The sequence below is a fragment of the Hyperoodon ampullatus genome, assembly GCF_949752795.1.
Source record: "Hyperoodon ampullatus genome assembly, chromosome: 7".
In the NCBI taxonomy this organism is placed as follows: Eukaryota; Metazoa; Chordata; class Mammalia; order Artiodactyla; family Ziphiidae; genus Hyperoodon; species Hyperoodon ampullatus.
Window position 1 is genome coordinate 115,780,734 of NC_136920.1, and position 144,179 is coordinate 115,924,912.

The following is a 144,179-nucleotide window of genomic DNA, read 5'->3' on the forward strand; positions in this document are numbered from 1 at the left end:
CATTCCTGACTGCAAAGGATCTTTGGTAAACACCAAAAAAAAGCCTTCACGGCATTCAGCAAAAAAAATAAATAAATAAATAAACAATGAAGCTCATACTTATTTTGCAAGCCCTGGAGAGTTTCTAAGAACCAGGTGATCTCAGTCATCAAAGAAACTGCAGGCATATGGGGCCAGGCCTCAGGAGTGCAGAGCTTCCTTGAAGGAACTTGAGATTAAATGATAGCTTTCCATAGACATAGGAGCTCAGAAAAAACTCTGCCAGTACGGAAATGTATTAACTCTCAGGGGTATGTTTTCAATGCAGAATGCAAGCAATTTAGCTACTGACTCCCACTGACGGTGGCTATGCAGTTAAATCCTAATCTGGCACTTTCGACTTGGACCCTACAGCTTTCTTTTCTTGCTAAGAGAGAGAGCATTTTGTTGCCAATGCTGGGGGTCAGCAGGGGTGGGGTTGGGGTTGCAGATAAAACGATTCATTGGTTTACAGCACTAGGCATCTATACACTCCAGTGATACCCATTTCTAAACTTTGAAACAGTTGTCTATGAATTTTTGCAGAGGCCAAACTATGTAAAAGGTAAAGAATATACACGTTTTTGGTAGACCAATGAGAAAAATGCTTACTTATTTTCTTAGAAACACAGAATTTTAGATATTTAATCCTAATATTTTCTAATACTTAATCTACTAATTGTTTTGATGTCATCTATATTAATACTTATTTCAGTGCATTGATCTTTTAAGAGTTTGGGCTTCTTATATGTCTACTAAGGGCAGTAGACTCTCTTCACAGAAAGAAGCACATATATCCAACTATGTTAACACAGTTTGATAGGGTTCACAAATTCCCTGAAACCCACTCATGGATAAAAAGTCCCAATTTAAGAATCTGTAATCTAATATAGATCCACATAAATATTATAAAACCACTCTCTGTGTTTGCAACATAAAAAGTAGTAAATGAGATTTGAGGTACCTGAAGGAATTGGTGCTAAATAAAGCTATTGTATTTTCCATTACAATTGTTTTCTCCATATAATCAAGAGGATATCTCAATGTACCATGTTGCCTATGGTATGGCATATGGTATATTCAAATACAGGAAATGTGGACACTTTAATGAAATTGATTAGTCTGCCAGTGAATTCAATAAAAACAACCAGCAACCAGAGTGAGCAACTACTCATTTTATTCAATTAATTCACCAAAGATATTTGTTCAGCAAACATTATATTTGGTGAAGTCAATTCATATTCTCTGCCAACTCACTGCCAAAATCATTCTCAGGATTTTAATCCCTTATGAAATGGTAAACATGCTGTGATGCCTTTCAGCATCTCTAGTAGCAAGCTATTTATTGAAATGACAATAGCAATAAATTTTACAATTTCCAGCTTGTATAGTATGTTATGTCAAAGATAAGGCCTCAATACCTGGTTAGCATTGCCTTTGACTGAATTCTTACCATGTTTAGGGTTCTCCATGACATTGGAAATCAAAGTAGAAAACTTTATTTCTGCCCATCAGCATCTTTATGGTTGATCTGGTTGGTAGATGGGGAAGGGATAGACAGGACCAGTAGAAATATAAATACACATCTATAAATATAGAAACACAGTCACAATTTATTACTATTGTACAGACTATTACACAAAGGTCAAGTAACGAAGGATCTAGAAATGATAACAGAAAACTGATACCATCCTGAACAAGTATCAAGAGCTTCGGCAGAGGTGAGGAGCATGATTTAGAGAAGATAGTTTTGAAGGCATTTCATTTAAAGTGTTACCAGAAATTCCTCAAAGTTAGAAAACTTGTTAAGTACTTAGGCAACATGCTTATTTGAATTGAATTGGCAATATAATTGAGGATGTCACTAGAAATTAGGACGTTTAGAATCCATCCTGTCTCTAACTGAACAGGAACAGTCTTGTCCAGGTATTATCCTCTGGATGCTATTTGTTCTGTCCATGCTGAGCATGAAGATACTGAGAGCAAACACTGAGTAGTTTTATTAGGATGAACACCTCTACTGATATCAGAGGGAGTTTTAACTCAAGACTATAAATATAAATAGCTAAATGAAAGTAACTCAGAGCTTAGCATGCATTATTTACTACATATGTCAGTTTATTTTAATATATGTTAATAGTAACTGACACCAAAAGATACTTATATAGACATAGACATATGTTTGGGCATAGCTGCAAATTCACTTTCATTAGTCTGTTGATAGTACCCTTAACTAGATATGGCTTGGGAACATTTTGTTTTGAATGTTTCCAAACACAAAGGAGTCAGTTTCCCAAATTGGAAAGATTCTAATAAAAGACTGTGAGAATTAACTGTCTTCCTCTCTCCTTTTTTTTGAACTTCCAGACACTTTTTTTTTAACATTTTCCTTTAAGGATTTGTCCCACTACTACTACTTGCTCTGAATGTATTATTTTCTTTGCCCCTGCCACCCACCAAAAGACAAAGGGAAGCCTGTCCAAAAGCATAAGGAAGGACCCCAGAGAAGAGATTATGTGTGATAGGAGCTATCTTCCTACCAAGTTTTCATACTTCATTGTTCATTGTGATGGTCAGGGCTGCATCCATGATGACCAATAACTACTATATAAACAAGTACATACAGCAAAGGCTTCAAAATCTAGGCAGCCAGATGCTCTCAAGAGGAGAAGTACTTAAAGTAAGGAAATGATTTTTCACTACCAAACTCTATGTGTTCTTTTCTATGAGGAAAAGTGTTCATTCTTAGCTCTGAAGAGAATCTTAACATCAGTTCAAACTACACTAATTACTAAAAGCATGTTTTAATAATGTCATTATGTAAAGCAGATGAGTAAAGAAAAATTATAGTTAGGCAACTTCCCAAATATTAATATAAAACATCCACAATGATTTTGCAAAGGTAATTGATTCCTATTTTTTTACAAATGGTGATAAAATATTTCCTGCTACTTCAGATTTATACTCTAAAAGATGAAGCAATATCTTTATTACTGCTTAGGAAGCAATGTACAGTTCATTCTCTCTTTAGGAATTTGTCATGCTCTGGCCTTCATTCAACAGAAGTAAGACATACGGGAATTTGACATACCAAATTTATTCATCAGAATATAAATTGCCTCATAAATGCTTTCACTGATGTTTTGATTAGCAGATAGTATTGTGAAGGAAGTCAGAATTGGTGATCATCAAATGTCAGGAAATTGAATGATATTTGATGAAGACTAGATTCTTTAATTTTATTAAATTTCCAGATAGTAAAGACCATATCTTATTCATCTCCTGAGAAACATACCCCTGTTCCTTTGCCCCTTAAGTATTTTTTAAATAGTTTTCTTCTTAGGGAAGACTAACCAGAATAACCATTTTTTAGAACACGTTTCCAATGAAAGTAATGTTACTTCAACCCAAGAAACAGTGAAGCCAGCTATACATTGTAAAATAAATATAACGAGAGAGCTATTAAAGTGATCACTTATAATGATAACAATAAAACATCTGCCATGCAAGTCAAGATTTATTTAGCTGTACATAAATTAGAGTCCCAGAACAGTTTGAAACAAGAAAGAAAGGAACAATCAGTAATCCACTGATCATTAACAAAAGCAAAATGTTAAGTTTTAGCCTTGACCCAAATTTACTGTTTATTATCTTTTCCCACTACAATTAGAGGATTCAGCATTATTAAAACCTAATTAGAATTTTTATCCTCTTCTGACCTATGTTTTTATGCTTGTTTCTTGGTGTAATATTGACTGAAGCTAATTGGCAAGTATGTCTATGAAAGACAAACCCTTTACAAACCCAAGCATCCATAAAAATCAACTGAGGTAAGCTGTTAAGTGCCTCATAAGAATATGGTTTGCTGAGCACCACTTTCAGAGATTCTAATTTGGTTGTAAGAATGTATTTCATAAATAATTTGTGAATAACTTACTTTTTAAATATTTTATGTAAGATAAAATGTTATTTCTATTTTAATGGAAGTGTCATTTCATACATGGGTATGTTTACTTTATTCGCAGAAGAAAAGATGGTTATGCAGTTGGGGTGCAGGGAATTGCAGATTTCCCAGATCAAACCCACCCTAATGAGTCTTCCACATGAATGTCACTCTAGGGTAGAGAACAGATGCCCTGACATAGCCTTATATGTCTGCTTAATGTTTAGAATGAGCACCTGAAAATAACAAAAAGAGCCCAAAGCTATACCTTTAGATATAAAGAATGGATAGCTAAAATCATCATCATCATTGTCATCATCATCAAGAAAAAAAAAGGAAGTCTTTCCTCCTCATTGAAAATTGCCATCTGTCTTCAAAACTTGGGCATGACCCTGCCAGTATTTTTCTTTTCCAAAATTTTCTCCTCCAGGCTTCCAATAGGAAAGTTGAGTATCTGGAAGAATGTTTGCCACATAGTAGGTGTTCAATAAATACCAGTTGCATTCTTGAGTGAAAGATTTCATTGACATCTCAAGGGATAGGAAGAGGAGAATGAGGAGAAGATGGGGGTTTTATTACCTTCAATTTACATATGAAGATACTGAGGCTTAAGGAAATTGAATAAGGTCACAGAGCTTTAAGCAATGGAACTATGATCTGAACCAAGGTGGCCAGACACCACAGTCCACACTCTTAATTCTTCATTACATTGTTTTCCTGTTGTTGACTCTTCTCTTGCTCTCTGAATTGTTTAAACTGTCATAATGTACCCTTAAGGGAAAATATAAGGGATAGCTCTGAAGGGCTTCAAATGCTTTTCAAAGAGCAAAGCCTAGTCAGAGAATGATAGAATGTTAAAAGGGATCTCAGATATCATCTAATCCAGACACACAAACATCCTTTTTTGGAACCATTATATAAAAGAGCAAATATCCTCAGATAAATTAAGCTACTTGTTCAATACAGCCAGTCAGTGGCCATAAGGAACTCAGAACTAAGATCACCTGTCAATTAGTTCACATCACTGTCCTCAGCTTTCCATAGGCCTTAATTTATACACTAGCAATAGTGGATCAAATATAGAACTTAGGTATATATCAATGATAGAACCCTAAAATTTCTAGGCTATTATTTAGATGCACCACTTGGTTGAGGTGTTGGAGATTTTTTTACAGTATAGAATCTAGACCCTGCCCCCCATACTTTGAGGGATCCTTAGAGATCTTAACTATTTCCCCACTTCTAATAAGTAAGATACACCCTCTACACTGAACAACCATATATTAAACAAATGTAGGGGTCTGAAAAATTTAACACACTACACTGTGATATTTGATGAAAATGCAGCATCTTTGTTTCCCACTAACTGATTTAATCTTCCTCCTGAGCCTTACACACATGGAATAGGGTGGACACAGAGGGAAAACTAAACTTTAAATTTGCTGAAAAATATCATTTCATATATTCAGTTTAAATAATCTCCTCTGTTCTGTCAGTTTGGGTAAATTATTAGTCTTTTAGCTTGCTTCCTTCTCTCCTTCCCTTCTCCAAAATGGTATAAGATAGAATCTGGGACTGTAAGGTAATCTGTGTCATCATAAATGCTGTATTTTCTGAACCCTTGGCAGTCTCAGCAACAGAGTGGCTGGTCTGTTCTGGTCCCGGAGCTGGCCTTTTAAGGTTTTATTTCTGGCAGTCACCACCTCAAGTTGAGGAGTCTGAAACACATTGTACCCTTTATCCTACCCTATGCAATATGAACAGTCGATTCTCCCAGCTCTCCTGCATGACGTTTCAAAGTCCCAAGGAAACGTCTGAGTTTAGCATTACCCACAGAGTTACAGAGTAGAAACAAAGCTCTGCTTGGAACTCACTCTCCTAAACTATCTAACTAGTTCCAATCCCTGGTGCTGTGTTCTCACTCTTGCACCAGTTGGAAGTTGCATCCTGCTGATCCTCTCCTGGAAACCTGAAGTATCTCTCAGAGTGTGCCCAGGAACGTGTCCTTAGCTTTCATCCTGAGGTGGAGAAAGCAGAGCCATTAAAAGCAGAGCAATTAACTCCTGATACCCCCACCACACTCACTGTCCTTCTTCCCGCAATCCTCTAGGACTAAAGTAAGAGGGCTTCTCACCCACTGTCTTTTGTTTTTGTGGCCGTGTTGTGCACCATGTGGGATGTGGGATCTTAATTCCCCAACTAGGGATCAAACCTGCACCCCCTGCAGTGGAAGCATGGAATCCTAACCACTGGACCACCAGGGAAGTCCCATTCTCACCCAGTCTTATGAGGAAGAAGTTCCTAAGGTGTATTTTCAGTTTTCTCCACCCCTAGGTTATTGTTGTTTTTTATAATGGAGTCTCACACTTATAATTCTTGATATATCCATCAAAGCTAAATGAATTTACATAATCCTCTTTTTTCCCCAAGTCACCTGATTTTCATGACTATGATCTTGAGGATTCAAAATGCTACTCTGGACGTTGAGAACTACATTGACTTTATTTAGCATCCTTGCTAATATGATCTCAATCAGCCACCAGGTTAAATATACACCTCTGGCTGAAGAGAGGAAGATCAGGAACAAAGAGATGGAAAAAATAACTACATTGATGTATTTCGGAAACAGTATTGCTTTTATCACAAGGAATGAGCTTAAATTTCAAACAGTAGTTGGTCAACATGAGGAGAGATCATGGCTTACTCTGAACTTCATGCAACTTTTTTTAAAAAAGCCATGAACTGGAGGGACCAGGAGAAGACGGCGTAAGAGTAATACACGGAGATCACCTTCCTCCCCACAGATACACCAGAAATACATCTACATGTGGAACAACCGCTACAGAACACCTACTGAACGCTGGCAGAAGACCCCAAAAGGCAAGAAACTCCCCACATACCTGGGTAGGGCAAAAGAAAACAGAATAAACAGAGACAAAAGGATAGGGACGGGACCTGCACCAGTGGGAGGGAGCCGTGAAGGAGGAAAGGTTTCCACACACTACAAGCCCCTTCGCGGGCGGAGACTGCGGGTGGTGGAGGGGGAAAGCTTCGGAGCCACGGAGGAGAGCGCAGCCACAGGGGTGCGGAGGGCAAAGCGGAGAGATTCCCGCACAGAGGATCGGTGCCGACCGCCACTCACCAGCCCGAGAGGCTTGTCTGCTCGGCCGCCGGGGCGGGCGGGGCTGGGAGCTGAGGCTCGGGTATCAGGTTTCAGTCGGAGCGCAGGGAGAGGACTGGGGCTGGCGGCGTGAACACAGCCTGAAGGGGTTTAGTGCGTCACGGCTGGCCGGGAGGGAGTCCGGGGAAATGTCTGGACCTGCCGAAGAGGCAAGAGACTTTTTCTTCCCTCTTTGTTTCCTGGTGCACGAGGAGACGGTATTCAGAGCGCTGCTTAAAGGAGCTCCAGAGACAAGCGCCAACCTCAGCTATCAGCATGGACCACAGAGACGGGCATGGGACGCTAAGGCTGCTGCTGCCGCCAACAAGAAGCCTGTGTGCGAGCACAGGTCACCATCCACACCTTCCCTCCCAGGAGCCTGTGCAGCCCGCCAATGCTGGGGTCCCGGGATCCACGGACAACATCCTCGGGAGAACACACGGGCGCGCCTCGTGCTGGTGCAACGGCATGCCAGTGCAACGTCATGCCGGCACAACGTCATGCCGGCGCAACGTCACGCCGGCCTCTGCCGCCGCACGCTCACCCCGCCTCCGTGTCCCTCCCTCCCCCGCAGCCTGAGTGAGCCAGAGCCCCCGAATCAGCAGCTCCTTTAACCCCGTCCTGTCTGAGAGAAGAACAGACGCCCTCAGGCGACCTACAGGCAGAGGCGGGGCCAAATCCAAAGCTGAACCCCGGGAGCTGTGCAAACAAAGAAGAGAAAGGGAAACTTCTCCCAGCAGCCTCAGAAGCAGCAGATTAAATCTCCAAAATCAACTTGATGTACCCTGCATCTGTGGAATACCTGAATAGACAACAAATCATCCCAAATTGAGGAGGTGGACTTTCGGAGCAAGATATATTATTGTTTCCCCTTTTCCTCTTTTCTGTGAGTATATAGGTATGCTTCTGTGTGAGATATTGTCGGTATAGCTTTGCGTTCACCATTTGTCCTAGGATTCTGTCCATCCGTTCTTTTTTTCTTTATTACATTTTTTTCTTTTTTACTTTTTAAAATTATTTTCATAATAATTATTTGTTATTATTTAAATAACTTATTTTATCTTACTTTATTTCATTTCATTTTATTTTATCCTCTTTCTTTCCTTCTTTCTTTCTTTCTTTCTTTCTTTCTTTCTTTCTTTCTTTCTTTCTTTCTATTTTTTCTCCTTTATTCAGAGCCATGTGGAGGAAAGGCTTTTGGTGCAACAGCCAGGAGTCAGTGCTGTGCAACTGAGTTGGTAGAGCCAACTTCAGGACACTGGTCCACAAGAGACCTCCCAGCTCCATATAATAACAAACAGTGAAAATCTCCCCGAGATATCCATCTCAACACCAACACCCAGCTTCACTCAACGACCAGCAAGCTACAGTGAAGGACACCCTGTGCCAAACAACTAGCAAGACAGGAACACAACGCCACTCATTAGCAGAGAGGCTGCCTAAAATCATAATAAGTCCACAGACACCCCAAAACACACCACCAGACGTGGACCTGCCCACCAGAAAGACAAGATCCAGCATCATCCACCAGAACACAGGGACAAGTCCCCTCCACCAGAGATCCTACACAACCCACTGAAACAACCTTAGCCACTAGGGACAGACACCAAAACAAACGGGAACTACGAACCTGTAGCCTGCAAAAAGGAGACCCCAAACACAGTAAAATAAACAAAATGAGAAGACAGAGAAACACACAGCAGATGAAAGAGCAAGGTAAAAACCCACCAGACCCAACAAATGAAGAGGAAATAGGCAGTCTACCTGAAAAATAATTCAGAATAATGATAGTAAAGATGATCCAAAATCTTGGAAAGAGAATAGAGAAAATGCAAGAAACATTTAAAAAGGACCTATAAGAAATAGAATAACTGAGGCAGAAGAATGGATAAGTGACCTGGAAGATAAAATAATGGAAATAACTACTGCAGAGCAAAATAAAGAAAAAGAATGAAAAGAACTGAGGACAGTCTCAGAGACATCTGGGACAACATAAAACGCACCACCATTCAAACTATAGGGGTCCCAGAAGAAGAAGAGAAAAAGAAAGGGACTGAGAAAATATTTGAAGAGATGATAGTTAAAAACTTCCCTAATATGGGAAAGAAAATAGTCAATCAATTTCAGGAGGCACAGAGAGTCCCATACAGGATAAATCCAAGGAGAAACATGCCAAGACACATATTAATCAAACTATCAAAAATTAAATAAAAAGGAAACATATTAAAAGCAGCAAGGGAAAAACAACAAATAACACACAAGGGAATACCCCACAAGGTTAACAGCTGATCTTTCAGCAGAAACTCTGCAAGCCAGAAGGGACTGGCAGGACATATTTAAAATGATGAAGGAGAAAAATCTACAACTAAGATTACTCTACCCAACAAGGATTTCATTCATATATGATGGAGAAATTAAAACATTTACAAACAAGCAAAAGCTGAGAGAGTTCAGCACCACCAAACCAGCTTTACAACAAATGCTAAAGGAACTTCTCTAGGTAAGAAACACAAGAGAAGGAAAATACCTACAATAACAAACCGAAAATAATTAAGAAAATGGGAATAGGAAAATACATATTGATAATTACCTTAAATGTAAATGGAATAAATGTTCCCACCAAAAGACAGAGACTGGCTGAATGGATACAAAAACAAGACCCTTATATATGCTGTCTACAAGAGACACACTTCAGACCTAGGGGCACATACAGACTGAAAGTGAGGGGAGGGAAAATGATATTCCATGCAAATGGAAATCAAAAGAAAGCTGGAGTAACAATTCTCATATCAGACAAAATAGACTTTAAAATAAAGACTATTACAAGAGACAAAGAAAGACACTACATAATGATCAATGGATCGATCCAAGAGAAGATATAACAATTGTAAGTATTTATGCAAAAAACATAGGAACACCTCAATACATAAGGCAAATACTAACAGCCATGAAAGGGGAAATCAACAGTAACACATTCAGAGTAGGGGATTTTAACACCCCACTTTCACCAATGAACAGATCATCCAAAATGAAAATAAATAAGGAAACACAAGCTTTAAATGATACATTAAACAAGATAGACTTAATTGATATTAATAGGACATTCCACCCAAAAACAACAGAATACACATTTTTCTCAAGTGTGCATGGAACATTCTCCAGGATAGATCATATCTTGGGTCACAAATCAAGCCTTGGTAAATTTAAGAAAACTGAAATTGTATCAAGTATCTTTTCAAACCACAATGCTATGAGACTAGATATCAATTACAGGGAAGGATCTGTTAAAAATACAAACACATGAAGGTTAAACAATACACTACTTAATAACCAAGAGATCACTGAAGAAATCAAAGAGGAAATCAAAAAATACCTAGAAAAAAATGACAATGAAAACACGATGAACCAAAACGTATGGGATGCAGCAAAAGCAGTTCTAAGGGGGCAGTTTATAGCAATACAATCCTACCTTAAGAAACAGGACATGTCTCAAATAAACAACCCAAACTTGCACCTAAAGCAATTAGAGAAAGATGAACAAAAAAACCCCAAAGTTAGCAGAAGGAAAGAAATCATAAATATCAAAAGAGAAATAAAAGCTGGTTCTTTGAGAAGATAAACAAAATTGATAAACCATTAGTCAGACTCAACAAGAAAAAAGGGAGGGGACTCAAATCATTAGAATTAGAAACGAAAAAGAAGTAACAACTGATACTGCAGAAATACAAAAGATCATGAGAGATTACTACAAGCAACTATATGCCAATAAAATGGACAACCTTGAAGAAATGGACAAATTCTTAGAAATGCACAACCTGCCAAGACTGAATCAGGAAGAAAAAGAAAATATGAACAGACCAATCACAAGCACTGAAATTGAAACTGTGATTAAAAATCTTCCAACAAACAAAAGCCCAGGACCAGATGTCTTCACAGGCGATTTCTATCAAACATTTAGAGAAGAGCTAACACCTATTCTTCTCAAATTCTTCCAAAATATAGCAGAGGGAGTAACACTTCCATACTCATTCTATGAGGCCACCATGGCCCTGATACCAAACCAGACAAACATGTCACAAAGAAGGAAAACTACAGGCCAATATAACTGATGAAAATAGATGAAAAATCCTCAACAAAATACTAGCAAACAGAGTCCAACAGCACATTAAAAGGATGATACACTGTGATTAAGCGGGGTTTATTCCAGGAATGCAAGGATTCTTCAGTATATGCAAATCAATCAACATGATACACCATATTAACAAATTGAAGGAGAAAAAACATATGTTCATCTCAAGAGTTGCAGAGAAAGCTTTTGACAAAATTCAACACCCATTTATGATAAAAACCCTGCAGAAAATAGTCATAGAGGGAACTTTTCTCAACATAATAAAGGCCATATATGACAAACCCACAGCCAGCATCGTCCTCAATGGTGAAAAAGTGAAACCATTTCCACTAAGACCAGGAACAAGACAAGATTGCCCACTGTCACCACTATTATTCAACATAGTTTTGGAAGTTCTGGCCACAGCAATGAGAGTAGAAAAAGAAATAAAAGGAATCCAAATCAGAAAAGAAGAAGTAAAGCTGCCACTGTTTGCAGAAGACATGATACTATGCATAGAGAATTCTAAAGATGCTACCCAAAAGTGCTAGAGCTAATCAATGAATTTTGTAAAGTAGCAGGATACAAAATTAATGCACAGAAATCTCTGGCATTCCTATACACTAATGATGAAAAGTCTGAAATTGAAATTAAGAAAACACTCCCATTTACCACTGCAACAAAAAGACTAAAATATCTAGGAATTAACCTACCTAAGGAGACAAAAGACCTGTATGTAGAAAATTATAAGACACTGCTGAAAGAAATTAAAGATGACATAAACAGATGGAGAGATATACGATGTTCTTGGATTGGAAGAATCAACATTCTGAAAATGACTCTACTACCCAAAGCAATCTACAGATTCAATGCAATCACTATCAATCTACCACTGGCATTTTTCACAGAACTAGAACAAAAAATTTTACAATTTGTTTTAAACACAAAAGACCCCGAATAGCCAAACAATCTTGAGAACGAAAAATGGAGCTGTAGGAATCAGGCTCCCTGACTTCAGACTATACTACAAAGCTACAGTAATCAAGAGAGTATGGTACTGGCACAAAAACAGAAATATAGATCAGTGGAACAGGTTAGAAAGCCCAGAAATAAACCCACGGATATATGGTCACCTTATCTTTGATAAGGGAGGCAAGAACATACAGTGGAGAAAAGACAGCCTCTTCAATAAGTGGTGCTGGGAAAACTGGACAGGTACATGTAAAAGGATGAAATTAGAACACTCCCTAATACCATACAAAAAAAAAAATAAACTTCAAATAGATTAAAGACCTAAATGTAAGGCCAGACACTATCAAACTCTTAGAGGAAAACATAGGCAGAACACTCTATGACATAAATCACAGCAAGATCCTTTTTGACCCACCTCCTAGAGAAATGGAAATAAAAACAAAATAAACAAATGGGACCTAATGAAACTTAAAAGCTTTTGTACAGCAAAGGAAAGCATAAGCAAGACCAAAAGACAACCCTCAGAATGGGAGTAAATATTTGCAAATGAAGCAACTAACAAAGGATTAAGCTCCATAATTTACAGGCAGCTCATGCAAATCAATAACAAAAAACAAAAAACCCAATCCAAAAATGGGCAGAAGACCTAAACAGACATTTCTCCCGAGAAGATATACAGATTGCCAACAAACACATGAAAGAATGCTGAAAATCATTAATCATTAGAGAAATGCAAGTCAAAACTACAATGAAATATCATCTCACACCAGTCAGAATGGCCATCAGCAGAAAATCTAGAAACAATAAATGCTGGGGAGGGTGCGGAGAAAAAGGAACCCTCTTGCACTGTTGGTGGGAATGTAAATTGATACAGCCACTATGGAGAACAGTATGGATCTTCCTTAAAAACTAAAAATAGAATTACCATACAACCCAGCAATCCCACTACAGGGTATATACACTGAGAAAACCATAATTCAAAAAGATTCATGTACCAAAATGTTCACTGCAGCTCTATTTACAATAGCCAGGACATGGAAGCAACCTGTGTCCAGCAACAGATGAATGGATAAAGAAGATGTGGTACATATATACAATGGAATATTACTCAGCCATAAAAGGAAATGAAATTGAGTTAGTTGTAGTAAGGTGGATGGACCTAGGGTCTGTCATACAGAGTGAAGTAAGTCAGAAAGAGAAAAACAAATACCATATGCTAACACATATATATGGAATCTAAGAAAAAAAAAGTCATGAAGAACATAAGGGTAAGACGAGAATAAAGACACAGACCTACTAGAGAATGGACTTGAGGATATGGGGAGGGGTAAGGGTAAGCTGTGACAAAGTGAGATAGTGGCATGGACGTATATACACTACAAAACGTAAAATAGTGGGAAGCAGACGCATAGCACAGGGAGATCAGCTCAGTGGTTTGTGACTACCTATAGGGGTGGAATAGGGAGGGTGGGAAGGGGGGAGATGCCAAAGGGAAGAGATATGGGAACATATGTGTATGTATAACTGATTTACTTTGTTATAAAGCAGAAACTAACACACCACTGTAAAGAAATTATACTCCAATAAAGATGTTAAAAAAAAAAAAGCCATGAACTGACTCAATAAGTTTCCTGTGTCTGAGAAAGTGTGTAAATATCAAGACCAGTTGCACATTTCCTTGCCTCCTGATAACATGGCCCCTCAACTGAGGGAGATGAAAGAAATCCTTCACTTGAAACTTTGCTGAATCTCCTAAACTTGAAACAGTTAGGTCACAGACACTAATAACCGTCAGATAGCGTATTTGTCACTCTTCAGGTCTTCAAATGAAATTTAAAATTTCAACTCTTATTCTGCAAAAGATACACAAGTGGATAGGTCCCTTTATGAAAAATCCCAATTACTCAGACTTCCTTTGCTGTCATAAGCATGTTTCAGACAGAAAATTTGCAGTTCAAATGAGTCAAATCAACAAAAATTTCCATCATATGAGTAAGAGAAGAAAACTGTCACATTTAGTGTTATTTTAAAATAGGAGTCAGGAGGAGTCACCTTTTGTTTTGTAGGAAACAGGGCAGGTTAAAGATTTCATTTTGCCTAGTCTTTTTCCTGAGAATCCTCACTGCAGCCCCCTTCTCTTTAATAAAATGAATTTAATTTTACAAAATCCATTTTTGAGGTAAAAAATGAAGTATGTGGGTATTTCCTGTGTTAAAAATTTTTAGTAGGAAGGATACACTTAATAAAAACTTTTTATACTGAAATTGTCAAATGTTTGAGCTCAATGTTAGAATTTCTAGTAGTGAAGGCTAGTGCAGATCTGCTGACCTAAATTTTGAGACCTGATGTATGTGTTCAGCATTGAATAAAGGTAACATCAGACCAATTTCAGAATAAACGATCTTTCATCTATTTGTAGTAAACCATTTTGAAGCATTATTGTATCCTTTAATGATAACAGCAACATCTGCTTATTGTAGACAATTCAGAACTTATAGAAAAGCATATAAAAATAGAGATTAATTGAAATCCTACTATGTAATAACAACTTTTAATATTATGATATATATCCTTCCAAACTATACATATTATGTTTTTACATATTCATGGTTTTTTAATTAAATAAGACTATACTAAATTTATTACCTTTGGAGTGTTCGTAGCTCACTCACCACCCCTCTGCTCCACCAAAACTGATAGAAGTTCATTTTTGTTATCATAGATACTAAACTTACCCAGTCTTTTCTAGACTTTTATGACACAGAAACAGAGAAATGAGTAGGCAGAGCAAAGTTGGAAGAAGAGAACAGGAGATTTGCTTCAAAGAAGCCTCTAATATAAGTCTAAGGACAGAAGGAGTTGAGAAACCAGTCATCGCCCAGGACTGGTGACCAGGTACCATTCAGCTGGAGGATATTAAGAGTGGTGAGATATACAGGTGGGAAGCTGAATATACTTTGCTGTGCATTAAGAATGTACCTTCCACATAATAATTAAATTACAAGTTTCCTATTGGATTTCTGTACTTTGAGCCAATAGGCTCAAATTAGAATGAATTTGGTCCCATCTATTCAGATCATTTGAAATGTTTTTTTTTCCAGTAAAATATATAATATGACACCTTGTCAATAGGCATAATCCTTATCATTTTTGAAAAGTTGCATTCTATTCCACTATGTATATATTAAGAATTACTTAGGAGCCCTTGACTGCAATTCTCTTCAGAAACTGCAATTCATTGTGTCTGCATCAAGTGGAAAGCCCAGCTTTCCCCTGAGTCCTGCCAGGCTCAGAATGTACTTCTATCTCCAGGAATCAAGAACATGTCACAGGCAGTTCAAAAAAGAAAAGTACAGATCTTCCTTAATTCATGATGGGATTACAACCTGATAAACCCATTGTTATTACAAATATTGAATATAGTTCCCTGTGCTATACAAGTACTTTTTAATATGAAAAGAATCCCTGCAATCAATTATAAAAAGAATGATTGCATAACAGGGATAAATGGGCAAGGACACAAAGACAGTTTGCAAACTACAGAAAGGATCTTCCTAGAGCTTTTTTTTTTTTCTTCTCTTGTCATATAAACAATGTGTAATGCTGAGTATATAAACAAAATATACTTTTTAATAGCTTTGGACATTTTGCTGAGTGACAATACTGCCTGAGACACCTTCACCCCACCTGTTTCCCCAAATGCCTTCCTCATTAAAGAACTCTCCCCTGCTAGTCAGAGATGAAAAAAGGAGTCAGCTCCCTTTACTTCCCATTGTTTATCTACCAATTTTATTACTGTTGTTGTAGTTAGAACACTTAGCATGTGATCTGCCCTCTTGGCACATTTTTAAGTGTGTGATATAGTATCATCAACTACAGGTAAAATGTTGTACAGCAAATCTCTAAAATTCATTCACCTCATAACAGAAACTCCATACCTGTTGAACAGTAATTCCCCATGTCTCCTCCCCCCAGCGCCAGGTGAGCACCATTCCACCTATGTGTCTGTGTGTTTGGCTACTTTAGATACCTCCTCAAAGTGGAGTCATATTGCACTTGTCTTTCTGTGTGTGGCTTATTTCACTTAACATAATGTCCTCCAGGTTCATCCATGTTATCACATGGCAGTATTTCATTTTTCTAAGGCTAAAGAATATCCCATGGTATATATTTACCATGTTTTCTTTGTCAGTTCTGTTGATGGGCACTAGGTTGTTTCTTGGCTATTGTGAATAATGCTGCAATGAACATGGCAGTTCACTGAGATCTGGATTTCAATTCTTCTGGATTAATACCCAAAAGTAGATCACATGGTAGTTATATTTTTAATTTTTTGAGGATCCTCCATACTGTTTTCCATAATGACTGCACCATTTTAACATTTCCATCAAGAGTACAAGGTTTACAAATTCTCATTATTCTTACCAATACTTGTTAGCTATTGATTTTCTGATAATAACCATTCTAACATGTGAGGTGATATCTCATTGTGGTTTTGATTTGCATTTCCCTGATTAGTGATGTTGAGCATCTTTTAATGTACTTGCTGGGCATCTGTATGTCTCTTGTCATTTTTTCTTTATTATTTCTGCTTTTGAGTATTTTTTAAAGAAATTTGCCTAAGATGAATTAATAGAGTCCTTCATATGTCTTTTCTAATATTTTTATATTTTGTTGTTCATAATTAAGCTTTAAGTACACCTAGAATTTACTTTGCACATACGGTACAATAGGATTATTTTAAGTATAAGATGTAAAGAATTTAATAAATTGCTAACATAGAAAAAAGCAAAAAAAGAGAATTACTTAAACATCCCTCACAATTTTGTTTCCAATTTTCAAAAAGTATGTACAATGAACAATTTTATATATAAAACTGTAGTTTTCCAACAATTCTATTAGTGTTATTTCCTGGAAGTACAATTTATGGGTTACAGGCAAAGTACTTATTTGATCTTTTGATACATGTAGTCTAATCATCCTCCAAAAAGATTGTACATTCCTATAAACCATGAGTGAGAGGGTTAAGTTTCCCACACCCCTACCAGAACTGGTTATCCTAAATTTTATTTCTAACTTGCTTACAGGACTAGGAAACAACAGAAGTGATAGATATTTTTAAATTCCATTGCTTGATAATGATTCAGGACATCTTATCATAAGTTTATTAACCAAGAAATATCATCGACACTAGGAATCACTGAAAAGGCCAATAACTCTCATTGGAAATCCAGGAATTATCCTCCTTATTGTTTGCTTAAATCATTTAAATGAAAACCTGGTTAAAATAATGTAGTTAAAAGAATGTAGTACAGAGCACAATAAAATCTAATAGAATGCTAACCCTTCCAGATGAATAGCTCTATTAAGCTGATGCTTTTTTATATACTAAATCAATTTTACCAGAATAATAAAAAACACTTAAAGGAATGTCTATGAAGAAAAAACACTACTATGGTAACCAGTATTAAAGTAGATTCCTTGAAGGTGAAACATTTATCTATATTTTGGAATGAACCTATTTTTTCATAAGTGGCACAAAATAAATACTTCCCATATATTCTTTGAGTAAATGGCTCTATTTTACAGTTTTTTAAAGTCTACTATTTTTTAACACACCATTACATAAAAGTAAATACTTTTCTAATAATTTTCCCTATAAAAACAATTCATCCAACCTTTCCTTTTCTAGAAGTTTCAAGTCTTTATCCATCTTTGGCAAAGTTGGAGACAGCACATTTTGATAATATTGTCTACATATAATGACAAATCCTCAAGGATGTCATTATTTTAAGTGAATAGAAGACATTATGCTTCTGTTGTTTTAAAAGCCTTATTATTTGTTTTACTTTTCATTTTTAGAAGAAGTGATAGTTGTAACATACCAATTTTCTAACGTATGATAATACAGAATTTTTAACAACTGCAGCTCTCTTTTAAATGTTGATGTTATCCAGGATTCCATTCTTGACCCTCTGTTTCTCTTCTCTGCAGTGACCTTATTTAAATTCCACACAACACAAACTCAGCATGTCCAAAATTATCACCATTACCGCCCCCCCCCACACACAAACCTTTTCATCTCCCAAAAATGTTCTATTGAACACTTGCCCTGTTACAATGAAGTCATCCTAGACTTTCTTTCTAACTCCCAACATTGAATCAGTCACCAAATCCTATTGATGCTACTCCATAAATATCCCTTTAATCCATCTTTCCCCTCATTCCCATTGGCACACCCTTAACGTAGATCTTGATTACTATAACAGCATCCTGAATTTCTTTTTCTTTTCTACTTCTACTCTTCTGATCTAAACTCTAGCACCACCCTAATCAATTCTCCTTAAGGCTATCAGAAAGAACATTCTAAAATTCAGATTTGATTTCATTACCAACCTTCTAAAAAGCCTAAACATAAATTTTTGAAACTCCTTAGCTTAACACCCAAATGTCTATATAGTCTGATGCCTGCCTACTCTGCATTATCTCCCACCACTCATTCACATACATCCTATGTGTCAGAAATTCAGAATGGCTTGATAATCCCTGAAGTTACCTCACTCTTTTCCTGTGCATTTCTCTGCTCACATTATTCCCCTCTTCCCAGACTATTCTCCCTACTTCTTGCCTTGATAATGTGTATCCTTCAACACTTAGTTAAAAATTCACCTCCCCCAAACAAGCCTTTCCTAAAGTATGGGACTGAATTAGGTACCCTTATTTATGATTTCAACAAGAAAGTATGTGTACTATTTTTCCTCTATTAAAGGGAAATTTTCTTGACAAAAAGGCCTCTTTTTTTCCATACATGTGTCTCCAGCACCTAGCACAATGCCCAGTCAAAATAAATCCTCAAAAGTCAAGGTATAAGATAAGGAGCTTCTGTCTTACAGGCATTTAAGCAAAGGCTGGATTTCAGCCTATAAAAGATGACTTAGAAAAGGTTAGACAGAATCAAATCTGTTTAGAACACTTAAATTCTATTGTATATATAACTCAATTAGCAAAATTACTGAAACAGTGTAAATGTATTTAGCTATTGTCACTGCCAAGCAGTACTTTTCTCCTACCCATACCATTAACTCCTCAAGATCATCCTAAAACAAATATAGATTAAGTGAAAATATTATGCTTTATAGAAAATACAGATGTTGGAAGACAGTTCTCCATGGGTCTCTTGTTTCTATACTTTTTGAGAGCAGAGACACTGACAATCTTTGCTCCAAACTATCTTTCCAAGGACTTTTGTGTAGTGAACTGTCTTGGAAGATAGAGAGAGTGTGTGTCTCTCAAGCAAAGCGTAGGTTTGTTTACTGCACAGTATAATAAAGATAACATCTCACTTAAGAACAAAAGGCAGGTTTGCTTGCAGTTTGTTATAAAATATCTGAGCTCACTAAACTTGAGGTTCCTCAGGTGTATTGGAACACACTACATGTGCAGCATTTTTCTGGCTCCTTTCCTAACACCTCCATGGGGTTGGGGGACAAAAGGAAATCTTAAAAACATGTATCTCATGCGACTTGCTGTACAGTGGGTAAGAAAACCCTCTCTTACACCAGGTCTCTTGTTGCTTCTTTCAGCATCCATGAAACTGTAATAGCTAACTTGTAAGATTGTAAGTAGGATACATTCTCAAGCCCATCACAGTTCTTGAGAGTAGCTTTAAGATAAACCCACCCTTCAAACCAGGTTGTCATTCCAAAGTATATCCTGTAAAAAAAAAAAAAAAAAAAATCCGGAACAGTTTTCATCTACAGATTACCATGGAAAACAATAAACAGCAGCATGTTTGGCTCTAACCCCCTAAACATCCAAACATCCAAACACAGAGAATAACCATGATCAAGCAACTTCTTTTTATCAAGAATAGTGGCCCTGTTCTACTGCTCCTTTGTAAGTCAAATACCATGATTTTTACCCTCAACCTAGCTCAAGTTATTCATATTCAGCCTGAGTTGGTTGATTGCAGGGCATCCTTTCTTCTGTCTTCTCAAGAATATGTAGAAATAGCAGCCTGTGCTCTTGGAGAAGGATAAAGCTGATTAGGTCTACAAATTGTCAATCTTATTCAGCATTTGTTCTTCATAACCTTCAACTCTGACTTGATTACATGATTTGCAACATGCCTGTGGCTCATTGATTGCAAAGCATGAATCAGCTAACTCTTTATTTGCTATAGCACATAACAATGCTTTATCATTACAAGGTACTAAATAAATCTTTGTTTAAAATAATGGGCAGCTTAAAACAGTTATTTTATTTCACCAAGGAAAATATAAGTTTCCTTAGAACAAGAAGTAAGTCTTTTTTGCAAGCCATATGTTTTCAAAAGAAAGTAAATGCTTATTGATTAATTGATAAGTAAGCAGCCTACACAATGGTTACCAGACCTAGGTACACAACAGAATCACTCAGGCTGCTACACTTATTAATCAGAATCCCTGGAAGCAGGACAGAGTAATCTCTAGTTTGGAAATGCTCCCCCAGCCAAATGTGAGAAGTAATAAGAATTTGAACTTGTTGCTAGATAATTGTGATCATGAAACCTTTGGTGAATAATCATTATTACAGCCCAATTTCAATTAGAAGATTTGCTAAACTAAACAAAAGATACTTCATGTGGTAGTAACTAATTTCCAAAGCAAAATATTCTGTTTTACAGCTATGATTTTCATGTATAAGTGCCCTTTTTTAATATAAACAAAATTTGAGTGGACCCTAATAGTTATGGTTTTCTTGGACACTAATCGAACCATGGATAATAATAAATTATTATTAATGTAGTACCTTTTTTTTAATTTGGCTCAACAGCATCTTCGTATATTTGAAAAAGTATATGTGAAAATGAGTGAATGCAAAAGAAAAGCATATCTACTCAATCTGCAGATTATACTTGGTCCATCTCGATATTTTCTGACTACTTTGAATATTCCTTCTTGCTCTTTCCCAGATATCTAGAGACACCACACTAGAGACACCACACTAAAGACACATTTCAGGAGGATACAGTCCAAGTTTGAAGGCTGAGTCTTTTTGCAGTTAAAAATCATCAGGAGGATCCCCTAGAAAGATGGCGGAAGAGTAAGACGCGGAGATCACCTTCCTCCCCACAGATACATCAGAAATTCATCTACACCTGGAAAAACTCTTACAGAGCACCTACTGAACGCTGGCAGAAGACCTCAGACCCCCCAAAAGGCAAGAAACTCCCCACATACCTGGGTAGGGCAAAAGAAAAAAGAATAAACAGAGACAAAAGGATAGGGACGGGACCTGCACCAGTGGGAGGGAGCCGTGAAGGAGGAAAGGTTTCCACACACTACAAGCCCCTTCGCGGGCGGAGACTGCAGGTGGCGGAGGGGGAAAGCTTCGGAGCCGCGGAGGAGAGCGCAGCAACAGGGGTGTGGAGGGCAAAGCGGAGAGATTCCGGGACAGAGGATCAGTGCCCTCAGGCACACACCAGCCCGAGAGGCTTGTCTGCTCGGCCGCCGGGGCGGGCGGGGCTGGGAGCTGAGGCTCGGGTATCAGGTTTCAGTCGGAGCGCAGGGAGAGGACTGGGGCTGGCGGCGGGAAGAGAGCCTGAAGGGGTTAGTGCACCACGGCTAGCCCGGAGGGAGTCCGAGGAAAGGGTCTGGAGCTGCCGAAGAGGCAAGAGACTTTTTCTTACCCTTTGTTTCCTGGTGCGCGAGGAGAGGGCATTAAGAGGGCTGCTTTGGGAAGCGCCGGAGAAGGACGCGAGCCGCGGCTAAAGGCGCGGACCCCGGAGACGGGCGTGGGACGCTGGGGCTGCTGCTGCCGCCGCTGCGGGGCCTGTGTGCGAGCGCGGGTCACTGTCCGCCCCGCCTTCCGGGGGGCCTGTGCACCCCGCCACTGCCGGGGTCCCGGAACCCGGGGACGGCTTTCCCAGGAAAGCGCACGGAGCACCTCGGGCTGGTGCAACGTCACGCCGGCCTCTGCCGCCGCAGGCCCGCCCCACACTGCGTGCCCCTCCCTCCCCTCTGCCTGAGCGAGCCAGAGCCCCCGAATCAGCGGCTCCTTTAAACCCGTCCTGTCTGAGCGAAGAACGGACGCCCTCCGGCGACCTACGCGCAGAGGCGGGGCCAGGTCCAAGGCTGAGACCCGGGAGCTGTGAGAGCAGAGAAGAGACAGGGAAATCTCTCTGCGCAGCCTCGGAGGCAGCGGATTAAAGCTCCACGGTCCACTTGATGTGCCCTGCGTCTGTGGAGTGCATGAATGGACAGCGAATCATCCCAAATTGAGGAAGTGGACTTTGAGGACAAGATTTAAGACTTTCCCCTCTTTTCCTCTTTTTACAACGAATTATCCCAAATTAAGGAGGTGGACTTAGAGAGCAAGATTTCAGACTTCTCGCCCTTTTCCTCTTTGTACAACGAAGAATCCCAAATTGAGGAGGTGGACTTGGAGAGCAAGATTTTTGATTTTTCCCACTGCTCTCTTTTTGTGAAAGTGTATGTGTATTCTTCTGTGTAAGATACTCTCTGTATAGCTTTGTTTCCACCATATGTCCCAGGGTTCTATCTGTCCGTTTTTTTTTTAATAATTACTCTTTAATTTTAATAACGCTACTATATTTCATACTTTATTCTATTTTACTTTACCTGCTCTTTCTTTTTTCCTAAATTCCCTTCCTCCCTCCCTCCCTCCGCCCCTCCTTTTCTTCTTTCTCTCTTTATTTCCTTCCTCCCTCCCTCCCTCCCTTCTTCCTTTCACTCTTTCTTTTTCTTTCCTTCCTCCCTCCCTCCCTCCCTCCTTTTTTTCCTTCCTCCCTCCCTCCCACCCCTCTTCCTTTCACTTTCATTTTCTTTCCTCCCTCCCTCCCTCCCTCCTGTCTTTCTTTCTTTCCTTCCTCCATCCCTCCCTCCCTTCTTCCATTCACTCTTCCTTTTTCTTTCATTCTTCCCTCCCTCCCTCCTTTCTTTCTTTCCATCCTTCCTCCCTCCCTCCCTCCTTTCTCTCTTCGTTCCTTCCTTCCTTCCTTTCCTTCTTCCTTTCTTTCTCTCTCTCTTTCTTCTACTAATTCTTTCTTTCTACTTTTTCTCCCTTTTATTCTGAACCGGGTAGATGAAACGCTCTTGGTTCTGCAGCCAGGAGTCAGTGCTGTGCCTCTGAAGTGGGAGAGCCAACTTCAGGACACAGGTCCACAAGAGACCTCCCAGCTCCACATAATATCAAGCAGCGAAAATCTCCCAGAGATCTCCATCTCAACACCAGCACCCAGCTTCAGTCAACGACCAGCAAACTACAGTGCTGGTCACCCTATGCCAAGCAACTAGCAAGGCAGGAACACAACCCCACCCATTAACAGAGAGGCTGCCTAAAAACATAATAAGGCCACAGGCACCCCAAAACACACCAACAGTCGTGGACCTGTCCACCAGAAAGACAAGATCGAGGCTCAACCACCAGAACACAGGCACTAGTCACCCCCACCAGGAAGCCTACACAACCTACTGAAACAACCTTAGCCACTGGGGACAGACACCAAAAACAACAGGAAATACGAATCTGCAGCCTGCAAAAAGGAGACCCCAAACACAGTAACATAAGCAAAATGAGAAGACAGAGAAACACACAGAAGGTGAAGGAGCAAGATAAAAACCTACGAGAGCTAAAAAATGAAGAGGTAATAGGCAGTCTACCTGAAAAAGAATTCAGAATAATGATAGTAAAGATGATCCAAGATTCTATTTCCAGGATCCAAAATCTTGGAAATAGAATAGATAAAATGCAAGAAACAGTTAACAAGGACCTAGAAGAACTAAAGATGAATCAAGCATCGATTAAAAACACAATAAATGAAATGAAAAAATACTCTAGATGGGATCAATAGCAGAATAACTGAGGCAGAAGAACGGATAAGTGAGGTGGAAGATAAAATAGTGGAAATAACTGATGCAGAGCAAAATAAAGAAAAAAGAATGAAAAGAACAGAGGACAGTCTCAGAGACCTCTGGGACAACATTAAACGCATCAACATTCGAATTATAGGGGTTCCAGGAGAAGAAGAGAAAAAGAAAGGGACTGAGAAAATATTTGAAGAGATTATAGATAAAAACTTCCCTAATATGGGAAAGGAAATAGTTAACCAAGTCCAGGAGGCACAGAGAGTCCCATACAGAATAAATCCAAGGAGAAATATGCCAACACACATATTAATCAAATTGTCAAAAATTAAACACAAAGAAATCATATTAAAAGAAGCAAGGGAAAAAAACAAATAACACACAAGGGAATCCCCATCAGGTTAACAGCTGATCTCTCAGCAGAGACTCTACAAGCCAGAAGGGAGTGGCAGGACATAATTAAAGTGATGAAGGAGAGAAACCTGCAACCAAGATTACTCTACCCAGCAAGGATCTCATTCAGATTTGATGGAGAAATTAAAACCTTTACAGACAAGCAAAAGCTCAGAAAGTTCAGCACCACCAAACCAGCCTTACAACAAATGCTAAAGGAACTTCTCTAGGCAAGAAACACAACAGAAGGAATATACCTACAATAACGAACCCAAAGCAATTAAGGAAATGGGAATAGGAACATACATATCAATAATTACCTTAAATGTAAATGGACTAAATGCTCTGACCAAAAGACACATATTGGCTTAATGGATACAAAAACAAGACCCATATATATGCTGTCTACAAGAGACCCACTTCAGACCTAGAGACACATACAGATTGAAAGTAAGGGGATGGGAAAAGATATTCCACGCAAATGGAAATCAAAAAAAGCTGGAGTAGCAATTCTTATATCAGACAAAATACACTTTTAAATAAAGACTATTAGAAGAGACAAAGAAGGACACTACATAAGGATAAAGGGATCGATCCAAGAAGATGATATAACAATTGTAAATATTTATGCACCCAACATAGGAGCACCTCAATACATAAGGCAAATACTAACAGCCATAAAAGGGGAAATCGACAGTAACACAATCATAGTAGGGGACTTTAACACCCCACTTTCACCAATGGACAGATCATCCAAAATGAAAATAAATAAGGAAACACAAGCTTTAAATGATACATTAAACAAGATGGACTTAATTGATATTTATAGGACATTCCATCCAAAAACAACAGAATACACATTTTTCTGAACTGCTCATGGAACATTCTCCAGGATAGATCATATCTTGGGTCACAAATCAAGCCTTGGTAAATTTAAGAAAATTGAAATTGTATCAAGTATCTTTTCCGACCACAATGCTATGAGACTAGACATCAATTACAGCAAAAGATCTGTAAAAAATACAAAAACATGGAGGCTAAACAATACACTACTCAATAACGAAGTGATCACTGAAGAAATCAAAGAGGAAATTAAGAAATACTTAGAAACAAATGACAATGGAGACACGAACACCCAAAACCTATGGGACGCAGCAAAAGCAGTTCTAAGGGGGAAGTTTATAGCAATACAATCCCACCTTAAGAAACAGGAAACATCTCGAGTAAACAACCTGACCCTGCACCTAAAGCAATTAGAGAAAGAAGAACAAAAAAACCCCAAAGCTAGCAGAAGGAAAGAAATCATAAAGATCAGATCAGAAATAAATGAAAAAGAAATGAAGGAAACAATAGCAAGGATCAATAAAACTAAAAGCTAGTTCTTTTAGAAGTTAAACAAAATTGACAAACCATTAGCCAGACTCATCAAGAAAAAAAGGGAGAACACTCAAATCAATAGAATTAGAAATGAAAGAGGAGAAGTAACAACTGACACTGCAGAAATACAAAAGATCATGGGAGATTACTACAAGCAACACTATGCCAATAAAATGGACAACCTGGAAGAAATGGACAAATTCTTAGAAATGCGCAACCTGCCAAGACTGAATCAGGAAGAAATATAAAATATGAACAGACCAATCACAAGCACTGAAATTGAAACTGTGATTAAAAATCTTCCAACAAACAAAAGCCCAGGACCAGATGGCTTCACAGGCGAATTCTATCAAACATTTAGAGAAGAGCTAACACCCATCCTTCTCAAACTCTTCCAAAAAATTTCAGAGGAAAGAACACTCCCAAACTCATTCTACGAGGCCACCATCACCTTGATACCAAAACCAGGCAAGGATGTCACAAAGAAAGAAAACTACAGGCCAATATCACTGATGAACATAGATGCAAAAATCCTCAACAAAATACCAGCAAACAGAATCCAACAGCACATTAAAAGGATCATACACCATGATCAAGTGGGGTTTATTCCAGGAATGCAAGGATTCTTCAATATATGCAAATCAATCAATGTGATACACCATATTAAAAAGTTGAAGGAGAAAAACCATATGATCATCTCAATAGATGCAGATAAAGCTTTCGACAAACTTCAACACCCATTTATGATAAAAACCCTGCAGAAAGTAGGCATAGAGGGAACTTTCCTCAACATAATAAAGGCCATATATGACAAACCCACAGCCAACATTGTCCTCAATGGTGAAAAACTGAAACCATTTCCACTAAGATCAGGAACAAGACAAGGCTGCCCACTCTCACCACTCTTATTCAACCTAGTTTTGGAAGTTTTAGCCACAGCAATCAGAGAAGAAAAGGAAATAAATGGAATCCAAATTGGAAAAGAAGAAATAAAGCTGTCATTGTTTGCAGATGACATGATACTATACATAGAGAATCCTAAAGATGCTACCAGAAAACTACTAGAGCTAATCAATGAATTTGGTAAAGTAGCAGGATACAAAATTAATGCACAGAAATCTCTGGCATTCATGTATACTAATGATGAAAAATCTGAAAATGAAATCAAGAAAACACTCCCATTTCAACAAAAAGAATAAAATATCTAGGAATAAACCTACCTAAGGAGACAAAAGACCTGTAGGCAGAAAATTATAACACACTGATGAAAGAAATTAAAGATGATACAAATAGATGGAGAGATATACCACGCTCCTGGATTGGAAGAATCAATATTGTGAAAATGACTCAACTACCCAAAGCAATCTACAGATTCAATGCAATCCCTATCAAACTACCACTGGCATTTTTCACAGAACTAGAACAAAAAATTTCAAAATTTGTTTGGAAAAACAAAAGACCCCGAACAGCCAATGCAGTCTTGAGAACGAAAAACAGAGCTGGAGGAACCAGGTTCCCTGACTTCAGACTATACTACAAAGCTACAGTAATCAAGACAGTGTGGTACTGGCACAAAAACAGAAAGATAGATCAATGGAACAGGATAGAAAGCCCAGAGATAAACCCACGCACATATGGTCAACTTATCTTTGATAAATGAGGCAGGAATGTACAGTGGAGAAAGGACAGCCTCTTCAATAAGTGGTGCTGGGAAAACTGGACAGGGACATGTAAAAGTATGAGATTAGATCATTCTCTAATACTATACACAAAAATGAGCTCAAAATGGATTAAAGACCTAAATATAAGGCCAGAAACTATCAAACTCTTAGAGGGAAACATAGGTAGAACACTCTATGACATAAATCACAGCAAGATCCTTTTGGACCCACCTCCTAGAGAAATGGAAATAAAAATAAAGATAAACAAATGGGACCTAATGAAACTTCAAAGCTTTTGCACAGCAAAGGAAACCATAAACAAGACCAAAAGACAACCCTCAGAATGGGAGAAAATATTTGCAAATGAAGCAACTGACAAAGGATTAATCTCCAATATTTATAAGCAGCTCATGCAGCTCAATAGCAAAAAAACAAACAACCCAATCCAAAAATGGGCAGAAGACTTAAATAGGCATTTCTCCAAAGAAGATATACAGACTGCCAACAAACACATGAAAGAATGCTCAACATCATTAATCATTAGAGAAATGCAAATCAAAACTACAATGAGATATCATCTCATACCAGTCAGAATGGCCATCATCAAGAAATCTAGAAACAATAAATGCTGGAGAGGGTGTGGAGAAAACGGAACACTCTTGCACTGTTGGTGGGAATGTGAATTGGTACAGCCACTATGGAGAACAGTATGGAGCTTCCTTAAAAAACTAAAAATAGAACTGCCATATGATCCAGCAATCCCACTACTAGGCATATACCCTGAGGAAACCATAATTCAAAAAGAGACATGTACCAAAATGTTGATTGAATCTCTATTCACAGTAGCCCGGAGCTGGAAACAACCTAAGTGTCCATCATCGGATGAATGGATAAAGAAGATGTGGCACATATATACAATGGAATATTACTCAGCCATAAAAAGAAACGAAACTGAGCTATTTGTAATGAGGTGGATAGACCTAGAGTCTGTCATACAGAGTGAAGTAAGTCAGAAAGAGAAAGACAAATACCGTATGCTAACACATATATATGGAATTTAAAAAAAAATGTCATGAAGAACCTAGGGGTAAAACGGGAATAAAGACACAGACCTACTTGAGAATGGACTTGAGGATATGGGGAGGGGGAAGGGTAAGCTGTGACAAAACGAAAGAGAGGCATGGACATATATACACTACCAAACGTAAGGTAGATAGATAGTGGGAAGCAGCCGCAAAGCACAGGGAGATCAGCTTGGTGTTTTGTGACCGCCTGGAGGGGTGGGATGGGGAGGGTGGGAGGGAGGGAGATGCATGAGGGAAGGTATGTGGGAACAGATGTATATGTATGACTGATTCACTTTGTTATAAAGCAGAAACTAATAAAAAAAAAAAGATAATGGGAACCAAAATGGAAAAGAAAATATAAAATCACCAGGACATTAGCTAAAAAGTCATTATATAATAGCACCACTTTCCTTACTACAATATTTAACTCCTCAAACTTTTTAAACAGTATCTTTTGATTTGTCCTTATCACACCCCTCTCAGATAAGATACTATTTACCTTCATTTTCTAAATGTGGTTACTGAGATACAGATAAGTTAAGTGATTCACTTCAGGTTTTCAGATATAGTTGAAAATTCCAAATCCCCTGACTGGCAGTTTCTCATCTGAACCGTGAGACAGCACTGCCCCTCCAAGGCAACTAATGGTATACAGGGAGGAAAGTTAGAGACAGAATTGTGATGGCTTGCCTTTGACAGTAGTGTGTGCAGTTGATGGATATGCCAAGGTAGTGGTATAGGTCTCTTACTGACAAGATCAAATGGGTCTGTATATTTAAGAGTTAACTGCATAGTAGAAAAAAAAAAGATTAAATCACATTCGGAAGAAAACAGCACTTTGGAGAAGAGACCTAAAGATCAAAATTTTCAGAAGCTTCCTATAGGGCTATGAAGAAGAAGCAAAGGTGCTTAAAAGCAAAAAAAAAAAAAAAAAAAAAAAAAAAAAAAGTTATTGGAATATACTTACTTTAGGGACTGTCAAACTAAGCCACATCTTATAGGCTGAATTGTGTCCCTCCCAAAATTCATATGCAAATCCCTAATTCCTGTTACTTCAAAATGTGACTATATTTTCAGATAGGGCCTTTAAAGAATGGGATTAAGTTCAAATAAGGTCATCAAAGTGGGACTTAATCCAGCCTGACTGGCACTCTTATAAAAAGAGGGAATTTGGACACAGAGACAGGAAAGGTATACATGCACAGAGAGAAAACCATGTAAAGTGGCAGCAAGAGGGAAGCCGTCAGCAAGCAACAGAGATGCCTCACAGGGAACCAACCCTGTGGACACCTTGATCATGGACTTACAGCTTCCAGAACTGTGAGATAATAGCGTCTGTTGTCTAAACCACCACTATGTGGTATTTTGTCATGGTAGCCCCAGCAGACTAAGACACCACCCACCCTGTAGATCAATCCAGAAGGGTGAAGGAATGTGCTTAAAACCATATAATGGTACATTTGTCCTTTGCTGCACTTCTGGGGACCTTTCCTAGTTCACCCACCTGTAGCAAATTCTGTCAGTGTCTCATTTCTACTCTTCATGGATTCACCTCTACACAGTAGTGCTGACACCGAAAATTCTGTCTGAGGTCTTGGTTTCTGACTGCAGGTTCACCCTCAGCCTGCATACAGAGCACACACAGCATACCAAACAGTTAAAGCCCTGGAAAGGCCCCCAACAAGTGATGGACAGGGATTTGGTGGATAAATACCCCAGCTTCCTCACTCCTTTACTGAGATAACTTTAAGGCTTCTTTCTACACAACCCTTAGAACTCTCCAGTGGGGATAAGCCCTAATTGCCCACCACATTAATTGGCTTGATAATCCACCTCTTTTCTGGTTCCTTCTCTCCCTTTTACACTTTTTAACTTCCTTATTAATGATACCTAGGGTTATCTCACAAATAAACTACTTTCACTCAAATCCTTACTTGAGATATGCTTTTGGAGGAACACAAACCAAAATATTATCTCTATGTGCCTCTGGCCTAAATCATCATCCTTGTTTATAAACTTGAGATCAGCCTGTAGGTGATTCCAGAAAGACCTCAACATCTCTGAGGACTCTACTGAACACATGAAATTATCCTTTAAAAAAATATATTCCTCCCAACTTTGAAATAGTTATAATAGTTAAATTGCCTTTCAAAATATGTCCATCCTGAAATCTCCTTGTTGACCCTTTCCTCTTGTTCTATAAATATAATCATGTCTACCCCTTCAAAAAATTCATTCTTCCTTGACTCTGTGTCCTCTTCTAGTTTCTGCTGAAATCACTGAAACTTCTCTGGAACAAAAGACCCAGTAAGCATACTGCCAAATCAAACAAACACCTCTAAATTTTTAACTTATATAGAAGACAACACAGTCTTTTTCATTTTTTTCCTTATATTTTAGGATTTATGACAGTATTTCTTACCCCAAAATCAGAAAATTATTCTCCTATATTTTCCTAGAGTTTTAAGGTTTGATTTTTTTACAGTTAAATCCTATTTTAGTTGGACATTATTTTGTTTATGGTACAAAGGCCTTCATATATAAGACAGAGTTGAACATTCACTTCTACAACCTTTCCACTCCAGCTTCTTTGATTCATCTCTCATTCGACTCTTCTCCCACATTTCTAATCACTCATTTATTTCTACTTTGTGTTTTCTTCTTCTGCCAACTCTGCGAATTCCCTCAAGGTCTGACCGCTGGCCCACTCTTCTTTTCACATCACACTCTCCTTTTGAGCAGTCTTATACTCAGCTTTACATTTTTGCTCTTCTTTTGTATTTCTGTACTTCTCTTTCCACAGAACAAGAAGTTCTTTAAATCAACAAATTCAAAAGTAAAACTTATTTTTCCCATCCCACCAATGAAACTTCATGTTTCTCCAGTATTCTATGTCCAGTCTGACTAATCATACTAACATCTACCCAATTACACATGTCGGAAATCTCAGAGTAGTCTTAGATTCTCTCTATTCTTGCTTCAAATCACACTTCAATAAATTAGTCATCAATTCTGATTATTTTAATTCCCAACTATTTATTATATCATCCCCCTCACTCCATCTATATCTCTACTAATCTGGCAATGCATTTATAATATTTTGCCCAGATAATTTAGATACTTTCTGTTTTCAGTACTGTACTACTCAAACCCATCCTCCTGACTGCCTCTAGAGCAGTGCAATAGTGATAGAAATTACTACTGCTCACAAATATTTTAAGTTCTTCTTGCCTGCTGCACATAGAAAAACTCCAGCCTTTTCAGACATATTACAGTTGAGTAGGACCATGCAATGGTTTATGTAGGGAAGTGGTATTTCCAGGTGAAGGTGATGAAAAGTCCATGTATGCATTTCCAATATATATTCCCTGGGATTGTCAACCAGAAAGATTGTACAGCCCTGTTAGTCAGGGATCCTCAGTGAATATTTAGTTCTGATCCCTAGTTCTTCCAGCCAAAGCTATGAAGACTTGTGGACTAATTTATTAAAGCAGCTTCCCATAATTCCATGACTGGTAGAGCATCTTAAACAAAATTTTTAAGCATTTCACTCTCTTACATGAAATGCTCTAATAGTTTTTGATTATTCTTTAAGTGTGTTCCAAACATCTTCCATAGTGAAAGAAGGACTTTCAAATGTGGTCTCTGCTCATCTTCATCACTTATGCTCAGTACCTTCATTTTATGTACTATGTACATTTTATGTACTAATATGCTGAGTGCTTTTTTTTTGTATATCCAATACAATTCATGCCTTCATACCTGTGTTTTTACTGTTCTCTCTATTTTGGATAACTTCTATTCAAACTTTAAGATTCCAGTCACGTATCAGCACCTACAAGTAACTGACTGAAAACGTTGAAGCTGATAAACTTTCCAGGAAATTTATCTCTTTTATCTTCATCTTTTAACACACTGCCTTATACCTTATTGTATACCTTATACAATGGACGTTTCTGGAATTCATCTTAATTAACAAATAGGATATTTTTGTAAAAAAAATTTTAGCTTAATGGAGGGGAAAGGCAAATAATTACAATGATAATAATTTTTATAAATATGTCAAGGATAAAAGAAACATATTATGCTGGTAAAGAACAATAACCAGTGCATTTTAGGAGGTCTAACTACCAGCTACCAATACAATGAGTATAAAATGAGAGCATTTTCCTTTCACTTCTTTTCATTCCTTTCTTGATAACTCTTTTTTTCCTTTTATTTTGCATAATTTACAGTTGTATTGATGATTTACATTTTGATTATGCTATGATAGTTTTACTCTGTAAACTGGACCTACAATGTGCATAAGAATTGGACTGGCAGAAAACATTTTTTCTTTCAAAAATGTCCATCATGCTCAGTTGCAATTCTTTGCCTCTAAATATATGAAACATAGAAACATGACATTTCAGACCTAACGGGATTTTAGACACACTCTCATTCATGTATCTGGAAACAGTCATACCGATGGAAGAAAAGTTAACACTTGTGAATTCTATTACTATATCAAGCACCATAGGAATGACCTTCAAGATGGCAGAGGAGTAAGGCATGGACATCACCTGCCTCCTCACAAATACATTAAAAATACATCTACATGAGAAACAACTCCTACAGAACACCTAGTGAATGCTGGCAGAAGACCTCAGACTTTGCAAAAAGCAAGAAACTCCCCATGTAAATGGTTGTGTGGCTGACAGTGTCTTGGTGATCCATCCAGGTGTCAGGCCTAAGTCTCTGAGGTGGGAGAGCTGAATTCAGGACATTGGACCACCACAGACCTCCCAACTCCATGTAATATCAGTCAGTAATAGGTCTCCCAGAGATCTCCATCTCAATGCTAAGAACCAGCTCTACTCAAAGACCAACAAGATTCAGTGCTGGAAACCCCATGCCAAGCAACTAGCATGACAGGAACACAACCCCACCCATTATAAGAGAAGATGCCTAAAGTCATAGTAACTTCACAGACATCCCAAAACACACCACCGGACGTTGTCCTTCCCACCAGAAAGACAAGATCCAGCTTCATCCCCCAGAACACAGGCACCACTCCCCTCCACCAGGAAGTCTCCACAAGCCACTGAACCAACCTTACCCAGTGGGGGCAGACACCAAAAACAACTGGAACTACAAACCTGCAGCCTGAGAAAAAGAGACCCCAAAAACAGCAAGTTAAGCAAAATGAGAAGAAAGAGAAATACAGAGCTCATGAAGGAACAAGATAAAACCACACCAGACCACACAAATGAAGAGAAAATAGGTAGTCTACCTGAAAAAGAATTCAGGGTAATGATAATAAGTATGATCCAAAATCTTGGAAATAGAATGGAGAAAATATAAGAAAGATTTAACAGGGACGTAGAAGAACTAAAGAGCAAACAAACAATGATGAACAACACAATAAATGAAATTTAAAATTCTCTAGAAGGAATCAATAGCAGAATAACTGAGGCAGAAGAATGGAGGAGTAACCTGGAAGATAAAATAGTGGAAGTAATTACCACAGGGCATAATAAAGAAAAAAAAGAATGAAAAGAATTGAGAACAGTCTCAGAGACCTCTGTGACAACAGTAAATGCACCAACATACAAATTATAGGGGTACCAGAAGAAGAAGAGAAAATACAAGGGACTGAGAAAATATTTGAAGAGATTATAGTTGAAAACTTCCCTAATACAGGAAAATAAATAGTCTGTCAAGTCCAGAAAGTAAAGGGAGCCAAATACAGGATAAATCCAAGGAGAAACATGCCAAGACATATAATAATCAAACTATCAAAAATTAAATACAAAGAAAAAATATTGAAAGCATCAAGGGAAAAGCAAGAAATAACATACAAGGGAATCCCCATAAGGTTAACAGCTGAACTTTCAGCAAAAACTCTGCAAGCCAGAAGGAAGTAGCAGGATATATTTAACGTGATGAAAGGGGAAAATTTACAGCCAAGACTACTCTACCCAGGAAGTATCTCATTCAGATTTGATGGAGAAATTAAAAGCTTTACAGACAAGCAAAAGCTAAGAGAATTCAGCACCAACAAACCAGCTTTACAACAAATGCTAAGAGAACTTCTCGAGACAGAAAATGCAAGACAAGGAAAATACCTACAATAATGAACCCAAAACAATTAAGAAAATGGTACTAGGAACATATATATCAATAATTACCTGAAAAGTAAATGGATTAAATGCCTCAACCAAAAGACATAAACTGGCTGAATGGATGCAAAAACAAGGCCCGTATATATGATGTCTACAATAGACCCACTTCAGACCTAGGGACACATACAGACTGAAAGTGAGGGGAGGGGAAAAAAATATTCCATGCAAAAGGAAATCAAAAGAAAGCTGTAGTAGCATTCTCATATCACACAAAATAGATTTTAAAATAAAGACTATTACAAGAGACAAAGAAGGTCACTATATAATTATCAAGGGATCAATACAAGAAGAAGATATAACAATTGTAAATATTTATGCACCCTACATAGGAGCACCTCAATACATAAGAAAAATGCTAACAGCCACAAAAGGGGAAATAAACAGTAACACAATAATAGCAGGGGAATTTAACACCACACATTCACTAATGGACAGATCAACCAAAATAAAAAAAATAAGAAAACACAAGCTTTAAATGATACATTAAACAAAATGGACTTAATTGATAATTATAGGACATTCCTTCCAAAAACAACAGAATACACATTTTTCTCAAGTGCTCATGAAACATTCTCCAGGATAGATCATATCTTGGGTCACAAATCAAGCCTTGGTAAATTTAAGAAAATTGAAATCATATCAAGTATCTCCTCCGATTACAACAGTATGAGACTACATATCAATGACAGGAAAAAAAACTGTGAAAAAAACAAACACAAAGAGGTTAAAATATATGCAACTAAATAACCAAGACATCACTGAAGAAATAAAAGAAGAAGTTTAAAATTACCTACAAACAAATGACAATGAAAACATGATATCCCAAAATCTATGGGATGCAGCAAAAATAGTTCTAAGAGGGAAGTTTATAGAAATACAAAACTACCTCAAGAAATAAGAAAAATCTCAAATAAACAACCTAACCTTACACCAAAAGTAAGTAGAGAAAGAAGAACAAAATACCCCCAAAGATAGCAGAAGGAACAAATTCATAAAGATCAGATCAGAAATAAATGAAAAAGAAATAAAGGAAACAATAGCAAAGATCAACAAAACTAAAATCTGGTTCTTTGAGAAGATAAACAAAATTGATAAACCATTAGCCACACTCAACAGGAAAAAAAGGGAGAAGACTCAAATCAACAGCACTAGAAATGAAAAAAGAGAAGTAACAACTGACATGGCAGAAATACAAAAGATCATGAGAGATTATTACAAGCAACTATATGCTAATAAAATGGACAACCCTGAAGAAATGGACAAATTCTTAGAAAAGCACAACCTTCTGAGACTGAACCAGGAAGAAATACAAAATATAAAGAGACCAATCACAAGCACTGAAATTGAAATTATGCTTAAAAATCTTTCAACAAGTTAAAGTCCAGGACCAGGTGGCTTCACAGGTGAATTCTATCAAACTCTTAGAGAAGAGCTAACAAATATCCTTCTCAAACTCTTCCAAAATATAGCAGAGGGAGGAACACTTCCAAACTCATTCTACAAGGCCAAAATCACCCTGATACCAAAAGGAAAGATATCACCAAAAACGAAAACTACAGGCCAATATCACTGATGAACATAGATGCAAAAATCCTCCACAAAATATTAGCAAACAGAATCCAAAAGCACATTAAAAAGATAATACACTATGATCAAGTAGAGTTTATCCCAGGAATGCAAGGATTCTTCAATATACGCAAATGAGTCAAAGTGATAAGCCATATTAAAAAATTGAAGAATAAAAACCATATGATTATCTCAAAAGATGCAGAAAGGGCTTCCCTGGTGGTGCAGTGGTTGAGAGCCCGCCTGCTAATGCAAGGGACAAGGGTTCATGCCCCAGTCCGGGAAGATCCCACATGCTGCAGAGCAGCTGGGCCCATGAGCCATGGCCACTGAGCCTGCACGTCCAGAGCCTGTGCTCTGCAATGAGAGAGGCCGCAACAGTGAGAGGACCGCGTACTGCAAAAGAGAAAATAAAAATGATGCAGAAAAAGTTTTTGACAAAACTCAACACCCATTTATGACAAAAACTCTCCAGAAAGTAGGCATAGAGGGAACTTACCTCAACATAATAAAGGCCATATATAACAAACCCACAGCCAACATCATTTGCAATGGTGAAAAACTGAAACCATTTCCACTAAGATCAGGAACAAGACAAGGTTGCCCACTCTCACCATTATTATTCAACATAGTTTTAGAATTTTTAGCCACAGAAATCAGAGAATAAAATAAATAAAAGGAATCCAAATTGGAAAATAAGTAATAAAACTGTCACTGTTTGCAGATGACATGATACTCTATAGAGAATCCTAAAGATGACACCAGAAAACTACTAGTGCTAATCAATGAATTTGGTAAAATAGTGCAATACAAAATTAATGCACAGAAATCTCTTGCATTCCTAAACAATAATGATGAAAAATCTGAAAGAGAAATTAAGAAAACACTCTCATTTACCATTGCAACAAAAAGAATAAAATGCCTAGGAATAAACCTACCTAAGGAGAAAAAAACCTGTATGCAGAAAACTATAAGACAATGATGAAAGAAATTAAAGTTGATACCAAAAGATGGAGAGGTATACCATGTTCTTGAATTGGAAGAATCAACTTTGTGAAAATGACTATATTATCCAAAGGAAGGTACAGATTCAATGAAATCCATATCAAACAATGAATGGCATTTTTCACAGAAATAGAACAAAAAATTTCACAATCTGTATGGAAATACAAAAGACCCTGAATAGCCAAAGCAATCTTGAGGGAAAAAAAATGGAGCTGGAGATATCAGCCTTCTGGTTTTCAGACTATACTACAAAGTTACAGTAATCAAGACAGTATGGTACTGGCACAAAAACAGAAATATGGATCAATGGAACAGGATAGAAAGCCCAGAGATAAACCCACGCACATATGGTCACCTTATCTTTGATAAAGGAGGCAAGAATATACAGTGGAGAAAAGACAGCCTCTTCAATAAGTGGTTCTGGGAAAATTGGACAGCTACATGTAAAAGAATGAAATTAGAACTATCCCTAACACCATACACAAAAATAAACTCAAAATGGATTAAAGACCTAAATATAAGGCCAGACACTGTAAAACTCTTAGAGGAAAACATAAGAAGAACACTCTTTGACATAACTCACAGCAAGATATTTTTTGATCCACCTCCTAGAGTAATGGAAATAAAAACAAAAATAAACAAATGGTGCCTAATGAAACTTAAAAGCTTTTGCACAGCAACTGATATCATAAACAAGACAAAAAGACACCCCTCAGAATGGGAGAAAACATTTACAGATGAAACACCTGACAAGGGATTAATCCCCAAAATATACAAGCAGCTCATGTAGCTCTATATCAAAAAAACAAGCAATCAAATCCAAAAATGGGCAGAAGACCTAAACAGACATTTCTCCAAAGAAGATATACAGATTGCCAACAAACACATGAAAGGATGATCAACATCACTAAGCATTAGAGAAATGCAAATCAAGACTACAATGTGGTATCACTTCACACCAGTCAGAATGGCCATCATTAAAATATCTACAAACAATAAATGCTGGAGAGGGTGTGGAGAAAAGGTAACCCTCTTGCACTGTTTGTGGCAATGTAAATTGATACAGCCACTATGGAGAACAGTATGGAAGTTCCTTAAGAAACTAAAAATAGAACTGCCATATGACACAGCAATCCCACTACTGGGCATATGCCCTGGGAAAACCATAATTCTAAAGGAGACATGTACCACAATGTTCATTGCAGCACTATTTACAGTAGCCAGGACATGGAAGCAACCTAAGTGTCCATTGACAGATGAATGGATAAAGAAGATGGGGCACATATATACAATGGAATATTACTTAGCCATAAAAAGAAACAAATTTGAGTTATTTGTTTTGAGTTGAATGGTTCTAGAGTCTGTCATACAGAGCAAAGTAAGTCAGAAAGAGAAAAACAAATCCCGTATACAAATACAAGTATATGGAATCTAAAAAAAAAAAAAAAAAAAAGGGTTCACTAGAACCTAGGGGTAGGACAGGAATAAAGACACAGACCTAGAGAATGGACTTGAGCACACAGATAGGGGGAGGTGTACACTGGGACAAAGTGAGAGAGTGGCATGGACATATATACACTACCAAATGTAAAATAGATAGCTAGTGGGAAGCAGCTGCATAGCACAAAGAGACCAGCTTGGTGTACCCTCCTAAGAGGGTGGGATAGGGAGGGTGGGTGAGAGAAGCAAGAGGGAGGGGATATAGGGATATATGAATATGTATACCTGATTCACTCTGTTATACAGCAGAAACTAACACAACAATGTAAAGAAATTATCCTCCAATAAATATGTTAAAAATAAACAAATTATAAAATTAAAAAATTTAATAAAAGGAAGAGGGGTTATGTGGATATATGTATTAATTTTTTTTAAAAAAACAACATGATGAGGACTTTATATACAAGCATTTCAATTTATTAATTCTCATGACAACCATGAATATTAGCATAGGAATCCTTCCTATTTATGGTTATTTTGGGTCAGTAGAACAAGACACAAATAAACAAGACATTTAAAGTAATGAGATTTATTTAGGTAAATGTTTCTGCATGGCCACATTAGTTGATTTTACAGTGGTCCAGAATCAAGGCAACTGTCTAGTCAAGTCAGGTTGCTATGACAGAATAGCATAGGTTTATACACAACAAACATTTAGTTTTCACAATTCTGGAGGTTTATACACAGCAAACATTTAGTTCTCACAGTTCTGGATGCTTAGAGGTCCAAAACCAGGGCACTGGGAGATTCAGTGTCAGGTGTGAACTCTCTTCTTGGTTTGCAAAAGTCTGACTCGTGTATCCTTCATGAAAGAGAACAGGGACAGGAAATAAGCTCTTTTGACTCTACTTATAAGGACACTAATCCCATTCATGAGGGGTCTACTTTCATGAACTGATTTACTCCTAAAGATCCTTCCTAATACTTTCATACTTGGAGTTAGCATTCAACATATGGATTTGGGGTGGGGAAATTTAAACATTCAGCCTATAAAAACAACTCTCAAATTTAATGTCAAAATTTAAGTACTCTGCATTTTCCTCTAAAGTGATATTTTTTCTCTACTTGTCACCAGAGTTCCTAGAATCAGCAAATTCCTTCTCTTCATATCCAACTTTCTCAAGACACTGCTTATATGAGGCGTATGGAATAGTTCAGTGGAGACACAGACAATTCTGTGCAGATACAAAAATGTGAGCATTGGACTAGAGCAGACACCAAGGTCCTTACCTTGGGTACAGCACATCCCATCTACCTCCCCACTCCCTTCCAGGTCAATGTGTGCACTTGCTGTTGCTGTGAATGTTGGTTTATTTTTCAAACTTGTTATTAGATAATTTTTGGCTTAATATAGCCACATCCTATTTTGCTACACATTTCTTATTTTAATTATGATATACTATTCATTCCACTATGTTCCAATTCTGTGAAGAAACTGAGACACTGAGGAGTTAATAAGTATCCCAAATCAGCCAATTCTTTAAGTGTCAGATCTTTCACTTTATGTCTGACTTCACACAATTTTACCCTGCCCAAGATTAGAGATAGAATCTAAATTATAGCTCAGATCTCTTGGATGCCAAATCACTGAAAAGAGAGTCACATACCCCCAAATAATTCACAACAAAATAAACAAAGAATTATGTTCACCCAGCCTAGTGTTTATTTCACAAGGTTGTAAGCATTAGTGGCCATGACTTAAAATAGGACAAAAGAATAAATCTCTTTTCTGATCTCATGAAAGGACTATATTTTAAATTGTTGGTGCTTCACTGTATAAATCTGACTTTAGCAATGGATCCCGAGTCTATGTATGTTGAAATATGAGAACATATTTTTTAGAAAAAGCAAAATAATGGAAAATTTAACATGTGTTTTTCCTGGATCATATTCCAGGAATGTTGGGTTTCCCTATTAGAGGAGATTATGAGTAAGACTTTTGATTTAAGTGATCTAATTAAAATTGCCCCCCTTATCACCAATCTATATTGATATTTCAAAGTACCATTAAACCTTCTTTTAAACTGCTCTTCCATTACCCTGAATTGAGTTCTCATTATCTTACATGCAAGTCATCAGGCTTGAAGTTATTGAAGAAGCCAGGCATTGCTGTGGGTCCCAAGCATTGTCCAAAGAATCAAAAAATGTGTGAATACATTTCATACAAGCATATACAACTGTTTTTCAAATGTGTATAGCTATAACTAATAAAAAATCTTATCTGAAGCATTACTTAATTTATGAAATTTTGACATTATGTATTTTTACTGTATATAAAAACATCAAGTGGTGCTGGGAAAACTGGACAGGGACATGTAAAAGTATGAGATTAGACCACTTCCTAATACCATACACAAAAATAAACTCAAAATGGATTAAAGACCTAAATGTAAGGCCAGAAACTATCAAACTCTTAGAGGAAAACGTAGGCAGAACACTCTATGACATAAATCACAGCAAGATCCTTTTTGACCAACATCCTAGAGAAATGGAAATAAAACCAAATATAAACAAATGGGACCTAATGAAACTTCAAAGCTTTGCACAGCAAAGGAAACCATAAACAAGACCAAAAGACACCCTCAGAATGGGAGAAAATATTTGCAAATGAATCAACTGACAGAGGATTAATCTCCAAAATTTATAAGCAGTTCATGCAGCTCAATAGCAAAAAAACAAACAACCCAATCCAAAAATGGGCAGAAGACCTAAATAGACATTTCTCCAAAGAAGATATACAGACTGCCAACAAACACATGAAAGAATGTTCGACATCATTAATCATTAGAGAAGAGTAAATCAAAACTACAATGAGATATCATCTCACACCAGTCAGAATGGACATCATAAAAAAATCTAGAAACAATAAATGCTGGAGAGGGTGTGGAGAAAAGGGAACCCTCTTGCACTGCTGGTGGGAATGTGAATTGGTACAGCCACTATGGAGAATAGTATGGAGGTTCCTTAAAAAAACTACAAATAGAACTACCATGACCCAGCAATCCCACTACTGGGCATATACCCTGAGAAAACCATAATTCGAAAAGAGTCATGTACCAAAATGTTGATTGCAGCTCTATTTACAATAGCCCAGAGATGGAAACAACCTAAGTGTCCATCATCAGATGAATGGATGAAGAAGATCTGGCACATATATACAATGGAATTTTACTCAGCTATAAAAAGAAATGAAATTGAGCTATTTGTAGTGATATGGATAGACCTGGTGTCTGTCATACAGAGTGAAGTAAGTCAGAAAGAGAAAGACAAATACCGTATGCTAACACATATATATGAAATTTAAGGGGAAAAAAATGTCATGAAGAACCTAGGGGTAAAACAGGAATAAAGACACAGACCTACTTGAGAATGGACATGAGGATATGGGGAGGGGGAAGGGTAAGCTGTGACAGAGCGAGGGAGAGGCATAGACATATATACACTACCAAAAGTGGGGTAGATGGCTGGTGGGAGACAGCCACATAGCACAGGGAGATCAGATTGGTGCTTTGTGACCACCTGGAGGGGTGGGATAGGGAAGGTGGGAGGGAAGGAGACACGGGATGGAAGGGATATGGGAACAGATGTATATGTATAACTGATTCACTTTGTTGTGGAGCAGAAACTAACACACCATTGTGAAGCAATTATGCTCCAATAAAGCTGTAAAAAAAAAAAAAAAAAAACATCAAGTATAATCACACATGGGGCTGTAAACAGTTTCTCAAAATCAAATGTATGCAACCAGAGAGAGACCTTCAAGATGGTAGAAGAGTAAGACATGGAGATCACCTTCCTCCCCACAAATACATCAAAAATACATCTACATATGGCACAAGTCCTACTGAACACTGGCAGAAGACCTCAGACTTCCAAAAAGTCAAGAAAATCCCAACGTACCTGGATAGGGCAAAAGAAAAACAGAGACAAAAGAATAGGGATGGGACCTGCACCCCTGGGAGAGAGCTGTGAAGGAAGAAGTTTCCACACACTAGGAAGCCACTTCACTGGCAGAGACAGGGGGTGAGTGGGTGGAGAAGCTTCAGAGCCACAGAGGAGAGCGCAGCTACAGGGGTTCAGAGGGCAAAGCAGAGAGATTTCTGCACAGAGGATCGGTGCTGACCAGCACTCACTGGCCTGAGATGCTTGTCTGCTCACCCATCAGGGTGGGTGCGGGCTGGGAGCTGAGGCTTGGGCTTCGGAAGTCAGATCCCAGGGAGAGGACTGGGGTTGGCTACATGAAGACAGCCTGGGGGGAGCTAGTGTGCCACAGCTGTCTGGGAGGAAGTCCCGGAAAAAGTCTTGACCTACCGTAGCAGCAAGAGACCATTGTTTTGGGGTGTTCAAGGAGAGGGGCTTCCTGTTCCGTGTGGCCACAGATGATGGAGCACTGCCTAAGCAAGCTCCAGAGACAGGTGTGAGCCATAGCTATCACCTTACGGCCAGACCCCAGAGGCAGGCACGGACAGCTAGCACTGCTACCATCAAGAGTCCTGTGTGCAAATGCAAGTCACTACCAAACCCTCCCAGGAGCCTGTGCAGCACACCACTGCCGGGGTCTGGTGATCCAGGGACTACTTCCCTGGGAGAACACACGGTGTGCCTCAGGCTGTTGCAATGTCACACCAGCCTCTGTCGCCTGAGGCTCACCCCACTTTCCAATTATGACTACCATACCCCTCCCTCTCCACAGCCTGAGTGAGCAAGAGAGGCCTAATCAGCTGCTGCATTTACCCTGTACTGTCTGGGCAAGGAACAGATGCCTGAGGGTGGCCTACACACAGATGTGGGGCCAGAATAAAAGCTCAAACCCAGGAGCTGTGCAAACAAAGAAGAGAAAGGAAAATTTCCCTGTGAAGCCTCAGGAACCATGGATTAAATACCCCCAACCAGCTTGGTAAACCCTGCATCTGTGGAATACCTGAATAGACACAGTGTTTTCAAACTTGAGGCGATGGACTTTGGAGGCAACTGTGGACTTGAGGTTTGCTTCTTCCATTTGAGTAGTTTTTGGTTTTATGTTTATCTTAGTTTAGTTTTCAGTGTTTGTCTTCATTTGTGGGTTTGTTTATTGCTCTGGTTGTTCTCTTCCTTTTTTTTTTTTTTTTTTTTTTGCTTTTTTATTACCTTTTTGTGAGTGTGTGTATGTTTCTTTGTGTGATTTTGTCTGTTTAGTTTTGCTTTCACCATTTGTTTTGGGGTTCTGTCTGTTCGTTTTTTGTTCATTTGATTGTTTGTTTGTTTTTCTTCCTTTTCTTCCATGCCATGCAACTGGCAGGGTGTTGGTGCTCTAGCCGGTGTCAGACATGAGCCTCCAAGGTGGGAAAGCCAAGTTCAGGATATTGGACCAACAGAGACCTCTGGCCCGATGTAATTTTAATAGGTGAGAGCTCTCCCAGAGATTTCCATCCCAACACTAAGACCCAACCACACCCAACGACCAGCAAGCTCCAGTTCAGACACCCCGAGCCAAGCAACTAACAAGGCAGGAAAACAACCCCAACCATTAGCAGACAGGCTGCCTAAAGTCATACTAATTTCACAGACACCTCAAAACACACCACCAGACAGTCCTGCACACCAGAGGTACAAGAATCAGCCCCACCCACCAGAAAGCAGGCACCAGTCCCCCACACCAGGAAGCCTACACAAGCCACTGAACAAACCTCACACACTGGGGAAAGAAACCAGAGATAAGAGAAACTACAAATCTGCAGCCTGTGAACAGGAGACCCAAAAACAGTAAGTTAAGCAAAGTGAGGAGATAGACAAATACACAGGAGCAAGGTAAAAATCTACCAGGCCAAACAAACGAAGAGGAAATAGGCAGTCTACCTGAAAAAAGAATTCAGAGTAATGATAGTAAAGATGGTCCAAAATCTCGGATATAGAATGGAGAAAATACAAGAAACATTTAACAAGGACCTTGAAGAACTAAAGAGAAAACAAACAATGATGAACAATACAATAAATGAAACTCAAAATTCTCTAGAAGGAATCAATAGCAGAATAACAGGCAGAAGAACGGGTAAGTGACCTGGAAGATAAAATAGTGGAAATAACTACTACAAGGTAATTATTTTTTTATCAATAATTACCTTAAATATAAATGGATTAAATGCCCCAAATAAAAGACACAGATTGGAAGAATGGATACCAAAAGAAGACCCATATATATGGTGTCTACAAAAGACCCACTTCAGACCTAGGGACACATATGACTAAAAGTGAGGGGATGGAAAAAGATAGTACATGCAAAAGGAAATCAAAGGAAAGCTGGAGTAGCAATATTCATATCAGACAAAATAGACTTTAAAATAAAGACCATTACAAGAGACAAAAAAAGGACACTACATAATGATCAAGGGATGAATCCAAGAAGAAGATATAACAATTGTAAATATTTATACACCCAACATAGGAGAACCTCAATTCATAAGGAAAATGCTAACAGCCATAAAATGGGAAATCAACAGTAACACAATAATAGTAGGTGACTTTAACACCCCACTAATTTCAATGGACAGATCATCCAAAATGAAAATAAATAAGGAAACGCAAGCTTCAAATGACACATTAGATGAGATGGACTTAATTGATATTTATAGGACATTCCATCCAAAAACAACAGAATCCACTTTCTTCTGTAGTGCTCATAGAACATTCTCCAGGATAGATCATATCCTGGGTCACAGATCAAACCTTGGTAAATTTAAGAAAATTGAAATTGTATCAAGTATCTCCTCTGACTACAACACTATGAGACTACATATCAGTTACAGGAAAAAAATGTAAAAATTACAAACACATGGAGGCTAAACAATATGCTACTAAATAACCAAGAGCTCACTGAAGAAATTAAAGAAGAAATAAAAAAATACCTAAAAACAAATGACAATGAAAACACGACAACCAAAAACCTATGGGAAGCAGCAAAAATAGTTCTAAGAGGGAAATTTATAGTAATACAATCCTACCTCAAGAAGCAAGAAAAATCTCAAATAAGCAAGCTAACCTTACACCAAAAGCAATTAGAGAAAGAAGAACAAAAAACCAAAAATTAGTAGAAGGAAAGAAATCATAAAGATCAGATCAGAAATAAATGAAAAAGAAATGAAGGAAATGATAGTAAAGATCAACAAAACTAAAAGTTGGTTCTTTGAGAAGATAAACAAAATTGATAAACCATTAGCCAGACTCATCAGGGAAAAAAAAAGGGAGAAGACTCAAATCAACAGCACTAGAAATGAAAAAGGAGAAGTATCAACAGACACTGCAGAAATACAAAATATCATGAGAGATTACTACAAGCAACTCTATGCCAATAAAATGGACAACCTGGAAGAAATGGACAAATTCTTAGAAAAGCGCAACCTTCCGAGACTGAACCAGGAAGAAATAGAAAATATAAACAGACCAATCACAAGCATTGAAATTGAAACTGTGATTAAAAATTTTCCAACTAACAAAAACCAAGGACCAGATGACTTCACAGGTAAATTCTATCAAACATTTAGAGACGAGCTAACCACCTATCCTTCTCAAAGTCATTCAAAATATAGCAGAGGGAGGAACACTCCCAAACTCATACTCTGAGGCCATGATCACCCTGATACCAAAAGCAGACAAAGTTGTCACACACACACACAAAAAAAACTACAGGCCAATATCACTGATGAATATAGATGCAAAAATCCTCAACAAAATACTAGCAAACAGAATCCAACAGCACATTAAAAAGATCATACACCATGATCAAGTGGGGTTTATCCCAGGAATGCAAGGATTCTTCAATATATGTAAATCAATCAACGTGATATGTCATACTAACAAACTGAAGGATAAAAACCATATGATCATCTCAACAGATGCAGAAAAGGCTTTTGACACAATTCAATACCCATTTATGATAAAAAACCTCCAGAATGTAGGCATGGAGGGAACTTACCTCAACATAATAAAGGACATATATGACAAACCCACAGCCAACATCATTCTTAATGGTGAAATACTGAAACCATTTCCTCTAAGATCAGGAACAAGACAAAAGTGTCCACTCTCCACACTATTATTCAACATAGTCTTGGAAGTTTTGTACATGGCAATCAGAGAAGGAAAAGAAAACCAAATTGGAAAAGAAGAAGCAAAACTGTTGCTGTTTGCAGAATGACATGAATCTATACATAGAGAATTATAAAGATGCTACCAGAAAACTACTAGAGCTAATCAATGAATTTGGTAAAGTAGCACGATACAAAATTAATGCACAGAAATATCTTGCAAACTATCAATGAAAAATCTGAAAGAGAAATTAAGGAAACACTCCCATTTACCATTGCAACAAAAAGAATAAAATACATACTTTAGGTAGGTAATAAACCTGCCTAAGGAGACAAAAGACCTGTATGCAGAAAACTATAAGACACTGATGAAAGAAATCAAGATGATACAAGCAGATGGGGAGATATACCATGTTCCTGGATTGGAAGAATCAGCATTGTGAAAATGACTATTCTCCCCAAAGCAATCTACAGATTCAATGCAACCCCTATCAAACTACCAATGGCATTTTTCACAGAACTAAAGCAAAAAATGTCACAATTTGTATGGAAACACAAAAGACCCAAATTGCCAAAGCAATCTTGAGAAAGAAGAACAGAGCTGAAGGAATCAGGCTCCCTGACTTCACACTCTACCACAAAACTACAGTAATCAAGACAGTATGGTATTGGCACAAAAACAGTAATATAGATCAATGGAACAGGATAGAAAGACCAGAGATAAACCCACACACATATGGTCACCTAATCTATGACAAAGGAGGCAAGAATATACAGTGGAGAAAAGACAGCCTCTTCAATAAGTTGTGCTGGGAAAACTGGACAGCTACATGTAAAAGAATGAAATTAGAACACTCCCTAACACCATACACAGAAATAAACTCAAAATGGATTAAAGACCTAAATATAAGGCCAGACACTATAAAACTCTTAGAGGAAAACATAGGCAGAACACTCTTTGACATAAATCACAGCACCATCTTTTATTGACCCAGTGGAGTAATGAAAATAAAAACAAAAATAAACAAATGGGACCTAATTAAACTTAAAAGATTTGCACAGCAAAGGGAATCATAAACAAGATGAAAAGACACCCCTCCGAATGGGAAAATATATTGCAAATGAAGCACCTGGCAAGGGATTAATCTCCAAAATATACAAGCAGCTCATTCAGCTCAATATATATATAAAAAAAAAAAAAAAACCCAATCCAAAAATGGGCAGAAGACCTAAACAGACGTTTCTCCAAAGATATACAGATTGCTAACAAAGGATGCTCAACATCATTAATAATCAGAGAAATGCAAATCAAAACCACACTGAGGTATCACCTCACACCAGTCAGAATGCTTATCATCAAAAATCTACAAACATTAAATGCTGGAGAGGGTGTGGAGAAAAGGGAACCCTCTTGCACTGTTGGTGGGAATGTTCATTGATACAGCCACTATGGAGAACAGTATGGAGGTTCCTTAAGAAACTAAAAATAGTGCTACCATTTCACCCAGCAATCCTAGTACTGGGCATATACCCTGAGAAAAATATAATTCAAAAAGAGACATGTACCAGAATGTTCATTGCAGCTCTATTTACAATAGCCAGGACATGGAAGCAACCTAGGTGTCCATCGACAGATGAATGGATAAAGAGGATGTGGCACATATATACAATGGAATATTACTTAGCCATAAAAAATAAACGAAACTGAGTTATCTGTAGTGAGGTGGATGAACCTAGAACTTGTCATACAGAGTGAAGTAAGTCAGAAAGAGAAAAGCAAATAGTGTGTGCTAACACATGTATATGGAATCAAAAAAAAAAAGTTCTGATGAACCTAGGGGCAGGACAGGAATAAAGATGCAGATTTAGATAATGGACTTGAGGATATGGTGGTGGGGGAAAGAGGAAGCTGGAACAAAGTGAGAGAGTGGCATGGACATATATACACTACCAAATGTAAAATAGATAGCTAGTGGGAAGCAGCTGCATAGCATAGGGAGATCAACTCTGTGCTTTGTGACCACTTAGACACATAGCATAGGGAGCGTGGGAGGGAGATGCAAGAAGGAGGAGATATGGTGATATATGTATAGTTGATTCACTTTGTTATACAGCAGAAACTAACATAACATTGTAAAGCAATTATACACCAATAAATTCGTTTTTAAAAAAAGTACAGATCCAAAATATTTTGAACGGCTAATGGATATCATTATAGTTAATTCCAAACTGTGCTTTTTATAGTTTCCCCATTCCAATTCCAAATTTGGTAAGAATCCAAACTGTACCAAGTGTAGAATAAATAAATTATGATGTAATTGTTTAACAGAATGTTATTCAGCAATGAAAACAAACTCCATGCGCTACATGGATAAATATCTCAAACAAAATGGTGAGTGAAGGATGCTGATAGAAATTTATTCTGTAAGATTCCTATTCTCTAGAGGTTTAGATGGTTGTTTCCTTGATGGAGGGGGAAGAACTAGGAGATGGAATGAAGAGGTCATCTGGAGTACTGGCAACGTTCTAGTTCTTGTTTTGGGTGCTGGTTACCCAAGTGTGTCCCCTCTGACAAGTTGTATTCTTATGGTCTGTGTATATTTAGGTGTTTTAAATTTCATTTGAAAGACTACTAAAAAAAGTAACTGACTGACCTGAAAATGAGAAAGTATCTCTCTAATCATATTATTTTTTAATACAAGAAGTCTAACTAATTAATCATCCATTAAAACATACTTGAGTGTGGATGAAAATGCTATTAATAATTATCACTGGACCATCCTCGGCAAATAAGGACATATGGTTATCTTATTAAATACCTTGAATGGTTCCTTTCTTTCCTTTCCTCTTGACATCATTATTTATGAACACAATTTGTTGATTTTTTTCTCACTCTTCTTAATCTTTTTGAGGTCTTGGGTGAGGTCATAGCTTATCTACCTGCCACAGAATAACTAGAAGAGTAAAACCAATAGTATTAACGTAGAAATTTAAAACAACAATAGAAATTTAAAACAACAACCTTGGTTCCATTAAGAACAAAGACTATGACACCCACGAATGTCAAAACCATGTCCTCAAAAAACATTGATTATGATTACTAAGACTGTTGGCAATAATGTAAACAGCAAGGTTAAGACAGAAGCTGGGGACATCATAAAGTCCATAGAGAAAAAGAGGGCCATAGCAGAAGGAAAAGTGTGGTTCTATTGTGTGAGAATATAAAACTACTTCCAAAGAAAAAAATACAACTATTTCTTTGCTCATGATTTTAAAAAAATAAATGAGCCTGCAGAAAATTAAAATTTTCTTAGAAGACCATTAGTTCTCTAGGATGTATATTATAAGTGTGAGAATTTTTTTGCTTAAGAATTGTATTCACTATTACAGCTTACCCACTAGTCAACCGAAAGAGAGCAGCTTATGCAATGTCACTGGAGAGATTAATTTTTCTACCAATTTCTGTTATTAATTTCTCAGGCATTTTTATACTTGGTGAGAAATGATAGTTGAAAGGAAAATAAAAAGAATTACTTTTTAGTGGTCTAACAAGTTAATTCTACAACATTAAAGGCAACAAATAGATTAAAATGTATATAGTTTTCTATTATCTGGCTTATGTACATTGTTAGGATTAAAGTGGAATAAGGGAATAGGAAGTGTTCGAGAGCACACACAAGCATTTTAATTTACCACGGCACACAAACAATGAACACATTACAGAGAGATGGCAGCATTAGGACAGGATCTGGCTGGAAAGGTTTTAAGCTCTCATTCTTCCTCATGGTTGTGTGGTAGCCTCCACTCCAATGCAGCTCCTACCAAGGTTTCTCAATCAGGAAAACCCCCAAGAGGGTGCTTCCTTCTGCATTTTCTCTCCTTCTGCCTCAACAGCCTCACCCTTCTAACCCTAAGCACTGAGACTGGTCAAGCACAACCTTTTAAAAAAATAATGGTTCAACTGATCTTTAATAGTTGATAGGATATCTTCTCCAGGTCCTCTAAATTATTGTTATACTGAACTCTTTTTCACTCCTGACCTTCAACAGCATCACTTCACATTGATTTTCACCATTTCTGATGTAATTGGAGTGAGAGTGAGACCAGCAGGAGCAAAAGTCCATCCACCAAAAAAAAGCTTTTCAAATATCTATTTATGGTTCACCTGTGCAAAGGCAAGATTTGAATCTGATTATGAAGAATCAGGTAAATCCCTTCACTTTTCCCACTTCTCTAAATAATACAAACATCCCTCATGGGAAAACTCTAACAGGCCTTATCTGTTCTCACACACTTTTATCTCTGTTGATCCTAGGCTCAGTTACATCAGAATATTTTACTTTTGGAGACATCGGTTATCAATTCCTTTCAGCATGTAGAAAATGAGCACCTGAGCTGTGCCCCAAGGCAATATTAAACATTCCCTTTCCCAGTAAATGATTTTCTGTCAGCTAGTGTGTTTGGCACCCTTGGGAAAGGCAGAGATTCATTTGTAACGAATTATGCTGCACAGTCATAAATTTAATCCACCAAATCAATAGCATTCAGATTTTTTAAAAAGATATCCGAGGTGCTATCAATAAAGGGAAAAGAGTCTTTATTCTTTGTGGTCAGATTATTTCCACAAATCTAATTATTTGGCTATTGAAAAACCACACGTTATAATCTCAACTGGTTGTATTAGAACATTAGAATGTAAAGCCTAAGAAAATGTCAATCAGAAAACTTCCAAGAACGATTCATCACCACTTTCAGGGTGTGACGTTGAAAATAGTTTATCTCTATGCACCAGACATGAAGAAAGCAGATAAGTGGCTCTAAACTGGCTGCAACGATGATCAGATAATATGGTACATTCACTCCTCTCTGTCATGAATCACAGTTTTATACTATCCACTTAATATCCTCCTGCGTTTTACAGCCTAATGCAGTAATGCCAAATATTTTAATTCACCAAAGGACAAATGAATCATAAACGTTACAACCACACACAGGTCTCACTGTTTATTGGCATACTGAGGTAGCAGAGACATGACACCTTCATTTAAAACTAGAATTGGATTTCTGACTGATGTAGTTTTTGACACAGAACTCATGCATTTCTGTGCTGCAAATGAAAAATTGTTTCTGTCACAGGTGGTTGGAAATGGCCACTTGCAGAGGTCTATCTTTAAAGGCAATTGCTTCATCCCCAAAGATTTCTTGGCCAGTTGAGCTCTCAATCTTAGTACCACCAATTCAGACATGTTATGGTACATTTGGGTATACTGACAAAGAGTGAGAAAAAATTGTCTTCCATCTGTCAGTAAAGAAAGTTCCTCTTTCAGTGTCTCTGACATCCATTTAGAGAAGATCCATCAGTATTTCTTTTGGGGTAGGTTTAATATTGATGACTCTTCCAGTTTTTGCTTGCCTGAGAAGTTCTTTATTTCTCTTATTCTAAATGATAATCTTGCTGGGTAGAGTATCCCTTTCAGCACTTTGAATATATCATGCCACTCCCTCTGGTCTGCAAAGTTTCTGCAGAGAAATCAGCTCAAAGCCTTTTGGGGATTCCCTTGTATATGACTTTTTGTTTTTCTCTTGCTGCCTTTAGAATTATCTATTTTAATTTTTGCCATGTTAATTATAATAAACTGAGATTTGTGGTCTCTGCAGATGCATTTAGAGTTTGGGCAAAGAAAATGAATTGTGCTGTTAGAAGAGTTTAGGCAGAAGAACACATTACAAATTAAACTAAGAGAATTCCTGCACAGCCATCTCTAGGTGAAGGGTGATGGTAGTCTACTGGATTCATAATTTATATCCTCTATTTGTGGTCAGATAGCTGTGTTTCCCACTCAGTGAACTGGGGATAGCACTATCATCTATTTCAAAATATATTATGAGAATTAAATAAGAAAATGTTTAAAATTGCCCACTTAAAAAATAATCCAGCACACTTTGTCATATGAGAAATGAAAGCTGCTCTCACTGCTATCAATAAAGGCATTAACCAGCTCAGCTCTCAAGTACACAATTTCTTATTTCTACAACATCTGTTGTTTGTTTCTCAAAATGTTATTTTAAGAGAACAAATGCCAGCAGCAAACACACAGCACTAAGACTCTGTCCAGGAATCCAGGAACTTTCATTTCCTTTGCAAGTAGAAATGGAAAACTATGATTTAACTGCAATTAAGAAAACTTTATCTACTTACTAAAGGCCAAAGATTCTGCCAAATAATGTGAAATTATTTTATAGATAAAATAAGCTCTAATCAAGTTCATATACTTTAAGAGCAGAGATAGATAGAAGTAGAACTTGAGGCTAGTGTCTCTGACTCCAAACCCACATTTAATCTAAACTAAGTGAACTCTTTTAACCTATATATGAGGATAAACAATTGGTGAAAAAGATAAAAAATGAGGCATCCTACATTTCTAATATTACAAAAAATTTAATTGAAGTTTAAAAGGCAGAGAAAAGAGAAAAGAGAGGAGTTTATATGAAACTTGAAAGTACAGCTGCAAATGAATGATTCTTCAGAAGTAACAAAGAAGTCAGAGTTACAAGTAATCAGACTATTTAGAGTTCTTTTTTTAAAAAATTTTTATTGGAATATAGTTGATTTACAGAATATTGAGTAGAGTTCCCTGTGCTATAATGCAGGTCCTTAATAGATATCTATTTTGTGTATAGTACTCTGTATATGTTAATCACAATCTCCTAGTTTATCACTTCCCCCCACGTTTCCCCTTTGGTAACGATAAGTTTGATTTTGAGATCTGTGAGTCTGTTTCTGGTTTGTAAGTAAATTCATTTGTATCACTTTTTATTAGAGTCCACAGATAAGTGATATCATATGATATTGTCTGTCTCTGTCTGGCTTACTTCACGTAGTATGATAATCTCTAGGTCCATCCATGTTTCTGCAAATGGCATTATTTTGTTCTATTTTTATTGCTGAGTAATAGTCGATTGTACATATGTACCACATCTTCTTTATCCAGTCATCTGTTGATGGACATTTAGGTTGCTTTCATATCCTGGCTCTTGTAAATAGTGCTGCAATGAACACTGGGGTGCATGTGTCTTTTCCAATTATGGTTTTCTCCAGATATATGCCCAGGAGAGGGATTGCTGGATTATATGGTAGTTTTTTAAGGAAACTTCATACTGTTCTCCATAATGGTTCTACCAACTTGCATTCCCACCAACAGTGTTGGAAGGTTCCCTTTTCTCCACACCATCGCCAGAATTTATTGTTTATAGATATTTTTGATGATGGCCATTCTGACAAGTGTGAGGTGATACCTCATTGTAGTTTTGACTGGCATTTCTCTAATAATTAGTGATGTTGAGCATTCTATTTCCTCATAATTCAGTCTTGGAAGATTATATGTTTCTAGGAATGTATTCATTTCTTCTACATTGCCCAATTTGTTGGCAAATAATTGTTCATAATAGACTCTTATAACCTTTGTATTTTTGTGGTCTCAGTTGTCATTTCTCCTCCTCATTTTTTTTTTTTTCTTTTTGTGGTATGTGGGCCTCTCACTGTTGTGGCCTCTCCCATTGCAGAGCACAGGCTCCGGACGCACAGGCCCAGCGGCCATGGCTCATGGGCCCTGCTGCTCCACGGTATGTGGGATCTTCCCAGACTGGGGCACGAACCCGTTTCCCCTGCATCGGCAGGCAGACTCTCAACCACTGCGCCAACAGGGAAGCCCTCCTCCTCATTTCTAATTTTATTTATTTGAGTCCTGCCTCTCTTTTTTTTAGTTAGTCTAGTTAAAGGATTATTTGTGTATCGTTTCAAAGAACCAGCCCTTAGTTTATTGATCTTTTCCATTGTTCTTTCTAGTCTCTATTTCATTTATTTCCACTCTGATCTTTAATATTTCCTTCCATCTATTAATTTTGGGCTTCTCTTGTTCTTCCTTTGGTTAGATCCTCTGGGCATAAAGTTAGAATATTTATTTGGGATTTTTCTTATTTCTTGTGGTAGGCCTGTATTGCTATGAACTTACATCTTAGAAATACTTTTACTGTATCCCATAGATTTTGATATGTGACAGTTCTATTTTCATTTGTCTATAGGTAATTTTTAATTCTCCTTTGACATCTTTAATGACCAATTGGTTTTCAGTAGCATGTTTTTTCATCTTCACATTGTTGTGGTTTTTGCCCTTTTTTCTTGTGATCAATTCTTAGTTTCATATCATTGTGATCAGAGAAGATGCTTGATATAATTTCAATCTTCTTGAATTTATTGAGACTAGCTTTGTGATTTAACATGTAATCTATCCTGGAGAATAACTTGTGTACATTTGAGAAGAATGAGACTGAAGCAATAATCAAAAATCTACCAACAAACAAAAGCCAAAGATCAGAAAGTTTCACTGGTGAATTCTACAAAACATTTAAAGAAGATTTAATACCTATTCTTCTTTCAAACTCTTCTAAATATTGAAGAGTAGGAAAACCTTCTAAACACTTTTTTTAAAGCCAGAATTACACTGACACCAAAGCAGATAAATACACAAGACACACACAAAAATAATTATGGGCCAATATCCTTGATAAACATAAAAATATTCAACAAAATATTAGCAAGTGAATCAAGCAATACATTAAAAGAATTATACACCAAAAAAACCAAAACAAAAAACAAAAAGAATTATACACCACAATCAAGTGAGATGCATTCCAGGGATACAAGGCCAGTTCAATATCGGCAAACCAATCAATGTGATAAATCACATTAACAAAATGAGGATAAAAATTATATAGTCATCTCAATAGATTAAGAAAAAAGCATTTTAAAAATCCACATCTGTTTATGATAAAAACTCTCAACAAAGTGAATATAAATGGAATACACCTCACTATAATAAAGGCCACATATGACAAACACACAGGTAACATCATACTCAATAGTGAAAAGCTGAAAGCTTTTCTGTTACAATCAGGAAGAAAACAAGGATGCCCACTCACCCCACTTTTATTCATCATAGGATTGGAAGTCCTAACCAGAGAATCATACATGAAAAGAAATAAATGTCATCCAAATCAGAAAGTAAGAAGTAAAATGTTACTATTTGCACATGACATGATATTATAAATAGAAAACTCTAACAATGCCACCAAAAAAACTTTAGTACTAAAAAATGAATTCAGTAAGACTGAAAGATACATAATCAATACACAGAAGTTTGTGGCTTTTCTATACACTACTAGCAAACAATCTGAAAGAAAAATCAAGAAAATAAACACATTTACAATTTCATCATGAAGAATAAAAGACCAAGGCATAAATCTACTCAAGGAGCTGAAAATTCTATACACTGAAAAGTCTAAGATATGAAAGAAATTGTAGAAGACACAAATAAATGGAAAGATATCCCATGGTCATGGATTGGAAGAATTAATATTGTTAAAATGTACATACTACCCAAAGCAATCTACAGATTAAATTCAATTTCTTTCAAAGTTCCAATGGCTTATTTCACAGAAATAGAACAAGTTATTCTAAAATTTGTATGGAAATGCAAAAGACCTTGAATAGCTAAAACAATCGTGAGAAAGAAGAACAAAGAAAGAGATATCATGCTCCCTGCTTTCAAAGTATACTGTAAAGCTATAGTAATCAAAACAATACAATAGTGGCACAAAAACAGGTACAGAGATTAACGTAACAGAATAGGGAGCACAGAAATAAACCTATGCATATACAGACAATTAATTTCTGAAAAGGGAGCCAAGAACATACAATGAGGAAAGGAGAGCCTCTTCAATAAATGATGTTGAGAAAACTGGACAACTACATGCAAAGAATGAAACTAGACCACTATCTTACACCATACACAAAAATTAACTCAAAATGGACTAAAGACTTAAATGTGAGACTTGAAATCATAAAATTCCTAAGAAAAATATAAGAGGTAACCTCAGTGGCATTGGTCTTAGCATCATTTTTGTGGGGGAGGGAAGGGAAGGAGAACAAAAACAAGGGAAACAAAAATAAAAATAAACAATTGGACCTTCATCAAATGAAAAGGCTTCTATGCAGCAAAGGAAATCATCATTAAGATGAAAAAGCAATCTACTGAATGGGAAAAACTATTTGCAAATCATATATCTGATAATGGGTTACTATGCAAAATATATAAAGAACTCATATAACTCGACATTAAAAAAACAAACAACTGGTTAAAAAATGGGCAGAGGAACTGAATAGACATTTTTCCAAAGAAAACATACATATAGCCAACAGGCACATGATAAGATGTTGAGAATCACTAATTGTTAGAGAAATGCAAATGAAAACCACAATGAAGGATCATCTCACACCTGACATAATGGTTATTACCAAAAAGACAAGTAATAACAAATGGTGGAGAGGATGTGGAGAAAAGGGAACACTGGTACACTGTTTGTGGGACTGTGAGTTGGTGCAACCACTATGAAAATCAGTATGGAGATTCCTCAGAAATGTAAGAATAGAACTACCATTTGACCCAGCTACTACACTTCTGTGTATTATCTGAAGAACACTGAAACATTTATTTCAAAAGATACATGCACTTCTATGTTCATTACAGTTTCATTTGCAATATTCAAGACATGGAAACTAACTAGGAGTCCACTGATGGATGGATGAATGTATAAAAGAGATGTGGTATAAGTACACAATAGAATATTACTCAGCCATAAAAGGAAGCAAATCCTGCCTTTTGCAACAACATGGATGGACCTTGAAGGTATTATGTTAAGTGGAATAACTCTGATAGAGAAAGACAAATATATGATTTCACTCATATGTGGAATATAAAAAAACTGATGAATAAGCAAAATAAAAACAAACTCATAGATACAGAAATCAGATTAGTGGTAACCAGAAGGGAAGGAGGTTGGGGGATAGGCAAAATAAGTGAAGAGGTCCCCTTTATGGTGATGGATGGCAACAAGACCTATGGTGGTGATCACTTTGTAGTGTATACAGATGTCAAATTATAATGCTGTAAACCTAAAGCTTATATAATAATATATTTTTAAAGAAGTCAGAGTTACCAATTATTGATTTCATCATATATCATTCACTTTTATGTATGTGAGTTGAGCACTTATAGGCTCCAGACTCTGTGCTAAGGATTAAAGGGGAAAGAAAAAGTAAGAGATACCACTCTTGTGCCCAAGTAGCCCATATTACTTTGTAGGACAGACATATTTAAACAGTTACCATAAAGGATAAATTTGGGGGCTAAACGTATAGTGCTGGAAAAATGCACTTTGTATGGAGGAATCTGGGAAAGCTTCCTAAAAGGAGGTAGTGTTTAGAAGGTGAATGATGGTTTGCTAGAAAAACTGAGTGGGAAAGAGGGAACATGGATGGTTAGGCTCTAAAGAGGTGCAAGAGAATAGTATGCCAAAAATAATGAGTGATTCGGGGTACTTGTACAGTGTTGGGTATGAAAGAAAAGAGAGGGTTTTGGTAAAGGCAGAAAGAAGTGAAGTTGGAGAGAAAAGAAGGGCTTAGATCATAGCAATTCCCAGCTGAGTAATCAAACAAGCACATGCCTAGGGAAAGAAAAATGACAATAGCTGGAAGAGATTGAAAATTATCAAACAATATCACTCTCATTATGTGGTTTAGCTTCACTAAAGACATAAAATCTCTGTGATCAGTCAGCATAGAATAGCACACAATTATTTGTCCAATATTTAGATAAGAAAGGATGTGTGGTAATGAAAACATCTCAAGGAAAATTGAGTTTGAGAGCAAAGATTGCTAAACTAAGTATTATCTAGGTTTCGGTCAAACACACAGACTTGGGTACAGACACATCTCTTAATCCCCTGATATAGGTGCAATCAATCTCATAACCAGATCCATCAGGCAAACCATGCAGCACATTATGAAGAAGCACTGATTTTAAAAGAAATAAAGTAAAACTCAAGTTGTCACTGACAGTTACATAAAATGAATAATTCTAGAGAAAAATTTAAATTTTTATCTCAAGCATACAATTTTAGAGAAAGCTTCTGCCACTTCAAGTTTAAATTACCTTTTCTGATTTTTGCTTCCAGCCCTGATATATAAAGAGCTTGGAAGTCATCATATCCATCCTTAAAACAAGAAAAAGCTAGGAAAACTGAAAATCAATGTGGATCTATATTAATTTCAGACAAAGCAAATTTTACTAAAAGGAAAATTGAGAGGTAAAAAAGGAAGTTATATAATAGTGAAGAAGGTCAATTCTCCAAAATATATAACAATCCCTAATATGTATACACCTAATAATATAGCATCAAAATATGTGAGGCAAAAATATAATAGAACCACAAGAAAATATATACTCAGTATTACAGTTGGAAGAACACCTCTTTAAGTAATTGATAAAACAAACAGGCAAAACTCAGTAAGAATACAGTTAAACTGAATAACACTATCAATCAACTTGATCTCACATGTATAAAATACTCCACCCAACAACAGCAAAATGTATATTTTTCTCTTATATCATAAAGAAAACTCACCAAGATAGACTATATGCTGGACCATAAAACATACCTTAGCAAATTTAAAAGAATGAAAAGACATACAAAGTTTGTTGTCAAATAAAATGGAATAAACTATAAATTAATAACAGAAAGAGAGCTGGAAAATCCTAAACATTTGGCAATTAAATAACACTTCAAAATTACTCATGGATTAAAGGAGAGCAAATTTTTAATGTAATGAACTAAGTAAAATGTTAATTCAACTTATCCAATTTTATGGGATGCAGTAAAAAAAAGCTTTTTGAAAGAAATTTACAGAATTAAATGCATGCATTAGAAAAGAAGAAACTACCTTAGGAAACTAGAGAAAGAGGAACAAGGTAAGCCTGAAGCAAGCAGAAGAAAAAGAAATAATATAAATTAGAGTAAAAATCAATGAAATTGAGACTAAGAAAGCAATAGGGAAAAGTCAACAAAATAAAAACCTGATTTATAGAGATCAAAAAATTGATAATTCTCTATCCACAGTAACTAAGAAATAAAGATTGACAGAGCAACTTACTAATACAGGGAATGAAAGAGAGGTCATTTCTACTGATTCACTAATAAGGGGATTCTATGACTAACTCTCTGCCCAAAATATTGATATCTGAAAAAAAATTGACATATTTCTTAAAAGACACTACCAAGACTCACCTAAGAAGAAATAAGTAAGTGGAATAGGCCTTTATCAATTAAAGAAACTGAACCAATAATTAAAACCTTCAAAAAAAAGAAAAAAAGGCACCAGGCCCAAATGGTTTCACTGGTGAATTCTACCAAACATTTAATAAAGAAAAGATACCAATTTTCCACAATGTGTTCTAGAAAATAGAAGCACAGGGAACACTTCCTGACTCATTCTGTGAGGCCAGCATTACCCTACTACCAAAATCAGACAAAGAAATTACAAGAAAGAAAAATTACAGATTGATATTTTTATGAACATAGATGAGAAAACTTTCAACAAAATATTAGTAAATTAAATCCAACTATGTATACAAATAATTATAGATTTCAACCAAGTGTGATTTACTTCATGTATACAATGTTGTTTCAATATTCAAACATCAGTCAATGTAATCAACCTCATTAATATGCTAAAGAAGAAAAACTATATGAACATCTTGATAGATGAAGAAAAAGTCACACTCATTTATGATAAAAACTCTGAACAAATTAGAAATAGAGACTTCCTTAACTTGATAAATAACATCCACAAAATTCCAACAGCTAATATCATAATTAGTTGTGAGAAACTGAATGCTTTTCCATCTAGATTAGGAGCAAGGGAAGGGTGTACTCTCCAACCACTCCTATTCAACATTGTACTGGAGGTACTAGGTAGTACAATAAAATAAGAAAAGGAAATAAAGTGCATATAGACAGGAAAGAAGAAATAAAGCAGTTTTTGTTTGCAGATCATATGGATTTTTATGTAGTAAATCCTCAAGAAATGAAGAAAAAAAGTAAAAGACCTGGAAAAAATAAGCAAATTTGCAGGAAGTCTATAATTTAAAACACAAAAGTTAATTGATTTCCAGTAATAAGTAATTGGAATTTGAAATTCAAATCCCAATTTGAAATTGAACAGTAACACCAAAAAATGATACTCTAGTACAAATCTAAAAAATATTTTCAGTATCTAACACCAAAACCTTCAAAACTTTGATGGAAAATTCAAATAATATCTAATAAGTGGAGAAATAATCCATGTTCATAGATTGGAAGACTCAAATTATTAAGATATCAATTCTTCCTACTCTATATGTAAATTCAAAACAGCCTCAAACAAAATTGTAGCAAGCTATTTGTAGACATTATCAAATTGATTTTAAAGTGTATAAGGAAACACAAAAAGCTGAGAATAGGCAATGCAAAACTGAGGAAGAACAAAATTGAAGGATTCACAATACATGATTTTAAGACAATCTAAAGCTATGTAATCAAGACAATGTGGTGCCAGTAGTGAAAGAAGAGACACATGGATCATAAAGAGCACCCAGAAATAAATCCACATAAATATATTCAACTGACTGTTAAAAAGGAGTACAGGCAATTGAATAGAGTAGGGATTAGGTTTTTTAACAAATGGTGTTAGAAAAAATGGTAGTTTCTATGTCTGGTAAACAAAATAATGTCCTTCAAAGATGTCCATGTCCTGACCCCAGATCCTATGAACATGTTACCTTACATGATAAAAGGGACTTTGCAGATGTGATTAAGTATCTTGACGTAAGCAGATTATCCTGCATTATCCAGATAAGGCTGAGTAATCACAAGGGTTTTTTATAAGAGAGAGCCAAGAAGGTGAAAGTCAGAGAGAAAGATACGACAAGCAACAGAAGCAGAGATTTGAATATGTTTGTTGTTGTTTTGAAGATGGAGGACGTGTCTATGGGCCAAGGAATTCAGGTGTCCTTCTGAAGCTAGAAATACAAGGAAAAGATTCTCTCCTAGAACCTCCAGAAGTAACACAGCCCCTAAAACCCATTTTGGATTTCTGACTCAAACACTGTAGGAAAATATATTTGTGTTGTTTTAAACCACTGAGTTTGTGTTAATTTGTTGTAACAACAAGAAAGAACAAATACCTATGCAAAATAATTAATTTTGAATCAGACTTTACACCCTTCACAAATATTAAGTAAAAATGGATAATAGACCTAAATGGAAAATGGAAAAATTTTAAAATTATAGAAGAAAACATAGGTGACCTTTGGTTTGATGAATTTTTTAAATTAATTAATTTATTTATTTATGGCTGTGTTGGCTCTTCGTTTCTGTGTGAGGGCTTTCTCTAGTTGCAGCAAGTGGGGGCCACTCCTCATCAAGGTGCGTGGGCCTCTCACTATCGCGGCCTCTCTTGTTGCGGAGCACAGGCTCCTGACGTGCAGGCTCAGTAATTGTGGCTCATGGGACTAGTTGCTCCGTGGCATGTGGGATCTTCTCAGACCAGGGTTTGAACCCTTGTCCCCTGCATTGGCAGGCAGATTCTCAACCACTGCACCACCAGGGAAGCCCTCTGATGAATTTTTTGATACCATATCAAAAGAACAATCCATCAAAAAATGATAAAATGAACTTTATTAAAATTTTTAAAATTTTCTTTGAGAAATACACTGCTAAGACAATTGAAAGCTAAGTGTGATATGCTAAATAATAGTCACCTAAAGATGTCCACATCCTAATCTCCAGATTAAGAAAAAGTGTGAATATGTTACCTTACTTGGCAAAAGGGGTTTTGCAGATATAATTAAGAATCTTGAGATGGGGAGATTACCCTGGACTATCTGGGGGTCCCAATGTAAACACAAGGGTTTTTATAAAATGAGGGAAGGAGAGTCAGGCTCAGCAAGAGAGATAGTAAAATTCCATGCTGCTGACTTTGAAGATGGAGGGTGGGGCCATGAGCCAAATAATGCAAGCAACCTCTAGGAGCTAGAAAAAGGAAGGAAATGAATTCTCCCTTAGAAACCCTAGGAGGAATATGGCCTTGACAACACCATATTTTTAGAAATTCTGATGTCAAGAACAATAAGAGAATAAATTTGTATTGTTTAAGTAACCCAGTTTGTGGTGATTTGTTATAGCAGCAATAGGAAACTAAATTCATAAGACAGACTGGGAGAAAAATTTTGCCAATGCATGTCTAATAAAGGACTTGTATCTAAAATATACAAAGAATTAAAACTCTACAATAGGAGAACAAAAATCTAATTAAAATAAAGGGCAAAAAGTATGAACAGATACCTCACCAAAGAAGACAAGCATACGATTTTTAAAAAGGTATATGAAAGAAAACCGCACACATTATTCATTAAGCAATTGCAAATTAGAACAACAGTAAGTTGCCACTACACATCCCAGTACAATGGCTGAAATCCAAAAACTTGACAGTATCAATTAATGGAAAGGATGCAGAGCAACAGAAACTCATTCACTGCTGGTGGGAATACAAAATGGTAGTAATTTTGGAAGAGAGTCTATCAATTTTTTACAAAGCTAAATATAGCCTTACCATAAAATTCAGAAATCACGCTCCTAGGTCGTTACACAAATGATTAGTAAACATAAGTGCAAACAAAAATCTGCAATTGGATGTTCATAAGAGCTTTATTCATAATAGCTGAAAACTAGAAGCAACCAAGATGTCCTTTAATAGATGAATGGTATAAACAGAATGTAATGGATCCATACAGTGGAATTTTGTTCAGCACTAACAAGAAATAAGACATCAAGCTATAAAGGTAAAAATAAACCCCAATGTATATTACTGGGTTAAAGAAGCTAGTCTAAAAAGGCTACATATTATATGTTTCTAATTTTATGACATCCAGAAACAAATGAAAAACTGTAGAGCTGGTTAACAGATCATTGGTTGCCAATGGCTTGAAGAAGCATGGTTGAATGAATAAAGAACAGAGGATTTTTTTAGGGCAGTGAAACTACTCTGTATAATACTGTGATGCTGAATAAATTACTCTATGCATTTGTCAAGCCATAGAACTTTACAGGATAAAGAGTGACCCTTGGGCTTCCCTGGTGGCGCAGTGGTTGAGAGTCCGCCTGCCGATGCAGGGGACACGGGTTCGTGCCCCGGTCCGGGAAGATCCCGCATGCCGCGGAGCGGCTGGGCCCGTGAGCCATGGCCGCTGAGCCTGCGCGTCCAGAGCCTGTGCTCCGCAGCGGGAGAGGCCACAACAGTGAGAGGCCCGCGTACCGCAAAAAAAAAAAAAAAAAATAATAATAAGAGTGACCCTTAATGTATGCAAATTAAAAAATAAATCATTTAGGAGGTCAGGTGATCTCAGGATGGAATGCAGAATGTTACAAAACAACATAACTGAATTATAAATATATGAAGTAACCTCACTAAAGTGGGGTGGGGGAAAAAGAGGCTGATCTAGGTAACTTTTGAAATTAGCGGAGTTTGTGAGACCAAAGGCAAAATGAGCAGTACATAAGCACTACATTTAGTTAGTAAAGTTTTTTCCCATCGGTGAGGGTTAAAAATTCTGAAACTGCTATAAATGTATATTGAAACTGATGTAATTAAGTGATTAGATATCAGATGATGGGAGCCATGTTGGAGTGAGAGATTACAGATAAGTAAGGGTGGGAAGCTTGAATGATCCATACAGTACTGAATTAGAATTGTAGACATCAGTATGAACCCATGATTAGTTGAATGCAGATACAGATGGACACATATAGAAATATTTATAGATATATGTATACATATATATATTTCCATAGTTTGTCAGCTAATATGATCTAGAAGTAATGACATCCTAGTAGCAACTGCACTCCCAAAACTTGAATGTTTGTCTCTAATATTATCTCCAATAAAAGAAATCAGAAATTCTTGGAGAATTGGCTGATTATGGAGCTGGAAAAAGAACAAACAAGATAATCTGGGAGAATCTTTTAGTGACTGAAAGTAAGGAAGTGCTCAGAAACCAAAATTATGTGAGTGAAAGAGACCAAGGAGCCAACTGATAGAGCTCCCAATGTCCAAAGCTGGAACGATTTGATCAAGAAAATAAATGACATAGTATTGGATTATAGTACAAAGTATAATATAAATATCTCATAACCCAATTTAATAACAAGTAAAATATCCAATAAAGCAAAATTGAAAAATTTTACAAAATACCTAGCCATTACTCCTCAAAACTGTCAAGGTCTTCAAAACAAAGAAAATCTGAGAAAGTGTTAGAGTCTAGAAGAGTCTAAGGAGACACAGCAACTATTTATAATGTGGAATCCTTGATGTGAATGTGTCTATAAACACACACACACACATACACACACACATATTTCAAATGGTAAGCATTACATTAATTGTAAAATGATGAGTTAAGACCACTCTTCAATTCCGGACAAAACAGTAAAATTTTAAATCAAAATAAAGAGACAAATTATCATTATTTGCAAAGAAAACAAAATAAAAAATAAAAATTTTAATGAAACCATTAAAATGATATTATGAGCCATTGAAGTGGCTGGAAATAAGAGAAAATATAACTTTCATGTTGTAGTAGTAATCAGAAAATATATGTGGAAAATATTTCCATCACATAAAACATGCAACAAAATCCTACTAAGAAATTATTTGATCTATGTGAATAAAATAAAGGGAGAGAGAAGAAGTTTTCACATAAATTAAATGTGCCAAGCACTACACTTGGAACTTTACCTATAACATCCTCAAAATAATATAGTAAAATAGGCATTATTGTCTGTCTTTTACAGATGTGGGCAGTGAGCCCTTGTATGTCTAACTTGCACAAGATAACAGAATCCGAAAGTGTTTGAAAAAGGATTCAAATCTTTATTTATTTATTTATTTATTTATTTATTTATTTATTTATTTATTAGTTTCTGCTTTATAACAAAGTGATCAGTCATACATATACATCTGTTCCCACATCCCTTCCCTCATGCATCTCCCTCCCTCCCACCCTCCCCATCCCACCCCCCCAGGCGGTCACAAAGCACCGAGCTGATCTCCCTGTGCTCTGCGGCTGCTTCCCACTATCTATCTACCTTACGTTTGGTAGTGTATATATGTCCATGCCACTCTCTTGCTTTGTCCCAGCTTACCCTTCCCCCTCCCCATATCCTCAAGTCCATTCTCAAGTAGGTCTGTGTCTTTATTCCCGTTTTACCCCTAGGTTCTTCATGACACTTTTTTTTTTTTTTAATTCCATATATATGTGTTAGCATACGGTATTTGTCTTTCTCTTTCTGACTTACTTCACTCTGTATGACAGACTCTAGGTCTATCCACCTCATTACAAATAGCTCAGTTTCGTTTCTTTTTATGGCTGAGTAATATTCCATTGTATATATGTGCCATATCTTCTTTATCCATTCATCCGATGATGGACACTTAGGTTGCTTCCAGCTCCGGGCCACTGTGAATAGAGATGCAATGAACATTTTGGTACATGTTTCTTTTTGAATTATGGTTTTCTCAGGGTATATGCCTAGTAGTGGGATTGCTGGGTCATATGGTAGTTCTATTTTTAGTTTTTTAAGGAACCTCCATACTGTTCTCCATAGTGGCTGTACCAATTCACATTCCCACCAGCAGTGCAAGAGTGTTCCCTTTTCTCCACACCCTCTCCAGCATTTATTGTTTCTAGATTTCTTGATGATGGCCATTCTGACTGGTGTGAGATGATATCTCATTGTAGTTTTGATTTGCATTTCTCTAATGATTAATGATGTTGAGCATTCTTTCATGTGTCTGTTGGCAGTCTGTATATCTTCTTTGGAGAAATGCCTATTTAAGTCTTCTGCCCATTTTTGGATTGGGTTGTTTGTTTTTTTGCTATTGAGCTGCATGAGCTGTTTATAAATTTTGGAGATTAATCCTTTGTCAGTTGCTTCATTTGCAAATATTTTCTCCCATTCTGAGGGTTGTCTTTTGGTCTTGTTTACGGTTTCCTTTGCTGTGCAAAAGCTTTGAAGTTTCATTAGGTCCCATTTGTTTATCTTTGTTTTTAGTTCCATTTCTCTAGGAGGTGGGTCCAAAAGGATCTTGCTGTGATTTATGTCATAGAGTGTTCTACCTATGTTTTCCTCTAAGAGTTTGATAGTTTCTGGCCTTACATTTATGTCTTTAATCCATTTTGAGCTTATTTTTGTGTATGGTGTTAGGGAATGATCTAATCTCATACTTTTACATGTCCCTGTCCAGTTTTCCCAGCACCACTTATTGAAGAGGCTGTCCTTTCTCCACTGTACATTCCTGCCTCCTTTATCAAAGATAAGTTGGCCATATGTGCGTGGGTTTATCTCTGGGCTTCCTATCCTGATCCACTGATCTATCTTTCTGCTTTTATGCCAGTACCACACTGTCTTGATTACTGTAGCTTTGTAGTATAGTCTGAGGTCAGGGAGCCTGATTCCTCCAGCTCCGTTTTTCGTTCTCAAGATTGCTTTGGCTATTCGGGGTCTTTTGTATTTCCAAACAAATTTTGAAATTTTTTGTTCTAGTTCTGTGAAAAATGCCAGTGGTATTTTGATAGGGATTGCATTGAATCTGTAGATTGCTTTGGGTAGTAGAGTCATTTTCACAATATTGATTCTTCCAATCCAGGAGCATGGTATATCTCTCCATCTATTTATATCATCTTTAATTTCTTTCATCAGTGTCTTATAATTTTCTGCATACAGGTCTTTTGTCTCCTTAGGTAGGTTTATTCCTAGATATTTTATTCTTTTTGTTGCAATGGTAAATGGGAGTGTTTTCTTGATTTCATTTTCAGATTTTTCATCATTAGTGTACAGGAATGCCAGAGATTTCTGTGCATTAATTTTGTATCCTGCTACTTTACCAAATTCATTGATTAGCTCTAGTAGTTTTTCGGTAGCATCTTTAGGATTCTCTATGTATAGTATCCTGTCATCTGCAAACAGTGACAGCTTTACTTCTTCTTTTCCAATTTGGATTCCTTTTATTTCCTTTTCTTCTCTGATTGCTGTGGCTAAAACTTCCAAAGCTATGTTGAATAAGAGTGGTGAGAGTGGGCAGCCTTGTCTTGTTCCTGATCTTAGTGAAAATGGTTTCAGTTTTTCACCATTGAGGACAATGTTGGCTGTGGGTTTGTCATATATGGCCTTTATTATGTTGAGGAAAGTTCCTTCCTTGCCTACTTTCTGGAGGGTTTTTATCATAAATGGGTGTTGAATTTTGTCGAAAGCTTTCTCTGCATCTATTGAGATGATCATATGGTTTTTCTCCTTCAACTTGTTAATATGGTGTATCACATTGATTGATTTGCGTATATTGAAGAATCCTTGCATTCCTGGAATAAACCCCACTTGATCATGGTGTATGATCCTTTTAATGTGCTGTTGGATTCTGTTTGCTAGTATTTTGTTGAGGATTTTTGCATCTATGTTCATCAGTGATATTGGCCTGTAGTTTTCTTTCTTTGTGACATCCTTGCCTGGTTTTGCTATCAAAGAGATGGTGGCCTCGTAGAATGAGTTTGGGAGTGTTCCTTCCTCTGATATTGTTTGGAAGAGTTTGAGAAGGATGGGTGTTAGCTCTTCTCTAAATGTTTGATAGAATTCGCCTGTGAAGCCATCTGGTCCTGGGCTTTTGTTTGATGGAAGATTTTTAATCACAGTTTCAATTTCAGTGCTTGTGATTGGTCTATTCATATTTTCTATTTCTTCCTGAGTCAGTCTTGGTAGGTTGTGCATTTCTAAGAATTTGTCCATTTCTTCCAGGTTGTCCATTTTATTGGCATAGAGTTGCTTATAGTAATCTCTTATAATCTTTTGTATTTCTGCAGTGTCAGTTGTTACTTCTCCTTTTTCATTTCTTTTTTTATTTATTTATTTATTTTTTATTAGTTTCTGCTTTATAACAAAGTGAATCAGTCATACATATACATCTGTTCCCACATCCCCTCCCTCATGCATCTCCCTCCCTCCCACCCTCCCCATCCCACCCCTCCAGGCGGTCACAAAGCACCGAGCTGATCTCCCTGTGCTCTGCGGCTGCTTCCCACTATCTATCTACCTTACGTTTGGTAGTGTATATATGTCCATGCCTCTCTTTCCCTTTGTCACAGCTTACCCATCCCCTTCCCCATATCCTCAAGTCCATTCTCAAGTAGGTCTGTGTCTTTATTCCCGTTTTACCCCTAGGTTCTTCATGACATTTTTTTTTTTTAAATTCCATATATATGTGTTAGCATACGGTATTTGTCTTTCTCTTTCTGACTTACTTCACTCTGTATGACAGACTCTAGGTCTATCCACCTCATTACAAATAGCTCAGTTTCGTTTCTTTTTATGGCTGAGTAATATTCCATTGTATATATGTGTCACATCTTCTTTATCCATTCATCCGATGATGGACACTTAGGTTGTTTCCAGCTCCGGGCTATTGTGAATAGAGCTGCAATGAACATTTTGGTACATGTCTCTTTTTGAATTATGGTTTTCTCAGGGTATATGCCTAGTAGTGGGATTGCTGGGTCATATGGTAGTTCTATTTTTAGTTTTTTAAGGAACCTCCATACTGTTCTCCATAGTGGCTGTACCAATTCACATTCCCACCAGCAGTGCAAGAGTGTTCCCTTTTCTCCACACCCTCTCCAGCATTTATTGTTTCTAGATTTCTTGATGATGGCCATTCTGACTGGTGTGAGATGATATCTCATTGTAGTTTTGATTTGCATTTCTCTAATGATTAATGATGTTGAGCATTCTTTCATGTGTTTGTTGGCAGTCTGTATATCTTCTTTGGAGAAATGCCTATTTAAGTCTTCTGCCCATTTTTGGATTGGGTTGTTTGTTTTTTTGCTATTGAGCTGCATGAGCTGCTTATAAATTTTGGAGATTAATCCTTTGTCAGTTGCTTCATTTGCAAATATTTTCTCCCATTCTGAGGGTTGTCTTTTGGTCTTGTTTATGGTTTCCTTTGCTGTGCAAAAACTTTGAAGTTTCATTAGGTCCCATTTGTTTATCTTTGTTTTTATTTCCATTTCTGTAGGAGGTGGGTCCAAAAGGATCTTGCTGTGATTTATGTCATAGAGTGTTCTACCTATGTTTTCCTCTAAGAGTTTGATAGTTTCTGGCCTTACATTTATGTCTTTAATCCATTTTGAGCTTATTTTTGTGTATGGTGTTAGGGAATGATCTAATCTCATACTTTTACATGTCCCTGTCCAGTTTTCCCAGCACCACTTATTGAAGAGGCTGTCCTTTCTCCACTGTACATTCCTGCCTCCTTTATCAAAGATAAGTTGGCCATATGTGCGTGGGTTTATCTCTGGGCTTTCTATCCTGATCCACTGATCTATCTTTCTGCTTTTATGCCAGTACCACACTGTCTTAATTACTGTAGCTTTGTAGTATAGTCTGAAGTCAGGCAGCCTGATTCCTCCAGCTCCGTTTTTCGTTCTCAAGATTGCTTTGCCTATTCGTGGTCTTTTGTTTTTCCAAACAAATTTTGAAATTTTTTGTTCTACTTCTGTGAAAAATGCCAGTGGTAGTTTGATAGGGATTGCATTGAATCTGTAGATTGCTTTGGGTAGTTGAGTCATTTTCACAATATTGATTCTTCCAATCCAGGAGCATGGTATATCTCTCCATCTATTTATATCATCTTTAATTTCTTTCATCAGTGTCTTATAATTTTCTGCATACAGGTCTTTTGTCTCCTTAGGTAGGTTTATTCCTAGATATTTTATTGTTTTTGTTGCAATGGTAAATGGGAGTGTTTTCTTGATTTCATTTTCAGATTTTTCATCATTAGTGTACAGGAATGCCAGAGATTTCTGTGCATTAATTTTGTATCCTGCTACTTTACCAAATTCATTGATTAGCTCTAGTAGTTTTTCGGTAGCATCTTTAGGATTCTCTATGTATAGTATCCTGTCATCTGCAAACAGTGACAGCTTTACTTCTTCTTTTCCAATTTGGATTCCTTTTATTTCCTTTTCTTCTCTGATTGCTGTGGCTAAAACTTCCAAAGCTATGTTGAATAAGAGTGGTGAGAGTGGGCAGCCTTGTCTTGTTCCTGATCTTAGTGAAAATGGTTTCAGTTTTTCACCATTGAGGACAATGTTGGCTGTGGGTTTGTCATATATGGCCTTTATTATGTTGAGGAAAGTTCCTTCCTTGCCTACTTTCTGGAGGGTTTTTATCATAAATGGGTGTTGAATTTTGTCGAAAGCTTTCTCTGCATCTATTGAGATGATCATATGGTTTTTCTCCTTCAACTTGTTAATATGGTGTATCACATTGATTGATTTGCGTATATTGAAGAATCCTTGCATTCCTGGAATAAACCCCACTTGATCATGGTGTATGATCCTTTTAATGTGCTGTTGGATTCTGTTTGCTAGTATTTTGTTGAGGATTTTTGCATCTATGTTCATCAGTGATATTGGCCTGTAGTTTTCTTTCTTTGTGACATCCTTGCCTGGTTTTGCTATCAAAGAGATGGTGGCCTCGTAGAATGAGTTTGGGAGTGTTCCTTCCTCTGATATTGTTTGGAAGAGTTTGAGAAGGATGGGTGTTAGCTCTTCTCTAAATGTTTGATAGAATTCGCCTGTGAAGCCATCTGGTCCTGGGCTTTTGTTTGATGGAAGATTTTTAATCACAGTTTCAATTTCAGTGCTTGTGATTGGTCTATTCATATTTTCTATTTCTTCCTGAGTCAGTCTTGGTAGGTTGTGCATTTCTAAGAATTTGTCCATTTCTTCCAGGTTGTCCATTTTATTGGCATAGAGTTGCTTATAGTAATCTCTTATAATCTTTTGTATTTCTGCAGTGTCAGTTGTTACTTCTCCTTTTTCATTTCTTTTTTTATTTATTTATTTATTTTTTATTAGTTTCTGCTTTATAACAAAGTGAATCAGTCATACATATACATCTGTTCCCACATCCCCTCCCTCATGCATCTCCCTCCCTCCCACCCTCCCCATCCCACCCCTCCAGGCGGTCACAAAGCACCGAGCTGATCTCCCTGTGCTCTGCGGCTGCTTCCCACTATCTATCTACCTTACGTTTGGTAGTGTATATATGTCCATGCCTCTCTTTCCCTTTGTCACAGCTTACCCATCCCCTTCCCCATATCCTCAAGTCCATTCTCAAGTAGGTCTGTGTCTTTATTCCCGTTTTACCCCTAGGTTCTTCATGACATTTTTTTTTTTTTAAATTCCATATATATGTGTTAGCATACGGTATTTGTCTTTCTCTTTCTGACTTACTTCACTCTGTATGACAGACTCTAGGTCTATCCACCTCATTACAAATAGCTCAGTTTCGTTTCTTTTTATGGCTGAGTAATATTCCATTGTATATATGTGTCACATCTTCTTTATCCATTCATCCGATGATGGACACTTAGGTTGTTTCCAGCTCCGGGCTATTGTGAATAGAGCTGCAATGAACATTTTGGTACATGTCTCTTTTTGAATTATGGTTTTCTCAGGGTATATGCCTAGTAGTGGGATTGCTGGGTCATATGGTAGTTCTATTTTTAGTTTTTTAAGGAACCTCCATACTGTTCTCCATAGTGGCTGTACCAATTCACATTCCCACCAGCAGTGCAAGAGTGTTCCCTTTTCTCCACACCCTCTCCAGCATTTATTGTTTCTAGATTTCTTGATGATGGCCATTCTGACTGGTGTGAGATGATATCTCATTGTAGTTTTGATTTGCATTTCTCTAATGATTAATGATGTTGAGCATTCTTTCATGTGTTTGTTGGCAGTCTGTATATCTTCTTTGGAGAAATGCCTATTTAAGTCTTCTGCCCATTTTTGGATTGGGTTGTTTGTTTTTTTGCTATTGAGCTGCATGAGCTGCTTATAAATTTTGGAGATTAATCCTTTGTCAGTTGCTTCATTTGCAAATATTTTCTCCCATTCTGTGGGTTGTCTTTTGGTCTTGTTTATGGTTTCCTTTGCTGTGCAAAAACTTTGAAGTTTCATTAGGTCCCATTTGTTTATCTTTGTTTTTATTTCCATTTCTGTAGGAGGTGGGTCCAAAAGGATCTTGCTGTGATTTATGTCATAGAGTGTTCTACCTATGTTTTCCTCTAAGAGTTTGATAGTTTCTGGCCTTACATTTATGTCTTTAATCCATTTTGAGCTTATTTTTGTGTATGGTGTTAGGGAATGATCTAATCTCATACTTTTACATGTCCCTGTCCAGTTTTCCCAGCACCACTTATTGAAGAGGCTGTCCTTTCTCCACTGTACATTCCTGCCTCCTTTATCAAAGATAAGTTGGCCATATGTGCGTGGGTTTATCTCTGGGCTTTCTATCCTGATCCACTGATCTATCTTTCTGCTTTTATGCCAGTACCACACTGTCTTAATTACTGTAGCTTTGTAGTATAGTCTGAAGTCAGGCAGCCTGATTCCTCCAGCTCCGTTTTTCGTTCTCAAGATTGCTTTGCCTATTCGTGGTCTTTTGTTTTTCCAAACAAATTTTGAAATTTTTTGTTCTACTTCTGTGAAAAATGCCAGTGGTAGTTTGATAGGGATTGCATTGAATCTGTAGATTGCTTTGGGTAGTTGAGTCATTTTCACAATATTGATTCTTCCAATCCAGGAGCATGGTATATCTCTCCATCTATTTATATCATCTTTAATTTCTTTCATCAGTGTCTTATAATTTTCTGCATACAGGTCTTTTGTCTCCTTAGGTAGGTTTATTCCTAGATATTTTATTCTTTTTGTTGCAATGGTAAATGGGAGTGTTTTCTTGATTTCATTTTCAGATTTTTCATCATTAGTGTACAGGAATGCCAGAGATTTCTGTGCATTAATTTTGTATCCTGCTACTTTACCAAATTCATTGATTAGCTCTAGTAGTTTTTCGGTAGCATCTTTAGGATTCTCTATGTATAGTATCCTGTCATCTGCAAACAGTGACAGCTTTACTTCTTCTTTTCCAATTTGGATTCCTTTTATTTCCTTTTCTTCTCTGATTGCTGTGGCTAAAACTTCCAAAGCTATGTTGAATAAGAGTGGTGAGAGTGGGCAGCCTTGTCTTGTTCCTGATCTTAGTGAAAATGGTTTCAGTTTTTCACCATTGAGGACAATGTTGGCTGTGGGTTTGTCATATATGGCCTTTATTATGTTGAGGAAAGTTCCTTCCTTGCCTACTTTCTGGAGGGTTTTTATCATAAATGGGTGTTGAATTTTGTCGAAAGCTTTCTCTGCATCTATTGAGATGATCATATGGTTTTTCTCCTTCAACTTGTTAATATGGTGTATCACATTGATTGATTTGCGTATATTGAAGAATCCTTGCATTCCTGGAATAAACCCCACTTGATCATGGTGTATGATCCTTTTAATGTGCTGTTGGATTCTGTTTGCTAGTATTTTGTTGAGGATTTTTGCATCTATGTTCATCAGTGATATTGGCCTGTAGTTTTCTTTCTTTGTGACATCCTTGCCTGGTTTTGCTATCAAAGAGATGGTGGCCTCGTAGAATGAGTTTGGGAGTGTTCCTTCCTCTGATATTGTTTGGAAGAGTTTGAGAAGGATGGGTGTTAGCTCTTCTCTAAATGTTTGATAGAATTCGCCTGTGAAGCCATCTGGTCCTGGGCTTTTGTTTGATGGAAGATTTTTAATCACAGTTTCAATTTCAGTGCTTGTGATTGGTCTATTCATATTTTCTATTTCTTCCTGAGTCAGTCTTGGTAGGTTGTGCATTTCTAAGAATTTGTCCATTTCTTCCAGGTTGTCCATTTTATTGGCATAGAGTTGCTTATAGTAATCTCTTATAATCTTTTGTATTTCTGCAGTGTCAGTTGTTACTTCTCCTTTTTCATTTCTTTTTTTATTTATTTATTTATTTTTTATTAGTTTCTGCTTTATAACAAAGTGAATCAGTCATACATATACATCTGTTCCCACATCCCCTCCCTCATGCATCTCCCTCCCTCCCACCCTCCCCATCCCACCCCTCCAGGCGGTCACAAAGCACCGAGCTGATCTCCCTGTGCTCTGCGGCTGCTTCCCACTATCTATCTACCTTACGTTTGGTAGTGTATATATGTCCATGCCTCTCTTTCCCTTTGTCACAGCTTACCCATCCCCTTCCCCATATCCTCAAGTCCATTCTCAAGTAGGTCTGTGTCTTTATTCCCGTTTTACCCCTAGGTTCTTCATGACATTTTTTTTTTTTTAAATTCCATATATATGTGTTAGCATACGGTATTTGTCTTTCTCTTTCTGACTTACTTCACTCTGTATGACAGACTCTAGGTCTATCCACCTCATTACAAATAGCTCAGTTTCGTTTCTTTTTATGGCTGAGTAATATTCCATTGTATATATGTGTCACATCTTCTTTATCCATTCATCCGATGATGGACACTTAGGTTGTTTCCAGCTCCGGGCTATTGTGAATAGAGCTGCAATGAACATTTTGGTACATGTCTCTTTTTGAATTATGGTTTTCTCAGGGTATATGCCTAGTAGTGGGATTGCTGGGTCATATGGTAGTTCTATTTTTAGTTTTTTAAGGAACCTCCATAGTGGCTGTACCAATTCACATTCCCACCAGCAGTGCAAGAGTGTTCCCTTTTCTCCACACCCTCTCCAGCATTTATTGTTTCTAGATTTCTTGATGATGGCCATTCTGACTGGTGTGAGATGATATCTCATTGTAGTTTTGATTTGCATTTCTCTAATGATTAATGATGTTGAGCATTCTTTCATGTGTTTGTTGGCAGTCTGTATATCTTCTTTGGAGAAATGCCTATTTAAGTCTTCTGCCCATTTTTGGATTGGGTTGTTTGTTTTTTTGCTATTGAGCTGCATGAGCTGCTTATAAATTTTGGAGATTAATCCTTTGTCAGTTGCTTCATTTGCAAATATTTTCTCCCATTCTGTGGGTTGTCTTTTGGTCTTGTTTATGGTTTCCTTTGCTGTGCAAAAACTTTGAAGTTTCATTAGGTCCCATTTGTTTATCTTTGTTTTTATTTCCATTTCTGTAGGAGGTGGGTCCAAAAGGATCTTGCTGTGATTTATGTCATAGAGTGTTCTACCTATGTTTTCCTCTAAGAGTTTGATAGTTTCTGGCCTTACATTTATGTCTTTAATCCATTTTGAGCTTATTTTTGTGTATGGTGTTAGGGAATGATCTAATCTCATACTTTTACATGTCCCTGTCCAGTTTTCCCAGCACCACTTATTGAAGAGGCTGTCCTTTCTCCACTGTACATTCCTGCCTCCTTTATCAAAGATAAGTTGGCCATATGTGCGTGGGTTTATCTCTGGGCTTTCTATCCTGATCCACTGATCTATCTTTCTGCTTTTATGCCAGTACCACACTGTCTTAATTACTGTAGCTTTGTAGTATAGTCTGAAGTCAGGCAGCCTGATTCCTCCAGCTCCGTTTTTCGTTCTCAAGATTGCTTTGCCTATTCGTGGTCTTTTGTTTTTCCAAACAAATTTTGAAATTTTTTGTTCTACTTCTGTGAAAAATGCCAGTGGTAGTTTGATAGGGATTGCATTGAATCTGTAGATTGCTTTGGGTAGTTGAGTCATTTTCACAATATTGATTCTTCCAATCCAGGAGCATGGTATATCTCTCCATCTATTTATATCATCTTTAATTTCTTTCATCAGTGTCTTATAATTTTCTGCATACAGGTCTTTTGTCTCCTTAGGTAGGTTTATTCCTAGATATTTTATTCTTTTTGTTGCAATGGTAAATGGGAGTGTTTTCTTGATTTCATTTTCAGATTTTTCATCATTAGTGTACAGGAATGCCAGAGATTTCTGTGCATTAATTTTGTATCCTGCTACTTTACCAAATTCATTGATTAGCTCTAGTAGTTTTTCGGTAGCATCTTTAGGATTCTCTATGTATAGTATCCTGTCATCTGCAAACAGTGACAGCTTTACTTCTTCTTTTCCAATTTGGATTCCTTTTATTTCCTTTTCTTCTCTGATTGCTGTGGCTAAAACTTCCAAAGCTATGTTGAATAAGAGTGGTGAGAGTGGGCAGCCTTGTCTTGTTCCTGATCTTAGTGAAAATGGTTTCAGTTTTTCACCATTGAGGACAATGTTGGCTGTGGGTTTGTCATATATGGCCTTTATTATGTTGAGGAAAGTTCCTTCCTTGCCTACTTTCTGGAGGGTTTTTATCATAAATGGGTGTTGAATTTTGTCGAAAGCTTTCTCTGCATCTATTGAGATGATCATATGGTTTTTCTCCTTCAACTTGTTAATATGGTGTATCACATTGATTGATTTGCGTATATTGAAGAATCCTTGCATTCCTGGAATAAACCCCACTTGATCATGGTGTATGATCCTTTTAATGTGCTGTTGGATTCTGTTTGCTAGTATTTTGTTGAGGATTTTTGCATCTATGTTCATCAGTGATATTGGCCTGTAGTTTTCTTTCTTTGTGACATCCTTGCCTGGTTTTGCTATCAAAGAGATGGTGGCCTCGTAGAATGAGTTTGGGAGTGTTCCTTCCTCTGATATTGTTTGGAAGAGTTTGAGAAGGATGGGTGTTAGCTCTTCTCTAAATGTTTGATAGAATTCGCCTGTGAAGCCATCTGGTCCTGGGCTTTTGTTTGATGGAAGATTTTTAATCACAGTTTCAATTTCAGTGCTTGTGATTGGTCTATTCATATTTTCTATTTCTTCCTGAGTCAGTCTTGGTAGGTTGTGCATTTCTAAGAATTTGTCCATTTCTTCCAGGTTGTCCATTTTATTGGCATAGAGTTGCTTATAGTAATCTCTTATAATCTTTTGTATTTCTGCAGTGTCAGTTGTTACTTCTCCTTTTTCATTTCTAATTCTACTGATTTGAGTCTTCTCCCTTCTTTTCTTGATGAGTCTGGCTAATGGTTTGTCAATTTTGTTTATCTTCTCAAAGAACCAGCTTTTAGTTTGGTTGATCTTTGCTATCGTTTCCTTAATTTCTTTTTCATTTTTTTCCGATCTGATCTTTATGATTTCTTTCCTTCTGCTAACTTTGGGGGTTTTTCGTTCTTCTTTCTCTAATTGCTTTAGGTGCAGGGTCAGGTTGTTTACTCGAAATGTTTCCTGTTTCTTAAGGTGGGATTGTATTGCTATAAACTTCTCCCTTAGAACTGCTTTTGCTGCGTCCCATAGGTTTTGGGTGGTCGTGTCTCCATTGTCATTTGTTTCTAGGTATTTTTTAATTTCCTCTTTGATTTCTTCAGTGATCACTTCGTTATTGAGTAGTGTATTGTTTAGCCTCCATGTGTTTGTATTTTTTACAGATCTTTTGCTGTAATTGATGTCTAGTCTCATAGCATTGTGGTCGGAAAAGATACTTGATACAATTTCAATTTTCTTAAATTTACCAAGGCTTGATTTGTGACCCAAGATATGATCTATCCTGGAGAATGTTCTATGAGCACTTGAGAAAAATGTGTATTCTGTTGTTTTTGGATGGAATGTCCTATAAATATCAATTAAGTCCATCTTGTTTAATGTATCATTTAAAGCTTGTGTTTCCTTATTTATTTTCATTTTGGATGATCTGTCCATTGGTGAAAGTGGGGTGTTAAAGTCCCCTACTATGATTGTGTTACTGTCGATTTCCCCTTTTATGGCTGTTAGTATTCGCTTATGTATTGAGGTGCTCCTATGTTGGGTGCATAAATATTTACAATTGTTATATCTTCTTCTTGGATCAATCCCTTTATCCTTATGTAGTGTCCTTCTTTGTCTCTTCTAATAGTCTTTATTTTAAAGTCTATTTTGTCTGATATAAGAATTGCTACTCCAGCTTTCTTTTGATTTCCATTTGCATGGAATATCTTTTTCCATCCCCTTACTTTCAATCTGTATGTGTGTCTAGGTCTGAAGTGGGTCTCTTGTAGACAGCATATATATGGGTCTTGTTTTTGTATCCATTCAGCCACTCTGTGTCTTTTGGTGGGAGCATTTAGTCCATTTACATTTAAGGTAATTATTGATATGTATGTTCCTATTCCCATTTCCTTAATTGCTTTGGGTTCGTTACTGAAGGTATAGTCCTTCTGTTGTGTTTCTTGCCTAGAGAAGTTCCTTTAGCATTTGTTGTAAGGCTGGTTTGGTGGTGCTGAACTCTCTCAGCTTTTGCTTGTCTGTAAACGTTTTAATTTCTCCATCAAATCTGAATGAGATCCTTGCTGGGTAGAGTAATCTTGGTTGCAGGTTTCTCTCCTTCATCACTTTAATTATGTCCTGCCACTCCCTTCTGGCTTGTAGAGTTTCTGCTGAGAGATCAGCTGTTAACCTGATGGCGATTCCCTTGTGTGTTATTTGTTGTTTTTCCCTTGCTGCTTTTAATATGATTTCTTTGTGTTTAATTTTTGACAGTTTGATTAATATGTGTCTTGGCGTATTTCTTCTTGGATTTATTCTGTATGGGACTCTCTGTGCCTCCTGGACTTGATTAACTATTTCCTTTGCCATATTAGGGAAGTTTTCAACTATAATCTCTTCAAATATTTTCTCAGTCCCTTTCTTTTTCTCTTCTTTTTCTGGAACCCCTATAATTCGAATGTTGGTGCATTTAATGTTGTCCCAGAGGTCTCTGAGACTGTCCTCTGTTCTTTTCATTCTTTTTTCTTTATTTTGCTCTGCATTAGTTATTTCCACTATTTTATCTTCCACCTCACTTATCCGTTCTTCTGCCTCAGTTATTCTGCTATTGATCCCATCTAGAGTATTTTTCATTTCATTTATTGTGTTTTTAATCGATGCTTGATTCATCTTTAGTTCTTCTAGGTCCTTGTTAACTGTTTCTTGGATATTGTCTATTCTATTTCCAAGATTTTTGATCTGGGAAATAGAATCTTGGATCAGCTTTACTATCATTATTCTGAATTCTTTTTCAGGTAGACTGCCTATTACCTCTTCATTTGTTAGGTCTGGTAGGTTTTTATCTTGCTCCTTCACCTGCTGTGTGTTTTTCTGCTTTCTCATTTTGCTTATTTTACTGTGTTTGGGGTCTCCTTTTTGCAGGCTGCAGATTCGTAGTTCCCGTTGTTTTTGGTGTCTGTCCCCCGTGGCTAAGGTTGTTTCAGTAGGTTGTGTAGGCTTCCTGGTTGGGGGGACTAATGCCTGTGTTCTGGTGGTTGAGGCTCAATCTTGTCTTTCTGGTGGACAGGTCCACGTCTGGTGTTGTGTTTTGGGGTGCCTGTGGCCTTATTATGTTTTTAGGTATCCTCTCTGCTAATGGGTGGGGTTGTGTTCCTGCCTTGCTAGTTGCTTGGCATAGGGTGACCAGCACTGTAGCTTGCTGGTCGTTGACTGAAGCTGGGTGCTGGTGTTGAGATGGAGATCCCTGGGAGATTTTCGCTGCTTGATATTATGTGGAGCTGGGAGGTCTCTTGTGGACCCGTGTCCTGAAGTTGGCTCTCCCACTTCAGAGGCACAGCACTAACTCCTGGCTGCAGCATCAAGAGCCTTTCATCCACCCGGCTCAGAATAACAGTGAGAAGAAGTAGAAAGAAATAATTAGTAGAAGAAAGAGAGAGAGATTGAAAGAAAGGAAGAAGGGAAGAAAGGAAGGAAGGAAGGAAGAAAGAAAGAAAGGAGGGAGGGAGGGAGGATGGATGGAAAGAAAGAAGGAAAGAAAGGAGGGAGGGAGGGAGGAATGAAAGCAAAAGGAAGAGTGAATGGAAGAAGGGAGAGAGGGAGGAAGGAAGGAAAGAAAGAAAGAAAGACAGGAGGGAGGAAGGAAAGAAAAAGAAAGTGGAAAGAAAAAGGGTGGGAAGGAGGGAGGGATGGAGGTAAGAAAAAGAAAGAAGGAAAGGAGGAGCGGAGGGTGGGAGGGAGGAAGGGAAGGTAGGAAAAAAAGAGCAGGTAAAGTAAAATAGAATAAAGTGTGAAATATAGTAGCGTTATTAAAATTAAAAAGTAATTATTGAAAAAAAACACGGACCGATAGAACCCTGGGACATATGGTGGAAGCAAAGCTATACAGAGAGAATCTTACACAGAAGATTACACATACACATTCACAAAAAAAGAGCAGGGGGAAAAATCAAAAATCTTGCTCTCCAAGTCCACCTGCTCGATTTGGGATAATTCGTTGTAAAAAGAGGAAAAGGGCGAAAAGTCTGAAATCTTGTTAAGTCCACCTCCTTAATTTGAGATAATTCTTTGTAAAAAGAGGAAAAAAGGGGGGAAAGTCTTAAATCTTGTCCTCAAAGTCCACTTCCTCAATTTAGGATGATTCGCTGTCCATTCATGCACTCCACAGACGCAGGGCACATCAAATGGACCGTGGAGCTTTAATCCGCTGCCTCGGAGGCTGCACAGAGAGATTTCCCTGTCTCTGCTCTCACAACTCCCGGGTCTCAGCCTTGGACCTGGCCCCGCCTCTGCGCGTAGGTCGCCGGAGGGCGTCCGTTCTTCGCTCAGACAGGACGGGTTTAAAGGAGCCGCTGATTCGGGGGCTCTGGCTCACTCAGGCAGAGGGGAGGGAGGGGAATGCCCTCTCCTCGCGCACCAGGCAACAAAAGGGAAAAAAGTCTCTTGCCTCTCCGGTAGCTCCAGACCTTTTCCCCGGACTCCCTCCGGGCTAGCACTAACCCCTTCAGGGTCTCTTCCTGCCGCCAGCCCCAGTCCTCTCCCTGCGCTCCGACTGAAAGCCGATACCCGAGCCTCAGCTCCCAGCCCCGCCCGCCCTGGAGGTCGAGCAGACAAGCCTCTCGGGCTGGTGTGTGCCTGAGGGCACCGATCCTCTGTGCCTAAATCTCTCCGCTTTGCCCTCCACACCCCTGTTGCTGTGCTCTCCTCCGCTACTCCGAAGCTTTCCCCCTCCGTCACCTGCAGTCTCCGCCCTCGAAGGGGCTTGTAGTGTGTAGAAACCTTCCCTCCTCACGGCTCCCTCCCACTGGTGCAGGTCCCGTCCATATCCTATTGTCTCTGTTTATTCTTTTTTCTTTTGACCTACCCAGGTATGTGGGGAGTTTCTTGCCTTTTGGGAGGTCTGAGGTCTTCTGTCAGCGTTCAGTAGGTGTTCTGTTGGAGTTGTTCCACGTGTAGATGAATTTCTGATGTATCTGTGGGGAGGAAGGTGATCTCCGCGTCTTACTCTTCCGCCATCTTCCTCCGGCCAAGGCAGGATTCAAGTCTTGGACTGAGAAATTCCAAAGTACATGTTGTTTCACTCCACTGTGCTATAAAGTTTTCTCATTGTCTTTTTATATTAAACTAACTATTGAAATGAATAACAAGTTATTTAATTTTTACTACCTTGGTGGAAAACATGGGTATCAGTGCTTTTATGAACCACTTCTTTCCAATTTCTGTGGATGCAGTCTGCAGTTAGAATCCTAACACGTTCATTACATTTTTTCACATTATGAACTTTTAAGAAAATTATTTTAATAATCAAATGTGCTTATTCTTTTAAATGATTATCTCATTGTCCTAGTATCCTCTTGGTACCTGTCCTCTGGTAGGCATTCAATAAGATTACAAAGATTTCTTTTTTTTTTTTTTTCACATAGCGCTCTTATAATTACCTTTATCACATATGTTTTTAAACAATTCTCTATTTGCATTCCAGGATGGCTATCACATCCATTCCCTGAAATAACACTCCTCTTAAAGTAGCATTCATGTAGCACTCTTAAAATCATCTTTATTACATGGATTTTAAATACTTGTCTACTAAATTTATATCACAACCATAACCTTTGAAAAACACTGCTGTCAATGTAGAAAGCAGAAATTACTCTTAAAAACATTTCTATTACGTGTTTTTAAACACTACTATACAACAGTAATATTTGTCCTCACATTAAGGTTTTTTTGGGTTTTTTTAGTCCCATTAAAGTAAGAACATCTTGGGCTCCCCTGGTGGCACAGTGGTTGAGAGTCCACCTGCCGATGCAAGGGACACGGGTTCGTGCCCCGGTCCGGGAAGGTCCCACATGCCGCGGAGCAGCTGGGCATGTGAGCCATGGCCACTGAGCCTGCACGTCCGCAGCCTGTGCTCCGCAACGGGAGAGGCCACAACAGTGACAGGCCCGCATACCTACCCCCGAAAAAAACAAAAAAAAAAAAAAAAAAAGGAAGAACATCATTCTGTTGTCTTCTTGCATTAACAAAAAGTGAGAAATCTTAAGTTACAGTCTTTTTCCTAAAGAGCTCTATGTTCCTTGGCCCTTTTCCTTTCTTTTTACCTCTTGTAACATTTAATGTTATTGAGGAGTGATCAAAGGATGAATTTTGTTTGTTTGTGTCTAAAGTGGATTTGTACTTGTTAGATCTCTTACCTATCAGTTTGAATATTTTACCAGATTACATCTGATCCTGCTTGTTTTTTGATTAGCTTTGCCTTTATCTTATAATATTTATTATTCTTAATTATTAAGTATTTAAGTTTATTATTTTATTTGTTTATTCAGGCTTTATTTACATTTAGAAATGTTTACTAAGTGTTTTGCTTATTAACAGCAGGACAAGAAAAGTAAAAGCAAAGTGGAAAAGCAGGAAAATAAAAGACTAAAGGATTTAGAGTCAGAATAAATGAAAGTTCAGGTTGCAGTTCTGCTACATATTAGTAACTTGGTTTAGGACAAATTGATAAACTGTAAAATTTACTTCCCATGTTTATAAAATGGTGATTATAATCCCTACTTGACAATTTAAGTGGATTAAGTAGGAAACCAAATGTGACTCTGTCTAGCACATTGGAAGTCTGAATGACCAACCAGTAGTGAAATTATAAGCAAAGAATTTTATCATGGGAATGTTGTACTGTTAGAAGACAGCTGAAAAACCTGTGGAAAAACTAGACCAACATATTTTCGAAAAATCCAAGCTTTATTCTGCGTTTAAGACCATCTCTCATTTTGTTCCCTGAAATTTTGTTTCATATGTGACCATATTTTACCCTAACACTTCAATTATTTTATAAGCAATTTTAAAAAGAATGTCTGCTTTTTTTCTTAGGGTATAATAGTAATTTTCTGTGAAATATGAATTCAGGTTTTTTTCAAGCCTCAAACATATTGCACTGATTCCGTTCCAGTTGTCACTCTCACCTATGTATGCCATAGGAGGAAAGGCTGTTTTCATTGAAAACAACAGGAGTGCAAATACATGAACCCTGATACCTGGTGCTGTCATTTTACAGTGCTGTAGCCTGGATGCATTGTCATTTAATAGCACCAACTAAATTGATTTCTATTTTTTATAATTCAAAATATATGTACTAACAGGGTTTGAAACCATGAAGAATTATAGTGTGTAATGACCAATTTTAACATGTTTTATAATCCATCAAAATGGGAATATTACCTTAGGGTACAATTTATTTTTCCTTATCATAAAATTCTACCATAGTTAGAACAGTCATATAAATTTAAAAAATGAGTCCTTTGCAGAGGTAATGAAAGAAAACCCATTCAGTCTTCCTTCTAATGTTTCATTCTGGCTTTTTTGACAGCTGAAGACACCAAAGTTCAATCAAATGCCTTTAAGCACAGTAATGAAAAATGTACGCATTAAGCAAATTTGTTCACATGAAATAATTGACAGTGGTATAAAGAGATTCAATTCAGTGGTTTATAAAATACAAGAATCTGATCTAAATTAATTTGAAATTACAAAGCATGAAAAGCATGTGCTAGTTGGCAAACTAAGGAAATGGATCAATAGGTTTCTATTTGTATTTATATTGTCTACATTCATTCCTTTTTCAAAGAAATAAAAGCACAAAGCATGTTATGATTTTTAAAGAATGCTCTAATCCTCCTATGGTATTCTGTTCAAATGTATAAATAGTCCTGCTCTGTGAGCACAAGTGACTTCATACATAAGAAGCAGGAGGCCAAAAGAGAAATGAAAAACAAAGACATACAATGTTGATTAACTGAACCACGGGATTCAAATTAGTCTTTCCTGAATGTCCTTTAATGACAATTCAGCACAAAGGTTTATTATTGCAAAGGGGAAAAAGGATTTAAATGTAAGAAAGTTTATGAAAAAAAAAGGTTTTTTATCCTTGATGGTGATTTTTTTTAAATTACTGATACAACTCAGAATGAGGATTTAGAAAACAATGTAAATAATGTACTCAATAACTAAAAGCATGCCGATGAAAGTCACTCTTTTCAGCTTAGAACTCTCAATATGATGAAAACAATACAAGTTTGCACCCTGGGATTTTAGGCACAATGGATATGCATAGAATGTTTCTATATGAGCAGGATTATGTGCTCTGGATCAAGAAAACAAATTCTCCGTCTGCCTAAAATTTTACTCACTCTAAAGCAGAAGAAATTTCTTAACAAATTGATGAGACACTATAAGTGATTTCCACTCATTTCAACAAGATAAAAGAAAAAGACAAATATTGAACATGATGCTTGAAAATCTGTCTTGTATAAACACTATGTAAAAAGTCAAAAATCATACATGATTTGCAACAGAAAATAAAACACTTGATTATTTTCATTGTTCACTGCTGAGAAAAATATAAGGGGGCTAATAGAAAAGTCCAGTGAGTTCTTTTTCTTGTAACCCATCCATCTGCAATACAGCTTTTGCATAGCTTCTCTTTATTGGCATGATATATCAATATCATATATGTTTGAGGAGTATTTAAGCTTTCATTATAGCTATGTCTTTCAAGAATTTTTCTATTTGAAATCTTTTGTTTTATCATTTGTATGATTCATTTACATCAGTAGCATCCTGATTAATTTCATTTTATGGCCAAGGGCTGTAACAGATGCTCTTTGTTGTGTTATTTTTTTCCTTTTAGTTTCTTTTGGGATTTATCTAACAAAACAGAATATAGTAAATACTTGCTTAGCATGAAGCCCATCAAAACATTTAAAATAGATTTTTACTTCAGGGGTTTATAAGCCATCAACAAGGTATGAGAGAAAGTGAGCTAATTTTTATTGGATTAGAAATTTCTAAGTTTTAGAGATTTTATACACATTGTAATTTGTACATCACAATAGTACAGCAAAGTTTTTATATTATCCCTAATTTACAGATGATAAAACTGATTATCAGAGAGATTAAGAAACTTTCCCGAGATCACATATAGCTAGATGTAGGAACCAGGTCAAAGGCACAGATTTACTTAAAGATTAAACACTTAATGTAAGTAACACCTTAACTGATAAAAGAAGAAAAAATATGATTTTTCATTTAAATAGTTACATAAATATTCAGCAAAATTTATTATTTATTTGTAATTTTTTAAAAAAAGAACTATTAGAAACACTAATTTTCAAAAGAGAGGAATTTCCATAACCTGGTGAAGTATATTTACTACAAGCCTATAGCAAATGTCACATCAAACAATGAACCACAGGGAATTCCCTGGTGGTCCAGTGGTTGGGACGTCACCCTCTCACTGCCGACAGCCTGGGTTCAATCCCTAGTCGGAGAAATAAATCCCACAAGCCATGCATCGTTGCCAAAAAAGAAAAAAAACAAAACAAATAGTGAACCACAGACTGTCATTTTTAAAATATTTTTGTTGAGGTATAATTGACATACATTATATTATTTTCAAGTATACAACATAATCACTCAACATTTGTATACAATGTGAAATGATCACCACAATAAGTCTAGTTAACATTTATCACCAAAGTTAATTCAATATTATGGATTATATTTCATGTGCTGTACTTTACAACCCCATAACATTTATTATTTTTTTAACTGGAAGTCTGTATTTCTTGATCCCTTTACCCATCTTGCATCCCCAACTCCCCCCTTTTGGCAATCACCAATCTGTTCTCTGTATCTATGAGTCTGGATTTTGTTTTGTTTTGTTTGTTTTGTTTTTCAGATTCCACATATAGGTGAAATCATATGAAAATTGTCTTTGACTAACTTCACTTAGGATAATACAATGTATAAAAATGTTGTCATAAATGTCATGATTTTATCCTTTTTTATGGCTGAATAGTATTCACATTACCATATACCACTTCTTTTTTATCTATTCATCTAACATGGATACACAGGTTGTTTTTATATCCTGACTGTTATAAAGAATACTACAATGGACATAGGAGTCCATATATCTTTTCAAATTACTTGTTTTTTTCTGTTTGGTAAGTATGCAGTAGTGAAATTTCTGGATTGTATGGTGGTTCAATTTTTAATTTTCTGAGGAACCTCCATAACTGTTTTCCTTAGTGACTGCACCAATTTATAGTCCCACCAATAGTGTACAAGTGTTCCCTTTTTGCCACATCCTCACTAATGCTTGTTATTTCCTGCCATTTTGATAAAAGCCATTCTGACAGGTGTAAGGTGATATCTCATTGTGGTTTAGATAGCTTTTTCCTGTTGATTAGTGATGGTGAACATCTTTTCATGTACCTGTTGGCCATCTGTATGTCTTCTTTGGAAAAATGTCTATTCAGATCATCTACATATGTTTTAATCAGGTTGTTTGGTTTTTGTTATTGAGTTGTATGTGTTCTTTGTATATTTTGGATATTAACCCCTTACCAAATATATGATTTAAAAATATCTTTCCCATTCAATAGATTACCTTTTCGTTTTGTTGATCGTTTCCTTTGCTATGTGCACACGTTTTCATTTGACTTAGTCCCTTTATTTTTGCTTTGGTTTCCTTTGTCTTTGGAGTCAGAGCCAAAAAAAAAAAAATTGCTAAGAACTGTGTCAAAGAGCTTAAAGGCAATGTCTTCTTCTAGGAGTTTTATGGTTTCATGTCTTACATTCAAGACTTTACTCCATTTTGAGTGAATTTTTGTATATGGTTTAAGGTAGTGGTCCAGTTTCATTCTTTTCAATGTAGCTGTCCAGTTTCCCTACATCATTTATTGAAGATACTGTCCTTCCCCCATAGTATATTCTTGGCTCCTTTGTTATAAATTAATTGACCACATAAGTGTGGGCTCTTCTAGGCTCTCTATTATGCTCCGTTTGTCCATATATCCATTTTTATGCCATTACCATACTGCTTTGATTACTATAACTTTTTAGTATAAACTGAAAGCAGGGAGCATGATACTTCTGGCTTTGTTCTTCTTTCTCAAGACTGTTTTGGCTATTCAGGGTGTTTTGTGGTACCATACAAATCTTAAAATTACTTGTTTTAGCTCTGTGAAAAATGCTGTTGGAATTTTGATATGGATTGGATTGAGTCTGTAGAATTCTTTGAGTACTATGAACACTTTAACAGTTATAAATCTTCCATTTAATGGGCATGGAATATCTTTCTTTATATGTATCTTCCTCAATTTCTTTCACCAATGTCATATAGCTTTCAGTGTATAGGTCATTCACATTTTTGGTAAAATTTACTCCTAGATATTTAATTCTTTTTGAAGGGATTGTAAGTGGGGTTGTTTTCTTGATTTCTCTTTCTGATAGTTCATTTTAGTGTATAGAAATGCAGCATATTTGTATATTAATTTTGTGTCCTGCAACTTTACTGAATTCATTTATTAGTTCTAACAGTTTTAAGGTGGAGTCTTTAGGTTTTTCTATATATAGTATCATGTCATTTGCAAACACTTTTACCTCTTCCTTTCCAATTTGTATGATTTTTATTTATTTTCTGTGTAATTGCTATCGCTAAGACCACCAATACTGTGTTGAATAAAAGTGGGACAAGTGAGCATCCTTGTCTTGTTCCTGTTCTTAGACGAAAAGCCTTTAGCTTTTTATCATTGAGTATGATACTATTGGTGGATTTGTGATGTGTAGTCTTTATGATGTTCAGGTACATCTATACCCACTTTGTTAGGAGTTTTTATCATAAATGAATGTCATATTAAGTTAAATGCTTTTCTGCATCTATTGTGCTGATCATATGATATTTTTCTTCCATTTTGTTAATGTGGTGTATCACTTTGATTTGTGGTTATTGAACTATCCTTGCATCTCTGGAATAAATCCTACTTGATCATGGTGTAGGATCCTTTTAATATATTGTTTTATTTTGTTTGTGAATAATTTGTTGAGGATTTTTGCATCTGTGCTCAGCTGGGATATTGGCTTGTAATTTTCTTTTTTTGTGGTGTCCTTGTCTGGTGTTGGTATGAGGGTAATTCTGGCCTTTTAAAAAGAATTTGACAGTGTTCCATCTTCTGCAATTTTTTGGAAGAGTTTAAGGATAGGTATTAAATCTTCTTTGAATGTTCAGTAGAATTCACCAGTGAAGGCATCTGATCCTGAACTTTTGCTTTTTAGGAGGTTTTTGATTACTGATTGAAACTACTTAATAGTAATCGGTCTATTCAGATTTTCTATTCCTTCATGATTCAGTCTGGAAGATTGTACGTTTCTAGGAATTTATCCATTTCTTCTAGATTGTTCAAGTTGTTGGTATATAATTGTTCAGAGTAGTTTCTTAAGATCTTTTGTGAGGTGAGTTGTAATATTTGCTTTTTTATTTTTGATTTTATTTAAGAGATCTCTCTACCTTTTTTTCTTGGTAAGTCTAGCTAAAGGTTTGTCAATTTTGTTTATCATTTCAAAGCAAAAGCTCTCGGTTTCATTAATATTTTCTATTGTCATTTTAGTCTCTATTTCATTCTTTCCCCTCCCCACATCCCTCTCCCCTCTGGTAACCACTAGTTTATTCTTTATATCTGTGAGTCTGTTTCTGTTTTGTCACGTCATTCCTTTTTTTAATTTCTTTTTAGATTCCACATATAAGTTAAAACATACACTGTTTGTCTTTTGCTGTCTGACTTATTTCATGAAGCATAATAGCCTCTAGGTCCATCCATGTTGTTTGCAAATGACAGAATTTCATTCTATCTTATGGCTGAGTAATCAGACAACCTGATTAAGAATTAGGCAGAAGACTTGAATAGACATTTTTTTCAAGATACACAGGTGGCCAACAAGCACACAAAAAGATGCTCAACTTCACTAATCATCAAAGAAATGTAATTCTAAAACAATGAGATATCACCTCACACCTGTCAGAATGGCTATCATCAAAAAGTCTACAAATAACAGATGTTGAGAAAAAGGAGCCCTAGTACACTGTTGGGATATGTAAATTGGTGCAGGAACTATGGAAGACAGTATGGAGGCTCCTCAAAAAGCTAAAAGTAAAACTAGCAAATGGTCCATCAATTTCACTCATGGGTATATATTTGAAGAAAATGAAAATACTAGTTTGAAAAGATATATGCACCACAATATTCCTAGCAGTATTATTTATAGTAGCCAAGATATGGAAGCAACCTAAGCGTTCATAACAGATAAGTGGATAAAAGAAATTGAATATATATATATACACACAAATATATTCCCGTTATATTTAAAGTGATTATTGACATGTATATAGTTACTTCCATTTTGTTAATTGTTTTATGGCTATTTTTGCAGTTCTTCTCTGTCCCTTTTTTCTCCTCTTTCTCTCATCCTTTGTAGTTTGATGACTTTCTTTTGTGTTTAAATTTCTTTCTCATTTTCTTTTGTGTATTTACTATATGTTTTTGTTTTTGTGGTTACCATCATGGTCACATACATCATTCAATGTATGTAATAGTATATTTTAGGTTGATAGCAACTTAAATTTGGACACATTTCAGAATTCTACATTCTTCCTCCCCTCACCCACATTTTATGTTTTTGATGTAACATTATACATATTATTTTATGTCTGTCTCATCAAATTATTTTAGTTTTACTAAAATATTTTAGTTTTATTAATACTTTTGTGTTTTAACCTTCATAGTAGCTTTAAAAGTGATTAATCCACTAACTTTACAATATATTTACCTTTTCCAATGGGGCTTTTACTTTTATAAGTTTTCTTGTTATTAACAAATGTCTTTTCTTTTCAACAAGAAGAAATCCCATCAATACTTTTTCTAAGGCCAGTTTAGTAATGAGAATTCCTCTAGCTTCTGCTTGTCTGGAAAACTTTTAGTTGTCTTTCAGTTCTTAATGATAACCTTGCCAGATAGTGTGTTCTTGGTTAGAAATGTTTTGTTGTTGTTGTTGTTGTTGCTGTTGTTTGTTTTTCTTCTTTCAGCTCTTTGAATACATCCTGCAACTCCCTTCTGGCCTTCAACGTTTCTGCTGAGAAAGCTTCAGATAGCTTTATGGGGTTTCTTGCTGCTTTTACAATTCTTTTTATCTTTAACTTTTAACATTTTAATTATAAATTGTCTTGGTGTGGATCTCTTTGGGTTCATCTTATTTGGATCTCTCTGGGGTTCCTGGACTTGAATGTCTGTTTCTTCCCTAGATTAGGAAAGTTTTCAGCCATTATTTCTTCAAATAATTTTTTTGCCTCTTTCTTTCTCTCTCTCCTCTCTTTCTGGCACCCTATAATAAAAATGTTATTCTGCCAGATATTGTCCCATAGGTCCCTTAAGTTCCCTTTATTTAATGATCTATTTTTGATTCTTTTTTTCTTTTTGCTGCTCTATTTGGGTGAGTCCCATTGCCTTGTGTTACAACTCACTGATCTGTTCTTCTGCTTCATCCACTCTGTTTTTGAACCCCTCTATTGTATTTTCAATCCGTTATTGTATTCTTCAGATCTGTGACTTCTGTTTGGTACTTTCTTATTTTTTCTTCTTTGTTGAAGTTCTCACTGTGTTCATTCATTTCTCTCCCAACTTCAGTGAACATCTTTATGACCATTACTTTGGATTCTTTATCATGTAGATTACTTATTTTCCTATTATTAATGTCTTTTTTCTGAAGTTTTGACTTGTTCTTTTCTTTGGAACATATTTCTCAGTTTCCTCATTTTACTTGACTCTCTGTGTTTCTGTATATTAGGCAAAACAGCTACCTCTCTAAGTCTTAAATGAATGGCCTTTGTGTAGGTGATGACATTTCTCTTTCAACCTTGTCCTAGCTGTTGGTTATCTCTTGAACCTTTGTGATTGTCTAAACCTCCTAGTTTATTCTTGATGTGTCCCCATTGTGGAGGCTGTGCCCAAACCTATCAGTGTTCTAAGAGGAGAAAACTCATTTAGCATCTAGTTTCAGGCAGTTGGAAACCAGACCCTCAGGCAGCAGGTTTAAAGTATGAAAATATATACAATCTTGTAGGGCCACAATTGTAATCCCTGCTGGTCTCCAGTTCAAGAAATCTAGAGGTGTCTCTTGGGCAACAGTTGCAAGAATCAAGCCTCCAGACAAGGGTATTAATTCCTTTTATGTTTATAAGAGCTTATAGGATCTCTTGTTGAGCTATAGTGAAGCCAAAGGCATACACATGGATGTTGTCTCCCTGCTTATGTTTCCTTGAAGTGCTTCCTTAGCCCCTCGATGTGTGAGAAACCCGAAGCCTGTCACTCAGGCTGAAACTTCAGGTTAGGTAAATAGATCTTTTTCACAGGAAGCCTGAGGTTGTGTTTCAGTCTGCTGTCTATGCAGTGTCCTGGGGGTGGTGGCATTCTAAGAACTGTCCTTTTGATTGTTACAGTCCCACAGAGCTCAGACCAGCCACCTTGGCCACTTGGGGCAGGAGATCAAGGGGAATGCCCTATGTAGATTGCACATACCTGCTGGCTTTAACAAAGCAACTGGAGAGTACAGGGCATGGGTACGTTCTCCAGGAAAATGTCTTGAGTGTGCATACTCACAGGTTTCAGCAATGCAGTAGGAAAGGTGTCTTACCTGGGCTTGCCTGGCATCAGCAAAGTAGTGGGCTAGTGTCATGGCCAATTGCACTGCCTGTATTAGCAAGGTGGTGGGAGGGTGTCACCTTTAAGCTTTATTTCCCACCTGTTCTAAGAGGGTAGGTGGAGAGTGCAATAATGGCATAAACCAGCTTCTCAATCTCCAGGGAGTGTTTCAATTGTCCCATACCTCTTCAGCAGATGCTTTTAGATCAGCAAATGAGTATCCTTCACATATTGTCTAGGTGCTTTTCAAATTGCTGTTTTTATGCTGGGTTTATGGGCAAGTGAGACTACGCATGAGCCCTTTAAAAGGGGAATCTCAGTTTCCTATAACACACTGTGTCCCTTGGACATCAGCCCTATTGGTTTCTTAAGGCAAACATCTCTCTGATGCAGATCCCAGCAGTTGGGGTGTCTGATGTGTCTGGTGAGATCCCTTCCTGTTGTGTGTTCCTGCACCAGGGATGGAGTTTTTGTTAGACTGTGTCTTTGAATTCCCTATACATCTTGACATGGAGCTTTTATCCTTTGATAAGAAGTAGATCATCTAGTTTCCAGATATTTTTCAGAGGGTAATGATCTATATGTAGCTGTAGATTTTGTGTGTTAGCTTATGTAAAAAATGCCCCTGGAATCTTGATTGAAATTGCATTGAATCTATAGATGGCTTTGAGTAGTATGGACATTTTAACAATATTAATTCTTCCAATACACTAACACAGGATATCTTTCCATTTACTTGTTCCTTCTTCAATTTCTTTCATCAGTGTCTTATAGTTTTCAGTGTAGAGATCTTTCATGTCATTGGTTAAATTTATTCCTAAGTACTTTATGATTTTAGTATTGTCATAAATGGGGTTATTTTCTTTATTTCTTTTTCAGATAATTTGTCATTAGTGTATAGAAATGCTACTGATTTTTGTTTGTTGATTTTTGTATCCTGCAACTTTACTGAATTTTCTGATTAGATATAATAGTTTTTTTGATGGAGTCTTTAGGATTTTCTTTATATAAAATCATGTCATCTGCAAATAGAGACAATTTTACTTCTTCCTTTCCAATTCTGATGATTTTTTTTGGTTTTTCTTGCTTGACTGCCCTGGCTAGGACTTCCAGTTATACATTGAAATTCAGTAGTAAAAGTGAACACCCTTGTCTTTTTCCTGATCTTAGAGGAAAAGCTTTCAAAGTTTTGCTATTGAGTATGAAGTTAGCTGTGAGTTTATCATATATGCTTTTTATTATATTGAGGTATGTTCTTTCTGTATCTAATTTGTTAAGAGTTTTTCTCAAGAATCAATGTCAAATATTGTCAAATGCTTTTTATGCATCTATTGAGTTGATCATATGATTTTTATCTTCCATTCTATTAATGTGAGGTATCTCATTTACTGAACTTTGTATGTTGAAACATTCTTGCATCCCAGGGGGGAATTCCACTTGATCATTATGTATGATCCTTTTAATGTGTTGTTGAATTCAGTTTGTTAGTATTTTGTTGAGAATTTTTACATCTATATTCATCAAAGATATTGAACTGTAGCTTTCTTTTCTTGTAATGTTCTCATACAGGTTGATATCAGGGTAATGTTTGCCTTGTAAAATGATTTTGAGCATTCCGTCCTCTTCAAATTTTTGGAAGATCTGAGAAGAATTGGCATTTATTCTTCTTTAAATTTTTGGTAAAATTCACTGGTGAAGCCACGTGGTCCTGGCTTTTTCTTTGTTGGAAAGCTTTTTTTATTATTGATTCAATCACCTTGCTCATTATTGGTCTGTTCATATTTTCTCTTTCTTTATAATTCTGTCTTGATAAGCTATGTATTTCTAGGAATTTAACCGTGTCTCCTGGGTTGTTCAGTTTATTGGCATATAGTTGTTCATAGTAGTCTCTTATGATATTCTGTATTTCTGTGGTATCAGTTGTAAGTCTCCTCTTTTATTTATAATTTTATTTATTTGGGATCTCTCTTCTTTTTTTTTTTTTTTTTTGGTTATGCTAGCTAAAGATTTGTCAATTTTGTTTATCTTTTCAGAGAAACAACTCTTAGTGTTGTTAATCGCTTCTATTGTTTTCTTTTCTCTATTTCATTTATTTCTACTCTAATCTTTATTTTTTCCTTCCTTCTGCCAACTTTGGGCTTAGTTTGTTCTTTTTTTTTCTAGTTCTTTGAAGTGTAAAGTTAATTTGTTTATTTGAGCTCTTTCTTTTTTCTGGATATATATGTTTATTGTTATAAACTTCCCTGTTAGAACTGCTTTTGCTACGTCTCAGAAGTTTTGTATGTTGGGTGCACAGCAAAGAAATAATCAATAAAATGAAAGGGCAATGAGAGAAAATATTTGCAAATCACACATCTAATAATCGGTTAATGTTCAAAAACAGTAAGAAACTCATACAACTCAACAAGATAATAATAATAATAATCCAAGTAAATAATCCAATTAAATAATCCAGTTAAATCCAATAGTAATAATCCAATAAATCCAATTTAATAATCCAATTAAAAATGAGCAAAGACCTCAATAGACATCCTTCCAAATAAGATAATCAAATGACCAAGAGGTACATGAAAAAGTGCTCAATGTCACTAGTCATTGGGAAAATACAAATCAAAACCCCAACGAGATATGTCCTCACACCTGTTAGAATTGTTATCCTCAAAAAGACAAGAGATAACAAATGTTGGCAACAATGTAGAGTAAGGGAATCCTTGTGCACTGTGAGAATGTAAATTGGTACAGTCACAATGGAAAACATTATGGAGGTTCCTCAAAAAATTAAAAGTAGAAGTACCATATGATCCAGGAAATCCATTTCTAGGTACACATCCAGAGGAAGTGAAATCATCCCAAAGGGATATCTGCACCCTCATGTTCATTGCAGCATCTTTTACAATAACCAAGACATGGAAACAACCTAAGTGTCCATTGATGTATGAATGGAAAAGAAAATAGTATTCCATATATACAATGGAATACTACTCAGCCATAAAATAGAAGTAAATCCTGCCATTTGCAACAATATGGATGGACCTTGAGGGTATTAAGCTATGTGAAATGTCAGACAAAGAAACACAAATACTATATGATTTCACTTATATGCGGAATCAAAACAAACAAACAAACAAACAAACATATGAACAGAGATCAGATTGTGGTTGCCAGAGATGGGAGTGGGAGGTGGGGAAATTGGGTGAAGGTGGTCAAAAGATACAAACTTCCAGTCATAAGATAAATAAATTCTGGGTTGTAAGTTATAGCATAATAACTATACGTAACAATACTGTATTGTATATTTGAAATTTACTAAATGAGTAAATCTTAAAGGTTCTCATCACAGGGGGAAAATGGTAGCAATGTTAGCTGATGGATGTTGACTAAATTTATTGTGGTAATCATTTTGCAACATATTTATGTGTCAAATCATTATGTTGTACATATTAAATCTAAACAATGTTATATATCAATAATATCTCAATAAAATCTTAAAAAAATTTAAATGAAAAAAATGCAAAGTAAGTATTCCAGCTGTGTAACCTGAAATCCTCTGTGAAAACACTAGAAAAAAATTGTCTTAAGGTATGACTAAGTTATTTAAGGCTTGTTACTTTGAAGTTTAACTTGTATCTCTAAATTATATTAGTAGTCAAGAGAGATTCAGAGATGAAAATAGATGCACATCATTTATGTGATTTAAAAAAAAAGTAGTATGTGTATGTACTAACATGGAAACTAACCTTATTTATTTTATAATGAAAAACTAAAAGAAATAAAAAATATTTTTTTATAAAAAGGAGAGTAAAACAAGTAATAGAAAGAAAGGAAGGAAAGAGTCAAAAAATATCATTAATTGTAGATAATATGATTGCCTAGAAGAAAATTTAGAGACAAATTATTAGAATTAGTAGGAGAAATCATTTTTTGCCAGATACACAAACAAGAATCAAAATTTAGCATTTTTAAATACTAGCAAAAAAATGAAATATAATGTTTAAATATGTCATTTTCTGTGGCAATTTTTATATATAGATACAAATTACCTAAGGAAAATTGACTAAAAATTTTCAACACCTTACACAGAAAATCATAGCCATTTACTGAAATACATCAAAGATTAAATGACTAGAAAATATATCATAATCATAGATAAGAAAAATTGGTTTCATAAAAATGTCAATTCTTGCCAAATTAATCTACAGAATTCTAATCAAAACCCAATCAGTTTCTCATAGAATCATTAGGCTGATTTTAAAATCTATATGTAACTGCAATGTACCAAGAATAATGAGACATTTTGGAGAAAAAGCAAAATGAGTTGAAGAAGGGCTAGGCTTAGAAGATGTAAAACATCACTTAAAAACTATAATAATTCAAGCCATTTAGCACTGACGCATAGATAGACAAATACTTTGAACAGGATAGAGCAGGGGTCGGCAAACTACAGCATTTGTGCAAGATCTAGTCTGCTGTCTGTTTTTGTAAATAAAGATTTTTAGGAAACACAGCCATACTCATTTATTTAAATATTACCCGCTTTCCTGCCTGCTAAATGGCAGAGTTGAATAGTTGTAAGAGGCATTAAAGAGTCTCAAAATCCTATAACTTTTCCTACCTGGCCCATTAACAGAAAATGTTTTCTGACCCCTAGATTAGAGAGCCTAGAAAATGATCTATGTATAAATGAAAACATGATTATAATAAGTGGGATAAATGATATTGAAGATAAGTGGGAAAAGAATAGACTTTTCACCAATTCTCAGACATTTTTTTCCATAGGTCATAAAGTTTTATATTGGTCATTTAAGACACATTAAACACAAACATAAATACCTAATTTAAAGATCTACAGTTTTTTTAAATTGTATACTTTAAATATGTGCAGTTTATTTTTATTTATTTTTTGGCTGCATTGGGTCTTCTTTGCTGCATGCAGGCTTTCTCTAGTTGCGGCCAGCAGGGGCTACTCTTCATTGTGGTGCACTGGGTTCTCATTGTGGTGGCTTCTCTTGTTGTGGACCACAGGCCCTAGAGGGTGTGGGCTCCAGTAGTTGTGGTGCGTGGGCTCAGTAGTTGCAGTGTGTGGACTCTAGGGTGTGTGGGCTTCAGGAGTTGTGGCACGCAGGCTCAGTAGTTGTGGCTCACAGGCTCTAGAGCACAGGCATAGTAGTTGTGGCACATGGGCTTAGTTGCTCTGCAGCATGTGGGATCTCACTGGACCAGGGATTGAACCGATGTTCCCTGCATTGGCAGGCAGATTCTTAACCACTGCACCACTGAAGAAGTCCATAAAATTCTACAGTTTTTATAGAAGAATATCTTCATGAAACCAGAATAAGAAAGAAATCCAGGGGAGTAGCTTCAAGATAGCAGAAGAGTAAGATGTGGAGATCACCTTCCTCCCCACAAATGCATCAGAAATACATCTACATGGGGAACAACTCCAACAGAACACCTACTAAACTCTGGCAGAAGATCTCAGACCTCCCAAAAGGTAAGAAACTCCCTATGTACTTGGTAGGACAAAAGAATAGGGAGGGGGGCTTCCACGGTGGCGCAGTGGTTGAGAGTCCCTGCCAATGCAGGGGACACGTGTTCATGCCCCGGTCTGGGAAGATCCCACATGCCATGGAGCAACTAGGCCGGTAAGCCATGGCTGCTGAGCCTGAGCGTCCAGAGCCTGTGCTCCGCAATGGGAGAGGCCACAACAATGAGAGGCACACGTACCGCAAAAAAAAAAAAAAAAAAAAAAAAAAAAAAAAAAAAAAAAGAATAGGGAGGGGACCTGCACCAGTGGGAGGGAGCTGTGAAGGAGGAAAGGTTTCCGCACAGTAGGAAGCCACTTCGCCTGCAGAGACAGGCGGTGGTGTGGAGGAAGCTCTGGAGCCACAGAGGAGAGCACAGCAACAGGTGTGTGGAGGGCAAAGCGGACAGATTCCCGCACAGAGGACCAGTGCCTACCAGCACTCACCAGCCCAAGAGGCTTGTCTGCTCATCTGCCGAGACAGGTGGGGGCTGGGAGCTGAGGCTCCAGCTTCGGAGGTCGGATCCCAGGGAGAGGACTGGTTTTGGCTGCATGAACACAGCCTGAAGGGTGTTAGTGCACCATAGCTAGCCGGGAGGGAGTCCAGGGAAAAGTCTGGACCTGCCGAAGAGGCAAGAGACTTTTTCTTGCCTCTTTGTTTCCTGGTGCGTGAGGAGAGGAGATTAAGAGGGCCGCTTAAAGGAGCTCCAGAGATTGGCGTGAGCTGTGGCTATCAGCACGGACACCAGAGACAGGCATAAGATGCTAAGGCTGCTGCTTCAGCTACCAAGAATCCTGAGTGCAAGAACGGGTCACTACCCACAACTCCACTCCTGGGAACCTGTGCAGCCCATCACTGCCAGGGTCCCATGTTCCAGGGAAAACTCCTCTGGGAGAACATACAATGTGCCTCAGGCTGGTGCAACGTCATGCCAGCCTCTGCAGCCGCAGGCTTGCCCCTCATCCGTACCACTCCCTCCTCCCAGCACATTTCTCCAAAGAAGATATACAAATTGCCAACAAACACAGGAAAGAATGCTCAACACCATTAATCATTAGAGAACTGCAAATTAAACCTACAATGAGAAATTATCTCACACCGGTCAGAATGGCCATCATCAAAAAATCTAGAAACAATAAATGCTGGAGAGGGTGTGGAGAAAACGGAACACTCTTGCACTGCTGGTGGGAATGTGAATTGGTACAGCCACTATGGAGAACCGTATGGAGTTTCCTTAAAAAAACTACAAATAGAACTACCATACGACCCAGCAAGCCCACTTCTGGGCATATACCCTGAGAAAACCATAATTCAAAAACAGTCATGTACCAAAATTTTCATTGCAGCTTTATTGACAATAGCCAGGACATGGAAGCAACCTAAATGTCCATCAACAGATGAATGGATAAAGAAGATGTGGCACATATATACAATGGCATATTACCCATCCATAAAAATAAACAAAATTGAGTTATTTGTAGTGAGGTGGATGGACCTAGGGTCTGTCATACAGAGTGAAGTAAGTCAGAAAGAGAAAAACAAATACCGTATGCTAACACATATATATGGAATCTAAGAAAAAAAATGGTCATGATGAACCTAGGGATAAGACAGAAATAAAGACACAGACCTACTAGAGCATGGATTTGAGGATATGGAGAGGGGGAAGCGTAAGCTGTGGCAAAGTGACAGAGTGGCTTGGACATATATACACTACCAATCGTAAAATAGATAGCTAGTGGGAAGCAGCCGCGTAGCACAGGGAGATCAGTTAGGTGGTTTGTGACCACCTAGAGGGGTGGGATAGGGAGGGTGGGAGGTAGGGAGATGCAAGAGGGAAGAGATATGGGAACATATGTATATGTATAGCTGATTCACTTTGTTATAAAGCAGAAACTAACACACCATTGTAAAGCAGTTATATTCCAATAAAGATTTAAAAAAATGCTGAGTTCAAGAAACCATACTTTCCTGTTTTATACATTTCCAGTATCTAACATAAGACCTGACATACTACAGGTATTCAGTTGTATTTGCTGATAGGATGCATATTTTTTCATGAATGAATGACAGAATTTTCACACACATTAACTGATTTGAAATGTAGGAGAAGTCCTTTGAGTTAAGCCTTCCATATTATTATAATAATATTTTCAATGTATATTGGGAGCTTTATATGAATTAAAAATGCATTTGTATATATAAGCTCTCCTAATCCTAGTAGCAAACCTCTCTTGTAGATAAGGAAGGTATTTCCATTTCAATTTACAAATGAGAAAGTAAAAAACAGTAAATTTAGGTAAGCTTATCCTAAGCCATAGAACTAGTTGGGGGAAGATTACAACCCACCTCCAAATGGAGCTTTTTTATACCCAAAGAATGATTTCATTTTTTCTGTTTCCTCTATTTGCCCTCTACATTTGCTTCTTTATCTCAATGTAGCTTCAACTTAGTGCATTTGATATCTAAAGGACTATAAGACTCAAAACCTTCTAGAGATACCAAGTGATCTTTCTTGAAGAGTACTAATAAAGCAACTGCATTATGTGGCATGGGGGTGAGGGATAAATTGGGAGATTGGGATTAACATATACACACTACTATGTGTAAAATAGATAACTAATGAGGACCTACTGTACAGTACAGGGATCTCTACTCAGTACTTTATAATGACCTATATGGGAAAACAATCTAAAAAAGAGTGAATATATGTATATGTATAACTGATTCACTTTATTGTACATCTGAAACTAACACAATATTGTAAATCAACTATACTCCAATAAAAAAATTTTTTTTACCCTAACACAAAAAAATGCAAGACAGTATTTCCAGCTGTGATATCTTGGACTAACTATTGTATCCTTATCCAATGTCTTCAGAAAGACGTAATTAAAATCTTAGAGTCAGATTTGGAAGAAACCTTTGAATTGCAGCTCCAGCCTCTGATCCCTGAATAACCTTTACAACAAAATAACATTTTTTCTCAGACTTAAAATTAAAGAGATTAAAAAAATAATAAAAGCAATGGCTTTACCTGTTTTCTTTATTAGTGGAATTAATATTTAACTTTTAAAAAATTTGGTAATTGCTTGAACATAATCACTTAGGGGAAAAGGAAGTTATGTTGCATAAATATTGCCAGTGAAGACAATATATATTTTAGAGTGTGGAATACCTTCACATGTGTTTTCAGTTTTATAAATGGAAAACTCAGGTTTTTATTTCTTTATTTTACATGAATACCTCTAAGATTTTTCATAAGCTGGAACAAGAGATGTTCTTATTCTGATTTGACCTTAGTTGTATAGAAACCACAACACTTTCATTATTATTTCATTATTTTTAATTTTAATTACTTTGAGAGATTTATTTTGTTGTTGTTAAAAATACAGCCAGTTTACAATAAGGACAAGAGCATGGGTTTAGAGTGAGAGAAAATGTGTTTAAATTCTGACTATTGGATCTACTGCTCCTGTCATTGGACAATGCAATGAATCTTCTGAGACTGCATTTCCTTACCTGTAAAATGGAATTCTATTTTCCCTAGATTAGATCCCTTGTTGAATAAGCTCCTTGATAACATAAGCCAAGTCCTGTCTACCACTCTGTCCTTAGCACCAATGGTGCCTCTAGTGTCATGAAGATCAAGTGAAACAATGCCTTGCAAACACAGAAGTGATTTAAAAATCTAAGCTATCATTCTTGTAATGGTATTTATTTCCATTTGGTGGAAAAAAAATGAATCTATAAATTTGAGGCACTGTCTAGAGTGCTTGTTTTTTGTAAAAGGACTTTGAATATATAAAATGCTCATGATGTTTCTCTGCCATGAGCATTCTTGTAGGTGTATTTTACACACGGGCAGAAATTACTGTAAATTATAAACCAGGGTGGGAGTTTTTCTACATCATAGTGTAACTGGGTATTAGGGTAAGTGTACCTTCCATTGTACTTAATATTACCAAATTGGTCTCCAAAATTTTACAACAGTTCATATTTCCACCATCATTATATAAGAATTTCCTTTATATAATCTCTTCACAATGCTTGATATTCTCAGATTTTACTTTACGTTCTTATGTTTATGAAGTGACATCTAATTCATGCATTTATTTATTTAACAAAAAATAATTGAACACCTACTATGTATCAAACATTATTCTAGGCGCTGGAGATACAGCAGTTTATGAAACAACATCTCTGTCTTTACGAAACTTGCATTCTAATGAGGAATGGGGACAGATTATAAGCAAATAAAGAGATATATAAAACAGGTTAAGAAGTAAATGACTATGGAATTGGAATACTATTTCATGCCAGGTGGTCAGGAAAAGCTGCTCTGGTGAGCTGATATTTGTAGAGAAATCCAAATAAGGTTGCCTGGTGCACGTTCCCTCAGCACTTACCGCTTATGTACATCTAATGGCTTCTTTACTACAGCAATTGGTACTCTCACCTGTGGGTGTTCTCTGGCTAACAGGGTGTGCTAGCTCTACATGTAGGTTAGGCCAGGGGTGCTAGGGAGATAACATCTACAGAAGTAATCTTCTAGTAATGATGGATGAGAGGGTAGGTGGATAATGTCCCAGCTTCTTTGATCCACATGTCTCTCAGAGGCCTCTGGGGATCAGGGACTTACACAAACTGAATTGGTTTTCTTCACTTTTCTGTACAAATAATTCATCTATCTGTTCTTCTTGAGACCACTTCCCAAATATACTACTTGCTCTGAAATCTGTGTCTTGGTGTTTTCTGTGGAGGGAACCTGATATAATATAGAAGTTAGCCATTTAGATATCTGAGGGAAGATAATTCCACGTTGCAAGAACAGCACTTTCAAAGGCTCATTGTCATTATCATGATTACCAATTTTAATATAATCAAAAATTTCAACAAAATCTTTTCCTTTTGCTTTGTGATTCTTAAGTCTTGTTTGGAATTCTTTCTTTTCTTTTTTTTTTAACAACTTTATTGGAGTATAACTGCTTTACAATAGTGTGTTAGTTTCTGCTTTAAAACAAAGTGAATTAGTTATACATATACATATTTCCCATATCTCTTCCCTCTTGCATCTCCCTCCCTCCCACCCTCCCTATCCCACCCCTCTAGGTGGTCACAAAGCACCAAGCTGATCTCCCTGTGCTATGTGGCTGCTTCCCACTAGATATCTATTTTACATTTGGAAGTGTATATATGTCCATGCCACTCTCTCACTTTATCCCAGCTTACCCTTCCCCCTGCCCGTATCCTCAAGTCCATTCTCCACTAGGTCTGTGTCTTTATTCCCGTCTTGCCCCTAGGTTCTTCATGACCACTTTTTTTTTTTTTTGATTCCATATATAAGTGTTAGCATACAGTATTTGTTTTTCTCTTTCTGACTCACTTCACTCTGTATGACAGACTCCAGGTCCATCCACCTCACTACAAATAACTCAATTTTGTTTATCTTTATGGCTGAGAAATATTCCATTGTTATATATGTGCCACATCTTCTTTATCCATTCATCTGTTGATGGACATTTAGGTTGCTTCCATATCCTGGCTATTGTAAATAGAGCTGCAATGAACATTTTGATACATGACTCTGTTTGAATTTTGGTTTTCTGAGGGTATATGCCAAGTAGTCGGATTGCTGGGTTATATGGTAGCTCTACTTTTAGTTTTTTAAGTAACCTCCATACTGTTCTTCATAGCGGCTGTATCAAATTACATTCCAACCAACAGTGCAAGAGGGTTCCCTTTTCTCCACACGTTCTTCAGCATTTATTGTTTGTAGATTTTTTGATGATGGCCATTCTGACTGGTGTGAGAGGATATCTTATTGTAGTTCTGATTTACATTTAGTTAATGATTAATGATGTTGAGCATTATTTCATGTGTTTGTTGACAATCTGTATATCATTGGAGAAATGTCTATTTAAGTCTTCTGCCCATTTTTGGATTGGGTTGTTTGTTTTTTTGATATTGAGCTGCATGAGCTGTTATAAATTTTGGAGATTAATCCTTGGTCAGTTGCTTCATTTGCAAATATTTTCTTCCATTCTGAGGGTTGTCTTCTCGTCTTCTTTATGGTTTCCTTTGCTGTGCAAAAGCTTTGAAGTTTCATTAGGTCCCATTTGTTTATTTTTGTTTTTGTTTCCATTTCTCTAGGAGGTGGGTCTTAAAGTATTTTGCTGTGATTTATGTCATAGAGTGTTCTGCCTATGTTTTCCTCTAAGAGTTTGATAGTTTCTGGCCTTACATTTAGATCTTTAAACCATTTTGAGTTTATTTTTGTGTATGGTGTTAGGGAGTGTTCTAATTTCATTCTTTTACATGTAGCTGTCCAGTTTTCCCAGCACCACTTATTGAAGAGGCTGTCTTTTCTCCACTGTATATTCTTGCCTCTGTTATCAAAGATAGGGTGACCATATGTGCGTGAGTTTATCTCTGGGCTTTCTATCCTGTTCTACTGATCTATGTTTCTGTTTTTGTGCCAGTACCATACTCTCTTGATTACTATAGCTTTGTAGTATAGTCTGAAGCCAGGGAGCCTGATTCCTCCAGCTCCGTTTTTGTTTATCAAGATTGCTTTTGCTATTCGGGGTCTTTTGTGTTTCCATACAAATTGTGAAATTTTTTCCTCTAGTTCTGTGAAAAATGCCAGTGGTAGTTTGATAGAGATTTCATTGAATCTGTAGATAGCTTTGGGCAGTAGAGTCATTTTTACAATGTTGATTGTTCCATTCCAAGAACATGATATATCTCTCCATATATTTGTATCATCTTTAATTTTTTCACCAGTGTCTTATAATTTTCTGCATACAGGTCTTCTGTCTCAGTAGGTAGGTTTATTCCTAGATATTTTATTGTTTTTGTTACAATGGTAAATGGGAGTGTTTTCTTAATTTCACTTTCAAATTTCTCATCATTAGTGTATAAGAATACCAGAGATTTCTGTGCACTAATTTTGTATCCTGCTACTTTACCAAATTCATTGATTAGCTCTAGTATTTTTCTGGTTGAATCTTTATGATTCTCTATGAATAATATCATGTCATCTGCAAACAGTGACAGCTTTACTTCTTCTTTTCCGATTTGGATTCCATTTATTTCTTTTTCTTCTCTAATTGCTATTGCTGAAACTTCCAAAACTATGTTGAATAAGAGTGGTGAGAGTGGGCAACCTTGTCTTCTTCCTGATCTTAGTGGAAATGGTTTCAGTTTTTCACCATTGAGGACAATGTTGACCATGGGTTTGTCATATATGGCCTTTATTATGTTGAGGAAAGTTCCCTCTATGCCTACTTTATGCATGGTTTTTATCATAAATGGGTGTTGAATTTTGTCAAAAGCTTCCTCTGCATCTATTGAGATGATCATATGGTTTTTCTCCTTCAATTTCTTAATATGGTTTATCACGTTGATTGATTTGCGTATATTGAGTAGTCCTTGCATTCCTGGAATAAACCCCACTTGATCATGGTGTATGATCCTTTTAATGTGCTGTTGGACTCTGTTTGCTAGTATTTTGTTGAGGACTTTTGCATCTGTGTTCATCAGTGATATTGGCCTGTAGTTTTCTTTCTTTGTGACATCTTTGTCTGGTTTTGGTATCAGTGTGATGGTGGCCTTGTAGAATGATTTTGGGAGTGTTCCTCCCTCTGCTATATTTTGGAAGAGTTTGAGAAGGATAGGTGTTAGCTCCTCTCTAAGTGTTTGATAGAATTCTCCTGTGAAGCCACCTGGTCCTCGGCTTTTGTTTGTTGGAAGTTTTTTAATCACAGTTTCAATTTCAGTGCTTGTGATTGGTCTGTTCATATTTTCTCTTTCTTCCTGGTTCAGTCTTGGCAGGTTGTGCATTTCTAAGAATTTGTCCGTTTCTTCCAGGTTGTCCATTATATTGGCATAGAGTTGCTTGTAGTAATCTCTCATGATCCTTTGTATTTATGCAGTGTCAGTTGTTACTTCTCCTTTTTCATTTCTAATACTATTGATTTGAGTCTTCTCCCTTTTTTTCTTGATGAATCTGGCTAATGGTTTATGAAGTTTGTTTATCTTCTCAAAGAAACAGCTTTTAGTTTTATTGATCTTTGCTATTGTTTCCCTCATTTCTTTTTCATTTCTTTTTGATATGATCTTTATGATTTCTTTCCTTCTGCTAACTTTGGGGTTTTTTTATTCTTTTTTCTCTAACTGCTTTAGGTTTAAGGTTAGGTTGTTTATTTGAGATGTCCCCTGTTTCTTAAGGTAGGATTTTATTGCTATAAACTTCCCTCTTAGAACTGTTTTTGCTGCATCCCATACGTTTTGAGTCGTTGTGTCTCCATGGTCATTTGTTTCTAGGTATTTTTTGTTTTCCTCTTTGATTTCTTCAGTGATCACTTCTTCATTAAGTAGTGTATTATTTATCCTCCATATGTTTGTATTTTTTACAGATCTTTTCCTGTAATTGATACCTACACTCATAGCGTTTTGTTTGGAAAAGATACTTGATATGATTTCAATTTTCTTAAATTTACCAAGGCTTCATTTGTGACCCAAGATATGATCTACTCTGGAGAATGTTCCATGAGCACTTGAGAAAAATGTGTATTCTGTTGTTTTTGGATGGAATGTCATATAAATATCAATTAAGTCCATCTTGTTTAACGTATCATTTAAAGCTTGTGTTTCCTTATTTATTTTCATTTTGGATGATCTGTCCATTGGTGAAAGTGGGGTGTGAAATTCCCATATTATGATTGCATTACTGTTGATTTCCCCTTTCATGGCTCTTAGTATTTGCCTTATGTATTAAGGTGCTCTTATGTTGGGTGCATAAATATTTACAATTTTTATATCTTCTTGGATCAATCCCTTGATCATTATGTAGTGGCCTTCCTTGTCTCTTGTAATAGTCTTTATTTTAAAGTCTATTTTTTCTGATATGAGAATTGCTACTTCAGCTTTCTTTTGATTTCCATTTGCATGGAATATCTTTTTCCATCCCCTCACTTTCAGTCCGTATGTGTCCCTAGGTCTGAAGTAGGTCTCTTGTACAGAGCATATTCGGGTCTTGTTTTCGAAGCCATTCAGCCAGTCTGTGTCTTTTGGTGGGAGTCTTTAATCCATTTACATTTAAGGTAATTATCGGTATGTATGTTCCTATTCCCATTTTCTTAATTGTTTTGGGTTTGTTATTGTGGGTCTTTTCCTTCTCTTGTGTTTCTTGCCTAGAGAAGTTCCTTAAGCAGTTGTTGTAAAGCTGTTTTCGTGGTTCTGAACTCTCTCAACTTTTGCTTGTCTGTAAAGGTTTTAATTTCTCCATCAAATCTAAATGAGATCCTTGCTGGGTAGAGTAATCTTGGTTTCAGGTTTTCCTTCTTCACTTTCAATATGTCCTGCCAGTCCCCTCTGGCTTGCAGAGTTTCTGCTGAATGATCAGCTGTTAACCTTATGTGGATTCCCTTGTGTGTTATTGGTTGTTTCTCCCTTGCTGCTTTTAATATGTTTTCTTTGTATTTAATTTTTGATAGCTAGATTAATATATGTCTTCATCTGTTTCTCCTTGGATTTATCCTGTATGGGACTCTCTGTGCTTCCTGGACTTGATTAACTATTTCCTTTCCCATATTAGGGAACTTTTCAACTATAATCTCTTCAAATATTTTCTCAGTCCCTTTTTTTTTCTCTTCTTCTTCTGGGACCCTATATTTCAAATGGTGATGTGTTTAATGTTGTCCCAGAATTCTCTGAGACTGTCCTTAGTTCTTTTCATTATTTTTTCTTTATTCTGCTCTGCAGTAGTTATTTACACTGTTTTATGTTCCAGGTCACTTATCCTTTCTTCTGCTTCAGTTATTTTGCTATAGATCCCTTCTAGAGTATTTTTAATTTCATTTATTGTGTTGTTCATCATTGCTTGTTTTCTCTTTAGTCCTTATAGGTCCTTGTTAAATGTTTCTTGCGTTTTCTCAATTCTATTTCCAAGATTTTGCATCATCTTTACTATCATTATTCTGAATTCTTTTTCAGGTAGACTGCCTATTTCCTCTTCATTTGTTAGGTGTGGTGGCTTTTTACCTTGCTCCTTCAGTGTGTTTTTCTGTCTTTTCATTTTGCTTATCTTACTGTGTTTGGGTTCTCCTTTTCACAGGCTGCAGGTTCATAGTTCCCGTTGTGTTTGGTGTCTGTCCCCAGTGGCTAAGAATGTTTCAGTGGGTTGTGTAGGTTTCCTGGTGGAGGGGACTAGTTCCTGTGTTTTGGTAGATGAGGCTGGATCTTGTCTTTTTTGTGCGCAGGTCCATGTCTCTTGGTGTGTTTTGGGTTGTCTGTGCCCTTATTATGATTTTAGGCAGCCTCTCTGCTAATGGGTGGGGCTGTGTTCCTGTCTTGCTAGTTGTTTGGCATAGGGTATCCATCACTGTAGCTTGCTGGTCGTTTAGTGATCCTGGGTCTTGGTGTTCAGATGGAGAGCTGTGGGAGATTTTCACCCTTTGATATTACGTGGAGCTGGGAGGCCTCTTGTGGACCAGTGTCCTGAAGTTGGCTCTCCCACCTCAGTGTCACAGACCTGATGCGTGGCTGTAGCATAGAGAGTCTCTCCTCCACATGGCTCGGAATAAACGGGAGAAAAAAATAGAATGAAAGAGGATAAAGGAAAATAAAGTAAGATAAAATAAAATAAAGTTATTAAAATAAAAAATAATTATTAAGAAAAAAAAATTTTAAGTTTTAAAAAAAAACCCTGACGTACAGAAACCTAGGACAAATGGTGAAAGCAAAGCCCTACAGACAAAATCTCACACAGAAGCATACATATGCACACTCACAACAAGAGGAAAATGGAAAAAAATAATCTATCTTGCTCCCAAAGTACACCTCCTCAATTTGGGATGATTTGTTGTCTATTCATGTATTCCACAGATGCAGCGTACATCAAGTTGATTGTGGAGATTTAATCCACTGCTCCTGAGGCTGCTGGGAGAAGTTTCCCTTTCTCTTCTTTGTTCACACAGCTCCCAGGGTTCAGCTTTGGATTTGGCCCCGCCTCTGCCTGTAGGTCGACTGAGGGTATCTGTTCTTCACTCAGACAGGATGGGGTTAAAGGAGCCTCTGATTCTGGGGCTCTGGCTCACTCAGGCCGGGGGGAGGGAGGGGTACGGAGTGTGGGGCGAGCCTGCGGCAGCAGAGGCCAGTATGACGTTGCCCCAGCCTGAGGCGCACCGTGCATTCTTCCAGGAATGTTGGGCCTGGATCACGGGACCCTGGCCGTGGTGGGCTGCACAGGCTCCCTGGAGGTTCGGTGGGGATAGTGACCTATGCTCGCACAGAGGCTTCTTGGTGGCTGCAACAGCAGCTTTAGCATCTCATGCCCGTCTCTGGGATCCGCGCTGATAGCCGCAGCTCATGCCTGTCTCTGGAGCTCCTTTAAGCAGCGCTCTGAATCCCCTCTCCTTGCGCACCAGGAAACAAAGAGGGAAGGAAACGTCTTTTGCCTCTTTGGCAGGTCAAGACTTTACCCGGACTCCCTCCCAGTGAGCCATTGTGCACTGGACCCCTTCAGTCTGTGTTCACGCTGTCAACCCCAGTCCTCTCTCTACTCTCCGATCCACATCCGAGCCTCAGCTCCCAGCCCCTGCCCATCTCGGCAGGTGAGCAGAAAAGCATCTCAGGCTGGTGAGTGGCATTCGGCACCGATCCTCTGTTCGGGAATCTCTCCGCTTTGCCCTCTGCACCCCTGTGGCTGAGCTCTCCTCCGTGGCTCTGAAGCTTCTCCCTCCACCACCCACAGTCTCTGCCCCCGAAGGGGCTCCTAGTGTGTGGAAACCTTTCCTCCTTCACGGCTCCCTCCCACTGGTGCAGGTCCCGTCCCTATTCTTTTGTCTCTGTTTTTTTCTTTTTCTCTTTTGCCCTACCCAGGTATGTGGGGAGTTTCTTGCCTTTTGGGAGGTCTGAGGTCTTCTGCCAGCGTTCAGTAGGTGTTCTGTAGGAGTTGTTCCACATGTAGATGTATTTCTGATGTATTTGTGGGGAGGAAGGTGATCCCCGTGTCTTACTCTTTCGCCATCTTCTCAAATCTCTTGAACTCAGCATTTAACACGGGAGTGAGACAAAAGAGCAGATAATAATCAAAACAGTTTGGTAAATGCACTGGTCACTTTAGAAGCAATTACAACTGGGAGACTTCACATAAGAGGAGATACTTGAGATGCATCTTAAAGAAAAAAGAGTTTTGGGTAGGCATAGAAACAGAGAAAGGCCAGCAAACTATATATGAAAAAAGGTATGTGGCAAGAGAGATGTAGTGTCTTCTAAAGAAAGCACAAAATTTAGTGGAGCAAAAGGAAAAAAAATTAAACAGAAACTAGTTTGTGAATCATCTTGCATATTGCACAAAGAATTTGGAACTTTAACTTGAAATGATGCAATGTTACTGAACAATTCTAAAGAAAGAAGTTAAAATTAGTTTTGTATTTTTAGTAATGGTACTCTATATGCAGGAGAAAGGAGCAGCTCTGTAGGAAAAATCCTTGAGTTTTAAAACTAGTTAAAAGGCTACTGAAATAAACAAAGTGCAACATAATGAAGACCTAAAGCAAGGTATTAGCACTGAGAGTAAAGAGAAGTAAGATTATAGAACAATCAGGAAGGAGAAGCAAAAACACTAATGGATTGATGAAAGCTAAGAGTCAAGGATGGTGTAAAACCAACAATAAAAAGGATAAATGAGTGTGCTTGAACCCAGCTTCATAAAATAAACCATGCTTCATTTACTGATCATTTACAACCTAAATACAACTAAATGCATTGTGATACTATGCACTTTGGTTCCAATGATAACTTCTACTTCCTTGTCCCTACAGATTAGTTTAACCATATTCACGAAAATCTTCCTGCCCTGATCCTACTATATTCAGTGTAGTTGTTGCTTCTATTGTCCTAGTCTACCTCATTCCTGAACTTTTTATCCTCTTCTGTGACTTCTAAAGATTTACTTACTAGAATTTTTTAAACCTCTATTACATATACCCAAATACGTTTAAAAATAAGTTTAAAAATAAAGATGTTCTTTTTTGCAAAGAAATATTTCTGAAAAATATCAATTCTGCCACACTATTCAAGAAATGGCTCCTCTGCTGCCTGTATAATCAGATTTGCTCTCTACTTCTTTGACATAGAGCACCTCCTTGGAAGGTGTTTTATTTCACACCCTGAGATGTGGCAGAAAAAGAACTTCCAGTATGAGCTTGACCTTTAAAAATCTCTGCCATATAACAACCATCCTAAGCATCACAATTTAGCCAATGATGTGATTTCAAATGTTCTCCCCAGATGCAGCCTCTTGGACTTTTACAACTTAACAGTCACACTGTAAGTCAAGGTGGCAGTATTATTAATATTATTTTATTATGATTAGTTTCTGACACAGAAGTACTTTACATAATATGTAAAGTACTATACATAACAATACTAAATATGTTTAATATTGCATTTTGTTAACTTTTTTCAATACAGTTTAATAGCTTGATAAAATGACCAGCACATAGTGCATGATAAATATGTAATATAAATTAATTAATGTCAATATTATAAAACTATTGGTCATTTTTATTTAGGTAATTTAATATGTGTCCACATGACACCATGTGTACACATAATTTTAAAATCTTAGGGGCATTTAACAATCATAGTTCTTCTTGATAGACACCAACTCTAGTTGTCTTGGGAGTCCAAGGAAGGCTTAGCAAAGGAGAAGGGACTAGCACAGCTCTGGGGTGAGCCAGCAGGAAGAGTATCCCATCACTCTACATAACTCCTGTGCTGTTACCACTGCCACTGCTTGACACAGCCACTGCCACTGGACGCCACTGGCAGACTACCCCCAAACTTTATTTATTCCTTCCTCTTTGTATCACTCAAGTTACAAGGGGAGAGGAGACAGGGAGAATTATCTGGGAAGAATTTAATTGGTTGAACACAGGTCACTTGCCCAAACCTTGGCTTCCAGGGTTTCTCCTCTGAGGTTCTCTGGTGGGAGGTGGGGCATTGCATCCCACCAGTATACACAGTAGAGATTATTCCGTAAACGGGAAGGAGATAGTATTTTAGGGTGGAAGGAGATAGTATGCTTTGGAGATGGTAGTTACAGGCTTTCTGATATGTGAACAGGGCACAGATAGATTTGTAGGATTTTGAACCATTACTAAAGCTTATTACTTTTATTATACTACTTATCATACTGGTTTATATTAAGGTATGTCTGTTTCCTCAAGTGAGTTCCTTCAGGTTAGGGAAGATACATGCATTCTTTAAAAAGTAATTTTAATTATATTAACTAGTATTAATTAATAATAAATAACAATGGAATACTAGTCAGACATAAAAAAGAATGGAATATTGCCATTTGCAGAAACATGGATGGACCTAGATAATATTATGCTTAGTGAAATAAGTCAGACAAAGGAAAACAAATACTGTATGATATCACTTATATGTGGAATCTAAAAACTAACACGAATGTGTACGCAAAGTAGAACAGACTCACAGATATAGAAAACAAATTAGTAGTTACCAAAGGGGAGAGGAAAGGGAGGAGGAGCAAATTAGAGGTATGGGATTAAGAGGTACAAACTACTATGTATAAAATAGATAAGCAACAAGGATATACCGTACAGCACAAAGAATTATAGCCCTAATCTTGTAATAACTTTTATTGGAGGATAATCTGTGAAAATACTGAATAACTATGTTATACACCTAAAACTAACATAATACTGTAAATCAACTATACTTCTATAAAAGTAAAAAAATAAATAGGTCTTTTCCTCCTGTATCTGACTCATAATATGTACCTCATTTTATGTAAGAATTCACACACATGTAATTTTAAAATGTTCTTTTGATATTTCATGTCTAATTATTTTTTAAGATCCCACAATGGTAACTCCTAGTCAAAAGGGGCTTAAGAAAATTAAACAATGATTTTATTATATTTATTCCCAATAATCTATAACCCAAAATGTCTTAGGGTCATAAACTTCCAGAAGTCTCAACATTCCAGCCCTATGTTGGAATTTAACCCAACAACCATTTGCTCCTTAACACCAAAAAATGGATGCTTTAGTCCCCTCAGTTTAATAATGCTCAGACTAGTGTCTTTAGTTGTCTTTTAGTTGTTGTTTTTAATAGAAATGTATTATGCTTAGCTCTCTAGTAACACTTCTGATGTTATTGCTTTGTATTTGTGTTCTGTATAAAAATGAACAGTAGGACTCAAATCGTATTTGAAAGCTCAGAGTTCAGCCAAAAATTCAATTATGTAAATTGGAAAACAAATGCCAGTGAAAAGAAAGCTAACCATTCAATGTTCCTTAACTCAGATAGGGGCTGGGGGGCTGTAAATAAGCAGAGAAAAAGAGCTTTGCTGTAGCATTTTGATGAGGAAAACATTTTTTACACTGTCTTGCAGTAATAAGAATCATCATCTACCTTCCACCCGAAATGTATCTGTAGCCATGATTTGAACCATTGATCTGTACATATGCTTTATACTCTCTGGGTGGCTGTGCTTCACAAAGGCCCCGTTCTCTCATTTGTGTGGGTATAGATTTGTACTGCTGAACAAACAAAACAAGGCAGAACGCAAACAATCAATGAACCCTGGGGGGGGGGGGGCTTTAAACGGCAGCCAACTGGATGATGCCTGGGCATTGGCACACAACCTGGAGGGTTTATTTTTATGAACACACATTTCAGTTTGAAGAAGATCTTTGGAAAACTGGCTTTGGAAAGCATCTAAGGTATAGTAAATTTTTGATGTTGTTGTTTTATTTTTGTTTTAATACTGGTTTCTACAGATTCTATGGGATTCTATGGATATATCTCAGAAGCAGCTTCAGGGGATGAGAGCAAAGGAGGTTGGACTCAGGCGCCTGTCACCTTACCTTAATCATCACAGCATTTCTTGTATCTCTTGAACACATTATTTTTCCACTTAATTGAGGAATAGATTTGTCTGCTAAGAAACTGTTTTTAAAATCACTGATCTAGTTCAAATTAATACTTCATTTTACAGCTGAACAAGGAGAGGCCAAAAGGGTTAAGGTAGTAGACCACTGACCATAGCTAGTATTAATAGAGCTGAGATTAAAATCCTCCTCTCCTTTTCCAGCCTGTGTCTACCACCAGGTCAAGTTGCCTTTTATTCAGTTCACTAAGTTCTAGTCATTCCATCCTGGATAGTCAACCAAAGCACCCCCAGCACACAAATTTCAAAAGGGGGTTTTGAACTCTGAGTTATTTTAAACAATCTAAAGAAAATAATAATGAGGATAAATTATAACTATAGAATTATTAATAATTTGCAAAAGATATATGGATACGTATGAAACTTCTCTGTTAAAATAAGCAGCCAATGACCTGAGTTACACTTTGAGGAGAGCTCTATCAAGGAGGAGATACATCTATGTATAGAGAATAATGACTAAGGAAAGGAAAAATGTTGTAGACAGAGGAAAGAGTATAGAAAGACAGGAAGTCACGTTAAGTGCATTGATGTATTTATCAATGTGGAAGAAAATTATTTCAGTAACTGATTAAAGTAAATGTATTCAGATGATATTGACAGACACTTTGGAATACAAAACATGATTCATACAATGTACCACCTTATCATTTCAAGAATGCTGATGTGTGAAGGACTAGTAAACTCCCAGAATGCTTTATTATCTACAGGTTTTAATACCTGAGGTTTTGTTATATAAGGAAAAGCTTAAATGAGCTCTTGTAAACAGTTATTTCCATAATGACCATAAACCATTTACCAGTGAGAGGACAGTCTCTGCCCTCCCTAAATGGCATGCATATTTTACTACAAGCTCTTGCCTGATGGTTTGTCTCAATAACTGAGTCACCTCTGAACCCAAACAACCATGCCACTCAATTTTAGTCAATTCACCTCCATTTTTCATCCTGTTTTCAGGTCACATTTTCTTTATTTGAAGCAGCTGTGTTGAATCAGCTGAAACTCAAAGCATTCAATGAAAGCCTTAAGCATGTGACTACAGCTTCACATAAATATCTCTGACTTGAAGCTTTAATATAAAGTGCCGCACATACACACACATTCAATCAGGAAACAGTTCAGAAGCACTGCTCAAGTAGATAACAGTTGTCTGTGCTGTGAATTAACACTGTAGGTCCTTCTGAATAAGGTCCACTCTAGCGAAGCCATAGTGTTTTATCACAGATCTTCTTTTCTTAAGGTAAATTATTATAAGCTAAAAAATAATCCTGGCTAGTATTTTTAAAATAAGGAAACTAACTTTGGGCCTTCCATTATTCTTTCACTATAACTCTGCCAAATCTAACTACTAATCTAAAAAACAACCAGGGGAATGAACAGAACAAAACTACTGGCCTATAAGAATTTTCTAGTAGTTTAATACATTGCAGTTGCTTGAATTATTAACATCTCTTTGTCCTGAGAACATATATTTAAATTGAAAAGCACTGTCATGAAGCAGGAAGTTGGGAAAATAACATAACATTGAAGATCTACATGGCACTGACTTTTTTGACAAAGCAGTTAGGATTAACATCCTCTGATATCACACAGGACCATCAGCATTTGCAACACGATTGTGACACAGCCAAAAAGCAAAATCTAACAGAGAGGAAGGCAGACCCGGAGTATAGGGCTAACAGGGAAGTAATTTAGTAGAAGCCAAGAAGAACAGCATCCAGGAAGAGTGATAAATTTGATATATTTCTAAAGGACAGAGATAAGAGGGGATTTTGTGGTCTTTGCACTTTGTTATTGATCTGCTCGCTGGGCTATTTAATGTGTCTGGTAATAATACATTATTTCCCCAGCTTCAGACTTAAAATGTGATAGTAAAAATTAATAAAGACTATTTTTCTCCTTGCTTGTGCATTTTTACTACACTGCATTTGTCATGGGAATAGTAAGAAGTTACACACATTAAATTATCCTCTTATGAGCTATGATGATTAGTAATTTGAGCATCAGCAAAAGGGTGTCTATAATCCTAACAATTTAGCATAGAGTCTTAGTACATTCTCTTGAGTTATAAGCATCCTTGACTGCATGAATTTGTGGAGTGAACATAGGCTTTGAAGTCAGACAAACCAAGCTTAGGCAAGTTATTCAACCTCACTGAGCTCATCATAAAATGGAAATAATAAGGTGTAACTCATAGGGTCATTGAAAACATTGCAGAGAAAGTTCTTAACAAGCACCTGACACTCACAAAATGAAAGCCATCATTGCTGTTTAAAGAAGCAGACCATAAAGAACTAACATGTATAACTCAGTGTTCTAAATCCTGGTTGTTCATCAGAATCACTTTTGAAATTATTCTAGAGACACCAAACCCCATCCCAAGAGATATTTACTCAGTAGTCAAGGTGTAGCCATCTGTATTTTTTAAAGAACTCCATGGGTGATCCTTATGTTCAGCCAGGACTGATAGCCACTTTTATAAAAATATTTTCCAAAGTCAAAGAAGAACTCAAAACTTTAAAAGTGAAGAAGTCTTTAATAAAGAACAATACTTCTGTCTTCCTATTGTCATCCACTATTGTATATACCACATAGAAAAGGGTGTGTATATACAGATAAATGCTGACTATGGTTCTACAACTGATATATACTTTCATCAGGCAAAGGAGATTTTTCTAAATGGAAGATAAATATTTGAAGCAACCAAATATTTGAGCCAAATATTTGAGCCAACTAAAGAAGTTTATATCTATTTGATACTAAGCACAGCTAACTCTGTTAGGACTGCAGTCCGAGATACAAAAACAGGAGCCTGAACTCAGACCATCTGGCTTAGATTCAAGAAGTGCTTGGATTCAAGAATCCTACAATATGATATGTGTAAATTTCTCTTGCATCCCTAGGCAATGTTGCCTCTTTCCACCAGCTCCGCCCTCTCATTATGTCTCGGAACAGCATCTGGAGCCTGACCAAGTTCATAACGGTGATCACAGTAAATACAAGCCAAAATTGAAAAGAATCCAACTGTGAATCAATATTAAGCTAAATGCCACCACGCCTCTCAGACTGCAAAGATGGAACACATTAGAACGGAGTGCAGGATGGTGGATCATGCACAGAACTCAGAGCAGCTGAGACCAACCCTAGGATTTAAATCTGAATCAAGAGGTATGCAAACAGATTAGGATAACATTTAGGTTTTTCTTTTCTGTATTCTTTTTCCACAAGAAATGAAGGAAACATTTCAATTCATTAAACATTATTCTCTTTGGAAGCTGTTAGCAGCAAAGTTTGATTAAATCACTACCATAAACATGCCAAAACAAACCTGTCAGAACCTTATGAATTCTTTCCATTCAGTCATTAATAATAAGAAAAATGGCAGCAATCACTTTTATGTAATGCTTATTATGTGCCAGACACTGTTCTAAGTGTTATTCACATATTAATTCATTTAATCTTAACAACTACCCTATGAAATAGGTAATTTTTTATATCCCTGTGTGGCATGCCACCGAGATTTTCCTTCAGGGAGGAAGGACATATTCCCCCCCAGCTGCTGGAAGATGACCCTTTGCTGTCAGCCATCTTTGGAGATTGCCTTGACTTAAGAATACTTTCTTATCCAAGGTCATGCCACCTTCTACAGGCAGCTCTGATCCAATGATTAATTACAATGTGGGTGTAAAGTCCTGATCCTCTTGCCCCAGGTTGGGAAAAATACAAAGATATCCCAGTTCCAGAACTCTCCATGGGCTTGGCTGAAAACTTGCTTGGAATTATATCACAGCTCAAATTTTCCTTCTCCCCACACCTCCTTCCCATCCTTCCTATTCATATTCCCAAAGCACTCCCTAAATATTGATAAATGTCCTGCACACTAATCTCTGTCTCAGAGTCTGCTTCCCAGGGGATGTAATCTACAAGCAATTTACACAATTTGATCATCTTGACAACCTCTCAGAAACAGGTGTCCATTTGACTTATGCTAGTGATGCTGCTGTACTTGTCACTCAGTATTTCTCATTGTCTCCTTCCCTCTCTACTTCTCACTCCACTCTGAGCATCTCACTTCATCTTCTACTACCTCTGTTTCTATCAGTCTCACATTCAGAAACCTTAAGATATGGCTGGTTTCTTTGTTACTATCTAAAAAGTTTTTTTCTATAAGAGAGACTGCCGCTTAAAGAGCCTGGTATTCCTATGTCTAGCCTGTAAATAGTTGCTCATGTTTAGAGGTCAGATTTCTGAGTCCATTAAACCTAGCCAGATTAACAGGAATGCAAACAGGAGGACTGAAAATTTATGCCTAGGTAAATATTTCTACTTGTTTAGCTTGTTGAAGGACTTTAGATGTAAGTGGAATTTAGATTTTCTTTGATTCACTAATTTGCTAATTTTGAGATTGTAATAAGTCATTTTCATTGCTTTCCACTAACCTTCCAAATTCCAAAGAGTTATAAAATTGTAACTAATTCTGCATAAACTCTTCCATTGACTCCCATTGTTTACTCTACTCAATACCCCACCTTCTGGTGAATCTTTTTTGGTAAACTTCTTCTCACTCATACACCAATCATGTGGTACTGATTGGGTCGTCATGTTATTGTATTACTCTATCACTACAGATGATGACTCAGAGGTGAGAATTTGATCTGTGGCAGGTCAATAAAACTTCTCTAGCATTTTCCTTGCTGGAACTGAAAATGAATATTATTCCAGCTCTAAAATACATCCATCAGCCCCCAAATTCTCCTGTTCATGGAGGATGATGGTCTATAATATGAGGAGAGAGCCTATAAAAATGAGCACAGGTAAAAAATATAATGACTACCTAATTCCAGTCCTAACCCAACTATGGCTCTTTCTTTCTCAAAATTTATTTTTTTTAACTTGCTTTCAATAACCCTCCATTATCTCCCATTAAGGATTAATCATAAGCCTCCTTAGCATGAAATAAAAAGACCTTCACAATATTACTTAACCTGTGTATCTAACTGCATCCTTACCTCCTGCTTGTGATCCATCCTGTCCTCCATGATACTCAGTTCTAGTAATATCATCAAGTTCCTGAATGGTGAGTCAGGATTCAGCACAAACTGTGCCTTCTCTGAACAACACTCCTGTCAGAATTAGTCACTGATCCTTCATGTTCTGATAAACCTAACATCATTCATTTGTGAGTCCGTGTCTGCTGCTATCTATGGATCATAGAAATTAAGGTGCAAAGACAATGTTGAATCTGAATGGAAAAAAAATCACAGGGAAAAGGTGCCTTGTACATATTCTTTCACAGGCTCTACATAGTCACTTAAAAAGATACACAGATAGAGGTTATTGTATTTGCAAATGAATAGAAAATATTTGGATAAATTAATACTAAAAATTACATTTTGGGCAATGCCAAAGTGGTGCCTCACATCTACCATGAAATCTGTCTTTATCAGGGCAGTCACCTGGGACAACTGCTTATTGATACCATGCTTCCTCCCAATTAGTGTTCTTCATTCTGTTCCTTTTCTTTTGTTTGCTTTAGGTTTAATTTGTACTTCTTTCCCTAGTTTCCTAAAATGAAGCACAGGTTACTGATTTTTAAACTCTCTGTCTTTCTAATATATTCATTTAAAGCTATAAATTCCCCTATAAACACTGATTTCTTCCCATGCCACAAATTTTAAAAAGTTGCATTTCCATATTTCATTCAAAATATTTTTAATGTCTTTTGAGACTTCTGATTTGACTCAGATGTTCTTTAAAGGTGTGTTGTTTAACCTGCAAGTACTCGTGGATTTTCCAGCTACATTTTTTATTGATTTCTAATATAACTTCATTATAGACTAAGAACATGCTTTGTATGATTTCCATTCTTTTAAATTTGTTAAGGTGTATTTCATGGCCCAGATTATAGTCTATATTAGTGAATGTTTCATACAACCTTCAGAAATAGGTGTATTCTGCTCTTGTTGGGTGTAGTATTCTATAAATGTCAATTAGAGCAAGTTGATTAATAGTGAAAATGCTGTTCAGGTCATCTATATATTTACCGATTTTCTGCCCCCTTGATCTATCAATCATTGACAAAGGAGTATTAAAGTCTCCAAATACAATTGTGGATTTGTCTATTTCTCCTTTTGGTTCTATCATTATTTTTCGTGTTTTTGCCCCATGTATTTTGATGCTGTGCTGTTAGGTGCAAACACATTTATGATTATTATGTCTTCTTGGAAAATTGAGCCCTTTATTATTATTATATCGCTTTTCCCCCCAATGATCTTCATGTTCTGAATTAATATAACTATTCCAGCTTTCTTTTGATTTGTCTTAATATGACATACCTTCTCTATTTTTTTTATTTTTACCTATCTGAGTCTTCATATTTAAAGTTTGTTTCTTCTAAACTACATACATTCAGGTCTTAATTTGTTTCTGTGCTCATAATCTCTGCCTTATAGACCATTCACAGTTAAAACAATTATTTAAATATTTGGATCAATATCTGTCATTTTGACAACTGTTTTTATTTGTTACATTTGTTCTTTATTTTTTGTTCTCCTTTCTTATTCTACACGGTTTGGTTTAATTGAACATTTTGTTAGATTCCATTGTGTATGTGTGTATCAATTATACTTTTTTTCGACAGTACCTTAATAGTTGCCCTGGAGTTTTCAATATGCATTTTTGACTCATCACCTTCAACTAACACTACACCACTTCACCTGTTGTGCAGATGTTCCCTCCCATTTCTTGTGATATTGCATATATCATATGTTCATTTCTTTTTCCATATGCTAGAATCAACGAATACTACATTATTACTAGATTGCTTTAAGCAAACAGTTATCTTTTAGATCAATTAAGAATAAGAAAAATATTTTTTACCTTTGTTTATTTCTTCTCTGTCATTCTTTTTTATATAGATCTGAGTTTCTGACCTATAACATTTTTCTTCTCCTTGAGGAACTTATTTTAATTTATATTTTAGGCCATATCTGTTGATGATGAATTACCTCAGTTTTTGTTTGTTTGCTTGCTTTTGTTTTTGTCTATGAAAGTCTTTATTTCACCTTCATTTTTGAAGGATAATTCTATTGGATACAGAATTCTAGTTTGGTGGGCTTATTCTTTCAAAGCCTTAAATATTTCACTGCAAACTTTCCTTCCTTGCATGGTTTATGACAAAAAGTCCACTGTAATTCCAGTTCTTTCTCCATATGTAAGGATTTCCATCACCATCACCACTTCAGCTTTATCAAGATCTTTTTCTTTGACCTTGGTTTTCTGCAATGTGAATATGATATGCCTAGATGTGACTTTCTTTGATATTTATCCTGTTTGGTGTTTCTTGAGCTTCCAGGGTCTTTTGCTTGGTGTCTGTCATTATTTTTAGAAAGTGTTCAGCCATTATTATTTCAAATATTTCTTGTGCTCCATCCTCTCTTCCTTCTCTGTCAGGTATTCCAATTATGATTATGTTACATTTTTTAATACTGTCCCACAGTTCTTGATATTCTGTTCTATTTTTCGTTCTTTTTCCTTTTGAGTTATGGTTTGGGATATTCCTCTTGACCTATCCTCAAGGTCATTGATTCTTCCTTTAACCATTGTTCAGTCTACTGATGAGCCCATTAAAGGCATTTTTCTCTCTGTTATCATGATTTTTATTTGTAGCATTTCCTTTAGATTTTTCTTAGAGTTTCCATCACTCTGTTTACATTATATATTCTTGCTTGATCTTCACTTTTTCTATTAGAACCTCTGATATATTAAGCATAGTTATTTTAAATTACCTATCTTCCAACATCTGTGTCATATCCTTGTCCTGTTCTGATGATTGCTTTTGTCTCTTCAGACTGTATTTTATATTGTTTTTTTTTTTTGCATATCTTGTAATTTGTTGTTGTTATTGTTGAAAGCTATACATATTGCACTGAGTAATAGAAACTGAGGTAAACAAGGCTTTTAAGTGAGGGTTTATGTTAATCTGCCCAGGAGCTGGGATGTGTTTAATGTTGGCTCTAAGTATATGTGCCAGAGGCTTCAGATTCCTCTAGTGTCTTTGTTTTTGTCTCCCCTCTTGACTTTAGCCTTCCTTAAGTCCTTCTCCTTAAGCAGAGTCTGTCTATTTCAGCTCTTTCAGCTATTACCCATGGTTCTCATGCTGGAACGTTGTTGGTGTGGTGATAACCTTAGAATCTTATGATTAAATATCAGTCATTTTGTGAGTCACACAGACTTGGGGCTGTGACCTTCACAATGTGTCTCCAGTGGTGTAGCTTTATTCTTCTGCCCACTGCTTTCCTCTTTAGCTTCTCCAGGCTATTTCTTTGAATCTGTAACTCTTATTGACTGTTTTTTCTTTCCTTCCTTAGGTGAGAAAGGAAGATTAAATGTCTAACAAAGTCATTTTAGCTGGAGTATGGGTCTTATCATGGAAAAGGTCACAGGTGTATTTCACAGAGTTTATTCTTCCTTACCCCCTGCCAAAGCTAAAGGTTCTCATTTTTCATCTTCAACTGTGAACCTGGCGTAGTTCCTGGAGGTAAAGCCCAGGAAAATGTGGGAGCTATTTGTTATGAATAAAGACAATTAATAAATTTTGCAAGGAAAAAAACACCATAACAGCCTCTAAAGAGATTCCTAGTTCCAAAGAAAGAACCCAAGAGGATTTTGAAATAAATTTTCCATTATAAAGTCCCTGGAAATGTGACAGATTATAGGAAGTTAGATGTAGTAAGCTACTTCAGTGGCTATAATTTTGTTTTCCTTAAATACCAAATGGCATTCTAAATCAGACAACTTAATGCAACATTATTCTGCTACCAACATTTGTGCTTATATTTTAATATAAAATTAAATTACACTTTATATATTTTTAAAATGTTATTAATTTTACTTTCAATTTTTTATACAATATTTTTAATGTTAAAGAAATTTTGGCTTTCACATGTTTATTTATTTATTATTTTTTTTGATTAATCGTGCTTATATTATTTTTATTTTTTTATCTTTTCTCCCACCCTCACCCTCCGCCACTTTCCCCCTTGGTGTCATACTTTGTTCTCTACATCTGTGTCTCAATTTCTGCCCTGCAAACCAGTTCACCTGTACCATTTTTCTAGGTTCCACATATATGTGTTAATATACGATATTTGTTTTTCTCTTTCTGACTTACTTCACTCTGTATGACAGACTCTAGAATACATCCATGTCTCTACGAATGACCCAATTTTTTTGCTTTTTATGGCTGAGTAATATTCCATTGTATATATGTACCACTTCTTCTTTATCCATTCAGCTGTCCATGGGAATTTAGGTGGCTTCCATGACCTGGTTATTGGAAATAGTGTTGCAATGAACATTGGGGTGCATGTGTCTTTTTAAATTATGGTTACCTGTGGGTATATGCCCAGGAGTGAGATTGCTCAGTCATATGGTAATTCTATTTTTAGTTTTTTAAGGAAACTCAGTACTGTTCTCCATAGTGGCTATATCAATATACATTACCACTAACAGTGCAACAGGGTTCCCATTTCTCCACATCCTTTCCATCATTTGTTGTTTGTACATTTTCTAATGACACCCATTCTAACAGGTGTGAGGTGATACCTCATTGTAGATTTGATTTGCATTTTTCTAATAATTAGTGATGTTGAGCTGCTTTTCATGTGTCTCTTGGACATCTGTATCTCTTCTTTGGAGAAATGTCTATTTAGGTCTTCTGCCCATTTTTGGATTGGGTTGTTTGTTTTTTTAATATTGAGCTGCATGTGCTGTTTATATATTTTGGAGATTAATCCTTTGTCCGTTGCTTCATTTGCAAATATTTTCTCCCATTCTTTGGGTTGTCCTTTCAGCTTTTTTTATGGTTTCCTTTGCTGTGCAAAAGCTTTTAAGTTTCATTAGGTCCCATTGGTTTATTTCTGGTTTCATTTCCATTTCTCTAGGAGGTGGATCAAAAAAGATCTTGCTGTGATTTATGCCAAAGAGTGTTCTTCCTAAGTTTTCCTCTAAGAGATTTATAGTGTTTGATCTTACATTTGGGTCTCTAATCCATTTTGAGTTTATTTTTGTGTATGGTGTTAGGGAGTGTTCTAATTTCATTTTATTACATGTAGCTGTCCAGTATTCCCAGAACCACTTATTGAAAGGACTGTCTTTTCTTCATTGTATATGCTAGCCTCCTTTGTCATGGATTAGTTGACCATAGGTGCATGGGTTTATCTCTGGGCTTTCTATCTTGTTCCATTAATCTATGTTTCTGATTTTGTGCCAGTACCATATTGTCTTGATTACTGTAGCTTTGTAGTATAGTCTGAAGTCAGGGAGTCTGATTCCTCCAGCTCCAGTTATTTCCCTCAAGACTGCTTTCACAATTCGGGGTCTTTTGTGTCTCCATACAAATTTTATGATTTTTTTGTTCTAGTTCCGTAAAAAATGCCATTGGTAATTTGGTAGGGATTGCATTGAATCTGTAGATTGCTTTGGGTAGTATAGTCATTTTCACAATATTGATTTTTCCAATCCAAGAACATGGTATATCTCTCCATCTGTTGGTATCATCTTTAATTTCTTTCATCAGTGTCTTATAGCTTTCTGCATACAGGTCTTTTGTCTCCTTAGGTAGGATTTTTCCTAGGCATTTTATTCTTTTTGTTGCAATGGTAAATGGGAGTGTTTCCTTAATTTCTCTTTCAGATTTTTCATCATTAGTGTATAGGAATGAAAGAGATTTCTGTGCATTAATTTTGTATCCTGCAAATTTACCAAATTCATTGATTAGCTCTAGTAGTCTTCTGGTGGCATCTTTAGGAATCTCTGTGTATAGTATCATGTCATCTGCAAACAGTGACAGTTTTACTTCTTCTTTTCCAATTTGTATTCCTTTTATTTCTTTTTCTTCTCTGATTGCCATGGCTAGGACTTCCAAAACTATGTTGAATAATAGTGGTGAGTGTGCACATCCTTGTCTTGTTCCTGATCTTAGTGGAAATGTTTTCAGTTTTTCACCATTGAGAATGATGTTTGCTGTGGGGTTTTCGTATATGGCCTTTATTATGTTGAGGTAGGCTCCCTCTATGCCCACGTTCTGGAGAGTTTTTATCATAAATTGGTGTTGAATTTTGTCAAAAGCTTAGTTTGCATATATTGAGATGATCATATGGTTTTTCTTCTTCAATTTGTTAATATGGTGTATCACATTGATTCATTTACATATATTGAAGAATACTTGCATCACTGGGATAAATCCCACTTGATCATGGTGTATGACCCCTTTAATGTGTTGTTAGATTCCTTTGCTAGTATTCTGTTGAGAATATTTGCATCTATATTCATCAGTGATATTGGTCTGTAATTTTCTTTTTTTGTAGTATCTTTGTCTGGTTTTGGTATCAGGGTGATGGTGGCCTCATAGAATGAGTTTGGGAGTGTTCCTTCCTCTGTAAATTTTTGGAACAGTTTGAGAAGGACGGGTGTTATCTCTTCTCTAAATGTTTGATAGAATTCACCTGTGAAGCCATCAGGTCCTAGACTGTTGTTTGTTTGAAGATTTCTAATCACTGTTTCAATTTCATTACTTGTGATTGGTCTGTTCAGACTTTCCATTTCTTCCTGGTTCAGTCTCGGAAAGTTGTGCTTTTCTAAGAATTTGTCCATTTCTTCCAGGTTATCCATTTTATTTACATATAGTTGCTTGTAATAATCTCTCGTGATCCTTTGTATTTCTGCAGTGTCAGTGGTTACTTCCCCTTTTTCATTTCTAATTCGGTTGATGAGCCTTCTCCCTTTTATTCTTGATGAGTCTGGCTAATGGTTTATCAATTTTGTTTATCTTCTCAAAGAACCAGTTTTAGTTTTATTGATGTTTGCTATTGTTTTCTTTGTTCCTATTTCATTTATTTCTGCTTTGATCTTTATGATTTCTTCCCTTCTGCTAACTTTGCGGGTTTTCTTTTCTTCCTTCTCTAGTTCCCTTAGGTGTAATACTAGATTGTTTATTTGAGATTTTTCTTGTTTCTTGAGGTAGGCTTGTATACCTATAAACTTCCTTCTTAGAACTGCTTTTGCTGCATCCCATAGGTTTTGAATCATCGTGTTTTCACTGTCATTTGTTTCTAGGTACTTTTTTAATTTCCTCTTTGATTTCTTCAGTGATCTCTTGGTTATTTAGTAATGTAGTGTTTAGCCTCCATGTGTTTGTATTTTTTTACGTTTATTTCCTTGTAATTCATTTCTAATCTCATAGTGTTGTGGTCAGAAGAGACCCTTGATTTGATTCTAATTTTCTTAAATTTACTGAGGCTTGATTTGTGACTCACGATGTGATCTATCTTGGGGAACGTTCCGTGCGCGCTTGAGAAGAAAGTGTAATCTGCTGTTTTTGGATGGAATGTCCTATAAATATCAATTAAATCTATCTGGTCTATTGTGTCATTTAAAGCTTGTGTTTCCTTATGAATTTTCTGTTTGGATGATCTGTCCTTTGGTGTAAGTTTTGTTAATGTCCCCCACTATGATTGTGTTGCTGTCGATTTCCCCTTTTAGGGCTCTTAGCATTTGCCTTATGTATTGAGGTGCTCCTATGTTGGGTTCATATATATTTATAATTGTTATATCTTCTTCTTGGATTGATCCCTCTATCACTATGTAGTGTCCTTCCTTGTGTCTTGTAACATTCTTTATTTTAAAGTCTATTTTACCTAGTATGAGTGTTAATACTCCAGCTTTCTTTTGACTTCCATTTGCATGGAATACCTTTTTCCATCCCCTCACTTTCCGTCTGTATGTATCCTTACGTCTGAGGTGGTTCTCTTGCAGACAGCATATATATGGGTCTTGTTTATGTATCCATTCAGCAAGACTGTGTCTTTTGGTGGGAGCATTTAATTCATTTACTTTTAAGGTAATTATCAATATGTGTGTTTCTATTACCATTTTCTTGATTGTTTTGGGTTTGTTTTTGTAGGTCCTTTTCTTCTCTTGTGTTTGCCACTTAGAGAAGTTCCTTTAGCATTTGTTGTAGAGCTGCTTTGGTGGTGCTGAATTCTCTTAGCTTTTGCTTGTCTGTAAAGCTTTTGATTTTGATTTGAATGAGATCCTCCCGGGTAGAGTAATCTGGATTGTAGGTTCTTCCCTTTTATCACTTTAAGTATATCATGCCACTCCCTTCTGTCTTGTAGAGTTTCTGCTGAGAAATCACCTGTTAACCTTATGGGAGTTCCCTTGCATGTTATTTGTCGTGTTTTCCATGCTGCTTTCAATAATTTATCTTTGTCTTTAATTTTTGCCAATTTGATTACTATGTGTCTCGGCCTGTTTCTCCTTGGGTTTATCCTGTATGGGACTCTCTGTGCTTCCTGGACTTGGGTGGCTATTTCCTTTCCCATGTTAGGTAATTTCTTCTACTATAATCTCTTCAAATAATTTCTTGTGTCCTTTCTCTCTCTCTTCTCTTCTGGGACCTCTATAATGTGAATGTTTTTTCTTTTAATGTCCCAGAGGTCTCTTATGCTCTCTTCATTTCTTTTCCTTCGTTTTTTTTTTTTTTTTTTTTCTGTTCCATGGCAGTGAATTCCACCATTCTGTCTTCCAGGTCACTTATCTGTTCTTCTGCTTCAGTTATTCTGCTATTGTTTCCTTTTAGTATATTTTTCATTTCAGTTATTGTATTGTTCATTTCTGTTTGTTTGTTCTTTAATTCTTCTAGGTGTTTGTTCTTTAATTCTTGTAGGTCTTTGTTAAACTTTTCTTGCATCTTCTCGATCTTTGCCTCCATTCTTTCTCAAGGTCCTGGATCATCTTCACTATCATTATTCTGAATTCTTTTTCTGGAAGGTTGCCAATCTCCACTTCTTTTAGTTGTTTTTTGGGTTTTTAAATTGTTCCTTCATCTGGTACATAGCCCTCTGCCTTTTCATCTTGTCTATCTTTCTGTTAATGTGGTTTTTGTTCCACAGGCTGCAAGACTGTAATTCTTCTAGCTTCTTCTGTCTGTTCTCTGGTGGATGAGGCTATCTAAGAGAGTTATGCAAGTTTCCTAATGGTAGCATCTGGTGGTGGGTAAAGATGGCTGTTGCTCTGGTGGGCATAGCTCAGTAAAACTTTAATCTGTTTGTCTGCTGATGGGTAGGGCTGGGTTCCCTCCCTGTTGGTTGTTTGGCCTGAGGCCATCCAACACTGGAGCCTGCCCAGGCTCTTGGGTGAGGCTAATGGCAGACTCTGGGAGTACTCACACCAAGGAGTATTTCCCAGAACTTCTGCTGCCAGTGTCCTTTTCTTCACAATGAGACAGAGCCACACCCCGCCTCTGCAAGAGACTCTCCAACACTAATATGTGGTCTGGTTCAGTCTCCTGTAGGGTCATTGTTCCTTCCCCTGTGTCCCAATGAACACACTACTTTATGTGTGTGCTCCAAGAGTGGAGTCTCTGTTTCCCCCAGTCTTGTTGAAGCCCTTGCAGTCAAATCCCGATAGCCTTCAAAGTCTGTTTCTCTAGGAATTGCTCCTCCTAATACTGACTCCACAGGTTGGGAAGCCTGACGTGGGGCTCAGAACCTTCACTCCAGTGGGTGGACTTCTGTGGTATGTGTTCTCCAGTTTGTGAGTCACCCACCCAGCAGTTATGGGATTTGATTTTATTGTGATTCCGCCCCTCCTACCATCTCATTGTGGCTTCTCCTTTGTCTTTGTATGTGGTGTATCTTTTTTAGTGAGTTCCAGTGTCTTCCTGTCAATGATTGTTCAGCAGTTAGTTGTGATGGCTTTCACATTTTTAGATACCTTGGAGTACCTCTCAGTAATTTATATATAAGTCATCGCCATCTGGTGGTACTGGTTTTACACTGCAGACAAAAGGTCCTATAGGGCAGCAGTCCCCAAACTCTTTGGCACCAGGGACTGGTTTCATGGAAGACAATTTTTCCACGGACCTGGGTGGGGGCCTTGGGGATGGTTCAGGTGGTGATGCCAGTGATGGGCAGCGGCAGATGAAGCTTTGCTCACTTGTCCTCCATTCACCTACTGTGTGGCCCAGTTCCTAACAGGCCACAGACTGGTACCTGTCCATGGCCTGGGGGTTGAGGACCCCTGCTATAGGGTCTTATATTTAACAACAATTTCCTGTATGCCTTCTGCATTTTCTCCTACGGACACTGTGCTAAGAACTACTGCTACAAAAACAAGGGTTTATTTTGTTAATTTATACTCTAAAAATGATATATATGTAATTATTACACTATGATAAAAGTTACAATAAAACTTTGCAATATAACCTGTTTATTCTGTTTATTAGTAGGTTCAATTGATCTTTTTTAGCACCTACTATATACCAGACACTGTTCTAGACACTGGAAATGCATCATTAAATAAGACAAACTAATGCCCTGCCTTCATGAAATATATGTTCTATTATAAAAGTTAGAAAATGAACAAAACATATAGTGTGTCATATGGCAATAATCACAATAAAGACAAAAGAAGCAGAAAAAGGGGATAGAATGCTAGAAATAAAAGTGGGAAAATTAAATAAACTAATCAAGAAGGATATGCTGATATGTTGCTGACATCTGAGCAAGGACCTGACAAACATGAGAAAGTGAACCCTACAGCTATCTGGAAGAAGACACAGGGAAGAGCAAGTGCAAAGGCCCTAGAGAAGGAGCTTTGCCCATTTGGCTGTAATGGAGTGAGCAAGGGAGAAAGAGAAAGACATTCATAAAGGTAACAAGAAAGACAATATATAAAGGAATGAAGGCCATTTAAGGACTGGGCTTTAAGTGAGATGTAAAGCCATTGGGAGGTTTTGATATGATCTAGCTTATGTTTGTTAAATGATGACTTAAGCTACTGTAATGAGAATAAAATATAAGATGTAAAAAGCCATCAGCAGGAAGACCTGTAGGATGGTGATACTCAAAATGTCAGTTCACAACTAGATGAGAAGTTTATGACAAATATAAATAAATGCACTGCTTCCTGCATTAAGAAAGTCTTACTAAGGAAAAAAGCTGGCTGAACTAAATTGTATGAATAGTGATACAGTTCATTTATATGGTGACATAAGCTCTTTTTCTCCTTGTAGAGCAATAGGCCATTCAATGGATCATACTTTGAGAAGCACTATTTTCGGATATTATTGCAATAAGCCAAGTAAGAGATGATGGTGTTTTAGACCACGGTAGTGGTATGGATAAAAAGAAAAGACCCATTTGATATAGTTGTATCTATATAGATATATATAGATATAGATATAGGTATAAATAACTATATTCCTACATGTTCACAGGATTTGCTGATGCATTAAATTTGGTGGTATACAACAACAACAGAAAAAGTCCATGAGAACAGCAACTTCTGATCCTGAGAAACTAGAGCTGCATTTATTGAAATGGTGAATACAAGGACAACTTTGGGGAAGAAATCAGTATTTTTCAGTTTGGGGCATATTAAGTGTGAATGTCCAAACACAGATATCAAGTAGGCAGTTAGATATATGGTTTTGGAATTCAGGAGCAAGGTCTGAGCTAAGTACATGCCTATTTATATTCATCAGCATATATATGGTATTTAAAGCCATAAGATTGAATGGAATCCCCAAGTGAATGAGTGATCTCTACTCTAGCATATAGACTACAGAAATGATCCAAGGACTGAGCTCAGGGACACTTTGAAATTTAGAAGTCTAAACAGTGGTTGGCAAACTATAGATTTGGCCCAGAGAGCCAAATCTAGCCTGCAGCTTATTTTTTTTACAGTCCACAAGGTAAGAATGGTTTTTACATATTATAAGGGTTAAAAAAAGAGGAGAAGTAGAAAATGCAGCAGAGATCACACTTGGCTCACAAATCCTAATTTATTTACCATGTGGCCTTTTATAGAAGTTATGTTTGCTGACCTACTGGTCCAGAAGATGCAAGGAGGGGTCGTCAGTGAGATAGAATGAAAACCAGGGGAGAGTGGAAGTTGAGTAAAGGCAAAGTTTTATAGTAGAAGGAATAATACCTCTGTCAAATGCTGATGATAGATCAAGAAAGATGGAAACCTAGAATTGACTATTGGGTGTACCATTGTACAAGGCATTGGACACCTTGAAAAGACTAGTGTTCAAGAAATTGTGTAAATCAAATCCTGACTGGGGTAAGAGGGGCTGGAAACAGCAGATAGAGACTACTCTTCCAAAGAGATTTTTCTGTAAAAAAGAGCTGAGAAATGAGGCAGTGATTGGAGGGGTAAGTGGGTTTAATATATATATGTATATGTATATATATATATATATATATATATATATATATATATATATATACATATACACATATACATATACATACATATATATATATATGTGTATATAAATTTAAATATTTATTTTTAAGTTTGGAGAAATGACGACTTGTTTTTATGCTTGTGAGGAAGACAAAATCAATGGAAGTTTTGACACTGCAGTGTTGAGAGGGGATAATTAACATAGAGATTCTCTCTTTTTCTTTTTTAAGTTTTATTGGAGTATAGGTGATTTCCAATGTTGTGTTAGTTTCTGTTGTACAGCAAAGTGAATCAGTTATACATATACATATGTCCACTCTATTTTAGATTCTTTTCCCATATAGGTCATTACAGAGTACTGAGTAGAGTTGCCTGTGCTATACAGTAGGTCCTTATTAGTTATCTATTTTATATATAGTAGTGTGTATATGTTAATCCCAATCTCCCAGTTTATCCCTCCTTCCCCTTCCCACCCTCCCCCCATAACCATGTTTGTTTTCTCTTGAGTGTGTGAGAGATAATGTGATCTAGTGATAAGTAGAGGATTTAGTTAGGTGCTTGAGCAGTACCACCACAGTAACAGGGAGAAAGGGAGAGTACAAACTATCTGCAAGAGTACTGCCAAGTGAGAAACTATTGTGGCCGAAACTTGCAAAAATGACCTTCTTATGTATTCTCTTTTCTTAACAAGTGGAAGAACGGGCATCAGCTGAGAATGAGGATGAGGGAAGGATGTGGGAACTTTCAAGAAAGAGCAGATACAGATGATTTCCAAAAGTGGGAGAGTGAATGGCTAGGAAATATAATATTTTGCCATCCAGCACTAAGGGTCAACTTAAAGTAACGTCATGAGTTGAAAAACAGTCACCATGGTTTATTGCAAGGAGGAACTGAGTAGGCAGAGAGCTTGATTTAAATAGGGTTGGAGTTTCATCAAGTGCATACAATAAATTGAGAGGAGGAAAATTAGTTGAATGTGATGTAAGAGAATGATTGCAACAATGGGCCATGGAATGTAAGCTGAGTAAGAAAGAAACATGATGGAATATATAAAAATTCATTGAGTTGTACACATATTATTTATGCATTTTTCTCTATGTATGTTATACTTTGATACATAAGTTTATGGAAATCTTAAAAAAAAAAATAATGAGAGGACTCCCACAGGATAAAATATAGCTACAGAAGAGAAAACATTGAATATAGGCATACTGTTTTGGAGATTATTAAAAACAGACCAAGTGAGGGATATAGGGGCAATGAGAAGGAGGTATATGTTCTAAGGGAAAAATCGGAAAACAGAAGACTAGTTTCAGAGAGAGATTTAATAGAGAATGTCTCAATTCATTCTAGGAACTGTATATATAATACAGTCAGAAAAGGTATTCATATTACCATTCATGAGGAGGAACGGGTCAGTTCTATCTGCAGTGCACACAACAGTGCACTGACAGGCTACAGGCCTTCCTCTCGGTGCCACGCCAAACAATATGGAGGAACCACCTATGAGTTCAAAGTTGGCTATGTGACTATAGGATAGGGGTCAAGAGCAAAAACTAAAGAAGCTGATTTATTCTCCCAGATTAAAAAAAAAAAAAAGTATTACTGAATGTTGTTATTAAATGAAAGACAGCCTCTTCTCAGCCTGTGTTTAATTTGTTTTCTAATTTTGTCCCTTTAAAGAGAGGAAAAGAAGTGAACTTGAGCTTCAGTTTGCAGAATTAAATATAAATATCCAAATAGAGAGAGGGTAGAGAATGGCATTGCCGGAATAGAACAAGAGCTGCCTCCCCTGGTTTCTCTCTACTTCAGCTTTTAAAAGATACAGCTTCCTATGCCTAGAGGTGGAAATGGAGAGATTATTGTGTCACTAGCAAGCCAGATAGCAGTTCCTTCAGCACTAGTCATCTTCACAGTCTGTTCCAGAATCAATGACTGCTGCTGCTAGCCACGGGGAGTTTTATAATGTGGGCCCTCGTTTTCTTGCCTGCAAGGCAATGCTGAGCTTCTCCTGCCAGGATAGACTTCTTCCTCCTGCTGTTCTCAGCTTTGGGCACCATTACATTGCTTCATACTCTGCTTCCACGTGGATTTTGAGCTTTTCTTCTTCATGTTTCCTATGGCTTGCTGGGGCTTCACATACACCCTTGGACTCTTAGGACATACACAGCACACAGAGAGGCATGTGATGAAGTCACCTAGAGTCCAGCACCTGCTGTGTGCAAAATCTCACGCTGCCTAGAAATGTGAAGAATATCATGAGGTCATAAATCTTTCCCAGGATTAAGCAAATAAAACTTGAAGAAGACACAAGTACTCATCTTGAAAACCAGGAAAACTACAATCCAGATTTCGTAAAGTCAAAGATGTTTCCTGGACTCTTGCAGGAAGGAAGTTGGGAATCATATTAAAGAGACAATGGTCCCACTTCCACTCGCTTAAGTCATTCCGCACAGTAGGTTCATTGAATTGTTCCTTTCTTATCTAAGAATTTCTCTGTGACAGAAGCTAAAGAGGGATCCATGGGACATAATGCCCTTTTAATTTCTTGACATTATTCCCAAGGGTCAGGAATGCTCCTTTGCAATACACCCCTGATTAAGCACCAACCTATATAATATCTAACACCCAAATAGCTCTAGAAGGGAATATCTATTCTAACTCCCAAATAGTTTCCTAAGTTTTACCTCTCTCCATTTCTGCAACCATGTCCCTAGTCCATTCCCCTGGCTTTTCACATTAAATAGGTTCAGTTTTTAAAATATCTTTTGAATATGTGTGGTTTGTCAGAGTCCATGCTAGCAATTCCTCAAGCATTATTTGATTTTATCTTTAAAACAAACATATTAAAAAAACAGCACATAGTATTATGCTGGGGTTTTTTGTTTGTTTGTTTGTTTTACAGATGAAAAATCTGAGCCCTTCAGAATAGTTAAATGATTTTCCCAAGGACCCACAAGTACCAGGACCTGTGTCTTTCCAGAAAGACACTCTTCTCACCTATTAACTTATCCAAATACTTTTTGAATAACTTTAAATATTCTGCATGTATCATCCCTGTGATAGTAAGTTTCTAATGTTTTTCCCCTTTTTATAAAATTTCATTATTACCTTTGATTATAGCTTACCACATTTAAGATTCTATTGTTTTAGCAAAATTCTCATTTAAACACATGCCTGTTTTTTCTAATGTTATTAAAGTAACAAATGCCAGTATCACAGGTCTTAAATTGCTAGGAGACACTAATCTTCTTGCCTGCTATGGTCAGACCTGGATGAATGAGAATCTGCAAAGAATAATTCTCTGCTAAAATAACAGCAAAGAGAACTGAGAGTAGTATTCAGTAAGAGGAAGACCATTTTACCAATAATATTAAAAACCAGAGGCTAGTCAATTCAGGGAGGATTGTAATTTAAATTTGAGGTTTAATCACTATTCACACTGTGGCCTGATCATTTCTAAGGTCGTTTTTTTGAGGATTTTATTTTTTAGGACCAAATGGTTTAATAGAATTATTTATGACTCCCACATTATAAGTAAGAAAACTAATTTAAAGGCATTAAAGTAAAAAGCGAAATAACATGTTTTTTTAAAAGAATATGTCATTTATTTGACTGCTACAATAAGACATAGGTACACTATTCCTTAGTGATAACCATAAGGTTCCAATCGTCATTAAATATTTTCCCAAAATATTCTAAATGTAGCCAAAACTAAAAAATGAACTATTCAATTCAATCTAAGCTAGAGTCATATGTAGCAAATGAAAGATAATCTATAATCAAATCTTTATTATAATTTAGTAATATCACTTTCTGAGAGAAAAATTAATTATGAACTGTAGTAAAAATTTTTGTGAAAGACATTCACTTAGTTATCTAGACACAAAAATTGAACTCAAAGTTATAGAAATAAATTCTTTTAATAAGGAATGAAAAAATAAGAACCTGAATCATTCAAGTGACTTGCTCAAGGACAACAGATGGCCAGTAGCTGAGTGCAGATTAGAACAAGTTACCTAATGCAAAGTCTAATGGTGGCTCACTTCCAGACTATTTTTTATTCATTTACTGAACAAATATTCATTGAACAACCAATATTTGCCAGATTCTGGCCTGGCAGAGTTGCTGTAATAATAAATAATCAGGCACAGAACTACCTTCAAGTAATTTTTAATTTAGTGAGAAGACAGACATTAAACAATTAATAATATAAATAAGTTTTAACTAAAATTGTGATGAGTTATTCAGAGGACACATACAATGTGCAATGAGAGGAAATACTGCAGCAATCTGAGAAGGCTTCCATGAGGAAGTGACATTAGGAGAATAATTAGGAATACCCGGGAGAAAAAGAGGGAGGGATGGTGGGGGAGAGAGGTCAGGAAGTGAGGAAAACCAGATTCACAGTAATGAGACGGAACAGTTTTCTGAAGAACTTGGGCTAACAGGGGCTTGGTAAAAGCAGAAAGAGGCTAGTGTGGCTGAAACCCTGTGAGCAAGAGCAAATGTTGTAAGAAATAAGGCTAATTCTAAATTCTAATTCTTTTTTATTGCAGTAAGAACATTTAACAGGAGATCCACCCTTAACAAATTTCTAAGTGTACCATACAGTATTGCTAACTATAGGCACCATGTTCTCCAGCAGATCTCTAGAATTTATTCATCTTACATAATTGAAACTATACCTTTTGATTAGCAACTCCCTATCTCCCCCTCACCCTAGCCCCTGGCACCCACCATTCTACTTTCTGCTTCTCTGAGTCTGACTATTTTAGATACACCATATAAATGGAATCATAAAATATTTGTCCATTTGTGGTTTGCTTATTTCCCTTAGCATGATGTCCATGCATCCCACAATATTGCAGGATTTCCTTCTTTTTTTAAGGATAAATAATAGTCTATTGTATGTATAGACCATATTTTCTTTATAAATTCATCTGTTGATAGACATTTAGTTTGTCTTGGCTATTATGAATGATGCTGCAATAAACATAGGAGTATAAATATCTATTTGAAATCCTGATTTCAATTTTTTTGGGTATATACTCAGAGTGGGATTCCTAGATCATATGGTAGCTTTATTTTTAATTGCTTGAGGAATCTCCACAGTGTTTTCCATAATAGCTTCACCATTCTACATTTCCACTGATAGTTTACAAGTGTTCATATTTCTTCACATCCTTACCAATACTTGTTATCCTTTATAAAATGATGGCTATCTTAACAGGTGTGGACTAGTATCTTATTTTGGTATTGATTTGCATTTCCCTGATTATTAGTGATGCTGAGTATCTTTTCATATACCTGTTGGCCATTTGTATGTCTTCTTTGGATAAATGTCTATTTAAGTCCTTTTTTCCATTTTTCAATTACAAAATTTTCTTTTCTATTGAGTTATAGGAGCTTCTTATATATTTTGTATATTAACCCATTATAATATATAGTTTGCAAATATTTCCTCCCATTTTGAAGACTGTCATTTCACTTTGTTGTTTCTTTTACTGTACAAAATCTTTTTTAGTTTGATGTAGTCCCATTTGTCTATTTTTGCTTTTGTTGCCTCTGCTTTTAGTGTCATAGACAAAAACTCATTGACAAGACCAATGTCATGAAGCTTTTTCCTATGTTTTCTTCTAAGAGTTTTACAGTATTTAATCCATTTTTTAGTTAATTTTGGTGTATGCTGTAAGAAAAGGGTCCAATTTCATTCTTTTGCATGTGGATATCCAGTTTACCCAACAGTATCTGTTGAAGAGACTATTATTCCCCTATTGTGTATTCTTGGCACCCTTGTCAAAGATCAGTTGACTATATATGTGTGAGTATTTTTCTGGAGTTTCTATTCTGTTCTGTTGGTCTATATGTCTGTCTTCATGTCATGATCTTTCAATTACTGTAGATTTAAATATATTTTGAAATCAGGAAATGTGATGCTCTAGCTTGTTTTTCTTTCTTATGATTATTTTCACTATTGGTGGCACTTTGTGATTCCATATGAATTTTACAATTGCTTTTAGGAGAAAGATTTACCTGTTCTCTCTTTTTTCTTTTTTCAATAAGAAATGATTTAATGTAAAATATACAAATTTCTCAGTATGAGAACTTCCACAAAACAGGGAGAATGACAACTAAAACAATTTTTCTTAAAAAAGAACACTCCCCTTACCTTGTCCTTGCTACCCAACACTCAAGAACAAATCTGTACAAAACCACAAACACAGAAAAAGACCTTAGAGGATGTTACGATGGAAAGTCTTCAGAACTAATCTAAACTGCTCTCCTCACCAAGACCCTCCCCTGACAGAGCTGAGGGTTCCCAGGTCCAGCTGGGGAAAGTGAGTTTTACCTGTTCTCTTAAACAGGCAAGAGATCATGGCGGTTCCAAAATTTATAAGGAAAGACCAGTTATCAGAATCCAAAATACCATGAAGAGTGCAAGAGTTAAAGGAAGAAGTAACACGTTTGACTAGAGGAATGGTTGTAGGAATGTAGAGAGGTGAAAATCCAGGGAACTATTTAGGATTAGGAATTGCTATTGCTTAATTTTTAATTAATATATAAGAAATATATATCACTTGTGGAAGAATAGTGATACCATTTATTGGAAATATAGAAAATCTGGGAAGTAATATGTTTTGTTTTGTATATACTGAATTTGAGCTACTTATGAGACATTTGTAGATATGCAATTCAAAAGAGGGGTCTGAACTGGAAATGCACATTTAGCATATAGATGGCATTCCAAACATAGATGTAGAAGATATTTCCCAAGGAAGTAAATGTAGTTAATAAGATTGAGCCCTGAAAAAGTCCAGAATTTGACATTAAATTAGAAGAAAGAGAGTCTAGGAATGATCAGTTAAAGAAATAGGTGGGAAACTAGAAGAGCATGGTGTCATGAAAGTCAGGGGGAAAGCATGTTTACAGTATTTCAACAGGGAAAGCATGGACAAATACATTAACAGTGTTCAGCTATTTGAGTAAGATGAGCTCATTAGGGTCTTTATGAAACAGTATTTCAGTGGTGTGGTGGGAGCCGTCAGATTGCAATGGATTCAAAAGTTAATGAGAGAAAAGTATAGTAACTCTAGGGAAGTTTGGTTGGGGCACAAGGGAAAAAATAGGGCAGTAACTGTAGAAGGATGTAGAGGGCACAAAAAGCTGTTTAAGATAAGAAGTTCTAGAACATCTTTACTCTTCCTCATTTCCTTAGGTTATTCAAACTCAAGTCAACATCATTTTTACTTCTGTCCTGCCAGCATTTCAGTTCTAATCTCTTTGTTTCTCCTTGCTCTTGTGACTAAATGTCACAATTTATTCCCCAGTTCTAAAAATTGTTTACCATTTTGTTTCCAGGGGTGACACCAGTTTCTTATATTATTAGATGCTATTTTTAGTACTGGAACCTCCATTTCAATGAAGACCAATCTATATAAAAGATATTTAACAAGATGATTTTGGAATTTATGCTTATGCATCCCTGTACTCTCAAACTGCTTCCTTATCTGTTTTCTCTGTCCAAATCCCTTCAGCAAAGGTGGACCCAGTAATCTTCTTCATTGAACCTCTATAATTCTACACTCTTTGGAAATCACTGCCTAACTCCACAAGCTTGAGGCTTTCATTCAAGTGTTCTTAAGGGGAAATTATAGTAGTAATCTACAAAGTGCGGAGACACACAGTGGGTGATCCAGTGAATTCGGGTATACCATTTTTAGACTTTCTATTTTATTTCTATTCACCTTAAAATATAAGAAAATTGAAACAACTAATATTTACTATTAAACACTGTCACTTTTGTTGGATCCACATGTAACATGTCACTTCACATACACACAAACATGCAGTGATAATTTAGGGAAAAAGAGGACAGTTTTAAGTCTGAAGTGTTAACAATCATGTCACCAGAATGTTTTTCACTTTCAGTTTATGTAAAAATTTCCATTTTCTTCTTTTAATTTCAGAGAGACAGAATGGACAAAAGAGAAATAAAACCAACCTGTCTGATTTAAAACAACTTCTTTAATTAATACATTTATTTTAAAAGTTTTTAAAAATATAGAAATTTACACAGGTCATAAGTGTACAGCTCTGTGAATTTTTACTAAGGAAACTCTGATTGGGAAGTAGAACATTAGTAGTCCCAGAGAAAGCTTCCTCTTCACCTCTCCTAATCACTATCTACCCTTTCCAAAAAGGTAATACCTAACCTGACTTATTACCATACATATTAGTTTGCTGGTTTTTGAAATGTTTATTAATGGAATAAGATATATGTACTTTTTCAGTACCTGACTTCCTTTGCTAAGGCCTCTATTTGTAAGATTCATCCACATTTTAGGTAGTTCATTGCTTAGTAGTATTAATTTGTAAAATGTAGCACTATTCATTTGTTCAGCCTACTGTTGATAAAAATTGGATTGTTCCCAGCTTTAATAACAATTCTATGAGCATTTTGCACACGTCTTTTGGTACACATGCACATGGATTACGTCTGAGTATAAAGTCTAAAGAGTCCAACTGGTATACTGGGTCATTTATTATGCATAAGTTAAGCAGAAATTGCAAAAAAAAATTCCCAATAATTGCAGCAATTGACTCACCATCAGCAGTGAGAGTTCTAGTACCTCTACATTCTTGTCAATAATTGGTATTATCAGTATTTTTAATTTCAGCCATGTTGGAAACTGTATAAAGGTATTTCATTGTGGTTTTAATTTTTATCTCCTTTTTATCTCCTAAAAAGATGGAGTAACTTTTTAGATATTTATTGAAATGTAAACTAACCCTCACAAAAAGGACAAATGAATTCAAAGTAGCCCATACAAGTAAACGGTACATTAAAAATAATATTCATAAAGAATTGTAAAAAACTAAGAAAATGGCAATGACAAATATAAGCTCTTCATCAGCTACACTTCAAAGGAGAAACAATGATGATTTCATCATATATAACTAGAAGTTTACAAAAGTAATCAAATAACCAAGAAGACTATCTAAAATGTTGATTTATTCTTTCTATTTTAATTATGAACCTGCTTTAGTGTATAGTAAGCCATTAGATATTAAATTTTTGTAAATCATATACAGTACATACATATATGTATATGGAATGTAGATACCCACTTCTGTCTTTCCTGTTAGAGGTAACATTCAAAAACTGTTTAGAGATCTTTATACTATGGTTCTGTTGGACACCATAGGAAATAGATGGGGTTATCTCTGCTGTCAAATTTTTTGATGTTGATCAGAATGCTATCTTATTCCACCTTTGAATATTTCTTGTTTTCAGGATCCTCAGTGTGATGCTCACCCCTTGACAGTTGTACCTCTTGTTAGATGGTCCTACCAACAATCCTCTCTCAAGGCTACCAATCACCTGTAGCCATCTCTCTCCAGAGACCACACTGGTATGAATGGGCTTCATCCCCAAACCTGCCAATGAGTTTGCCCCTAACATTTATCTGTCTCAAATGGACATGCCAAATTTTCTAGGTTGTTGTTCTCCTAGTCTAGCATATGGAAATTCCTCAAGCCCCTGTTCCAACACCCTATAACTTAGCTTACACTTAAAATATACTGAAAATAGTTTATTGACTGGAAGATGATTAAAAACATCTCCATGATAGATATTTAATTCCAGAAAAGGAAGTGCCTAAATGGGGGGACTGAATTAGCCTTTTATTGATTCTCCTTTTCCGTTGATTGATTACATTTTACCTGATCAAATGTTATAGCTCAAAACATTAACTTTTAAATAGGTCAGACTAAAATGCTTTTTTTTTTTTTTTTTTTGTGGCCTCTCCTATTGTGGAGCACAGGCTCCGGACGCGCAGGCTCAGCGGCCATGGCTCACGGGCCCAGCTGCTCCGCGGCAGGTGGGATCTTCCCGGACCGGGGCATGAACCCGTGCCTGCTGCATCTGCAGGCGGATTCTCAACCATTGCGCCACCAGGGAAGCCCCTAAAATGCATATTTTAAAACTCAAAATATACTTGTCAAATTCCTATGTGGTTGATAAATATTCTATTTTTTCTGTTGTTGCTATTGTTTAATTTTAAATACATTGTGTGGTGAAACTTCTATAATTACAATATTTTTTCTTATTTTGTAAAACCCTAGCATATTTTTATCAATTAGTTACCCCCCTTTTTCTTTTAGTGACAATGTTAGAGTCCATCTAAAAATCCACTAAATAAACCCCATTTAGTCTAGCTTTCTAATTTAACTTCAGTTGAAGTACTTGTAAAATACACCTCAAGATTTTTATTTTTCATGAATAATTGAATTTTAAATTAGCATTGGGCCAGCAGTGGGGATATCTTCCATATTTTCACTGAAAACCACAATAATAAAATAGAGTCAAAATACACTTATTTAGATATAGTAATTTAAATAAATTTGAATTTAAATATAGTAATTTCCCAGTTTAATGTGATCCTCCATGTAGATACGTTTCATTTGTGACTCTGATCCGTAATCATGGCAAACTCAGACTTTCCTCCAAAGCCATTGTTTCCCTGAAGTACTTCTGCTTGTGTTAGGAAAGAACTATGATGCATTCTAAATAACTCACTCTTGAACATTCAGAAAATAAATACTCAAATCTTTCTGAAAGATGTCTTTAAAAAGTTTTGCTGAATTTTCTTTGTAAATAAAAGATGAATAAGAGATTTTTTCCCTTATAAATATCAGAAGTAGGTTGCAATTTAGTCAATACATTTATAATATCCTTTATCACACACCAAAAAGCTGATATGTGCAGAGTTTGACTCCCTCCCCAGTCCATTATTCACAAAAGAGAGAATTGCTGAATTATGCTCCCTTTTTTTAGCCATAAACTCTTAGTTTTCAATTTGGGCACAATTAGGAATGTTATAAAAGATTTTTATGATCTTTCCCCGCAGGCTCAGAGCCAATTATCATGTTCTTTGTTCTCTGTATATGTATTATTCAAGTATTAGTCATCTCCCTTTTTATTTGTTTCTTGCTCATATTGTGTTATAATAAATTGTGGCTGCACTCGCAGTTATTTACATTCATTTTCCATAATGCAGTGGCAAATAGTCAAACTGAGCTATTTAATTAGGTGGCAGTATGAGGGCGGAGTATTATTCTTGAAAGAGGGTGGGTCCTAGGTCTAATATCAAAGTGTTCATGGTCAGATCTGAATGAATCCAAAAGTTCCTTTGGGACAACAATCGGAGACAAAGAGAGAAAGTTGCTAAATCAGATTTTAGATAACCTCAAATGTCAAAGACATATAAATACCAAAGGACTTGGGGTTACTGAAGGTGTCCCATAGCTACAGCCTGGGTGAACTTGTGCAACATTGGGAGACAGGGAGTTCAATTATGGTTCTCTTTTATTTGTCCAGCCTTGAAATATAAGTACCTAGACATGGGTACTAGCAGTCAGAATAGAAAGGAAGGAATAGATGTGAGAAATATGTTAAAGGATGTGGCCATTGATTTTGCCAGGAACAGTAGTTAAACTTGGCTCCCAGCTGTGGGAGTGTACGGTCTGAAAAATGATGACATTGTTAACTAAAAGGCAAGTCTGAAAGGGAGGGATTTAGGGGGAGGGGATTATAAACTTGTTTTAAAAGTGTTGTGTTTGCAGTCACAATAAGACGTACAAATAGGGATACCAAACAGGCACTATGGGAGCTGTAGAGGACAGAAATAAAAATAACAGCTGAGAAAATATCTTATTCCATCCTGATTTTAAGTACACAAAGAAAAACCCTGTAAAGTAGGACAATGTATTTGTGCACAGTTACCTCTCTTCTTCAAGACTTTCAGAGTGAATGCCTGGAATAAGATCACTCTGTTCTCTAATCCATTTACTCCTTGATTCAAAAAGCATTTATCAATCACATGATTTACACCAGGAAGGGGAATGGTGAAGAAGAAACATATTCAAGATATATTTCAGAGGTAGAACCAACAGAAATTTGTTATAGATTAGATTGCAGGAAAGGCTTTCAAAAAAATTTTAGACTTCTCAATCTATGGATTAAAAATAATTTTAGTAAGTGACAGGAAAAATACATAGAGAAATAGGCATTTGAGATTTGAATCCTCAGGGATGAATTGTCCAGAGCTGTTCTTTCAACACTGTGATACCCTGAGTGGAGCTGTTAACCCTGGCAGTCTTATGCTTATTCTGGAGACAAGAGAATTTCATGAAATCCAAATAAAATGACTCCACTCCAGGTCACTCACTCATTTATTCATTCAACAAAGATTTATTTCATGACCGTTTGTGCCAGGCACTGTGCTCAGTACTAGATGCAGAGTGATAGGTGACATCTCTCCATAGTGTTGTTTACAGTATGGTGTCTTCACCTGTAACAGATCAAACTCTCTCTCAAAAGTACTTCCAGATCCAGATAGTCTCTGGATATGCCATTTATTCCTTCTATCTGTTTTCATCCCCATTACCCTTACCATTATTTAGATATTTACAGATATGCCAACATCCTGTCAGTTAATAATCATTTAAGTCCTTCTGAGGCCGAGAATTCAAAATACCCACTTAAAACACTTGAGGTGGATGAGTATACTCCACCTAATGTGTTTCTGAGAAATAGAAAAGCACTGAAAATTTTATACTGTTAGTTTTTATTAAGATTTTATTTTCAATAGCACTTCATACATAGGTAAATGAAATTTTTTTCATTAAACAGATATAATCTCTAATCTTTAAAGTATCAAGAAGGTAAAGACTTTGCAAAACATACAGTTTCATTGGAGAGAAATTTGTTGCCTACCAAAATTGCTAAGAATGTATATTCAGACTTTAAAATAAAACGATCTTGTAAGGGGGCTTTTTTTCTTCCTGAAAACTCATTTATGTGTCAGTACTAATTGAAAGTAGTGTCCACTGAGCATTTTG